At 54.2% G+C, this 133,520-nt stretch overlaps 12 protein-coding genes across 17 annotated transcripts in view; 5 read left to right on the forward strand and 7 right to left on the reverse strand.

The window, feature by feature from the left end:
- Positions 1–543: 543 nt before the first annotated feature.
- On the reverse strand, positions 544–28,717 carry RAP1A (RAP1A, member of RAS oncogene family). Of its 2 annotated transcripts, none has more exons than XM_054648620.2 (9): positions 28,563–28,717; positions 14,533–14,602; positions 11,374–11,457; positions 9,339–9,407; positions 8,532–8,588; positions 7,686–7,826; positions 4,766–4,909; positions 2,394–2,509; positions 544–1,268 (listed from the first exon to the last, which is right to left on the reverse strand). In XM_054648620.2, exons 3-8 carry the CDS (start codon positions 11,428–11,430, stop codon positions 2,423–2,425), a joined length of 555 nt encoding a protein of 184 aa, XP_054504595.1. In that variant the 5' UTR covers positions 11,431–11,457; positions 14,533–14,602; positions 28,563–28,717; the 3' UTR covers positions 544–1,268; positions 2,394–2,422. The 2 variants fall into 2 exon arrangements, with proteins under 2 accessions (XP_054504595.1, XP_054504597.1); XM_054648622.2 differs by lacking the exon at positions 28,563–28,717 and adding an exon at positions 28,242–28,259.
- A 17,559-nt stretch (positions 28,718–46,276) lies between these two features.
- ADORA3 (adenosine A3 receptor) lies at positions 46,277–48,798 on the forward strand. Its single transcript, XM_054648811.2, has 2 exons — positions 46,277–46,996; positions 47,821–48,798. Exons 1-2 carry the CDS (start codon positions 46,647–46,649, stop codon positions 48,413–48,415), a joined length of 945 nt encoding a protein of 314 aa, XP_054504786.2. The 5' UTR covers positions 46,277–46,646; the 3' UTR covers positions 48,416–48,798.
- Positions 48,799–48,918: 120 nt separating this feature from the next.
- On the reverse strand, positions 48,919–53,159 carry C25H1orf162 (chromosome 25 C1orf162 homolog). Of its 2 annotated transcripts, none has more exons than XM_077190480.1 (6): positions 52,060–53,159; positions 51,315–51,377; positions 50,944–51,046; positions 50,549–50,637; positions 50,076–50,155; positions 48,919–49,641 (listed from the first exon to the last, which is right to left on the reverse strand). In XM_077190480.1, exons 2-6 carry the CDS (start codon positions 51,343–51,345, stop codon positions 49,582–49,584), a joined length of 363 nt encoding a protein of 120 aa, XP_077046595.1. In that variant the 5' UTR covers positions 51,346–51,377; positions 52,060–53,159; the 3' UTR covers positions 48,919–49,581. The 2 variants fall into 2 exon arrangements, with proteins under 2 accessions (XP_077046595.1, XP_054504912.1); XM_054648937.2 differs by having other exon boundaries at positions 51,850–53,159.
- Positions 53,160–56,830: 3,671 nt separating this feature from the next.
- On the forward strand, positions 56,831–62,235 carry WDR77 (WD repeat domain 77). Its single transcript, XM_054648716.2, has 10 exons — positions 56,831–57,078; positions 57,188–57,373; positions 57,587–57,728; positions 57,831–57,880; positions 58,204–58,274; positions 58,619–58,673; positions 58,922–58,993; positions 59,481–59,589; positions 60,044–60,112; positions 60,439–62,235. Exons 1-10 carry the CDS (start codon positions 56,880–56,882, stop codon positions 60,596–60,598), a joined length of 1,113 nt encoding a protein of 370 aa, XP_054504691.1. The 5' UTR covers positions 56,831–56,879; the 3' UTR covers positions 60,599–62,235.
- Positions 62,236–64,465: 2,230 nt separating this feature from the next.
- On the reverse strand, positions 64,466–77,752 carry C25H6orf132 (chromosome 25 C6orf132 homolog). The gene is made up of 5 exons (XM_054648954.2): positions 77,576–77,752; positions 73,683–73,798; positions 70,348–70,423; positions 67,149–70,026; positions 64,466–66,712 (listed from the first exon to the last, which is right to left on the reverse strand). Exons 1-5 carry the CDS (start codon positions 77,724–77,726, stop codon positions 66,610–66,612), a joined length of 3,324 nt encoding a protein of 1,107 aa, XP_054504929.2. The 5' UTR covers positions 77,727–77,752; the 3' UTR covers positions 64,466–66,609.
- Positions 77,753–87,529: 9,777 nt separating this feature from the next.
- Positions 87,530–91,100, forward strand: GUCA1A (guanylate cyclase activator 1A). The gene is made up of 4 exons (XM_054648874.1): positions 87,530–87,727; positions 90,026–90,175; positions 90,637–90,727; positions 90,940–91,100. The coding sequence occupies exons 1-4, from the start codon at positions 87,530–87,532 to the stop codon at positions 91,098–91,100; spliced, it is 600 nt and encodes a 199-aa protein (XP_054504849.1).
- Positions 91,101–95,088: 3,988 nt separating this feature from the next.
- Positions 95,089–100,313, reverse strand: GUCA1B (guanylate cyclase activator 1B). Its single transcript, XM_054648871.2, has 4 exons — positions 99,927–100,313; positions 98,620–98,769; positions 97,675–97,789; positions 95,089–97,129 (listed from the first exon to the last, which is right to left on the reverse strand). The coding sequence occupies exons 1-4, from the start codon at positions 100,128–100,130 to the stop codon at positions 97,002–97,004; spliced, it is 597 nt and encodes a 198-aa protein (XP_054504846.1). The 5' UTR covers positions 100,131–100,313; the 3' UTR covers positions 95,089–97,001.
- Positions 100,314–103,883: 3,570 nt separating this feature from the next.
- IRF6 (interferon regulatory factor 6) lies at positions 103,884–112,482 on the forward strand. 3 transcript variants are annotated; one of them, XM_077190605.1, is made up of 8 exons: positions 103,884–104,051; positions 108,494–108,670; positions 109,524–109,728; positions 110,150–110,272; positions 110,376–110,522; positions 110,750–111,142; positions 111,519–111,637; positions 111,920–112,482. In XM_077190605.1, the coding sequence occupies exons 2-8, from the start codon at positions 108,497–108,499 to the stop codon at positions 112,139–112,141; spliced, it is 1,383 nt and encodes a 460-aa protein (XP_077046720.1). In that variant the 5' UTR covers positions 103,884–104,051; positions 108,494–108,496; the 3' UTR covers positions 112,142–112,482. The 3 variants fall into 3 exon arrangements, with proteins under 3 accessions (XP_077046720.1, XP_054504807.1, XP_077046721.1); XM_054648832.2 differs by lacking the exon at positions 103,884–104,051 and adding an exon at positions 104,858–105,021; XM_077190606.1 differs by lacking the exons at positions 103,884–104,051; positions 108,494–108,670 and adding an exon at positions 104,859–105,021.
- Positions 112,483–113,078: 596 nt separating this feature from the next.
- C25H1orf74 (chromosome 25 C1orf74 homolog) lies at positions 113,079–114,209 on the forward strand. The gene has a single exon (XM_054648972.2). It carries the CDS (start codon positions 113,128–113,130, stop codon positions 113,908–113,910), a length of 783 nt encoding a protein of 260 aa, XP_054504947.2. The 5' UTR covers positions 113,079–113,127; the 3' UTR covers positions 113,911–114,209.
- Positions 114,210–114,212: 3 nt separating this feature from the next.
- TRAF3IP3 (TRAF3 interacting protein 3) lies at positions 114,213–125,952 on the reverse strand. Of its 2 annotated transcripts, XM_054648969.2 has the most exons (14): positions 125,513–125,952; positions 124,334–124,709; positions 124,189–124,213; positions 123,930–123,959; positions 123,606–123,701; positions 121,625–121,696; positions 121,228–121,368; positions 119,470–119,607; positions 118,879–119,014; positions 118,111–118,173; positions 117,973–118,032; positions 117,290–117,444; positions 115,799–116,047; positions 114,213–115,118 (listed from the first exon to the last, which is right to left on the reverse strand). In XM_054648969.2, the coding sequence occupies exons 2-14, from the start codon at positions 124,678–124,680 to the stop codon at positions 115,035–115,037; spliced, it is 1,596 nt and encodes a 531-aa protein (XP_054504944.2). In that variant the 5' UTR covers positions 124,681–124,709; positions 125,513–125,952; the 3' UTR covers positions 114,213–115,034. The 2 variants fall into 2 exon arrangements, with proteins under 2 accessions (XP_054504944.2, XP_054504945.2); XM_054648970.2 differs by lacking the exon at positions 115,799–116,047 and having other exon boundaries at positions 125,513–125,946.
- A 158-nt stretch (positions 125,953–126,110) lies between these two features.
- On the reverse strand, positions 126,111–129,947 carry LOC129130437 (11-beta-hydroxysteroid dehydrogenase 1). Its single transcript, XM_054648873.2, has 6 exons — positions 129,815–129,947; positions 129,161–129,291; positions 128,400–128,511; positions 128,128–128,313; positions 127,514–127,657; positions 126,111–127,145 (listed from the first exon to the last, which is right to left on the reverse strand). Exons 1-6 carry the CDS (start codon positions 129,900–129,902, stop codon positions 126,925–126,927), a joined length of 882 nt encoding a protein of 293 aa, XP_054504848.1. The 5' UTR covers positions 129,903–129,947; the 3' UTR covers positions 126,111–126,924.
- Positions 129,948–131,246: 1,299 nt separating this feature from the next.
- LOC129130444 (11-beta-hydroxysteroid dehydrogenase 1-like) overlaps positions 131,247–133,520 on the reverse strand; it is a 5,331-nt gene continuing 3,057 nt past the window's right edge. Inside the window, exons 3-6 of the mRNA XM_077190513.1 lie at positions 133,407–133,518; positions 132,650–132,835; positions 132,012–132,155; positions 131,247–131,473 (exon numbers count right to left, since the gene is read on the reverse strand). Of these exons, the coding sequence (XP_077046628.1) occupies positions 131,247–131,473; positions 132,012–132,155; positions 132,650–132,835; positions 133,407–133,518 (669 nt within the window). The remainder of the gene's footprint in view (positions 131,474–132,011; positions 132,156–132,649; positions 132,836–133,406; positions 133,519–133,520) is intronic.

The raw sequence follows: 133,520 nt of genomic DNA on the forward strand, positions 1-133,520 counted from the left end.
TTCTGCTCTCACCACTCGAGGGGGGCAGGAGCTCGGGGTCCCTCGGGCTCTCCCCTGCACACACAGAGGATGGAGCACCCAGGGGCCTCTTCAGATCCTGCTCCTTGACACTTCACAAACAACAGGGACTGAAGAACTCAAGGAACAGCCCCAAAATGAGACAGGAAACCCCTTCAGCTGAGCAGGGACCAGCGGCCAAAGCCGGGTCTGAAAGTGAGGATCATCCTCCAGGGCAGACAGAGCTTGGGATGGAACCACACTTGTGCACAGCAGAGGCACTGTACAGAGGAAATACCAGAGGAAATATCAGAGGAAATATCAGAGGAAATATCAGAGGAAATACCTGCAGCAGTCCCACCTGTAAAAGGCCAAGAGGAAACACAAGAGCTGCCTGCTGTCCTTTGGGAGGGGTACATGAAATACAGCACGGGGTATTGGGGGCACCTCAACAAAGCCCCCGAACCACCAGGATGGGAGAGGAACTCCCAGAGCAGGGAGCAAAGCCAAAGGCTGGAAACGGTAACAAAAACACAGAAACAAAAATGAAAATGTACTAAAATTTAATCATTCATAAAAGCTGTAATTTAATCTGTGACAGTAAAACACAAGAAGCAATATTAGAGTTGGTTTAGTATATTATATATTTTTGCTTTTAAAGCCATAGAAATCAGTTATCCCAGTTTTTTTCCTATAAAAGACCCATTTTTCCAAAGCATTATGCACAAACATTTTTAATTAGAATACAATGGCAGAATGAAAATAATGATATTTTGTAACTTTTAAATATAAAATGAAGTCAATGACTCAAAAAGTTATTTGTTGCAGTGAGTTCAAAGGGAAATTTTGGATAATATATATCTATAGTTATAGATATAAAATATAACAGTGGAACATTTTTAGTGCTTGATGGGGAGAAATTATGATAAAATGGTCAATATGAATTTTAATTAGAGTAGCAATCTCTAACATTTGAAATGCATCCATGCTCCTTGGGATAATCATATGCTAGAGTCAATTATATTTATTTTCACATCTGTTAATTGCTATTGCAAAGGAGGAGGAATATTGGCTTTAATTTCCAAGAGATATACACAGAGCAACTGCTTTTTCCAGGGACTGTGTGCAAACCATTTTTAAGATCTAAATTCTTCCCGCAGGAGATAAAAAACAGGAGAAGCTTCTTCCGATATGTTACTCATTTCCATAAGGTTCTGAAGTTGGGAATGCTGGCACTTTCCATGTAGGCAACAGTTCTTCATTCCTGCAATCTGGGGGAAGAAACACAAACGAAGATGATGGGGGGTCATTTCTTACTCTGCTGGTGCCACCAGTGCCCTCCAGGGCCTGGAAACCAAGGGCCCACAGGCAGCAGAGCAGCTCCTTTTTCCCAGAACTCAGGGCTGTTCCTAGGCCAGAAAGCAGGAGATTGTGGGAGTGTAACTCTCCAAATGCTGGGTTTTATCAGGGCCAGAGCAGTGCCAGCCAAGTGCCAGCCAAGTGCCAGCCAAGTGCCAGCCAAGTGCCAGCCTGCTGCCCCTGCCTGATACCAGCAGTGCCCACGGCCAGGGCTGGGCTGGGCTGGGCTGGACAGAGCACAGAACAGAGCACAGAGCACAGGACAGAGCACAGAACAGAGCACAGGACAGAGCACACAGAGCACACAGAGCACAGAGCACAGAACAGAGCACAGAGCAGAGCACAGAGCAGAGCACAGAGCAGAGCACAGAGCAGAGCACAGAGCAGAGCACAGAGCACACAGAGCACAGAGCACAGAACAGAGCACACAGAGCACAGCACAGCACAGCACAGCACAGAGTACACAGAGCACAGCACAGAGCACACAGAGCACACAGAGCACACAGCACAGCTCAGCTCAGTTCAGTTCAGCTCAGCTCAGCTCAGCACAGAGCACAGCTCAGCACCCAGTGCCCCTCTCTGCCCCAAATGGGGACATTTCTGTCCCAACCCTGCAGCTGCAGTTCCCTTCCAGAGCATGACAGAACAGCTGTGAGCACACAGAGCTCCCTGCCAAGACACACAGGAAGATTATTTATAGCTCTGTCCAGTCTTGGTGTGCTTTTTGGTTGGGTTTGTTTTGGGGGTTTTTTTTATGCTTGTTTTGGTTTGGGTTGTTTTGTTTTTTAATTTGTGTGCCACTGAACCCCACGTCCCCACAAAAGCAATCTGTAATTGTCCCCAAATGTCCCAGCACGGGGACAGCAGTGGCAGCAGTAGCACCAGCATTTACAGAGGGTAACTCACATCTCTCAGAGGATGACAAGGAGCGAGCCCTGGGCTCAGCAGAAAGCTCCTGCTCAGTCACAGCCCAGGAGCAGCAGCAGAGGGAAGGGGCTCTGCTCACCTGGCCCAGGTGGGACTCAGGCCCCTCTTACCTGGCTCAGAGCTGCTGCATGATGGGAGTCTAAAGCAGCAGACATGATTTCTTTTTAGGCTTCTTCTTTTCCACTGGTGTTTTTCTATTTATCTGTCTGACCAGGTCATAAAAGATCTGCAAATGAAAAACACAAGCTGAAAACCCCGAGTGACAAAACACAAGCTGTCAGAGCTGAGGCAGGCTGGGGAGCTGACAGCTCTTTCCTGGTGGCTGCAGTTGTGTAAATTCAATTAAACTGCTTGAATTTATTACATGTTTCTCTAGCAGCTGCTTATGGAAGAAGAAACCCAAAGCTCCCATCAGTGTGCAGAACATAAGGGAGCTGGAAACTCAGTTTATCCCCACCAAAGCCTTCAGAAGAGCAGGGCAGTGAAATGGCAGCAGTTTCCTCGCTTTGGAAAAGGGGGAGAAAATGGGGATTAACAAAGGGGTTTTTAAAACAGGCACAAAATGCTCAAGGATCAGCAGCCCAGGGCACCAGGGCAGGGAGGGGACAGCCCTGAGCTCCCATTGCCACCAGGGACAGCCCAGGGCCCTCCTGCACTGCAGGGCTCGCTGAGTGCTGCTGCTGCTGCTGCTGGAGTTGTTTTCCCAGCAAGACTCAACCCATTTATAGCAAAATGAGCTTTGCAAAAATGCTTGGAGCTGGGTCACAGCACTGAGGAGAAACATTTCAACCTTCAGAGGGCTCCACCCTTGTCCTTGTTTGTTTTTTCCCCTTCCTGGAGTGGCCGACAGCTCACAAATTCTTGTTGATTCCAGAGACATTCACAAGACAAAGAAACAGTTTCTAACACTGTTTATAACACACTGTAACAACTGACATTTGAGATTTTCCCTTCTCATAAATCAGATTATTTAGGTGCTAGAACTGACTGTGAGCACAGCCATCTGCAACAAGGTTTCAGGAATGCCACCATCCCTAAAAAGAGTCAGCGTGCTGCAAGAGCATCTCAGAGGTCCCCAGAAGGTCATCTGGATTAAAAACTTATTATCAGAAAGGTCTGATTCACATGCAGCAAATGCATGTGGGAATTTATCACTCTTTACCTAGATTTTAACAAATTTAGAAACTCCAAAAGTAGTGAGAAAGCAAGAATAAACCCCAAAAGAATGCAAATGCCTGCCCAGCCCAGGAGGCAGCAGGGCACGCTCCCAGTGCACTGAGCTGCTTCACTCACAGCTCCTCTCTTTGGTTTCCTCAGCTTTTGTGCTTTTCACAGCTAGGAAATAGCAGCTGGCAGGAAAGCAGAACACGGAGGTCACAAGGAGAGCAGGAATCACCCCCAGATAAGCTCATTCTGCTGTGACCTCCTGGGGCTGCAGAGCCAGCAGGGACAGGCAGGATTGCCCCGAGGAAGGAGCCCTGACCATGGGGTGAGGCCTGAGGAGGGCAGGGGCACCCCAGGGAGTGGGGATGGGGCACCCCAGGGAGTGGGGATGCTCCCAGCCCTGCTGGGCATCTGCTGAGGGCTGAGCTGCATCCCCAGCCCAGACACACCAACAATCCCTGCTGGCAGCAGCCTGGCTCAGCTCCTGGGGCTCCTGAGCCCTCAGCAGGGCTAATCCCAGCCCAGGGCTGCCATTCTCAGCTCCTGGGGCTCCTGAGCCCTCAGCCAGGCTAATCCCAGCCCAGGGCTGCCATTCTCAGCTCCTGGGGCTCCCCTCCCTCCCAGCCCTTCCTGCTGGCTGCCAGGGCAGCTGGGCCCAGGCCAAGATCCCGCTGCTCCTGCTGATCCCACAGCCCTGAACGGTCCCAGTTATCAGCTGGAACCAGCCCAGCTCTGCTGCATGGGGTCAGCTCAGCCTTTGTGCCTGCAAGCTTGGCCTCTGGCACAGGCAGATAACTCCAGCACAGAACAAAGCCTGGTGGTGCCTGATGTGGAGCAGAGCTGCCCCAGGCAGCAGCAGGAGCACCCAGAGCACAGGGGGCTCAGTTAAACTCAGGGAACTGCTCAGGGCTGGCTTTGGGCACGGTTTTAGGGAGCTGGGGGCTTGCAGGGGCTGTGATGAGGCACCTGCAGCCAGAAATGCAAATATTCCAAAAGCAACAGCCAGCCCCACACAAGACAAGGAGCACAGCGGGGCATCGCCCACGCTGGGAATGGCAGCAGTTACTGTGACACAATATTCTCTCCAGATAAAGTTTATCTCAACTGAAAGTCATCCAGCTCAGGGCCCTCTGCTGCTCAGGGCCCTGGGAGAGGCTGTGAAACACCAGCCTGGGGAGTCACCCTGGCTGTGCAGGGGAAAGGGAGCCCAGCCCTCCCAAAAGGGAGGCAGGCACAGAGTGCCTGGCACACTGCTCAGACACACAGGGCTCAAAGTGCCTCCTTCGTGCTGGGAACACAGGGAACAGGAGGTGCTCACCTCATTTACGTTGATTTTCGACTTTGCAGATGATTCTAGAAAGGCACAGTTACACCACTGTCGTGCTAAGTTCTGCCCCTGCTCTTTGCCCACGACTCGCTCTTCCTCCAGGTCACATTTATTGCCAACCAGAATCATGGGAACCTGGGAGGGAGCAACAGGGGAGAAATCCATCAGCAAGGTCATGTGCAGGGAGCTCTGTGTGCTGTGGCTCTCAGGATGAGGGGGGAAATGCAGAATGGGAAATGCAGGAGGGGAAATGCAGGGGGGAAATGCAGGGGGGAAATGCAGGGGGGGAAATGCAGAATGGGAAATGCAGAATGGGAAATGCAGGGGGGGAAATGCAGGGGGGGAAATGCAGAATGGGAAATGCAGAATGGGAAATGCAGAATGGGAAATGCAGAATGGGAAATGCAGAATGGGAAATGCAGAATGGGAAATGCAGGAGGGGAAATGCAGGAGGGGAAATGCAGAATGGGAAATGCAGGAGGGGAAGGAAATGCAGAATGGGAAATGCAGGGGGGGAAATGCAGAATGGGAAATGCAGGAGGGAAATGCAGAATGGGAAATGCAGAATGGGAAATGCAGAATGGGAAATGCAGGAGGGAAATGCAGAATGGGAAATGCAGGAGGGGAAATGCAGAATGGGAAATGCAGGGGGGGAAATGCAGAATGGGAAATGCAGGAGGGAAATGCAGAATGGGAAATGCAGAATGGGAAATGCAGGAGGGAAATGCAGAATGGGAAATGCAGAATGGGAAATGCAGAATGGGAAATGCAGAATGGGAAATGCAGAATGGGAAATGCAGAATGGGAAATGCAGAATGGGAAATGCAGAATGGGAAATGCAGGATGGGAAATGCAGGGGGGGAAATGCAGGAGGGGAAATGCAGAATGGGAAATGCAGAATGGGAAATGCAGGAGGGGAAATGCAGGAGGGGAAATGCAGGAGGGGAAATGCAGGAGGGGAAATGCAGGAGGGGAAATGCAGGAGGGGAAATGCAGAGGGGGAAATGCAGAATGGGAAATGCAGAATGGGAAATGCAGAATGGGAAATGCAGGATGGGAAATGCAGAATGGGAAATGCAGGGGGCTGGCACGGCTGGGAGCAGGGCAGCACCAGGAGTGCCCCAGCCCAGCAGCATCTCCTGATTCCTCACACCCAGGGGAAGCAGAAAAACCCCAAGAGCTGCTGCTAAGGGAGTGCCCCCGTTTAATTTCCTCCAACACATTCTGTGAGCAGAAACAGAGTCCTGTCCAGCTGGAAAATAAATCACTACCCCATTCATTTGGTGATTTACAACACACTGTGTGGTTTTAATCTGCTTCAGTGTTAATATTTGTGGTCTCTTCCTGACACAACTACAGTCAAGATTAATTTTTCTCCTTAAAACTCCCAGCCATACCCATTAGAGAATGCTCATATTTTTATTTTTGAGACATAAATTTTCCTTATCACATCAGGAACCTGAAGCCACAGTACAGTTGAAGCAAATGCAAATAAAGCTCATTTGAAATCAGATCTCAGGCTCTATCAGCTTAGATAGAGTGGTAAATATCCTGTTCTTTAGAGTTTTCTAGACAGTTAAGAGAAAATTTCTCATACTGAAACATGAAAATGTGTTATGGACATGTTCAGCAAAAAAGCAAAGATGAAGATGTGAAATAATAGGGCAAAAAGTGATACTGAGATGAGTCAGCAGTACAGGTTTGAACACATGAAACTGTGTAAGATTACTGCAGAAGGTATTATTGGTTTATCCAAAAATAGAGTTTGGTGAGCAACTACCTTTGATCATTTACTGTTAGGTGTAGGAGATTGGAATTTAAACTCTTCCAGATACAGATAATGTAATGATTGGTATACTGGGACTTTAGACATGTTCTGGTGTGGAAGACAGAAAGGAGAACATTTCCTAACTCAGGAAAATGCAGCTTAAATGTCAAACTTGGGTTCAACAGGAACACACAAAGGAAATAAATGCATTTTACCCATGCCCTCAGCTCCTGAAGCCCAAAGGAAAGCAGCAGTGTCTGCTAGGGATGAACCTGCCCAGCTCAGGGCACAAATTCCTCTGTGAGCACAGCCAAGCCCAGCTCGGGGTCCTGCAGCAGGGATTTACCCCACAGTAATCCCTGCCCAAGGAAAAGCATTTGGCACCAAGGAAAAGCATTTGGCACCAAGGAAAAGCATTTGGCACCAAGGAAAAGCAGTTTGGCACCAAGGAAAAGCAGTTTGGCACCAAGAGAAGCTCAGCTGGTTAAAGCAAGGAGGGCCCAGGCCACTGCAGGCAGGGAACAGCACAGGACCATGATCCAGGGGACAGAGCCACCCTCACCTGAGCCTGGCCCATCTTCTGTCACACCCCAAACTCCCCACAGCTCATCTGCCCTTCAGTTAAAAAGGGCTCCAAACACCCAAAACAACCCAAGGCTCTGTCAGGCCCCTGATGGTTTCGTTCCTGGCACTGTGGGGCCTCCTTGGGGGACAGATCTGGACTTTCCCCTTCCCACACCTGTCCCAGCCCTCCCAGCCTCCAGTGCCAGGCAGAGCTACTGGGAACATCCTTACCATGACTGCCCCTAAAGCACAGCTAAAGCACAGAGAAAGAAGAAAATGCCAATCCTGGAAAGGAGTTTAAAGGAGGAGAAGTGAACTAATGCTGCTTTCAATCAACTCCCAGCATTTCAGAAGACTGTGGCTTCCAGGACATGGGAAAATCTGATTTTGTGATGTCCCTTGGCAGGTGCTGTGCCTCAAACAACAGCACAGAAAGCTACAAGGCTCTGCAAACTCACAGAACACTCCCCGAGGAGATCCTCTGAAAGAGGCTTTGTATGTAAACACCCAGGCTGTGGTGCTTTGAGAGCAAAGCTCCTTAAGCACTTGCAGAGAGGAACCCAGGCATGTCCTACTCACATCCTCAGTGTCCTTCACCCGGAGGATCTGTTCCCGCAGGTCCTGGAGGTCGTTGAACGTGGACTGTGCTGTGATAGAATAAACTAGTGCAAACCCCTGCCCATTCTTCATGTACAGGTCCCTCATGGCTGTGAATTGCTCCTGCAAGCAAACGTTTTTTACAGTAATTAGCCAGAGAATGCAGCTAATGAACAGTTCCACGGGAGTACTCCCATTGTACTGGAGACAAGAATGCAGTGCCACAGATGGATTTACATATTTACCCCTCACAGAAACCCACTGGAGCATGGAAATTGAATAAAAGCATTAACACTCTCTTTCCCTTTGGTTTGGTGTTTTGGGGTTTTTTTCCCTTAATAAAGGGCTTCTTGGAAAAATGGGGAAAAGATGAAGAGCAGCAATAAAAGCATCTCTGCATGGTTTTACTGACTGAAATGCCAGAGCAGGCTGGACAGTGCCAGCTCAGAGCCCCAGCAGGGCAGGACCTTTACCAGACCCATCCAGCAACGATTCCTGCCCCTGCTGCTGAGGCTCTGCAGGGCTTTCTCAATAAAACCAAATTCCAGGGAGCACCAGGAGCCTGGGGAGTGCTGCCAGCCCCCAGGGCTGCTGTGCTGGGGCAGGGCTGTGCCAGCTGCAGGGCAGTGCCAGGGAGGCACCAGGGATCTGGGGATGGCACAGGAGGCACCAGCCCCTGTGTGCCAGCACTGGGGAGAGCTCAGCAGGCCCTGGCACCCAGCTCACTGCTGAGGTTATCTCACAAAATCCTTCATTGAAATGACTGCAGCTGATTGACTGCCTTGCCTGGGCAGGATTACAGCAATGAGATCAAGAAATGGCACTTACTGTCCCTGCTGTGTCGAGGATCTCCAGCATACACTGCTGACAGTCTACCTCCACTTGCTGGGGAAAAAAGGAACAAAAGCTCAGAATGAATGGTCTGCAGTGGGGCAGGCAAGAGAAATCTCAGCTCTGGCTGCACCTCTGCACAAAGGGCTCTCAGCAAAGGGCACCTGCATGCCCAGGGCCGAGCAGCTCTGCTCTTGGAGGATTAACCGTGCCCCCAGCCAGGCATCTGGGGCAGCTCACATGCTCCAGGACTCCCTTCATTAGCAAGGCTTAAATGAGCAGCTCACTGTAAACATCTCAACTTAAGTGAGATTGGAAATATCTCGACTTAATCCACTCTTACAAATCAAAGCACCTTAAAACTTGAATTTTTCTTTGCTGCCCGGAGAGAAGGGAGTAAGGAAGAGAAGAAAATGCAAAATATTTCAGGACCCTCAGAGTGAGACTTTGCAAATCTTCCACTCTCTGAGAAATGTCTTGGATCTAAGGAGGGTAATTCCAGGAAAGTCAAGTAAATTTAACAGCAGAACTCACAGCACAATTTAATTTAATTATCACAGCCACAAATGTCACAAGTTTTTAGTGTACGTTTTGGTGCCTTTAATGTGCTGACACTTCTGCTAATCCGTGGAACAATGGCTCACTTGACACCCATCCAGGGAAGAAAGCAGCTCTGTGCCTGGGTTATGTAACAGCCCAGGGACCCTGCAAGGATTTCTGCCCAGCAGCTCCACCCTGCACCCAAAGCAGCCCCAGGAATTCCCTCTGTGGGCCTTGGAAGAAATAAAAACGATGGTGCTTTACCTTTCTGTATGAATCTTCTATTGTTGGGTCATATTTTTCAACAAAAATTCCCTGAACGAACTGTACAGTCTGGGGAGGAAGGGAAGAAAGAAATCCCAAGTGAGCTGAACACAGCCAGAAACATTCACCAAGAGCACTTCAGGAAAAAGTAACAACAGTGAATCTGCTTTTAAATTCAATAGTGAGGACCAGAGAAAAAGACATAACATTGCTATTTTGAAAATAAAATTGCCCTGAGTGTGACAATCTGACTGACATGTGACACTCTTCATCTCTGGTGGACTTCATCTACTATAGGTGAAAGGAAAGGCCAAGGGAGAAACTGCAAATCTGGGGGTGTTTTTGGGTTCTGTGTAGATCCAAGGCCTTGAGAAGTTTCAGTTTCCAGTTCTCTGCAAGGCTCTGCACCACTGGGCACCCTTGTGAACTGCGTCACCCTCTGCCACTCCAGGAGAGTTTCAGCCTCAGAAATGGGATGAAAGTGCTGTACAGGAAGCAAAAGTTGCTGAACAACTGTGGCCTGGTAGCTGTGAAGGTTTTCTGCCACTCCATCAGTGTCACCAGAGGCAGCAGCAGCACTGGGCTGGCACAGCAGAGTTAAACCAAGGAGGAGCTGCAGTGGAACAGCCCCAGTTTGTCCTCTGCACACAGGGCACCCAGGGCTGGACATGAACACCAGGCTCTTTGTTGCACAGGTCACTCTGTGCACTTGGAAGAATGAAATTTAAAGTGACCCCCATATGATTTTAAATCCCACCTTGTAACCTCTCCTTGCTAATGCTTGTAAATAAGTACACAGACTGTGTGAAAGCTAAATATTATCCACTCCTAGCTGCTAACTGGCAATTACTGTGTGCTGCTATAAAAACAATGGATCATGAATTACCAAATTCATGCATATGAATTACCAAATATGCTGACTTAGCAGCCAGCCTGTCAAAAAGAATTTAACTTTTGTTTACCAGACTATTTGAGTATTTGCATTTCAGCTGATCAAAAGGTCAGGGATGGTGCTGACTCAGACTTCACATCACAGAGAAGGAAATTCAAGTATGTCAGATGCTGAGTAATTTTTATTTACAGCATACTACTAAGTGCCCCACTCCACCTAGTGAGTCTTTCAGTGTTACATAAGAAAATAAAGATAATCAGGGAAGTGCTGGTGGCAAAAGTAATACAGATTGCTTACACTGCTGTGGAGGAACAGAGCTTGTAAAAAAATTACACCTTGTAAACACCTTGTAGTGATTAGGATGGGATTGCTGGAAGAGTGCATCAAATTCGATCTACAACTGAGTAATGGCTCCTCCTGTTCACTGGGACTCTGCAGGTGATTTACCAGGATTGTTACCTGGCTGTGGCAGCAGAATGAACAACGAGGCAGGACATGAAAGCTGCTCAGCCATTATCATGCCCGTGACAAGGAACACTGCAGTTCCTTGTTGTAGATAACTCACACTTGACCAGTTCTTTGCCTCTCTGCTGGAGAGAGCTGCTTGGCTGGTGAGTGATAAATGGGTGACAGGAGTCTCTCTCACAGCGCTCACTATCAGCTCTGCTGTGGAAAGCTCTCCTTGGGAACAGGACAAGCACTCCAGGAGAGCAAAGTGCTGCTCCTCCCTCTCTGCAGGGGCTGTGGATGCTCCTCAGGGCTGCTGCTCTGAGCCAGCTGCTGACTCAGGATGGAAAACCCAGAGCCCTGGAGGTGTGCAGGGCTGAGCCCCAGCTCTGGGATTGATGCTGTGATCGATTCCAGCCAGATTTCCCTGCTGTGCCCCTGCCCTTTGCAACGCTCACAGATACTCAGCTCTGCACAGCACAGCACCCGTGCAGGAGGCAGACATGACACACTAATTAGCAGCAATTAATCACCTCTCCTGAGCCAGGGCACAGCTCCCCAGCACTGGCACAGTGGCTAGCGAGTCCTGGCACATCACAGGAGTGACCCAAGCTGCCCAGAGCAGCAGTGCCCCGCTGTGCAGGGAGCCAGGCAGCTGCAGGGCTGGGGAGGGCTCAGGGCTGGCCCCAGACTCACCAGAGCAGACTTGCCCACACCTCCTGAACCAAGGACCACCAGCTTGTACTCACGCATGGTGTGGGCTGTTCAGAGAGCAGCGACCTGAGGGCAGAGAAAAGGCAGAGTTAGAGCACAGAGCTGGGGGCTCCTGAGAGTGAGAGTGCCTTCAGTGCCCTTACTGCCAGCTTGGGATTCATTTTCCTGAACACTCAGCTTGAGAAGGCCACTCTGAGAGCCCCAGGTCAGGGGAAATGGCCACAGCTGGGTCCTGCAGTGCTCAGAGAGGAAGAGGATGGAAACACCAGGGGACAAACACAGAGGCTGTGCCAGGCACTATGAGCTGCCACTGCCCGTGCTCTGCTTCCTCAGCATTTCATGGCACCAACCAGAGCACGGGACAGGAAAATTAGAACAGAAAGAAGCAAGTCAAGAGGTTTCCTTCTCCCGTCCACCCCCAGCAGGGAGGGATTTAGGTCAGTGTTTTCTCTCTGGAAAAGGTCAGGCCCAGCAGACGGCTGCCAAGGCAGAGCTCTCTGCTCGCCCAGCACAGACTCTGCCTTTTTATGGAAATCTTGCAACTCCCTCAAGTCACTCTGCAGCAGCAGCAAACTTCTGGTGCTCCTCGAGATTCCCTGACAAATAAGGCAAATGACAAAGGCAGTGATAAACAGCGGCCAGAGTGTTTACAGAGCAGGCAGGCTGGGCTGTCCCTGCAGCAAACAATGAGCTCAGCGCCGAGCCCCTTCCGCAGGGCCGCGCTTCCTTCCCAAGTAAGGCTGCACACACACACCAGGCTGCAAACCAACCCTGCCACGGGACTGTGGGCTCCAGATACAGCCTTGGGGAAGGGAAACGTCCTCCAAGGGCTTTGGTAGAGAAATGCACCCGGAGCCTGTGAAGAACAGGGGGTGGATTTTGTGTTTCCAGCGGTGCAGTGTGGACACCTCCCTGCCAACCTGGGTCTGGAGCTGATGCGATCACTGAACCGGGCCAGGGTCTCTTCTGCCACTTGGACTCCCAAGGGGAAGATGTAAAACAGAGTCCAGAGGAGCCCCACGTGCTGCTGCTCACCCATCACCAGTCTGAGCTGAACTGGGACCAACAGGAGCTGGGACCCTCCCGAACCATCCCAATCAGCCCTCACCCCCAACCCGTCCCATGGGCCGAGTGTCACCCAGGTACAAAAAACAAAAACTCAAACATCCCACGGGCAGCTGGAGACGGACACAGGCTCCTGTGATCAGTTTAGCACAACTTTAAACTGGTTTAAGGCAGAATAACAGAAGTAAAGGGCTTGCCTGTGCTGAGGCCCTGCAGTCACACAGCCGAGGGAAGCTGCCCTTCCCTCCTCCAAGCCCTGGGCAGGAGCAAGGCTCAAGCAATCCGTGCAGCCCCTGTTTCAGGCACCTGGAGGAGCTTTCTCTCCAACTCTTGAAGCCCATGTGAGCTGCAGTTGCCCAACTGCAAATTGTGAAATTAACTCAAACGGAAAGGGGTTTTCCAGAAACTGCCCAAAGGCAGAGCAGGCATGGCTGTGCACTCCAGGACACTGACAACAGCTCTGGCTGAATTCTGGGAATGTAAGCTCTTCTGCTCGACCATTTCCCTGAGAAGTGACATTCACTTCCTTTCTTTCTAAAATCGTGATTTTGAATGGGAAGGAGAGGGGAATTCCAATTAACAATTCGTTTCCTCTTGATAATCCCTAAAAATTAAAAGCTGATGCATTTTTTATAAAGCATAAATGCAACTTATTGATCCAGTTTGTCTTCATCTCCCACAGTCTGTTCCACTAAAGAAAACCCAGAAAGCAACCATGCTAAGGGTTAAATTTAGCTGTGAACTATTTCACTTCTTATTTATAGTAGAAAATACTTGTGGGAAAGTTTAAGCTGGGAGCAGTACAAAACTAACTTCTCATTTCTTCTCTACAGAATTTGCTGATTTTTTTTTTTTCAGGTGCAACAGGAAACCAAGATCCTGAAAGGCACGAGCCTTATTACTGTAAACCCCACATGCCTTAATTATCTTGTAGCTCTTTCACAAGTATGTTAATGTTATCTGTTTATACAACATGAATAGAGTGCTCAAGAAATTACTATGCTGCATCCCAGCCAACTTTTCATTTGGCAACTGCTGAAGCCCACCTAAATACAGGCAGACACAGCAGCATTCATTTCCATCCAGAGCTCTCTGTAGCAGTCACATGCTGTGAAGGAACAGCTCCATTTCCAAGTGGAATTGAACTATGGCTGTTAAGTGTTCTTTAGAGTCAGGAGAAGGGTATGATCACTACAGAGTGTAGAAAAAATTAACTGTAACTGTTGTGAAACTGGTCTCATCAGTTCAGAATGCTGTGGTGCAGGAATAAAGCAAAAGCTGAGTGTGTCTCCTTGCTCCCTGTGGCAGGCACAGCCCCTGAGCCCCAGCAGGACACGAGGGGCACAGAGCACGAGTGCCACCCCAGCACTGCCCTGGGCTGCAGCCCCTCTGCCCTCCATCACTCTCCCAACCACCTGCAGGGCAATGAATCACAGGGTTCTGCATCTACCATCACCAGAAAACTCTGCTCCTCCACCATCAGACACCTGACCCCTCAGAATCCAGCTGTGCTCTGCATTCTTCATCAGGAGCTTCTCTGCTGCTGCCACCAGCAGGGCCCAGGCAGACAGAAATGGACTCTGACCCCTCACAGCAGCAGCCCCAGCTGCTCACAGAACAGCCAAGGGCTGAGCCCTGGAGCAGACAGAGGTGAAGAGCTGCAGGGTGTTTGTGCCAGCAGCCAGAGGCAGTGCAGGCACAGCATCCCTGAGGAGGACCAGGAGAGGGGATGCAGACACAGCTGGAGCTGCAGCAGCCAGGCTGGCCCAGGCAGGAAGGAGCAGACTCAGAGGGTATTTCCCAAGCACGGAAGGAGCAGAGCTGGGGGAGGCCCTGGGGACGAGGGCTGAGGCCCCTCAGGACACAGACCTGGTGCAAAAGCAGTGAGCTGCTTCTGTTTCTAGAGTTTCAGCAGCTCATCAAGAAGGTCACAGTTTGAGCAGTGGGGAGAGAGAAGCAAAATGAGCAAACACAGCACTGAAAGAGCGAGTGCAAGAACTTCACTGATCAATTACTCACTCCAATGTTCACAGAAATTTCATTTAAAATATGATGAGAACACTAAAAAACTCTTACCTTGGCATAAAAGATCTCTCATCAGTGTTAGCAGCTCTACTGAAGGTTCTTCCAGGCTCCCCACAAGGAACTGAAAAAAAGAAGAATTTCAAAAAGAGTTAACAGTTTCTCAAGTGTCAGCATTTGTGAAGCATCTCTGTAGTGCTTAAGCCAAAGCACCCAGCTCCTGGGGACTTCTCCTCCCTAGAACACTCCAAGACTTCACTTACACCAGACAAACTCCAACTAACCATGTTTGAGGTTGCATCAAGTTCTGCAACACCTACAAAGTGCAATTATTTTAGGGGATCCAGCAGGTTTGTGGCAGGAGCAGGATGAGCTTCAAGGTCCCTTCCAGCCCAAGGCACTCTGTGATTGTGGGGCAGTCCTGGACTCCCAGTAGCCCCATCCCCTGCCCCAGGAACCCGCTGGCTCCTTGTCCAAGAGTTTGAGAAGCTCCAACATTTCCAGTCCCCCAGCCTTTGCTCAGCAGCCCTGAGCAGCAGCAGAGCTGATATTCAGTGATCACAGCACTGGCTACACCTGCTGCTCTGGCAGGGGCAGTCCTGGCTTTCAGAGCTTCAGCACTTCATCCTTTCTTCTCAAGAGATAAAAAAAAGAATCAATTGCTCCTCTGGAACCATAGGAAGTTTAAATGAAAACCTAGTACCCTGGTTTTCTGAAAATATCCCTTTTTAGCAGCTCTGGAGTCACCTTGGAGTCACAGAAATCAAAATTGCCTTGTAAGAGATAACAGAAGCTCTCATAATCCTTGTCAAATATTTTTCCGAGTATAAGAGAAAGTGAGTCTAGAGGGCAGGGTTGGATGGGATATGGGGAAGAAATCCTTCCCTGGCACAGGGTGGGCAGAGCAGCTGGGGCTGCCCCTGGGTCCCTGGCAGTGCCCAAGGCCAGGAGCAGCCTGGGCACAGTCAAGGGTCCCTGCCATGGCAGGGGGGCACTGCAGGGCTCTGAGCTCCCTTCCACCCCAGCCATTCTGGGATTTTCTCTGCAGTGCTGCCAGTGGCAGCTCCAGCACTGATGGTTCAGCAGCCCCTGCACCCAAAGAGCACAGCCTGAGCTTAAATGAGGTGAGAAAAAAGAAACGGAAAGAAGTGAGGCACAGAAAGGAGCAGCACAGAAACCACAGCAGCAGCTCCTAGAGACGGTGTGAGATGGCATCTGGAGGTGCAGCTCCTGCACCCCAGCACTGAGGGGCTCTGCTCCCTGCTCGTCCCCAGGAAGGTGCATGGGGATGGAGGAAGGGGCAGCAGGGGCACTCACCCGGCTGTGAGGAGGAAAAAAGGAACAGCTCCATGCTCGCTCATCACTCACACCTGCCTGCCCCTGACTCTCAGCAGGACTGCAGAACATTGAACATATCCAGGGGAACAGTGGGGTCAGCTCCGTGCCCATCTGGAGAGAAGCACGGATGTGCTGGGCTGCAGCACCTCCCTCGAGGCTGGCAGTGCCACCCCTGTGGCCGTGCCCTTCCCATCTCCTGGATGAGAGGCAGGTTCCTGGGCTGCTGCAGCCACGTGTCCTGGCTATTTTAATCCTGGCAGTTCAATGCTAAATCGTGGCTACTATAAACAAACCTGTTTCATTCTCAACTTGGGAATGTTCTCCGTGCCAGTTTTCTTCAGTTACTATAAACTAGGCCATGGAAAGTGGTGGATTTTCTTTTTTTAAAAGTGTCAATTAAACATTGCTCAACAGTCTACCAAAACCCCTCCATTACTCAGAGCCATGTTGGCAAAACAAACCCAAACCCAGCACTTGTGCAAGGGGAAGATTTACAGCGATCAAAGCCACACTTGAACTGACAGATTCCCTCCAGAATTAAAAAAAGAGTCCAAACAAACAGAGAGAGAGAATGATGCAGCAGCAAAGGCTGGAAACACCAGGCCAAGGATCCCCCCTTGAACCAGCCCTGGCTGTGCCCAAGAACAGCTCCACTCAGCACCTGCTCCCTCACCTGTTCTACACCGTGTCCAGAGGTGTTAAATCACTCAGTGAAGTCTGAAGCACACGAGACACTTCCCCAATGCTCACCAAAGCTGTCATCAATCACACAATGGCTCCAGAGCCGTGCAGGGAACAGGGAGTGCACCCCAATGGGGGCTTGGCTGGAAATCCCACAGCTCAGGAACAAGGATGTGCACCCCAAAGGGGGCTTGGCTGGAAATCCCACACTCCTCAGCAGATACCAGCCCTGAACAGCAGCAAGGCAAACACTGCCAGAGATTACCCTGCTAGTTAGCAAGGAGTCTGTTTAATTAATACAAATCACTGCCATGGGCTCACTTGTTCACAGAAGGAGCCCCTTCTCCAAGGCAGTCAAACTCCCAGGCTTCAGGGCACAGGGAAAACCTCCTCCACCTTTCCTGAGGCCGCCAACACCAGAAAAATGAGAGGGAAGAGAAAAACAAAAGACTAAAAGACCAGACTAAGCAGAAAGCAGGACTTCAATGTGACTTCAAAAGCACAGTTTGACAAACTTCCGCTCCCAGACGCTGCATTATTTTCTTGCTCATTATCACTGCGGTCTCTGACACCAAAGCAAGTGTGTTTTAGGCATTAACATTACATAAGAGGCAACATTTTATAATTTGTGCCAGAAATCTCAGCCTCAGTTTTGTAATTTTAACACCAAAATCATTATAATTTCCACTGCCTGCTTTCAGCATCACATCAAATACCAATCAAGGCAACAAATGTTAATTAGCTATGCACAAGCCTGCTGTGGGATGAGTCATGACCCCACTGAGGTGCATTCCTGATACTGGAACATACAGGCTGTCCCTTGTCCAAATCATCAGCAATCCAAGTGTAAATGTACTTTCCTTTCATTTTTCGGGTGACAAATAACCCCAAAAAGACACAGCAAGAAGCAAACACAGAAAACAAAGCTGGTGACAAGGCAAAAAAGCAAACAGGTACGTGAGAGCACGGGAGAACGGCACTGGCCAGAGGCGTTATCTGAAGAGCTCCATCAGGAAAGGAGAGAGCAGCCTTCAAATCTTGCATCCATTCCCCAGAACTCCCGGCCCAGGTGTGTGCAGCTCAGAGCCACATCCCAGTCACCCCTTTCTGCAGCACTCCACATCCTCCTGGAGCCTGGGAGGGCCATAAAGGCCTGGGCAGAGAGTAAAGTCCTCCAGCAGCAGAGCCCTGAGCTGGAGCTTCCAGCAAATTAACTGCAGCCCACACAAACACGGCCTGAGACAAACTCCTTGGGAAACAGCAATAATTCTGCCATTGGAAATAGTCATTTTGTGCACAAACACTCTGGGATTGATCCTGCTCAGCCTGTAATCTTTTGTGCAATCGGCTTCATGCTGAACCTGCAATTTCAAATAACATAATGTTAACTTCTATGGAGGTGGCTGCCTAATTATTCACTGGAAATTGCTCTGCCATAGAAGCTCTCCAGGCAAGGAACAAGGGCTCTGGGCAGCTAAAGCCTGCCATGCTGAAACGGCTAATTTATTTTTTGTCCTATTGCTCTGCACTTGCACAAAGTTGCTAGGGACATGTGCCAGCCAGACAAAGGCAGGGGAAAGGAAGCCAGCAGCACAACTCGGAGCCCAACACACTCTGCATCCCCAAATTAGAACAAAGCCCTACGTCAGGGGCTGGAGCTGGCAGCTCCCCTCCAGCCAGACTGCAGCACTCTGCACATTAATGCCAAGGAGAGCTGCAGGCAGGACCCAGCCCTGAGCACACCCAGGCAAACACCCTCTGCTCAATTCCCAGCATCTGGAAGGGTTTGAGAGCAGGGAGGGCAGGGACTGGGAGGGCAGGGAGGGCAGGGACTGGGAGGGCACAGCTCCTCCCAAGCAGCACCATGGCCACATTCACCGTTTCTCCTTTTCCAAGCAGCCCCATTGGAGCAGTTCAGCAAAGGGCTTTACACCACTCACAGGAGTTCTCCACGGCTTTTTTTGGAAGAAAAAATGAAAAAACCACTTTCTTTCCCCCTTCCTCATCAGCCAAAGACGTTAACATTAAAGGGCAAATCTGCCATTAGACACAGCAGCCGCTCAGGGCACTTCCTCCTTTTGCTGCCTATCACATCCACAACTTGCCACTGATTTTTAAACCCTGTAAAGTTTTTCATTCCTCTCCACTTCCTTTAGTGGAAAAAATATCCTGACCTTTTATAAAACAGATTAAATTCCAGACAGACCTGAGGAGGCTCAGTCGTAGCAAAGACCAACTCCATTCTACTTGGAAGGAATAACTTGTTGTGCTGATAGTAGCTTGGCAACATTCGCCACTATTCTTCCTGGTTTATATAATTAAGAGTAAATAAGTGACATGAGGTAGATAGATTGCCACTGAAAGTTCAGCTTGCACTTTAATTATTTCATTTCTGCAGCAGTAGTGACGAGACACTGGCCATGAAGCCCAGTCTGAGCTTACTTGGTCTCCAGCATAAAAAATGTAATGGAGACAAGAAGCTTCCAGGCCACTAAGGGCTCTTTGAAACCTCTCAGTGAAGCTGGAGAGGTTCAAACTGCTCTTCCCATGTATTTCAAGCTGACATTGGGCAGGTTAGGATCGGCTATTGGGAAGAAAATCTTTACTCCAAGGGCAGTGAGGCCCTGGCATGGAGCAGCTGTGGCTGCCTTGGAGCCCTGGCAGTGCCCGGGGCCAGGCTGGAGCACTGGAGAGGGGAAGGGGTCCCTGCCCAGGCACTGGATGGGCTCAAGGTCCTTCCAACCCAAACCATGCCATGATTCCATGACTTCCACCCAGCAGTGATAAATCCTAGGACTAACACCAAGCCTCTAAACAAACACGGGGCACATCCCAGCTCTTGAGGGCTAACTCACAAATCCCAGAAAATGCTGAGATTCTTTAAATCCGCCTGGCACAGCTGCAATAATCTGTGTTTGTACGCTGGATGTGAGCGTGCAGCCCGTTCTAAAGGTCAGCTCTGCATGTGCAGCCCAGAGGTTTCCACTTGCCACGAGCAACCAGCCCCCCCATTCCCACGCACCCGCCGCTCATTAAACGCCTCTTTTAACAACAATTTCCAGAATGAAAAGCCCCACTGACCATATGGCCACTTATTAATACTACATTTGTTTATCAGTTTAAATAAACCCCCTGCAGCAATGAGTATCCGTGTAATGAGGACTTAAACACAGCTCACAAGGGAAGTTCTGGCACTGCCAAGTGGGACTGCACCTCCTCAATGCTTTTCAGGGCAGATTTCAAGGCTTGATAGGAACCTGAATGGCAGTGAGTGCACAGAATTAACTGCAAATAGAGGGGAAAGTAACAGTTTCATTACGTTTCGTAAAGAAATTAAGTTATTTAATGTGGTGCTTAATCCTCCAGTACTTAGCTCAGCCCCTTAATGCTGCTTCCTGGAACCCTGGGCCAGAGTGGGGGTGGAAACTGAATTTTCTTCTACAGCGAAAATGAAACTTTCTTCTGTGTGAAGGTTTTAACTCAAGGAATATTCAAACAGTTATTAACACTTCAGTGCCACAGCAAGAGCTTCAAGACCAGAGGGGTTTTAACCAAACCACTGCCACGCCTGGCCTCTGCACCAGGGCTTCTCTGAAGTTTCTTAATCCTCCTGAACCTGCTTAAAAGGGCAAAACTCCTTTGACAACTCATCCTGGAATTTCCTTTATGGTGAAAAAAAAGGTGACATTAAAGGAGACAGCTCTGATAGTTTAATCAGTTTTATAGGAGCCATTTCAGTATTTATAGGTCAAGCTTGATTACAACCAAACCAGACAATTATAGAGCTGCCTTTAACCAGCAGCAAGGCCAGGCTGGGGCAGCAGAGGGGCTGCCTGTGGCTCACACATGGCACCCTGAGCAGCAGCCAGTGCTTCCCTGCACCTCACCAACACCACGCAAACAGCAGCCAAAGGAGCCTCGTTTTAGGATGTGCCTTTGAAATGACAAAGTGTAGGGCAAAGGGAAAAAAAAATGCTCTCTCCCACATGAGTATTTGAATGTGTCAAACACACAGCCTGGGGACAGGAGGCTCTGCACTCGGCAGGACCTGGGCACGCAGCTCCCTTCATCTGAGTGCAAATTGCCATCTCCACGAGTTCTGCGCCTTCCTCGTGGTGAGGACACCTCCCACCAAAGTTAAAACTTCCACTCATCTCTTTTCTGGAGTAAGTCTGCAAACAGAGCATCAGCCCAACCCGTGCCCTCAGCACCGTGCTACCACCATGGTTTTCAAAAGTTCCTAAATCTGTTCCAACTTCCACCCATGGAGATGCAGGGGATGTGAACCTGGCATGAAAAGGACAAGGGGAGTTACAGCCTGAAAAGAACAAGGGGAGTTACAGCATGACAAGGACAAGGGGAGGTACAGCATGAAAAGGACAAGGGGAGTTAAAACAAGAAAAGGACAAGGGGAGTTAAAACAAGAAAAGGACAAGGGGAGTTAAAACAAGAAAAGGACAAGGGGAGGTACAGCCTGAAAAGGACAAGGGGGAGTTACAGCCTGAAAAGGACAAGGGGAGCTACAGCAAGAAAAGGACAAGGGGAGCTACAGCATGAAAAGGACAAGGGGGAGTTAAAGCAAGAAAAGGACAAGGGGGGGTACAGCATGACAAGGACAAGGGGAGCTACAGCCTGAAAAGGACAAGGGGAGCTACAGCAAGAAAAGGACAAGGGGAGTTACAGCATGAAAAGGACAAGGGGAGTTAAAACAAGAAAAGGACAAGGGGAGGTACAGCCTGAAAAGGACAAGGGGAGTTACAGCAAGAAAAGGACAAGGGGGAGGTACAGCCTGAAAAGGACAAGGGGAGCTACAGCAAGAAAAGGACAAGGGGAGCCCCAGCACCCAGCTCTGCAGGTCAGCTTCATCCTCCTGACACCTGCTAAGCCACCCAGCACCCAGCTCAAGTTTGCTCTGCTGCCAAATGGATTTGGACTCGATGTTGTGTTTGTGACAAGGGTTTGGGCAAACAGCTCGTTTAACAGAGGCTGCAAAGCACTGAAATCACAGAAAAAAGGACAAGACCCACTTTCTCAGAATCACACCACCAAGGAAAGTGCCCTGAGGCATTACAACATCTGTTTGATCATTTCAAATGGGATTCCTGAAAAAAGCTCCGACTGCATTCTAGTGATCAATAGGCCAATGCAGTGTATTCACAAAACAAGGCAAAGCCATAATAATATTGTAACCTCCACAACTTCGTAAGTGATCTGATGAGTTAAAAGCCCTGAATGCATAAATATTTCATGAGAAAGGCTGTCTGGAACCACTTCAGTCGGTATCTTTAATCTTAATGTTATTTTCAGCTACAATTAGTGTTATAATCTAAAGCAGAAAGCAACAATTGGCTAAATTTATTTCATCTTCACCCATATTTACTTCATAAATCCAGCAAGTTTTCTGTTCTTCAGGCCTGATACCCACTAACTGTTACTCAGCACAGGACTGACAAACACATCAAATCTCAGGGTAAAGCAAGATGTGCTGGAATGAGACTGTTACACAAAAAAAGGAGAATTGCACCAGAAATAGCCTTACCCCGTGAACTATGAGTTACTTTTAACTATCACGTGGTGAGTGGCGTATAAAAAGATATTATTCTGCATGTCAGCTGTCTGTAATGAAAGTTTTCCTCTTCTCAGCTGCCCCTCCCTACAACTTCAAGTTTATTTGCATGAGAGAAAAGAATATTGCATAAAAATACAACATAAAAGGCCCTGCATCCAATACATGCAGCTGAAGTGCTCCTCCCACGTCCTGGCTGCTTTTAAGGGTCTATTTCCAGCTGAAAACGTGGGAAATGCCTGATGGCACAGAGATTCCTGCCCGGGACACAGAGCTGCAGCGGGGATGCTCGGAGGAGCAGCCTGCGCTGCCCTCAGCTCACAATGCCCCCACTCCAACGGGACAAGTTCACATTTTTGCAGCATTAGAACACTGCAGAACACAACATCATTGAATCCAGCAAATATTTCCACTAAAAAAAAACCCACCCAAAACATTCCAGCCAGCCTTGAACGTGCAGCCATTGACCAGGGAAATGCAAGTGTCCGCTTCCCTGCAATGCTTCAGCAAGCAGCAGTTATGCAACGAGCCCATTGACAACCACGCTCCCAGGTGCAGAACATTCCCCAAATGCAGGGTTCTGACAAAGCAGCAATTCCTATCACAGCAATGCTCACCCTGCTCCTTGCATGGGGCACATTTCTGAGTGCATTCTGCCTCTCTGGAGCAATGAATGAAGATTTGTTTCAGCCCCAACACGGCCACTGCTGTGGGTGCATCCAGACCTCTTGCCTCAGTGCCCCAGATGGATTTAAGTATTTTCCATCTTATCAATGTTCACGATAAATAACAAACCAAAATGCCTCGGGCCACCTGCTCAACAGGACTGCCATTGCCTGGCTCCCCACATTTTAAGTTAAGCAAAGTCAAAGAGGTGAAAGAGCCAAGCCAGCCACCTGCAGCCACAGGCTGTGAGCAGCCCTGGAGGTTCCTTTTTGGTTGTTTTTCCTGTTTCCCATTTCTTCCCCGGTACAAAAGCCCAATGCAGGGTCAGAGTCCCCTCAGACTGATGACTCTGTTCACCAAAAGAAAGCAACCAGCAGTTTCCAAAGCATGCCAAGTCTGCTTTTGTCAGCATCTGGACTTCCCAACCAAAACCACCCAATGGGTGCCTTTCACTGGGTTCAGGTGAAGCCAGGGCAGCTGCAGTGAGGAAGTGCCTGTTCAGGTATAGCAGGTCTTTCCCAACTCCCAATACCTGCTGGAGCACTCGCAGCAGGGAGCAGAGCACACATCAAAACATCCAAACACCGTCTTTATGTGGCCACCCGACCTGCTCCAGCAGCTGAGAAAGAGCCCCAGCCCTGCCCTGGGCCCTGCTGCCACAGGAGAAACAGAACCAGGCACTTCTGAGCTCACCTTCACCCAGGGGTGCTGCCTGCACGGGCCTCTGAGCACAGCCTCAAATACAGAAGTTACAGACCCAAAACGACTGGAGATCCAGTGAGGGATGGGTTCTGGTGTCCCATTTTCTCCCACACACACCCCTAAGGATCTTCCCACAGCACATGAATGCAATTTAAGTTTAAACACAGCATTTCTGATCAGGAATGTAACGCTCAGTGCCTCCTCCTTGAGCACCATCCTTCTTCCCACAGTCTCCTTATTTTAATATCGTTAAATGGGTTTCTCTACACAACTTCATTACTGCAGTATTTGCAAGGGAAGGAGTGATCTCTCAGGAACCAGTTCCCATCCCTCTGCAGATCAAAACCTGTTTCACAGCAGACCTGGGAGTGGAATGGCACCAGAGATGCAGCACAGAGTGCTCCAGTGTAAAAACCTGGTACCAAGAGCTGAGCAGGCCCAGGTGTGTCCTGGCTGATGCTCTGCTGTCACTGGGTCCCCTTTCCTTCAGAGAGGAGCTCAGAAAACAGGCACTAATTAACAAAATTATGCTATCACAGGAAATAACAGGAAGCTTCTCATAATGAGCCATTTAGCTCTGAAGGGTTTCAGTCAGACATGTCAAACCAGCTCACAGAGGATGTCAACAGCACCAGCACACAGCCAGCTGAAAAACAACCGGCAGAGACCCTCAAGCTGCTGCAAGACAGGCAGCTCCAGGTAACTCTCATGAACACAGGCTGGTGTTCATGATAGCTGGTGTTCAATAACAGCCTGGTACCTCTGAGACCCAATGCCACCCATGTGAACAATTCTGGCACCGGAATGAGGCACAGGGCACGCTCCTGCCAGCTGTCCCAGCCCAGCAGAGGCACCAGAGCAGCCTGCAGCAGCACCAGGCTGCAGGACACTGCCCTGCTCAGGGCTGGCAGCAGCTGCAGGCTCCTGCTCTCTCCCCCCCAGCAGTGCTGCTGGCACAATTGATGTGCATATTCCCCACTCCTCTTTCATCCTTTCTCCTCTGCTGCCACAGTCCAACAGGGCCTCGCTCACCCAGCACAGATGGTCTGCACCCCAGCGTTGGTGCTGGAGACTCTGAACTGCATCAGCCAGGCTCCCACTGGGCTCTTGCTTCCAAGGGGCTCTGAGTGCTCAGCAATGAAGGCTCCACAATGGGAAGCAGAGGGTTCAGTGTCTGCCTTGCCTTCCTCCCCTCCCAGGGGTGAGTAACCCACTTCAGCTCCATGCCACCACCTCCATGAAACCTCCTGCACCTGATGCTGCCTGCCAGGACCTGCAGGGAGCCCAGGGAAGGATGCAGAGGGACTGTTCACATCTCACACAACTTCTAACACCTGAGACAGGCGGGACCAAGTAGGAGAGCTCAGCGACATGAACAGCTCTTTCTTCTTTCAAAGAAGACTTTGGGACATCCTTTTACTTATCTCTGCCATTAGGTGTCATGTTTCCAGCAGCAGCAGCAACTTTCCTGAAGAGCAAACACAAATGCCTACAGGAAAACTTCACCCTGGGATTTAGAAGCACCCTTTTAAGAAGACGCTTTCATTAAAATTCTGTTTAGTTTCCAATTAACTATTAAATAATAGAGTAAAAGAAAATAAATAACTACTTCAGTACACAAAGTTATAAGAAGTGACTGATGTTCAACACTAATGTGGCTCATCAGAAATGAAAAGAAAATGATAAAATATTAAGTCTCCCATATTACCCAAAAACCCAAAAGTTTTGATCAGGATCCACAGCCAGAGCCAGCTAAGCTGATTTTGGCAAGGCTGAAAGTAGCACTGGATGAAGGATAATTCTGAACTTCAAACAGCTACACATAAAAAACACTTCAAATATAAAGCCTGAAGGTTTGAACTTATGTATGTTCAAAAGACACACTTTGTTTTCTCTAGGAAAGCAGATAACCGGTTCCTGTTGTCAGAGCATTAGGATTCCTCTTGAAGATGATTTTTTAGAGCCTGCAGAGCTGCACAGAAGCAATCTGCTCTCTAAACACCGAGCACGAGCTCCGAGTGCCACTGAGTGCGCCGTGCACGTGCAGGGGACAAGAGAAAGCACTGCAATATAAAGTACAAACAAATGCTTGGAGTTGTTTATGCCCAGGACGATGATTCAATATACAATTAAAACTTTAATGTTCAAGCACATCCACATGTTACCCTCCTGCCATTTAATTACTTTTCAGTTTTTTTAAGAACAGTCCTCAGACTGGCTGAGCAGCCAAGAAATGTATCACTAATAACCCACATCTGTATATTTGCAACTTATGGCTTCAAATATAAACTGCTCCAATGCTCTGTGTAAACACGGGCCTCCAAACAAAAGCATTAACCTGTCACTGGACTTAGGCTGTGCGAGTAATTCAGCCCGTTTGGCAGGAGATCCTCTCAAACCTCCAGCAAAGCTACTTACCCTGAGAACAGCCACGCCAGGGCCAGACACGTGATGGCAGGATCCTTCCTGGGAGCCCTGGGCTGCCAGCCTGGCTGGGACACAGCTGGGCCTGGGCTGGCACCGAGGATCCCCAGCCCTGCAGTGCCGGGAATCACCAGCACAGGCTGCCCCACAGCTTCTGGCATCTCCAGCACAGGCTGTGGGCAGGAGCTGGGCATCACCAGGCACAGGCTGTGGGCAGGAGCTGGGCATCACCCCCAGGACCAGGCTGGGAGCAGGAGCTGGGCGTCCCCAGGACCAGGCTGGGAGCAGGAGCTGGGCATCACCAGGCACAGGCTGGGAGCAGGAGCTGGGCATCACCCCCAGGACCAGGCTGCCCTGCAGTGCTGGGCATTCCCTGCCACAGGCTGGGAGCAGGAGCTGGGCATCACCAGGCACAGGCTGGGAGCAGGAGCTGGGCATCACCCCCAGGACCAGACTGGGAGCAGGAGCTGGGCATCCTCAGGCACAGGCTGCCCTGCAGTGCTGGGCATTCCCTGCCACAGGCTGCCCTGAGCAGGAGCTGGGCATCACCCCCAGGACCAGGCTGGGAGCAGGAGCTGAGCATCATACCCAGGCACAGGCTGGGAGCAGGAGCTCCATTCCCTGCCACAGGCTGCCCTGAGCAGGAGCTGGGCATCACCCCCAGGACCAGGCTGGGAGCAGGAGCTGCTCTGGAGCTGCTCTGGAGCTGCTCTGGAGGGATAACTCCGCTCCTCACCAGCATCAGGCAGTGCCAGCACTGCGCATGAAAACAGATTTTTATTTTTAGAAGCGGCGCGAGCACAGCACTTCCTGGCGGCTCCACCTTGAAGAACGACAGACGCTCTGTCACCCTCCATTCCAAAAGCAGCATTTCACAACTTCTGCTACCTGCCACAACACAGGGAGGCAAGGGACAATCTGCTGAGAATGGCAAGTGACAGTTTCCCAGTTTGTAACTTGGCACTAAGAACTTCTGTTGGAATCTGTTGCCAGTCTTCGCTCACATCAATAAATCGATGCCTTTTTTCCTGCCATGGGGATGAACTGAACATAAAATATTTTTATTTATGACAGTGATTTTTTCCATAGCAACCGGATGTGAACATGGCATTCCTGGAGCAATGAAGTCACTATAGCAACGTGATAATGATGTCAGAATAATCAGACAGCATTTCATACTTGTGAATTACACGGCTTCTGTGAATTCAGAAAGTTGCAGAGACCACAAGAGCAAGAGTGCTCCATCTGGTACTTCCCTTTAACTTGCCTGGTTTTGGATAACTTCTCATTAAAGGCACAGAGCTTTGCTAATGCACCATTTTCTGTTTCTCCAAGCCTCATCCATTACTTCCTGAAAGTCTCACAAATTCCCGCATTAAAACCCGAGGATCCGCTACACCAGGGAGAATTACTGGCACACCATTTCAGCATGAAAAAAGCAATGACACAAATCACAACAGTGAAACATTTCACAGCAGACAGGCACTGTCAGCTGAACAGACGCGCTCCTCAACTCTTCAAATAATCTGGTGTCTCCTTGCGGGGAGCAACACAACTACTCAGAGAGAATTACAGCAGCAACAGAAATTACAGAGCGCCGATACAATACTCCGAAGGCAGACAGGCGTTTTCGAGTCAAACAACTATTTTAAGAAATATTATCTCCGCTGTCAAGCTACTGAAAGGAAAAAACCCAGAGTTTTCATGGTTTGCCCTTCCTGTTTGCAGCTCTTTCCAAGCTGTGCGCAAAGCAAGACCCAATTCCAGCTCTGTGCCAGTCGGAGCTGGCTCGCTGTGTCCAAACCCCAACCCTCCCACTGAGGAGGAATCCCTGCACCAAACCCACACGTTCTGGACCTCAAAGATCGCCAGCAGAGACACCAACTAACGAGAAGTACCTACACACCAAAGTTTCCCTATGCAGAGAACAGCTTCTCTTTAAAGCGACCGAAGGAAGTGCAAGAACCCTTTTCAGAGCTGAGGTGGTCTGAGACAACCGGGAGTGGGAGTGGAGGAGAATGATGGGCTGGGAGGATGGGTTGGGAGGGTGAGGATGGGTTGGGAGGATGAGGACGGACGGGAGGATGAGGACGGACCAGCCCGCTGCTCCACGTGGCTCACGGGGGGCTCCCCCTGGCTTGTCCCACCTGCCCAAACCTCCTGCCGCCCACCCGGGCCGCCAAGCGGAGCGGCTCCTGCAGCCTGCGCTGCCGTGCCCCGTGTCCCGCCGTGCCCTGTGCCAGCCCCCCGGCCGTGCCTCCAGCCTCGCTGTCCCTTCAGCTCCGCACGAGCCCCGCGCCCCTGCCCAGCGCGGGGAGCGGGGATCGGGGAGCGGGGCCGCCCCGCACGCACCTGCCCGCAGCAGCACCGCGACAGTTCCGCTTACCGCCGGCGGCCCGCCCGGTGCCGCACAAGATGGATGTCCGGCGGGGCTGGGACGGGACCGGCCGGGCAGGACGGGGCCGGGGCCGGGGCCGGGGCCGGGCCAAGCCGCCTCCCCCGCGCTCCGGCCGGGCCGCGGGCAGGGAGCGCCCGGCGCGGCCCCGCTGCCACCGCCCGGCCCCGCCGGACTCCGGCCCGGCCCCGGCCCCTGCCCCGCTCCGCCCGGCCCGCGGCCTCGCCAGGCCCCGCCGGGAACACCCGCGGCCGCCGCTTCCCCCGCCGCCGCCCCGGCCCGGCCCCGGCCCCCGCCGCCTTCCCCGCTCACCGCCGCCCCCGGGCCGCCTCCCGCCGCCGCTCCGCCGCCGCTGCGGGCCGGGGCTGGGGCTGGGGCTCCGCTGCTGCCGCGGCCGCTGCTGCTGCTCTGCGCGGCGGCGGCGCCGCTCCGCTCCGCCCTCCGCGGCCCGGGGAGGAGCCAGCGGCGGGCGGGGACGAACGGGCCCCGCAAAAGTTCCGGGAGGCCCGGGCAGGTGTGGGGCCGGGCTGGGTCTGCCCCGCGGAACCGGCTCCGTGCCGGGCATGGGCACCCGGCGGGACCGGGCCGGGTCCCTGGTGCGGGGCTGGAGCGTGTCCGGGCCAGGGAGCGGAGTCGGGAAGGGGCTGGAGCTCCGGGAGCGACTGGGAAGGGGCTCAGCCTGGAGAAAAGGAGGCTCCGGGGGGACCCTGTGGCTCTGCACAGCCCCTGCCGGGCAGGGACAGCCGGGGGGATTTGGGGTCTCGCCCCAGGGAACAGGGACAGGAGCGGAGGGACCGGCCTCAGGCTGGGCTGGGGAGGACAGGGTGGATTTGGGGGAATTTCCCCATGGAAAGGGCGGACAGCAAGCGGGGTGACTGGGCTGAGGGAGTTTCCGTAGGGAGATGATGCTGCACTGCTCACACCGGACAGGACAAGAGTCACCAGGAGGTCACCACAGGGCTCAGGAACAGCACCGCACCTCCTTCACCCCTTAAACAGCTTCTCTTGAAACACAACACTTCAAACACTTTATTTGTTTAGAAAAGCGTGAAAAGAAAGAACTGTAACATTGAAGTGAAGTATGCATACAATTGACAAGAAACAGACAAAACGCGGGAAGAGGAAACGGCGCATGAATGGGAACAGCATGAAAATGTCCTGATGGTGTTTTTGTCACTGAGGTTTGTAAGTGACACACAGGGAGGATCAGCTCAGGAGTCCAGCACAGTCACTGATCTGGGAGATCACTTCATCAGCCCCAGCTTCAACTATAATTCAGCTCTAAACTGCACACTCCAGAAAAGCTATGTCAACAGTCAATAAATTTCAGGGCTTTCTTTCCTCATTAGTAATGTACAAATTCCCCAGGAGGAGCTGTAGTCGCTCCCATGGTTGCGATGCCCAGCTCTCCATGAGGTGCAGAGGGATCCCTCGTGTTTCCAGGCACTGTCACCTCCTCACATAACCGGGGACAGGACCAGGGCTGCAGCCTCAGTCCCTGGGGATGCTCCTGGCGAGGCAGAGGACGGTGCCAGCAGCAGGCACACGCCCAGGGGCCTCACCACACTCCTCCATCACTGCTTGCAAAACTTCAGGGACACGAGCAGATCCACTGAGGTCTGAGGCTACACCAACAATATTTTAGCAGTCATGCTGCCTTTCATACAGAACGCCAACAAAAATGCTAAATATTACTTGTCTGGTTGTACAGAAAATGAAGATTAAATGATTTATCCAAAACCCCCAGCAGTGAGCGGCTGGGAGACACACAGAGCTCAGAGTCCCCACTCACCCTCTGTAACTGAGCCTGCTCCAGTTCTCCCTCTCACAGCTTTGTGTGTGCAGCAGAAATAAACACACAGCGCAGATTTTGCTGCCAGGTACAGCGTGTGGCTGCTGATAGCGATCTGTAAATCCCTGTTTTTATGGCTGAAGAGGCGTCTCCTTCCCCGGGGACCACCGAGAGCAGGTGAATCAGGTGAATCTCTGCTTGATGGGAGCCTCTGGAGGCAGGGCAGTGCCAGCAGAGGATTTCCACACTTGTCTCTGCAGGACTTGGCGGCCCCAGCAGAGAGAGGCTCAGGCACAGGGGGACGGTCGGGGTGGCAAAAGCATCTGCCTTCAAGGATGCTCAGCACTCGTGGTTGAGTGACTTGTTTCTTCAGATGTTATAGTGAAATCTGTGAACCTAGCTCAGTGTTTAAAAACATGAGGCTGTGTCTGGAAAACAGGCAGGGGCAAAATATCAGCAGTAACTTCTGTTTTAAAAGGCTGCGTAAAAACATATTCCCGTGGGCAGAAACTGCAAGGGATGCAATTCCTTTAACAGGCTCAGTGTACATGGAAATGTTTGAGCATTCTGCAAGGCTTTACCCCAAATTTCCTTTGAAATTAAAGCTTTAACAACCTTTACCCCAAATATCAGCACATTTGCAGCTTTTCCCACTGAGCACTGACTGAAGAGTTTTATTGTATCCAAGAAATCACACACTTATCTCTTTCATGGCTTGTGGAGCGTCTTCCAAGTTTCAGAACAATGAGGGTCCAGGCACACTGAGGGCCTGACTCAGCAGGACACAGCTCCTGTTTGATGTGTGTTCTGGGAAGGGTGACTTTTTCCCCCATTTTCTGCAGGTTGGAGTGGAAGCTGATAACATTTATTGCTGAGTCAGACTTTGCAAGTACACGAAATTAGATCTGGATGAATGTGAACCTGGTTATGAAATGATCAGAAGAGGAGAAGCAGGTCCAAGTTCAGCTGAAACCAGAGGCACTTTTCCTAGTGGCTCCAGCAGAGAACAAATCTGGATCTCAGTTCCTCCCAGCCCCAGTCCTGCCCTCCTCCAGGCAGAGCTGCTTCCCTCCTGCCTGCTGCCCTTATCTCCCATCCAGCAGTGGGTTCCTGGTCAGCAAATCCAGGCTGTCAGCAGGCTGTTACCTCCCGTGTCCACACCTTGTCTGTCCCGCTGCATTTCCCCGTTTCTAACAAATCCCATCCTTGCAGGGACATCCCCAGGGCGGGTGACAGCACTGGCACCTGCCTGGAGGGGCAGAGCCTGCTGACAGCCCCAGACCAGGGCTCTCCACACCGACAGCAACAAGGTTATGAGGCAAAGAGAATCGATTCTCTGCATCCTGTCACATACAGGGCACGGCCTGGAATGTCCTGGACACAGCCCAAGAAATCCAGTGACCCTTCACACTGCACCTTTATTGGAAAATGGTGTTATTTATCACAGCCCATCTATTTATACAAAACTGGAGTTGCCACAATAACTTCTCTCCCACACTCTGCAGCCTAAATCCATTCATATTAAATTACACCAAGATTTTACTCCTCTTTTCCTGCTATATGGCAGGAAAAGTACCTTCAGTAAAAGACTGAAAGATGAAAAGAAAACACTTATTTATCCCAGAACCTGCCACAGGATTGCAATTTTTCACCTGCTTTTGCAGCTGAGTTGCAGAGGCTGCACTGAGCCTTCTGCAGGCAAATTAAGATGAAGCAGAATCCCTCAGGACTTCTTTTATTCCAAAACAATAATTGCCCAATTGGATAAATTATCACAAGTTCAGCTGATGTAAATATGTAGCTAAGGCCCATTTGCTGATTTAATGAAATTCAGAAACAATTTGTGATTGCATAATGACCTTGGATTCCTGGCTGATAGAATCAGAGGGCTGGAAGTAAATGAAAGTGGGTTTGACACCATGCAGGCTAATAACCCATTATCCTTCAGCTCTGGCTGTCAGAAGTGAAGGTGCTGCCTCCATCCTGGGCCTGTCCTCAGTGTCTGACCTGAAGCTGCACAAGGAAGGAGCTGGTGCTCTCTAAACTCGCAATAACCATTCTTTAACCTCCAGTCAGGGAAGAATCAAGAGAAAAGCACTCACTCCAAAGACCTCAACACAAGCCTTTGAAGTGCAAGCATAATATTTTCTTTACAGATGAGATTGCAGTGTATCATTATGAATAATGACTTAATGATGTAATTAACAGTGAGCACCCACATGGCTGCCAGCAGCTGCCCTGGCTGAGGGTCACCGAGCTCACACCTCGCCTCCTACACTGGCCTTGCCAGGGATCTGAGCAGAAAGGATCATTCAACAGAGCCCAGCAGCCCAGGCTCTGTAGGGCATGTGAGATCTCACCAGAAAGGATCATTCAACAGAGCCCAGCAGCCCAGGCTCTGTAGGGCATGTGAGATCTGAGCAGAAAGGATCATTTAGCACAGCCCAGCAGCCCAGGCTCTGTAGGGCATGTGAGATCTCACCAGAAAGGATCATTTAGCACAGCCCAGCAGCCCAGGCTCTGTAGGACATGTGAGATCTCACCAGAAAGGATCATTCAACAGAGCCCAGCAGCCCAGGCTCTGCAGGGCAGGAGAGCTCCCAGCCCTGAGCCTGCTCCCAGAGCAGACAGGAGCAGATTCCCTGCACAGCCCATCCCTGCTCCCACTGCAGGGCTGTTCCAAGCCCACTGCCTGCCTGGCTGCAGCTACCAGGTAATTAGGCAGATGAGCTGGGAGCTGTGGGATCTGGGGAGGGATCCAAGGTCCCGAGCAGGGCTCTGCCAAAGCTCCAGCAGGTTTGCAAGGGGAAAGCCTGGCCTGGCCCTGGGCAGCCACAGCAGGAGGGGCCCAAGCAGGAAAAACTGGGACAGCAGAGCTCAACGTGAGCAGTAACAAGGGTTATTCCTTCAGCTGACAAACGTTGCTCACTGCTCAAAGGCAGCTGCAACCACACATTTTGTATTACTCAACTCCTTCCTGTGGAGCCAGGCACCGCTCACCCCGTGTGCCTCCTCCGTCTCTGGGTACCAAACCTCCTCCTCCTCTGCCAGCTGCCTTCACCCATTTCTAGGGCAGCTGCAGCTCCCTTTTCCCTCTTCTATTCTGTAAAATCCAGGCAGTAGAGTACGGGCAAGTTGGGGGAAAGGAAAGAAAAAACCAAAGATAAAATGAAAGTTAAAATGTAACTGCAAGAGGAAGTCAGAGACATCCTTTGACTGGGTTTGTGGAACCCACACACTGAGACAAACCTTGCCTTGAAATTAAATGTCATATATATATATATATTGAAATGAGAGCATGTCTAACTCAGTAAGTACTCCTTCCCATGTTTCCTTTCATGGGGTTTCAACACTTGTTTTCTTTAAACAGTCACACAATGACTGTATTGTAGCCAAGGGGCAATTTTTGATTAGCAGGTAAAAGTAGCAATCCAGGCATTTGTCTATCAGCTCCTGGAGCCCTGTAAGACCCGTGGAGGTTCTTCATTACCTGTCCCAGTTAATGAGTGGTTCCACTCAGGGTCAGGGCCAGCCTCACCCAGGGGTCAGCCCCTCCTTGTGCCCCCAGGCCAGCAGCACAGCAGGCACAGGGCTGCAGGACAGGGTCTACAAAGGCATCACTGAGGGAATAATGAACTCACCTGTACCTGGAGAAGAGATGTGTGTTTCCAATTAGTGCTGCTCTGCTGTCCTAAGAGGACTTAATCATGGCCCAGCCTTGGAGACCCTCCAGCACTTTCATTCCTCCTGCTCCCAGGGGTTAGCTTGTCCAAAAGCAGCTGTGTCAGAGGCAGCTCCTCAGCTCCCTTTAATAGCTGCTCCACTGTAATTATGATTGCAGTAACACTTAGACTTTTGACAGCACTCTTTGTTTTCTGATTGCTTCCTGAGCACAAGTGAATAAGCCTGGCTTTGAGCCTCTTTCTCGGGAAGAGCAGGTATTTTCCTTGGGGAAGGCTGAACCAAGCAGAGCAAATGCTGAATGGGAGGGAGCACGAGGCACCTGTGTCGGCTCCCAGCTGAGCTTCCCCTGCCAGCACTGTCACCCTGGGTCCCAGCTGAGTGTCACAGCCCGAGCCCAGCTCTGCAGTCAGCCTCCTCAGCGGATCATGAGTCACTTCCACTCCTGCAGTGACTCAGAGGCTGTGACTGGGAAAGGCTGGATGTCCTGCGTGCCTCCCACCCTGCCCTGGCCCCCTGGGCAGGGGACAGCGGTGCCATTGCCCCACCAGGGCCAGACAGGTCACCCTGGGCCACCTGGGCAGCACTCGGGGATCTCCTTGGGGCACCCAGGGGTTGTGGGGGGAAGCTCCCCACGAGCTGTCAGTGCTGTCAGTGCATGGCTGCAGCCCAGCTGGAATCCCAGTGACATCCTCGAGACGTTTGGGTGTGCTTTGGCTCCCAGCACTTCCCTCTGTTGCCCTTTGAGAAGGGAGTGTTTGCATAAATAGCAGCAGATGCATTTGCAAGTCGCTCGTCTCGCAGCCCGAGTGCAGCCCTGGCAGCGAGCAGAGATGGAGCAGCTGCGTCTGGAGTGAGAAATGCAACAGATGGGGCTGCAGCCAGCCCGGGCAGGGAGGGTTGTGCCTCACGGGCTGGAGGTGTCTGGGACTGGGGGAAGCCTGAACCCCTGAGAGCAGAGCTGCCAGCCCAGCATGACCTGAGCAGGGTGGGGACACAGCCCAGCCGTGGGGCTGAGCTCACCAGGAGCCCCAGCATGGCTTGGTGGGAAGGCTCGCATGAGCCTCCCGGGCTGTTTTCCCAGCGAACAAACCTGCCAGGGATGAGGGCACTTATCTGCCAGATCTCCCTTTTACCCTAAACAAAAAGTGTCCAGGAGCTGCTGCCCCGTTTGATAAAGCAGGATGGGAGCTGAGCTCCTGGGCTGCTGGGGGCCGGCTCCTAAGGTTACCTTAATGACAGAAATCTCCACTCGTCTTTCCAGAGTTACAGAAACCGCAGAGCTATCAGAGCATTTCATCGCTTGTTTTACTGCCTGGGCTGTGTGTTGTGGTGAGGAGCTGCATTCCAGACTGACAGCTTCTCCCGAAGGCTCCTGCCACTCCCGATGGCTCCTGCCACCTCCCCAAGGCTCCTGCCACCTCCCCAAGGCTCCTGCCACCTCCCCAAGGCTCCTGTCACTGCCCCAAGGCTCCTGTCACCACCGTGTGTGCTGCAGGCACGTCCCTGTCCCGGCAGCTCCTTGGGAACCTTCCCACCCCAGCAGCTCCTTGGACATCCCAGCAGCTCCTTGGGCACCTCCCCACCCCAGCAGCTCTCTGCCCGCGCTCCCTGCTCCATGCTCGGACCCTGGGCAGGATGTGGGGCAGCCCAGCGCAGCCCTGCCCGGTGCCCGCAGCCTCAGGCCGGGCTGGCCGGGAGCCGCGGGCTGCTCTCCACCTCCTGAGACCCTGCAGGCACCCATGGGGCTCCCGGGCTCCGCTGTCCCGGGATGGGTCACGACCCACCCTGCCCTGCCCTGGCAGCCCTGCCCAGCCCAGCCCAGCCCAGCCCAGCCCTGCTCCAGCCCCGCATGGAAACCTGGGGCCAGCAGAGCTTTCATCGCTGCCAAAGGAGCCAAGCCCAGCTCAGCAGTTTCACCCCCCGTGTTTGGATGGGATGGATGTGACGGGAGCTGAGCAGATGGACACAAAGACATTTTATCTCTGTCCCCGTCCCTCCCATGTGCGGTTCCCATGCAGAGCCCGCAGGGGCTGTGCCAGCCCAGGGCTGCCCAAGGGCAGAGCTGCATCCCCTCACACCACCAACAGGGTGCTGGCGTTATTATTTACCTGGGAACACGCTCCCTTTAAATTCCCTTCCACTGCACTCTTGGGATTCCTTCAGACAAAACCAGGTCACAGTGTCAGAGATTCCCAAAAACTAATCTGCTGCTCTTGTTTCCTCAGGTTGGTGACCAAATTGTGGAAATTAATGGAGAGCCTACCCAAGGAATCACTCACACACGAGCCATTGAGCTGATTCAGGCTGGAGGAAATAAAGTTTTGCTGCTGCTGAGACCAGGGACTGGATTGATACCAGATCACAGTATGTTGTCTTAAGGGCTTTTTGGTGTTGAGGGTGCAAGGCAGGGAAGTAAAGTGGGATAAGGAGATTCTGCTGCTTGTTCACTGCAGTAGTTGGCAGTTGCCTTTGTGACAGCTGTGCATTTATTATTGAATTAAATTCAAAATTAAAATATAAAAATTGAAAAATAAAATATCTATTTTCAAATACAAGGAATATTTGGGGTAAAATTAACACATGACGGTACGTAGGAGTATTGCACAATCTGAAATTATTCCATATTTCTAATTAGTTTCTCAGCTCTGTCCAAGCTAATCAAATTTTTCTATAAAAATATAATGATTAACCCTGATTGCCTTTTAATTTAAATGAAAATTCTCCGTGCTACAGTATTGTTAAAAGTTTGTTTCTGTACGTATTTACTGTTGAACAGTTAAAAGGTAGGAACGGTAAACCAGAAGTCACCAGTAAAGAAATAAAGCAGAAGACCCCAGGAAAGACAGAAGGGTGTTCTGCAGACCAACATTACCCATTGTTTAGTGGGAATAACCTTCTCTTTAGGGACTCCAGGAGAAATGCCTCTGAGGATGATTTATTAACCAAGTCCAGCTCTGGAGACACAAGTTCCAGCAGATTCAAAACCTCCAGCCTTTCCAATATCCCACTGCTTTCCATGGAGAAACAAAAGAGGGTGGAAACACAGGAAGCTCTTATGCTGAACAGACACCATGGAGAAAGACACATGGAGAGACACAATGAAACCAAAGATGGAACTTCCCAACCTGAGAAGAATTCTCCAGTAAGGAAAATACTGATAACTCCTGGGCCGTGGAGGGTCCCCAGTGGCTGTAAGGGCACCCCAGCAGCAGGGGTGCCTGGAAAACGGGTGTGACAGACTGAGAGACGCTGGGGTTTTTTTGAGAACAAACATTAATCCAGTTTTTCTGTGCATGGCATGGGATGACTTGATGAGGCCAGCACATTCTGGATATTGTAGAACAATAAAGCAGAAGGAAAACTTCTGATATGTACGCTGAGAATCTGTTTAAAAACTGAATGCCAGTTCCTGAATTCAGTTTGCAGGAGGCGTTTGGCGCTGCCACAGCAACCAGAGTTTTACTTCGCTGCAGCTTTGGTCTGGGAGATACGGAGTTGCCCCCTCCTAACCCTTACCTCCTCCCCTCAGCCCTCTTCTGTCGTGTCCTCTTCTCAGCCCCTCACCCCTACTTGAACTTCCAGCCTGCCCCTGCCCCATCCCTCTCTCTGCCCTTCACCACTCCCCAGCTCACCCTGCCCCATCCCTCCCTCCCCCCACCGCCAGGCTTTTACTATAGTTCTAAGATCTCATTTTCTTTTAATATAATAGAGATCATAAAATAATAAATCAGCCTTCTGAAAGGTGGAGTCAAGACACTCATCTCTTCCCCGTGTCCTGGGGACCCTCAAACACCACCACAATCACCGGCTTGAGTTGGTCTGGGAAGCAATAAATAAAATAAAATAAAAAGCTTTAAAAAGATAAAAATTAAAAATAAAAATTAAGAAAGATTATTAGAAGATTATTAAAAAGATTATTAAAAATAAAAATTAAAAAGATAAAAATTAAGAATTAAGAAAGATTATTAAAAGACTATAAAAAAGATTATTAAAAATAAAAATTAAAAAAGATGAAAAGCTTAAAAAAAAGATTATTAAAAATAAAAAGGATAAAAATTAAAAATAAAAATTAAAAAAGATTATTAAAAACTTATAAAAAAGATTATTAAAAATAAAAAATAAAAGGATAAAAATAAAAAATAAAAAAGATTATTAAAAGCTTATAAAAAAGATTAAAAATAAAAATTAAAAAAGATTATTAAAAGTTTATAAAAAAGATTAAAAATAAAAATTAAAAAGATAAAAATTAAAAATAAAAATTAAAAAATATTATTAAAAGCTTATAAAAAAGATTAAAAATAAAAATTAAAAAGAAAAAAATAAAAATAAAAATTAAAAAATATTATTAAAAACTTATAAAAAAGATTATTAAAAATGAAAAATAAAAAGATAAAATAAAAAAAAAATTTAAAAAGATTAATAAAAGCTTATAAAAAATATTAAAAATAAAAATTAAAAAGATAAAAATTAAAAATAAAAATTAAAAATAAAATAGCTTAAAATTTAACAATAAAATATATTAAAAATAAATGAAAAGAAAATAAAAACCATAAAGAGCCATAAAAGTTCCATAAAAGGAAGTGCCGTAAAGGGCGACTAACGTAAAATGTCGTAAAGCTACCGTAAAGCGAGACTGTCGTAAAAGGTGCCGTAAAGCGAGACTGTCGCAAAAGGTGCCGTAAAGCGAGACTGTCGCAAAAGGTGCCGTAAAGCGAGACTGTCGTAAAAGGTGCCGTAAAGCGCGACTGTCGCAAAAGGTGCCGTAAAGCGCGACTGTCGTAAAAGGTGCCGTAAAGCGCGACTGTCGTAAAAGGTGTCGTAAAGCAGAACTGTCGCAAAAGGTGCCGTAAAGCGCGACTGTCGTAAAAGGTGCCGTAAAGCGAAACTGTCGTAAAAGGTGTCGTAAAGCAGAACTGTCGCAAAAGGTGTCGTAAAGCGCGACTGTCGTAAAAGGTGCCGTAAAGCGCGACTGTCGCAAAAGGTGTCGTAAAGCAGAACTGTCGCAAAAGGTGCCGTAAAGCGCGACTGTCGTAAACCGCTACTGTCGCAAAAGGCTTCATAAATCGCGACTGTCGTAAAATGCTGTAAAGTGTGCCGTAAAGCGCGACTGTCGTAAAGTACCGCAAGAGGCGGTAAGAAAACCTCATAGAATGGATTTTAAGGAATTTCCCCAATGACCGTTCAGCCGTGTTTAGCAGACACTTTTGGGACAGAGGTGTTTAAAGCACTTTAATAGCATCTCCTGCCGGCCATGGCTGCCGGGGAGCTGCTCCCAGCCTCCAGGGCGTGGCTTGAGCCGTGTTTGCCGCACGGGGGGTGCCCGCAGCAGCCGCCCCGCCCCTCCTGCAACTCCGCCCCTCGCCGCCGCGAGTCTCCAGCGGGACACGCCCCCCCCCCCCCCTCCCCGTCGGACCGCGCAGCTCCGGCACCCGCGGTGCTGCTCGCCCCTGCCGCCCCGCCCCCTTTAGCCCCTCCCACCAGCCCCGCCTTTGCCGTCCCGCCGCTCCCGGCTACCGCGGGCCCCGCCCCTCAATCCCGCCCACCGCCGTCACCGCGGCCCCGCCCCCCGCTCCCGCTGCTCCTCCCCGCTGCCAGTGCGGCCGCTCCTGCCCCCCCCACGTCCCCCTCGCCCCCTTTGCCGACCCAGCGGGGCCGGTGCTGGCCCAAGTCCCGTCGCTGCTGCATCTTTGCCGTTCCCCGCGGCTCCCGGGTCTGCGGTGCCGAGCGCGCCTGGCGCGGCCGCGCTGCGCCCCCAGCGCCCCCTGTGCGCGTTGCCGCGGGAGCCCGCCCCCCCCCCCCCCCCCCCCCCCCAAAGCGGCGTTCCAAGCGCACGCAGCGCACCCCGAGCTGCCCACGGGCCCCGCCGCAGGGCAAACGCCCACGGCTGACCCCGTCCCTGCCGGCGTTTGGGTGCAATCCCCCGGTCCCGGCACGGCCCCGCTTGCGCTGGGACCGGGGCGCCCCGGCCCGCCCAGCCCCCCCGTGCCGGCGCCGCGGCGCCTACACCGGGGTCTGCAGCCTCTGCCGTGCCTGCCGCCGCTCCAGCGCCGCCTCTGCCATGCCTGCCGCCGCTCCAGCGCCGCCTCTGCCGTGCCTGCCGCCGCTCCAGCGCCGCCTCCCGCCAGCACCGCCCCTGCCCGCCGGGCCGGCAGCCAGCCCAGCCCCCAGCGGCTGCACGCCCCGGCCGCGCCGCCGCCTGCCCCCCCCCCCCCCCCCCCCCGGCAGCCTCCCGCCGCCTCCACGCCGCTCCTCCCGCCGCCCCGGGATCATCTCCCGCTGGCGAGGCCGCCCCGCCGCCGCCCGTGGTCGCCCTCTCGCTCCTGCCGCCGCCGCTCCATGGCGGGCCGAGCCGCGCCTTCCCCACCGTGGCCCCCCGCTTCAGAGCTCCCGGATGGCGCAGCTCCGCCGCCTCCTGCAACCACGGCCGTCCCGGCGTTCCCTGCCGCAGCCGCTGCCCCGTTCCCGTTCCCGCGGCTCCGGCGCCGCCCCCCCGCGCCGCGCCGCGCCCCCGCGCCGCGCCGCCCCCCCGCGCCGCGCCGCCCCCCCGCGCCGCCCTAGTGACGGAACCCACGCATGCGCAGTTGCTACAACCCCCGCACCAGCGATATCACTCCGCGCCTCATTCTATCCCGCGGCTCCGCCGCCACCCCCCCCCCCCCCCCCCCCCACTGCTTTCGCCGGCGCTTCGGTACAGCCCGGTCCCGGTTCCGAGCCGCTGCGTGCCGCTGTCCGGCCACAGCCGCCATCCCTGTGCCCTGTCACGCCGTTTCCGCCTCCACCGGGTCCATACACGGCAGCACAGCAGGCGAAAACTGCAGCGCTTTGCACGTATCCTTCCGCGTCTGTCCCTCTGCCGGGCACCGAGAGATCCCTCCGCAGCGCGGGACTCTGCACACCCGATACCTGGTATCCCTCCGCGTTTTCGCCTCCACGCTCCTAGCACCCAGTGGGACTACTTTGTGTCACGATTCATCTGCACAGCCACATCCATGCACACAAACCGTGCGACGAGGAGGAGGAGGAGGCTGGAATATGACAGCTGCTTTAATAAATACAGGACAGACAGAGAATTATTTTGCCCCTGCAAATGCCAGCCCTTTGATCCCAACACAACAGAATTTCGAAAAAGAACTGTTCCCAAATAGCTCCAGAGTCCCCTCAGTGTTTGGGACGGATTTCTCAACCCAAAAGGAGACATAAACCCTGGAAATTCACCAGCATAAATACCAAAATTAGAAAACTCACAAAAATCTTTTGATAATTTTCAACTAACAGACTGGTGTGAAAAACGCCAATCACTTGTTTTTAAAATTTTTAAAAGTTTAATAGTAATAAAATTATTATTAAAATAGTAATAAAATTAGAGCAATAATAATTTGAACAATTTGAATTAGGACAATATGAGATAACAAAAACAAAGAGTTACGGACCTCCGGGTACCTTTTTCTGAGCAGCACAAGCCCGAAAAAGGACCTCCGTTAACAAAGGATTAACCTTAAAAGCAATAGCCTCTTGCATTGTCATACACTTCATAAATGGTGCATAAATTCCATTCAAGCACAGGATTCTGTCTGCTCATCATCCACTTCTTCCTTCTAACCCTAACAGCACCTTCGAGGTGGGAAGAAGTTCATTTCTTCTGATAACAGGGCAATACATTCTTTTTCTCTGAAAGATCCAGGTGTCCTGTGGCCGCTATCTCTCTGCAAATCCTTTCTTTAAAAAAAGTACCTTACATAGCATCGTCTCTATTTTAACAATTTCTGTAACCTAAAACTATATTTAACACAGTACTTAAGAGAGTTAATACAGCATTACTTTCTAACACAACACATATAATATTCATTTTAATATTTCCAAAAAGCCAATCATAAAATACATGCATTTTTCACAATCCCCACTCTAATGCTTTGTAAATCCTTTGGCTTGAGCAATATTTCTTATCTACTTGCATCTTCTGGACTATGCTGGCAAAATAAAACAGGGGAATTCACAAGGAAGAAATATAAAAACAGTTGTAACATATAAAATGAAAGATCTTAATTTCTTCTAATACATTACCCCACCAGCTAGGTTTTAACATTGTTTTCTAATTTTTGGACCGGTACCTGGGTTATTATATGCATATATATTTTTTTCTTCTTTGATTTCTTTTGCTTTTTCTAGAATGACTTTTCTGTGGTCATCAATCTTCAACAATCTGATATATTAAACTTTCCACAAACAGCCCCTTCTTTGGCCAATAAATAGTCTAAAGCCAACCTATTCTGATACCCTACAGTTTTTGTTTGGCTTAGCTGACTTTATATTAACTCTAATGCCTGGGCGGCTCCATTTGCTATCATTTCTATAACTGCTTGGAGTCTTGTAATACGACTCAATAGATAATTTGGGGTCAATACAGAGTTCAATTGCTGTGCTGGTTTTACCTTTTCATTTATTATTTGTTTTTTTACCAAATCTCGAACCGTATCTTCAAATCCATATCTTTCCTTTTGGACATTCAATTCCAAATCTATTACTTTTTCCCAAGTTTCTTGTAATCCAATAATTTACTCTGTTTTGCCTACAGGTTCTTAATTTGGATGGGTTATAACAGTGGCTGTTGACATGGGTGTGTGTAATAAAAGAGGAACTTTGGTTTCTTTCCACGTGGTGCTTTCCATAGCATTTGTGACACGATCTTGCTGGGACCCCTCTCCTCTCTGGTTTGGGGCCAGCAGCTCCTTCCCCTCCCCGAGGGCCCTGGGGTTTCATTTGTCCATTTGGAATTGCAGCTCCTCAGGGGAAATCCTCAGCTTCCAGCTCCCAGGGGATTGGAGCAGCCACAGGGCCAAATCCCCCTGTTCATTACAGGGCTAGGCTGGGTAAATCAATCCTGTTAAGCCATTGGGGCCACTCCGGGCTTACCCAGACAGAAACGGCAGCACTATAAATAAGGTCTTGCTTTGATTGGGGAAATAAAGGCAGGAAAAAAGCACTTAAAAGATATCCAGAGGAAATATAAGCTCTCCCCCCGAGTCATGCTGGCAGTGATGAATTAGTCCACGAATGCCAGTCAGAGAGTGAGTCATGATTCATAAATAAATTACAACAGATATTCATAGAATATCCTGAGCTGGGAGGGACCCACAACATCATCAATCCAGCTCCTGGCCCTGCATAGGATGACCCAAAACCTGAGGAAATGCCTTGGTAATATTCATTTAATCGGGGACATTTGTGGCCTGAGATGCCACTGGAAATTCAGAGTAACTCAGTGATCCTGTATCAAGCACATACATTTACTGTAGCTGATAGAGCTGATTTCTGGAGTGTCCTCTCAAGCCTTGTTGGAGACAAACTGATTTGGAGCAGCTGCTCAATGGGTTTTACAGCCCCTGTTCTCAGTCCCTGGGACAGGCAGGGCAGTGGCAGCGGGTGCTGCCTGTGCCAGGTGAGTTGTGCCCTCCTGAGGATGCTCATTGGTGAGATAATGGTCCTTTCTTCCCTTTCTCTTCAGGGAAAGGCAGCCTTTGCAGTGCTTTGCAAGTTAAACAATTTCCTGGTGTTCAAAAATAAGAGCTGGGAAGGGAGCTCAGGGCCCTGGCTTTGTTGTTTCACCCCGTCCTGCCTCCCCCAGCTTTGCTGTACTGAGATGCAAAATTATCAGCGGAAGAGTTTATAAAATGTCAAAACAGTTTCTCTCCTGTCAGCCAGACAATTTGTGCAAATGGAGCCTCTCTAAAGAGCCTCCTGCCAGCTCCAAGCTCCCTTTCATCTCCCCAGGATTTATTGTGTGCCATTTCCATGGAACTTTAAACCAGTCCCTACCAAAGAGTGAGGATGGAAAGTTCTGTGCTGTGCAGGGGAGCCTGCAGTGGATCCTGGCTCTGCTGTCAGCTCCGGGCAGGGCTGGGCAGGGGCTGTGGGACACAGGCCCAGGTGATTCCTCCCCTCACACACAGGAGATGGCTCTGCCCCAGGCTGGGAGGGCAGCTCTGGGAATGGAGCATCCCAGGGCAGCCCCCCTGTCCCTGCCAGCCCCGGGTGCTGGGCAGGAGGGGTGGGGTGGCCCTGGCACGGATCCCTGCCCGTGCAGAGTGGGGCTGGCACCAAACAGGGTCCTGTGCCAGCTGCTCTGCCCCCACCCCGCAGCCACACCCTGAGAGAACCCCAAAAACTCCAGGTACAGTGCAATTAGCTTTAAAACACACCAAGATTTAATTCGTCCGAGCCCCTGTCCTGCACCCCTGCCCTGTTTGTACCTGGAGCGCCAGGGGTGGCCAGGGGCAGGTTGGGTTCCCTCCCAGCAAAGGCACTGGGCTGTACTGGTTTGGCAGCCCCAGCTCCTCCCACACGGGCCCGGCAGTGCCCGACGGGCTCGGCAGGACCAGAGCAAACTTTGAAACCCAAATCCTGGGGAGAACCCGAGCCCAGCACGGCTCAAACCCAGGGAATGGATGTGGAGGGGAAGAGCTTTCCAGATCTGATGCTCCTCTGACAATTTGCTCTGACAGCAGCTGAAATCATCTTTGGAACCAGCCCTGCATTCTAAGGACAGTGAACTCTGCCTTTCAGCACAGCTCTGTGTGTCAGAGCAGGGCTTTCTTCAGGTTTTTGCATCTGTGAGAAAAACCAGCAGTGGTTTTCCAACACCGCTGTGCCCCCGTTGGAGGGGCAGGGGAAAAAATCCCAAATGAGGAGTTTCAGAGGGAAACCCAAAGGGTTCTGCTCCTGGCCAGCCCTTCCCAGCTCTGTGTAGACCAGATGAACCCTCCTTTTACCATGGGTGGGGAAACTGAGGCACGGTGACAGGACGCCGTCCCCCACGCCAGGCTCCGGCCTCTCATTCTGGTTCATAATCCAGCAGCCCACAGTCACCCAGCTGTGGCTCTGCTCCACACTCACATCCTCCCTCCCTCTGCCTGCCTTCCACGTCCTTCCCAGGCAGGGAAGAGCCAGGACAGAACTCACCACTCACCACCACTTGCTTCAGGAGTTGCTTGGGGTTTTCCCTACAAACACTAAATTCTGAAATCCAGAATGAGCTCCTCCACACCTCCTGGCACAGGAGCAGGAGCTGCTGGATGTGAGGAAGGGGGGGCACAGGTGTCCCAAGGCAGGGAGGGTGGCAGTGGCTGGGACAGGCTGGCACTGTGGCAGTGGGGACCCCCGAGCCCCCCGTGCCAGGCAGGGCCTCTTGGGGGCTCACCCTGGAGAGGCTGCCCTGTCCTCCCTCCAAACCCCCCAGAACAAAGGCAGACGTGGCTGTTGCTGACTCACAGGATAAGATCATTGTTGTGGGACATTTTATTTGTGTGTCACTTAGACATGATTTTTTTCTAGCAAATTTGTTCTCCTCCCCTCCACCCCCAAAGTGAAAAGGGAATCTGTGCTGAAAGCCGCAGCTGAGATTGCAGAGACCTTCCCTTCCTGATCCTTATCTCAGCAGGATGTAGGAGGATCCCTCGGGAGGAGCTGGAAGCCTTTCGCTGGAGCCATCCAAGAACCGAGCACAGCCTTTAAATGGCAAAACCATCGAGTGCCGGGGGATCCGAGAGCTTTAACCCCGTCCCAGGGTGACATTCCTGGGACTCTCCCGATCCCAACCTGCCCGGCACGGAGCCGCCTCAGTCGATAAAATAAAAACACCCCTTGGAACCCCAGCCTGCCCCGAACCTCCGGGCGCTGCCCCGGCCCCGCTCCCGCCTCGGGCCGGGTCGCACCGAGCTGCTCCTCCCTGCAGGGATGGATGCTCAATGGCTCTGCCAGCTGAGAAAGCTCCAGCCCCGGGGAGAGGGTGCAGGGCCCGAGGAAGGGATGCTGCACCCCAGGGCAGGGAACAGCAGAGGGCACAGGCTCATCCTGCCCCGGGGACACGGGGGTCACGGCAGCCTGGCTCTGTCGTGGTTAGCGCAGGAAACAGATGCTGCCTGCTGAGGAAGCACCTGAAGAGCATCAGAGCACCTTGTGCCCGCCCCGGCAGGAACCTGGAGGGAACAGGGGGTGCTGGGTGGAACCCCCCGACCTGGCCCCAGCTGGGCTCGGGGGCAGCGCCCTCGGACACAGTGTCCCCACGGAAAAGCTCCTGCCTTTGGAGGAAAAGGCACGGGCAGAGCCAGAGCTGTCAAACCTGGCTGCAGGAACAGATCCCTGAGCCCCCTGGGCAGGGGCTGCTCCATCCTCCAGCCCCGGTCCAGCCAGGCCAGGGTGGAGCCTCTGCTCCAGCACCCGCCCTCTGCCTCTACAACTTGCTTTTCTTTCTCCTTATCCTGCTCTGATTTGATTGGGAATTAATTTTTCCCCAGGTCAAGCTTGTTTTCCCCATGTTGGTAACAGCAGAGTGCCTTCTCCCTGTCCTTACCTTCACCCTTTGATTTTTAAATGCAGCCCCTTCACCACCCCTCAGCTGAGCTGCCTCAGTGTGACACTGAGGGACAAATTAACTGCACCCCGGAGCTGCCTCAGTGTGACAGTGATGGACAGATTGACAGCAATGATAAGTGGCCGAGCTGCCTCAGTGTGACAGTGACAGAGAGATTAAGCTGCGCTGATAAGCGTCCCCTTTGCAGCCAGCTGCTGTTGCCATTTTTGCACCTCTAAAAGGGCTTGAAAGAGGAACCTGTAGAACGATTTCTTTCGAAGTTGCTGGTAAGGACTGTGGGAAGACAGTTCTCCCACACAGCTTCCCGAGGCACTGTGCTGACTGGAGGCTGCTGGAGGGATGCAGCGAGCTTCAGGAGGGGTCTGCAGAGAGGGGAATGGCTCCTGCTGCTGAGATATCAGCAGATATCTGATTTGCCACCCGAGTGCTGGGGTCATGAGATAGCAGAGAGGTGTGGGTGTCTGTTAGAGAGCCCCGGAACAGGCGAGCCCAGCCCGAGGATCCCGGCGCGGCCATCGATGCTCTCACGTTTGCTGCAGCTGCAGAGCTTGGGATGCCCAACAGCAGCCTGGCCCTGAGCGGCCTGGATGGGATCTACATTGGCAGCGAGTGCCTGCTGGCCCTGTTTGCCACGCTGGGCAATGCCCTGGTGGTGTGGGCAGTGAGGCTGAACGCAGCTTTCCAGAACACCACGCTCTGTTTCATCGCGTCCCTGGCGCTGGCCGACGCTGCCATGGGGCTGCTGGTGATGCCCCTGGCCGTGGTGGTGAGCCTGGGCACGGCCATGCCCAGCTACGGCTGCCTCTTCATGTGCTGCCTGATGCTGGTGTTCAGCAACGCCTCCATCCTGTCCCTGCTGGCCATCGCCATCGACAGGTACCTGCGAGTCAAGCTGCCCACCAGGTGAGGCTGCCCCACCCCGGGCCCCTCTGCCCTCCTTTCTGACCTTTAATTGCTTTAATTACCTGAAATGGATGCTTGTGCCTCGGAGCCCACCTGGGATGAGCTTTCCAGAGAGCTGGGGGTGCTCATGGAGCAGTTTTTCATGAGCTGGATGGCCAGCTCAGCTCTGTTACCCCTGATCAGAGTGCTGTCACAGGATGCATCTGTGTTAAATATTCAGCACTTTTGGTAATTGTGCAGGATGCTGAGTGTGTTATAGGTTTTTTTTTTTTAGGTTCCTGATGCTTGTCTTTTAAATAAAATTCCTTTTAGTATTTGCTGAAAATACAAAAGTAGTAACAAACTTAATAGCAGTTAACTGAAGTCACTCACTGTTACATTTAAATGAAAAGTACACAAGCTAGAAAAGCAAAGCATAACTTCAAGCATCCAAGAAGTGATTTTTTATAATGGGAAAGGACCTGTGGAGCTGAATAATTAATTTTAGCCCTACAAATGGCACAAGCCAAATAAAAAAGAGGAAGGTACACCCAAGGAAGCCAAGAAATAAGATAGGATTTCCAACAAGAGCAAAGCAATATCCTGTCAGGAGGAGAACTAGGATCATAATGAAACAAGAAATAAAATAGGTTAAACATCCAGTTTTAAACAAGGGAACTTAAGCACAGTTCCTACTGAAGCTGCAAAGTGACTGCTTCAAATGAGGAGGTGGGGCTTGTCTCAAGAGAAAATTTGGGTTCCTGCAGTACCTGAACAGGTGAGTTCATCTTTAACGACCTTAAAACGCTTCTCTTTAACATGACCTGGGATTTCTTCCCCTACAGATACAAAATAATCATCACAGAGAGGAGAGTTTGGTGGGCCCTGGGGCTGTGCTGGTCCCTGTCCCTGCTGGGAGGGCTGGTCCCCATGTTTGGCTGGAACAAGGCAGGCTCCAGGAGCTCCAGCTTCCTCAGGTGCAGGTTCATGTCCGTGATGAGGATGGATTACATGGTGTATTTCTGCTTCTTCCTGTGGACCCTCGTGCCCCTGCTCATCATGTGTGCTCTGTATGCCAACATCTTCTACATCATCCGCACCAAGCTCAGCCAAGGTCTCAGAGGGGCTGGGACTTTCTATGGCCGGGAGCTCAGGATAGCCAAGTCTCTTGCACTTGTTCTCTTCCTGTTTGCAATCTCCTGGCTGCCTCTGTGCACTATAAACTGTGTTTTCTATTTTCACCCTGAGCCTCAGATCCCCCCATATTTGATTTACTTGGCAATCCTCTTATCCCATGCCAATTCTGTCATGAACCCCATTGTCTATGCCTACAAGATAAAGAAGTTCAGAACCTCGTACCTTTTAATTGTAAGGACCTACATCCTGTGCAAAAAACCAGAGCCAGCTCTTGCAGAGCAAACAACAGACCCAGAGTCATAGACAGAGGCTGAAGCAGCCAGTGAGCCCCAGAGCATTGATAAAGCACCTGGCTTTGCCAAGAAACTCTTGGGAAACTGCAGCAACCTGTGGGTCTGAGGCTGCTCTAAAGCTCCATGTGAATATATACCTTTATGTAATATAATTTCTAAACACAGAAGATGGAAACTTTGTCTGGTTGAGGGTTTTGGGGTTTTTTAACATGAGGATTGGTTGATTGAAAAACAGGATATGTTCTTTGCTGTTCATAATCCAGTGGCTCACAAGCTCTCTGACCATTCTTGTCTGTCCATTCAGACTAAACTTGAGTCTGACCAGCCTGTGCTTCAGCCAGTGTTGTCACGTTTTCATGAGTAATAATAAATAGTAGATGGATTTTATATTAATTCTGCCTGCTGAGTCCTCCCATGACCAAAAGAAAACCTGCCCAGTTTCAGGCAATGTCCTGCCTGGGATGGCACAGAAGTTGCAGCAATTGTTACACCCCAGCTGACACTGACAGGGAACAGAGTTTGTTAAAGGCCAGGCTGTTTTTTTCTCCCCAGCCCAGCCTGGTGCTGCCATCAGGTGGCACCTCCAGCCCTGCTCTGACACTGCCAGCCCCGTCCACGCACAGGGAATGATTTGCACACTGTACTGGGAACACCGTGGGTGATAACACCTGAATGAACATTCCCAGGGATTTTGGTTGTCCCACTGTGATTGTGCATTTCTTTTACGGGAGCCAACCAGGAAGCAGAGATTTGCATCCAAGCGTTTCATGGTCATCACTTCAATAACAGAAAATAACTAAGCAGAACACTTGGCAATCATAAAAAAAATACAGAAAATGTTGGAGTAGGTGACAGAAAAGGGAAACACGAGGGCACAGATATGGATAGATGCAGAGAAACATTTTCATTTCACACTTCTCCCTGATAGTTCTCACAAACGGAAACTTTACAAGGGCAGGGAGATTTCTACAGATGAGGAAATCCTGTAGAAACTCCACTTGCCCACAGCTGTTGGCAGCCAGTTTGAACAGGAGACAACTCCCTGTCATAACTACAAAAAGAGCTGTGTTCCAGAGGGCATGGGGGCATTCCCAGGGCATTCCCTTGGTGTAACATCCTCGTGGCTTTTGATGTCCAGAAAGTGGGATCGTTTTTATTTCCTTTGGAACTTCCTCATCACACAGGCAGTGCTGTCCTGCCCCGCTGGAAGACCAGAGTGCTGTAGGTCACTTCATTCTGGGGACGTGAGAGAAGCCACAGACATCAGAGAGTGCTCAAGCACTGCATGTCAGCAGGGATTTCCCACTTGTGACTTGTTCTCAACACCACACCCCATGAGCACCCTGTCCCTGCATGGGAAATTTGGTAAATGCTGGTTCATCCCACCGGCCAGTCTGCCTCAAGGCTCTGGGTAAAGTCTCCTTTAGGGGCTTCCAAAGAATCCATATCACAGAGCAAAACTGCAGAAATGCTCCCCCTTTTAAAAGATTTCTCCTAAGCTGCCTCATCTGTGGTTCAGCCCCAGAACCCCTGAAGTTGTCAAAAGAACTGCTGAGTAACAGCTGAGTCTCAAAGGTGCCTTTCTCCCCCCACCCCAAATTAATATTTACCACACTCAAGAATGTGAAATATCTGCATGAAGCATTAGAAATGACAGTTGTGACATTTACCTGGGTGTTCCTAACAGATTCCTCAGCTGCCATCTGGGAGAAAGTTTCCTCTTGTAAATTTTGGTGGGATCTTTTAGAGCCTAGGAAGGAAAGGGAGTCTCAGGTGTTTGCAAGGAAGGCTGCAGAGGGTGACAGACAGGTGATGTGTAACCTCTGGCACACACCTGCACAGCAAAGTGGCACTTTGGGCTGCCCAGTCCCTTCCCACCTGCTGGAAGTGGCCAGGGTGAATTCAGTGCAGCCAGGATTAGGATGAGAAAAGCTCACAACCAACAGGAACCCCCTGAACTCATCAGTGGCAAAGTTAATTCTTTCCTGAAACCTCCACTGGGATGATTCACGAGGAGTTACTGCCAGGGGTGAGCTGTTCACCCACACACAATTATTCAGGGCAGACATTATCTGAGCCACTTTCTAAGTAACTTCTGCAGCCACCACCAGTCTGCTGCTGTGCCCTCGGCTGTGTCACTCACTTTTCCTGAAGAGGAAGATGATTGCAAAAACCAGGACAGTCAGGAGGATGCCAGAGATGAAGGCCAGTGACATGTAGAGTATTTCATGGCTGTTGATACACAGGAAATCCGGTCAGAATCGCCAGTTTCAGCAGAGGGATTGAAGCATCAGCAGTGCTCACATTCACCAAACTTCATGGAGTGTAACATTTATCCCCAGCCCCATGGGACTAACGTGTGTGTCTGCACTGAGCATCTCTAGGAACAACCATGCAGTGCACAGAGCAGGCAATTCTAACTGAATTTAAACCCCCAAGATGTTACATTTATGATATATAACCCTTCCCTTGCAGAAGGAGGCGGCTGTCTCGGGGAACTGTGGGTTTGAAATCAGGAAATAAAGGTGCAGCATTTACTTATTAATCCAGCATCTGACTTCTGCAGCTCTGAAATCATCTGCAGGGGTGTGGGCAGTGGTGGGGACAGCAGTAGTAGTAGGGCAAGTGGGTTCTGGTGCAACTGCAATAGAAAAAAGTCACAAGCTTGTTTTAGAAGGTGCAAATTCCTTCAGTAGTACTACAAGCAATGAGAGGCACATGGGGGGCTGTGTCTGTGCAGTCTGTCTGAAAGTGGAACCAGCAGACAGGAAAGTTCTGCTGCTCAGACGGTGATGACTGTGGCAGGCAGCCCATGGCAGCCATGCAGCCCTTCCCCAAGCACCCCCCGGGCAGGGCATCACCTCAGTCAGCAACACTGCAGCTAGGGAAATTCCTTAAAAATAAAATACCTGGAGCTTCTTTTGAGGAAAAGGTTCCCATTCTCTCAGAGCATTAACTGACAAGAAGAGAAGCTGAAAGAAAGAGTTATATTTATGTACACATACACATAAGGAAAACAAACTTGTTATCCTCCTCAAACTCAAAAGACTTGATTTGGTTTTTATCTATTTCTTGGAAATCTTGTAGAAGTGGCACAAAGCCACTCAACCCTGGCAGTTCCTCAGCACCAGCCCCTGCCCATTGTTCCTGTACACACGAGTTCACTGCTCCCTGACGGGCACAGCACCTTCTCCACCCAGAAAGTGGAGGATATTTAATAACTAAAAAGCACCTACAGGATTATTTTTGCAGCAGCTAAAACCCTATGAACATTTCCATAATCAGAAGCAGCTTTGAAAAGTTCCTCCCTTGATTTTTTTAAGTTAAGTTGACTTTTCCCACCAGAACAGGAACTGTAACTTTCTCCAGATTGTGTGTGGGATCTTAGAGATAGGGAGTCTAAAAGCCATTCCACTACAAAATCCCTGCACTGGCATTTCTCACCACATGCTTTGCAAACTGTGGATCGTGAACAGTGTGAAACCATTGCGAACACCCCGTCCTCTGCTGCTGCCCCTTTTCCTCCTGCATCCCATTGCTGCCACATTCCAGAGGAGCCAAGCCACGAAAGCTCCCAGTTTCCCACAGCAAACCTCGCAGGGTGCTGTGTGTGCAAGAATAAAAGAAACAAGAAATGATACAGCTCCATCTTACCTCCCACCATGGAAGGGCTGCTGGAAAACTCCCCAAGTGTCAGCACACCACTTTGGCCACTTGCTTTGTGAGCACAATCTGTCACACCAGCTGAAAGCTCAATGTCAATCAGACGTGGGCTTACACAATTGTGGAAGTTAAGCAACTTCACTTTTTTATTTAAATTGACAAAAAACAGGAAACCATGAAAGACACCTGCATTCTCTGGAACTGTTAAGTCTGAAAAAAGGAAGGCAGCTTCAGCTTAGGTTGGGTTGGAGTCAGGTTCTTGCCTCCAAAGAACACCATTTTGGTGTTTGGAAAACCATTTTTCTTAACCCTACTGAGAAATGGGATTGCAGGCAGCCCCAGTATGCCCACTTGGGTTTATAGACTACATAAATCACAGCACACACAGGAGGGGTTTATTTGTGTGTGTGCTTTGCTGGGATTTTTGAGTTTTAACAAATTCCTTCAGTGAAAAAATTCCCATAAAAAGAAAATGAACAGAATTATGGAAGTCCAGAAAAACTCTTTTGGAACAAACGTGCCCATGTCCCTGTTTTAGACTGAGTGCACACACTTGGCCAGCTGAGGGCGTTTTTCAGGAGCCTTTGACACATTTCCCATGCGATCTCCCTTCCCAGAACCCAGACTCTTACAACACTTCACGGGCTTTATGGTGAAAGGGGGTTTCCAGCTCCTTTAGAGAACAAGAAGATTCACCCAGAGCCCTCCCAGCCCCTCCCAGCCATTGGGAGCACAAATCACCCTGATTTTAGAACACGGGTACAGGGACAGCAGGTATCTGGGGCTGCTCTCACTCAGAATTCTAACACAGGATCAGATTCAGCAGCAGGGTTTCTCTCTGTATCTTTGGAAGTGTTCCTGACAAACAGGGAATCCAACAGGATCTCACACACTGTGGCTCCAACTCATCCCCCACCACAAGCCAGCTGCAGTGGTTGCTGTGACCATCCAGTGACTTCAAACACAGACAGGCAGGGATGTTGCTAGTGAAACACAGCAGAGGAGGTTTTTTGTCTGTTTAATGATATTTTAGAGTCATACAGTTTCCAAGAGGAGGTATTGGGACATGTCAGTGGGCTCAGACTGCTCACACAGTTGCATGGGCACTCTTGGACAGCGCCTTCAGGTCCAGGATGCACTTGGCAATGCTTTCCTTCTGCTGCAAGAGACAGGAAACAGCCTTCAGGGGACATTTCAACAAGAAAATAGACATTGAAGTGCATTTTAGACAAACCTTGTTAGACCTATAAGTTACTGATTAAGAGGGATGCAGTTATAGCTCATGAAGTCAGAGATTCACATCCACTAAAGCACAGATTCCTGGAATCCCAGAAGGTCTGAGTTGGAAGGGACCTCAAAGCTCATCCAGTCCCCCCACCCCTGGCCAAGGTCACCCATCACCTCACGAGCCAGGATCCCTGAACAGCAAACCCCTGTGCAGGCTAAAACGTAAAGCAGGTAAAAGCCAGCAAGTACCTGCTGAGGGGTGATGCTCTGGACAACGTTCTTCTCCACCCACTGGATCATGTGGTCCTGCTCCTTCTGCCGCTTCAGGTTCTGCAGGGCCACCTGGTAGTCCAGCCTCTTCTTCACCTCGTTGTACACCGTCAGCAGGCGCTCCCGGTAGTTGGCCTCCAGCAGCATCGCGATGTTGTTCTGCAATACAGCAGCACACAGGAGGATTGAGGCTGGCAGCAGAGCACAATGTGTGCCAGCTGGCCTCCAGCAGCACTGCAATGTTGTTCTGCAACACAGCAGCACACAGCAGGCTCGAGGCTGGCAGCAGAGCACAATGTGTGCCAGCTGGCCTCCAGCAGCACTGCAATGTTGTTCTGCAACACAGCAGCACACAGCAGGCTCGAGGCTGGCAGCAGAGCACAATGTGTGCCAGCTGGCCTCCAGCAGCACTGCAATGTTGTTCTGCAGCACACGGGAGGATTGAGGCTGGCAGCAGAGCACAGTGTGTGCCAGTTGGCCTCCAGCAGCACTGCAATGTTGTTCTGCAGCACAGCAGCACACAGGAGGATTGAGGCTGGCAGCAGAGCACAATGTGTGCCAGTTGGCCTCCAGCAGCACTGCAATGTTGTTCTGCAGCACACAGGAGGATTGAGGCTGGCAGCAGAGCACAATGTGTGCCAGTTGGCCTCCAGCAGCACTGCAATGTTGTTCTGCAGCACACAGGAGGCTCAAGGCTGGCAGCAGAGCACAATGTGTGCCAGCTGGCCTCCAGCAGCACTGCAATGTTGTTCTGCAGCACACGGGAGGATTGAGGCTGGCAGCAGAGCACAGTGTGTGCCAGTTGGCCTCCAGCAGCATGGCAATGTTGTTCTGCAGCACAGCAGCACACGGCAGGCTCGAGGCTGGCAGCAGAGCACAATGTGTGCCAGTTGGCCTCCAGCAGCACTGCAATGTTGTTCTGCAGCACATGGGAGGCTCAAGGCTGGCAGCAGAGCACAATGTGTGCCAGTTGGCCTCCAGCAGCACTGCAATGTTGTTCTGCAGCACAGCAGCACACGGGAGGCTCAAGGCTGGCAGCAGAGCACAATGTGTGCCAGGGCCCAGCAGGGCAGGCTGCCCTGGCACTGCAGGAACGCTCACCCGTTTGGCATCGAAGAGGTAACTGCGGCCCTCTGCCCTCCACTGCTCCTTCTTCTCCTCCTCGATGGCCGTCTGCAGCGTCTGGATGGTGTCGTTCTTCATGGCCAGAGCCGAGGCCATTTTCTCCTGGAGGAAAGAGAGGACTCCACGCTTCAGGGTCAGAGGCAAGGAAAACGAGTGCTCTGCAGTTAATGCTGCAATGCTGCACTGAGCTGTGAGAAACCTCTGTGCCAACTGCCCTGGGCCAGGGCTGAGGTCATGCCAACGGAGGAGAACGAGGGCTCACAGCCAGTCATGGAATCCCAGACTGGTTCGGGTTGGAAGGAGCTTAAATCCCATCCAATCCCACCCCTGCCATGGCAGGCACATCTTCCACTGTCCCAGGCTGCTCCAAGCCCCATCCAACATGGCCTTGGACACTTCCAAAGGCAGGACAGCCACAGCTTCTCTGGGCCTGCTCACCCTCACAGGGAACAATTCCTCCCCAGTGCCATCCATCCCTGCCCTCTGGCAGGGGGAAGCCATCTGTACTTTAACAAAACCATTCCTTACTAACGACTGGACAGTTAAATTGCAGTTTCTTCATTACCTCGTTAAGTTTGTCAGCAAAAGCTGCCACATCAGGCCCAAACTTCTTGATGGCATAAACGATGACTGTCAGGATGCAGGCAGCTGCTGCTGTCTCATGGTTCACCACGTAGATCTCCTTGGAAAGCAGGTAGAGCAGGAGGCCAGTGCCCAACATGTAGGGCCCTACAGGAGAAATGAAGCAGCGCTACTTGTATAAAGCACAACGAGCACCAGTAAACTCAAATACCTAAGAAGGAGACACTTTAAAGGCTCACAAGGTCAGGAAGAAGTGTTCTATTTTACCAGGACAAAAAGCAGAGCCACAATTCCACCTGGCAAAGGTGCCACAAGGAACCTCACTACAAGTGGGAGCAGCTTGCACCCGACATGGGACCTGCTGCTTTTGCTCATTCAGAAACATGCAAAATTTAATTTTTTTAAGGATCAACAGGCAACTAAATCTTTCTACAAAACCAAGCTCATGGAATTCTTTCAATCATTAGGTGTCTAACTTTGGAGCCAGGAGTCCTACAGTGGCTTGTTCTTCACAACCTGCACATGGAAAATACTCATTTTCAGTAATATTTTACCTTTTCAGCAGCCAGAACTGATGAACAGAACCACGTAAGCATAGCTAAAAATGGTAAAATCTATATTAACCTGTCACTCCTGTTTTAGGGTAGAGAAACTGGAAAAACTCCTCAGGGATCAAACCATGACGAACTTCTCCTCCCTTCTCAGGCAGAGGTGGCACAGGAGCCAAACTCTGCTGAGTTGTGTGCAGTGGTCTTGTGGTGTGTAACACCCTGTGAACAACGAGAACATCTCAATTATGATTCTTACATAAAAAACAGACAGAAACAGTTCCCCAAACCACCCTTAGATGAGGCTCAAGCACATTTCCAATGAAATAAGCAGTAACTGGTGAGGCCGGGCACAGGGTGCCCCATCCCTGGCAGTGTCCAAGCCATGCTGGCCCTGCTCTAGGGGAAGGTGTCCCTGTCCATGCAGGCGGTGGAACTGGATGAGCTTTAAGGTCCTTCCCGCCCCAAACCCGGCCGTGATTCGAAGAAGGAGGCATTGACTGGACACACCTCCTCTCACAAGTGGGTGGGACTACATAACCTCCATAAGTTCTTTCCACCGTCCCTGCCCCACACTCCCGCAACATCAATGAGAAAAACGCGAGACAAAACCCCAGAATAACGCTGTTTAAGCCCCAAATCCCGGCCGGTGCCCGAGGGGCTCCCCGGTACTCACCCCACGGCGACGGGCGGCGGCAGCGCCCTGAGGGCGGCGGGGGCTGAGGGGACAAGAGGGCAGAGAGCGCGTCAGGGCAGAGCTGGGCCGGCACCCCCCGCCCGCCACCCGCTCCCCCCGAGCGGCGGCACTGCCCGGGCTCACCGGCGCGCAGGACGAGGCGGGACAGCATGGCAGGGCAGGGAGCGGCCGTGAGGAGCGGCGGGGCAGGAGGAGCGGCGGCGCCGAGCTCGTCCCGGTCGGTGACCGCCGCCGCCGGGCGCTGAGATGGCGGCGCGGCTCTCGCGAGAGCGCGGGCAGGGCGGGCGCGGGGCGGGCGTTCTCGCGAGAGGAGGCGGCGGCGGGAGACACGTGGGGGCACGGCCGGCCCCGCCGCCGCCGCCATGGAGGAGCCGCTGCCTCCGCCGCCACCGCCGCCGCTGCTGCCACAGGCGCCCCCGCCGCCCGCCCCGCCCGACAGCGCCGCCCCCGCCGCCCCGCTGGATGGGGAGCCCGCGGCCGAGCCCGCCACCGAGTGGAACATCCCGCCCAACGCGCCCGCCTGCATGGAGCGGCACCTGGAGCGCGCGCACTACCGCGCAGGTAGCGGGGCGGGGGGCGCGGCGGGCCTGGCACCGGGGAGCGCTCCCGGGCGCTGCCCGCGCCTCTCCCCGCGTCTCTCCCCGCGCTTCCCCTCGTGTCTCTCCCGCAGACGGGGCCCTGCTGCTGGGCGCCTCCGGGCTGAACGGGCGCTGCTGGACCGGCTCGCTGTGGGTGTTCGCCGAGCCCCGGCGCGCCCCCAGCGAGGGCTTCTGCACCGCCGGCGTGCAGACCGAGGCGGGGGTGGCCGACCTGTGCTGGCTGGCTGACAGGGGCATCCTGGTGGCCTCCGACTCCGGTAAGCCATGGGCATGGCCCCATCCTTCCTGGGGGTCCCTTGTCCCCTCTGCTGAGCTGGGTCCCTCCCCTGGGGTGTGCGGCCCCCTCCTCTGCTCAAAGGTGGGTGTCCCTGCCCATCACTGAGCTGGGTGTCCCCGTCACTGAGCTGGGTGTCCCCGTCACTCAAGTGGGGTCCCCATCACTCAGGTGTGTGTTCCCCTGCATCCCCCAGGTGCAGTGGAGCTGTGGGAGCTGGAGGAGAATGAGAGCCTCATCGTGAACAAGTTCTGTAAATACGAGCACGATGACATCGTGACCTCGGTGTCGGTGCTGGCCGGCAGCAGCCAGGCTGTCAGCGGGGGCAGGGACTGCTGGTGAGTGTGCCTGGGCTGGCAGCCCTGTGCCCAGCCCTGTGCCCAGCCTGGCAGCTGCGTGCTGGGCTGTGCTGGGCGCTCACTGCTCCTTCTCGTCCACAGTGTGAAAGTCTGGGACATCCCGGAGCAAACGGTGCTGCACTCCTACAGAGGTGAGTGCCAACACACCCCTCTCTCCCTTTTATAATCCCCTTTACGCCCCACTTTGACCCTTTCCCCCAAGCCCTTGTCTGGCTCCCTCAAGCTCAGGGCTGTCACAAGGACTGTGGCCATGGCTGGATTGGGCAGCTCATGGATCCATGGTTGGATTGGGCAGCTCATCGCTTTGGTAGGAGGCAGCTGCTGCTGCTGAGCAGAAGTTATCCCTGTCTGGGCATAACTGTTAAACTGATGTTAAACTCTGGAGGGCCTTGGGAATATGTGGGAAAGTTGGATACAATCTTTGAGGCTCTTTATCCTTTTGTGCTTTTGGTAGCTCACGCCGATGCAGTGACATGTGTGGCTTCCTGTCCTGGTAAGGACACTGTGTTCCTGTCCTGTGCTGAGGTAAAGCTCACTCTGTTCTCTAAATCTACCCCATTTAAACGAGATTTAACTTTAGGTATTTACAGTTTAATGCACTTAGAAACGACCTCTCGTGTTGCAGCCTGCCTCCCTGTGTTATTGCAGTGTTCCAGTCTGATAAATTTATAATCAATTTGTCAACTGATTCCTACAGGTTTGTATCAAATTTTGGGAGCTCCTGGGGATGACTGAAGGCTGCACTTGGTGACAGCATCATTTTAAACCAGATGAAAACACAGGGTCATTTTGCCTGTGAGTCAGCAGTGAATCTGAATTTATGCCACAAAGAAATTGTAAAATTCTTCTCATTCCTTTTGGATTTCTAGGACAACAGAACTTTACTCTGGGACACCAGATGCCCCAAACCAGCTACCCGAATTGGTATGTGTCTGTGTGCAGTCACTGCTTCTGCATGAGTGTGTTGGAAGAAGTAAATTATTTTATGCCTTTTAACTCCAAATCTAGTGATTGGAGTGCCTGTTAAAACCTAAGGAGGTCTAACACTGTCACAGAAGTACAATAAGCTTAAAACACTTGTCCTGCTGCAGTAGCAGTGCTGAAGGAGAGAGATGAGGAATGTCTTTGTGCTGTGCCTCCTTCCCCTCTCACGCCAGTTTGTTCCCTTGCAGTTTGCAGTGCCTGTAATTACCTCCCTACCTCAGTCATGTGGCATCCACAGAAAAGTGACATCTTTGTCTTGGGTAAGCACCTGCACTCTCACCAGGCAAGCCAAGGTGGCTGTTTCCACAGGGCAGTTTGTGCTGTGGGCTCAGTGCCCCTCTGTGACCACGTTCACAGGGTTCTTGGATGAGGGAAGAGACCAGAATGCTGACTCCACGTTCAGAGGGGTTGATTTATTATTTTATGATCTATATATATTACATTATAACTATACTAAAAAGAAATGGAAAGGAAAGGTTTCCTCAGAAGCTAACTAGCTAAGAATAGAAAAGAAAAGAATGATAACAAAGGCAGCTCTCTCAACTCTGTCTGAGATAGCTCGGTCCTTGACTGGCCATTAATTATAAACATCCAGGAGGGGCCAAGCACAGGTGGACCTGTTGCATTCCACAGCAGCAGATAACCACTGTTTACATCCTGTCTCTGAGGCCTCTTAGCTTCTCAGAAGGAAAAATCCTAAGGAAAGGATTTGTAGTGAAAAGATGTCTGCGACACCCCTCTCTGCAGGTGATGAAAGTGGAACAGTTGCACTGGTGGACACAAAGAATCCTGACTCTGCCCTCAGCGCTGCCGTGCACACCCGAGGCATCACAGGCTTTGCTTTCTCTGCACACAGGTACTGATGATTCTGGCACACAACGTGGCACTGCCTCCCCTCAAAAGCCTTAGTTATTCCTGAGTAAAACCTGTGAGAGTGCCAGTTTTGGTCTTCTCATCCAGGAGATTGTAGCAGAGAATAGAGTAAACCAAGCAATGTCTCACTTCTGATGTGTGAATGTCCACAACAAGAATTCTGCAGCTTCAGAATTACTGACCCACACACTGTGGAGACTTTTCTAATTATAGTCATCTCTGATTAAAGAAAGATCACTTGTTTTCAGATTCTAATTGAGTATTCCCATTCAGTGTACTGGCACACTGCCAAATGCTGGTGGGAACATTTTTGTAAGATTTTTGTGAGTTCATTTGCTGAACCTGGGTCTGGATCACTAATAATCCTGCTGTTCACAAGTTTATCCCTAAAAGTTCTTGGATTTGCTTGTTCTGACTGTGCTCTCGTCTCTCTCTAGTTCACCCTTACTGGCTTCCATCAGTGAAGACTGTTCAGTTGCTGTTCTTGACTCAGACCTCTCAGAGGTGTAAGTACTCACAGAATACTCACTGCTGTTGTCTTTTCAAGTTAATTATTAATACACAGGATGGTTTGGGGTGGAAGGGACCTTAAAGATCATTCATCCCACCCTCTGCCACGGGCAGGACACCTTCCACTATCCCAGGGTGCTCCAAGCCCCATCCAGCCTGGCCTTGGGCACTTCCAGGGCTGGGGCAGCCACAGCTGCTCTGGGCAGCCTGGAGGTGAAAATGTTCCTAAATAGAGGAGCATCATCCTAACAAGCCAGCAGTTAGGGATTGCACAAGCCCAGTACTCTCTAATGATGGCTGATGGAGTGTTGGTGTTTTCCAGGTTCAGAGACCATTCTCATCGAGACTTTGTAAAAGGCTTGTCCTGGTCTCCTTCAGATGATGCCTTGCTCACTACAGTTGGATGGGATCATCAGGTTTTACATCACACTGTCCCCCTACCAGCTGGTGAAGCTTCTGGAATCAACTGTGTAAAAGAATAGTTTTATAAACTCATGGTCCAAGTTCCTTGCTGGCATCACTTTGATTCTGCTGAAGTCGCAGGTGTGTGAGCTGGAGTGGGGTCTGGTGTCTGCCTCCAAGCTTGTGGCTAAGAAGGTTCCTGTAGTAATTTTGAATTAGGCATAAGTTAGTTACAAACCAAGCTTTACCCTCTCCTCAGGAGCAGCTTCTCCTGTAATAAAAGACTTTGGTTTTACTCAGAAAAAAATTTACTTCAGGCACAGAGGAGACTTGGAGAGTCAGGGAATTAGGTGTAATGAAAAAGAAATAAAGTCAAAAAGACTTGATCCTTTCCTCAGTTTTCCAGACTACCCATGGAATTCATAGAAGCTTCTGGGGGAGGTTTGCAACATGCTTCTTGTTGGAAAGGTGTGAGAGCCTCACCCTTGAGCCAAGTTCTTTGCTCTGTAAATCAGGTGGAATGAGAATACCTGTTGGGATGCAGGGGCTAGAAGGGTTCCAGTGCTGTCCCTACTGCAGCATGTGGTTGGTGAGGGGGATTCAGCCTCAGTAGCAGTGGGGAGCCTCTGGGCAGCACTGCCTGTGCACTGGTGTAGGATAGCAGTGTTTGCTGTAAAATACCAATGTTGGTGTCAGGAGGTAAAGTGAGGAGCCCAGCTGGAGCCCTGCAGCTCAACACCCTGGGATGGTGCTGGAACCCTGGCATGCCAGGGGCTCTGGCAGCAGGAGGGAGTGGGTGCTGTGCTCTCTGGCACCAGGGTTCATCTCCTCTGTGCTGAAGGCAGCTCACTCGAGGATAGGAGCTGTGAACAGAAGGTTTATGTGGGGTCAAACTGCACTAAGGACTTCAGTTGTCATTCGCTTGCTCCTGTACCAGACTGTGCTTAGTGATAGCCCGGATCCACGCACTTGTGGCAAGTGGCTTCTTGTGCTGGCACTGAGGGGACAGGACACTGCCCTACCCCCAGGCCAGCCTGCACAGAGCCCTCTGAGGTGCTTTTGTCAAATACCACGTACATTTCTAACTCAGCTGTTCACCTGGAGAAAGTCACTGCTCTGCATGCATTGCTGCTGCTCTAGGTATGGCTTGCTCTGGCCTAGCGTTTCCTAGACAGAATTAAGCAAGTCCTGACTGATGAAGCAAAAATGCCATTGAAGTGAATGTTACCCCTGGTTCTTTAGCATGATAGCAGCACTTAAATGTACAGTGCTTCCAGTTTTTACCTCTGCATCCACATAGGTTTAGTTGTGCAAAGCCCACAATTGATTTTGAGGCAGACTAAGCTTTCCCAGGCTCTGTACTTCTCTCATACTCTTTGTAAACCTCACTTGCTGCTTTTTAAATTCCCGTGTCATACAGGTGTTCACAGCAACTGCCTGTTCTAGAGCAGTGTATGACAAGAGATGGTAAATGATGATAAAAACTGACACATTTCCTCAGAAATACCCCTTGAACCACAAAGTCCTCTCTTGGGGGGATGCTGTACTGAAACAGGTTTTGTGCTGGTTCTGAAAATGTCTTGGAAGATGGTTTTCATTTGTAACTGGGGTTAACTTTCACTGGGCCACTTCTGTAGCACTGAAGAGCCAGCTGAGATCATCCACACAGTTCAAGTTGTGATTTCAGTCCCTGATATTAAAACTGTTCTTAAATAAATGTTCACCGTAGTCCTGTTCAATGCCAGGGTACTGCAGTTCTTCAGCACTGGTGCAAGGCAGGCTCTGGCTCCTGCTGCTTTCTGGCAGTTGTTCTTGCCAGAACTCTGAACTTGGGGTTCCATCATGCACAGCTAAAATTAAAAGTTCAAATGTCAGACATTAAACCACATTAGGTTCCTCATATTGCCACACCCGAGCAAAACACAACAGTCCGTGGCAAAAGACTCTGGTGGGTGCTGAAGCCTGTCGGGAGAACAGGTCAGTGGTGATATATTAACATTTTACAATTAAAGACCAAACAAGCCTCAATGCTTCGGTGTCTGGCAGGTGTTTGTGGTGCCACAGGATGGCAGCAGCTGCCCTTGGCAAGGGCAGGGCCCCAGCTCTGCCCAGTGCCTGAAGGAGTGGAGTGTCTGCTTTTGGGGTGTCTGGCACTCGCATTCGGGGTGTTCCACTCGGAAGCACAGAGGAGCAGCAGTGCAGGAGTCACTGCTGGGGTGCAGCTCGGCTCAGAGTTGTACCAGTGGCTCAGAGTTGCTGTACCAATGGCTCAGAGTTGCTGTACCAATGGCTCAGAGTTGTACCAGTGGCTCAGAGTTGCTGTACCAATGGCTCAGAGTTGTACCAGTGGCTCAGAGTTGTACCCTAAGGGATGGTGGCAATGCTGGGGGTTTGTGCCTTGCTCAGCTGTCCCTGCCCCACCACACACCGTTCAGGTTTGGGGACACCTGGGGACAGCCACTGTGGCTCCAGTAAAGCTTCAAGGCACACATTGCACCCTTCCCTCCCTCACACAGAGCCTGCTTCTGTGGCCTGAGCTGGCTGAAGGAGATGAGAATGCAAATCAGTTTAATTCTGAGAGCAGAGGAGCAGCCACGCTGCAGCCAAGCCTTTCATGCTGCTGCCTGCATTGCTCACACCGCGCCTGCAGTTTTGGGCACAGCGTTCCAGTCGGGACTTGCAGCAGGCAGGGGAGTTTCACCCTGCTGAGCAGCTCCAGCCCAAGCACTATTTATAGAGGCTGCTCCTCTGCCAGCCTGCCCAACCTGCTGGGCGTGAGTGACGGAGCTCCTGGGGCTCAGCTGCCCCTTCCTGCCCTGCCTGGGCTTTGGAAACACTGACATGGCCACAGGCTTTGGGTCAGGCTCACAGAAACTGCACCAAGCCCTGGCTAAGCTGAAATTCAAACCTTTCCCAGTCCTCCAGCAGACAGACCATGTAAGCAACACCAAAAAAAGTCAAACCACACATGTAATAAAACATCCAGAAATGTTTAATGCAAGAAGGTTGGTGTTCAATGGCACTCATAAATAAGAGACTTTGTTCAATACTTTACAGCTAAAGCTCTGTTACACTCCCCTAGCAGGAACTTGTGAGGAAGAGGCAGCTGCAGGGGATAATCTCAGTTGTATCACGACTTGAATTACCACACTGCCTCAGAGAGGGTGAAGTGAGAATAATTCCACACTCAGGCTTCAGGATTGCTCTCAGCACTGGGCTGAGGCAGGGTGCTCTGCTCCATTAATACCCCTTAGTTTTGTTTCCTCTTTCTCTATTGCTAAATTTCTGTCGTGAAAGAGCTGGGAGGAGCAGGAATGCAAGGACAGTTTGTTTATCCAGAGCTACCTGTCCCAGCAAGGGGGGCTCGTCCCCACCCCTGCAGTCCTCACTGTGAGAGATCTGACTCTGTCCCCAAGTGCTTTGGCTGCCAACAGCTCTGACAGTGCTTCCTTTGTCACAGTGGCCCCAGAATCAATGGTGAGCTGTTCCTGAAATTCCAGAATTTGCTGAATGCATTCAAAAGAAGCAGGGATAGAGCAAAGTGAAGAATAGAAGAGTCCCACTGCTGAGAACCTGCATGCTAACCAGTCCTACAACTGGGAGCAGAGTCCAGCCTGATCCAGTGAGAGCTCAGCCCCCTGGGCAGTCCCTGAGTGCTGTTCTTGAATGAAGAGTGGCTGTTTTATAAAGCTGACTTCGATTACCACACTTCTAATACTAAATTAAAGCAATTGTGTCTGCTAGAAATGAGACACTCCGTGGTGTCCAAGACCATATTTCACCCACACGTGAACTGTGTGTCTGGGTGAAGTAGTAAAGGTGACATTTAAAGCAGGTATCAACATTGGAGTGTCACATTTTTCTCTAAAAAGGAAAAAACAGCTTCAGGAGATTGCAATTTGGAAGAATTCTTGAGGTGGAACACTGCACACATACCCCCCTGCCCTCCCCACTTCTGGGCAAAGTCAAAAGCTGAAATTGCCCACCCAGCCTTAAAATTGTTTCTGAGAACTCATTTGCAAATATAGCTTATTATTTCAGAAAAAAAGTATCAGGAAGAAAAACCCATTAAGCTGCAACATTATCAAAGAGACTTCTTTGCTTGCTTTCAGGTTAAACTGGTGAAACTTCATCCAGTACCAAAACATGACCCTGAAGCCCCTCAAGGAGGAGCACGAATTTACTTCTACAGATGAATAAGAATGCTCAAGATGCTCCTTGCATGGAGAAAATGCCATGTTTTGGGGCAGGTGGTATTCCACATGACACTTGGCACACTTAAATGTCCTTATAGCCACTCCATAGTCACTTTTCTCCATAAATATGTTTTTAAAACCAACACCCAGATATTAAAAGCCTATTATTTCAATATTGGCTGGGGTGAGCAATGGAAATCTTTTAAGTCACTGTGACTTGCTGGCATAAAAATGCCCTTTGAATTAGCTATTAGACTGATTATTGTATTTGCATTTTCATTTTATTCACAGCAAAGTGAAGTTTAGAATACTTTAAAGCTGCTGCAATATCTGAAAGGGCTGTTAAATTATTAGGTAAAGCTGGAAATAACATAAAACACAGATTGTCAATGATATGACTCAAATATCAAGATAACTTTTGAGAATTCCACAGTGAAGGGAAATTTATCCCTGATTTTGAGCTGCATTGTAAAGCAAGATCTGCTTGCAGGCCACATCCAGGTGTGTGCCAGGCAGGGTAAGCTGGAGTGGAACCAGTGGCATTTATAGCATTGAAAATAGAAAGTGCTTTCCATAAAAACAGACTCATGTCTCAAAGTGCTTTCAGTTTATCAGTGACAAGAAAAAATTCTCTACAAGTTTTTACAGGTATCTTACAGTGATTTTCAGCAGGTTTACCTAGGAGGAAGAGTCTCTGTTTCTAGTTTCAGGACGTTGGCTATTCACAACTCAGGTCAGCTGTGGTGAGACCCCACGGCTCACTCTGGAAGCTGGAACCCTCTTTAAGGCTTCTCAGAGCTGCCAGCCCTGCCCAGGCACCAGCAGAGGGGAGCAGGGGCAGGGCTGCACCTGCAGCACCTGGAACAGCACTGAGGGCAACAGAGAGAGCCAGCTCCCTTTGGGTGCCCTGCAGACACCCACCTGCACCCACAGGCACACCGAAATGGAGCTCCTCAGTCCCAGATCAGTGGAACAGCTCATAAGGACACTTGTTAATAACTGAGGAAACAAGGACACTTTGGGGGGCACGGGGCTGTGAATGGCAAGAGAGCCCTCGGGGAGAGCACCCACAGCACAGCACTGGGTGAGTCACTGGCACCCCCCTGCCCAAGGAAAAGGATTGCTCTGTGTCCTGCACCCCTAAAGTGCTTCACAGCCTCCCAGCCAGGCCTCACAGCCTCCTTCCATGAGGAATAATTGCCAACAGAAACATTTACAGTGACCAAAAGGCACAGCAAAGCAGGGCCCCTTCTCCCAAAGCTGCTCCTGGAGAAGGGGTCAGAGCCCGGCTCAGCAGGACAGGCACTGACTGCCCAGAGCTGGGCTTAAGGCAAAACTGATTTGCTCCAAGCTCTTAAGGACAGCAAGGATCAGGATCAAAGCACCCTAAACTCTCCTCCTATCCCACTGGCCTCACATTCTTATTTCAATCCCTGACATTTAGCTATACACTGCTTTACTTCCATTGTGCACATCTCTCAGTTGGTTTCTCCCTGCTCCCAAACATGCTGGAGTTAAACCAATTAAAAACCAAACTGAAATCAACCTTTCCAGTGGTGATGCTCTCTAAAGAGAGCTGAGGATGCTCTGTGGCTTTCCTAGACAGCCTATCAGGCTGCAATTCTGAAAATAACCCAGGAGGGAGAATGGGAAAGAGGGAAACCACGTTTGCTCACGTAACACGGCAGCAGCCTGCCCACCGCAGTAACGACTCTCCATGGCAGTCTTTGAGAAAAGTCCAGTCTCAGGCTCATTCCCCAGCAGCAGTTCCAAGCAAGTGCATTTCCAGGCTGGGCTGGGACCATCCCTGGTGCCCGTAGAGAAGGAAGAGACCAACCCAGGCACCTTCTCGTCCCTTCCCAGCCAGCTGCCGGCAGGGCAGCCCCGAGCTCGGCCTACCGGTGGCTCTGGTAGGAGTAGGAGATGGGCTGGCGCGTGCCGGGCCGTACCGTGAAGGTGTTGGAGGGTGCCCCATAGTGTGGGGTGCCGTGGGCAGGCCTGCAGGGAGAACAGAGGGACAGTCACCCAAAGCAAGCCCAGGCAAACCTCGGCGTTGGGTCAGCACTGCAGGGATGCATTTCAGTGCTTCGTGTCTCCCCTCAGTGAGCTGGGATGGCGAGGGACATGGGGGTCACAGCTGGCACCAGGCAGGAGCCATGGATGGTCACTGCCCTCGGAGCAGGAGCCAAGGGGCAGCAAGGTGGATGGGGAGGGACATGGGGGTCACAGCTGGCACCAGGGAGAAGCCAGAAATGGTCTCTGCCCTCGGAGCAGGGCAGCAGCAGGGGCAAAGGGGCAGCAACTCCCCTGGAACCCCAGTGCTGCTCTGGGGCCATTCCAAGGGGCACCGAGGGCAGGGAGGGTGGGCTCAGGGGGCACGTGGGCTCAGGGGGCACGTGGGCTCAGGGGGCACGTGGGCTCAGGGGGCACGTACCTGCTGGCTGTCAGCACACTGGCGGGCGAGAAGTCCCCGTTCTGCCCCTTGTACTTGGCCTCAGCCCCGGTGCCGCCGTAGGCCGTGGCTTTCCCCGCAGCGTCCGCTGACGCCCGCCTGCCCTGGGTGCTCGAGGGGCCGTTCCTGGAGCCGGGGCTGGGGCCCGGGCGCCGAGAGCCCTCCCTGGGCGTGGAGCTGAACCCTCCGGGGCCGTAGGAGGAGATGGTGGAGGCCAGGGTGCCCGAAGCCCGGGGGGCTGCGGCCGCCCGGGGGTAGGAGCTGTCGGGCTCTGACATGTACAGGCGCTTCTTGATCAGCGGCCGTGGGTTGGGGCCGTGGCTGGGGAAGCTCGAGGAGCTGCTGTGATCCGGGTACTGCGGTGTGAAGTCTCCGTTCCTCCAGCTCTTCTCCAAGGGTGGCAGAGCTGCTGGCTCCTGGTTGTTGCCCCCGTAGCTGCGGCTGTAGCCAGCCCACCTGAAATAGCGCGGCTCTCCCGAGCCCCGGCCGCTGTCAGGGACGCTGGGGCACTTGCGGTTCTCGTCCCGGCTCGGGAGGGGACCCTCGTTGGCCTCGTTGCTGAATTCAGGGGGCGGGGGGATAATGCCAAAGTCCAGCGCTGTGTCCCCGTTCTCCTCCTCGCCGGGCACTCCGGGCCGGGCCGGGCCGGGCTGGCCCGAGTCCAGCAGGCCCCGGAGCAGGCTGGAGGCGGCGGCTCGCCGGGGCCCGGGGGGCTGCGCCTCCCGCACGGCCAGGCCCTGCTCCGAGGAGCTGGAGAACGAGGGGGGCTTGCCCCAGCCAGACCCCGCTGGGCTGGCCGCAGACGGCCGAGGCACCACGGTGAAGGAGCCGGGCTTGGACTCGTGGCGGAAGAAGCTGGTGGACGAGGTGGTGTCCGACGAGGCACTGCCGAATCTCAGCGCCGGCCTCGCCCTGAGCGCGGCCGCCCCGTCCCCGGGCTGGCGGCTCCGCTGGGCGCGCTGCCGGGCCGCCAGCAGCAGGGCCATGGGCGAGCCCCGCTCCACGGGCTCCCCCGTCACCGGGTGGATCAGCACCTCCTCCTGCCCCGCTCCCGAGGTGCCCGGGGGGCTCCTGCCCGAGCTCCGGGGGCAGGGCGGCTCGGCTGAGCCCAGGCCATGGGGTGGCTCAGCGGAGCCCGGGGCACAGGGCGGCTCGGCCGAGCTGGCCCCAGCCCGGTGCACTTTGTACTGGAAAATGGCCGGGCTGGGCTGTGGTGCCGGGCTCTGTGCAGGGGACACAGGGGCTGAGGGCGGGCTGGGAGCTGGGGGCTCCTCTGCCGGTTCCTGGGGTGGCTCTGGGGGACTCACGCTGCTGTGGAGGGACCCAGGAGCAGGGCTCACGTCCTCTGTGACCTGGCCAGCAGCAGGAGCAGGATGGTCCTCGTGGTCTGTCTCATCCTTCTCCACAGCAGCCGCCGGGGCGGGGAGCAGGCTGGGGACTGGCTTTGGCACCACTGAGTCCCTCACGTCAGGGGGGCTCTTCCTCACGTCAGGGGGGCTCTTCCTCACATCAGGGGGGCTCTTCCTCACCTGTGGGGTGCTGATGCCGTTCTCCACAGCCTGCTTCTGGCTGCTGAGCCCTGGGGCAGGTTTCCCCTCTTTCTTCAGGGACAGCACAGCCTCCAGCTCGTTCCTGATTGTCATCACACTGCGGGGCTGTGTGTCAGGGTTGCTCTCCGGGGCAGTGACTGCAGTGCTGGGAGAGCCCCCACTGGTGCTGGGGGGGCTGCTGGGCACCTCCTTCTTCTCACTCTCCCCTCCCTTGGGTAACCCCGTGTCCTTCCTGGCGAGCTGGGGCTCGCTGAGCCCTGGCTCCCGGCTGCCAGCAGGACTAGGACTGCTGTCCAAGGGCTGGGGAGCTCCCGGCCTCTCCAGCGGCCTCTCCTCACGGCGCGGGGAGCGCAGCAGCGCCGAGAGCTCGTCCCGCAGCTTGTTCAGGTTGTTGGCATCCTTCCAGTCATCCTCGCAGCTCGGGTAGTCTGGAGGAGGCAGATCCAGGTCGTTCGCAGTGAGAGGTTCAGATTTTGGAGGGGAGTCTCTCCCAGCTACTTTCAGCTGGGGAATCCTCTCCCCCTCGGAGCCTGGCAGAGGGGACCGGCGGCCAGCGGGATTCACGCCTTGGCTGAGCCCTGTGCCTGGCTTGGGGCTCAGTGGAGGGGGCACAGCCGCCTTCCCAAGGCCCTGTCGGAGCCCGGAGCTCCTCTGCTCGGCCTCTCCCGGCCGTGCCTTGCTGGCAGCTCTGATGGTGAAGCAGGGTGGCAGGGGCGGCCGGGCGTGAGGCTGCCTGGGCACGGGCTCCTGCCGGCCCTCCTGCACCGGGATGGACGAGGAGCGCGCCGGGGCCGGCGGCGGCACCTTGAACGACCTGGGGAAGGTCAGGTGGGGCTCGGCCTTGGGCTGCGGGCTCTCCTTGGGGCTGGGGGCTGCAGGCACCCCGGGCTCGGCAGCGCAGAGCGGCCCCTCGCCGTCCCCCTGCCTGGTGTTCAGCACGGTCTCGGATTTCCACTTGGACATGCCGGGGCCGAAGGGGTCCCGGGCGCCCGGCGGGGCGGGCGGGATGAAGTCGGGAGGAGCCGGGGTGCTGGGGGAGGGCAGGGCCGAGGCGGGCGGCGGCGGCGCTGCCATGGCAGGAGGCGGGGGCACCGTCTCGGGCGGCAGCGGCGGCGGTGGTGGCAGCATCTCGGGGGGTGGAGGCACCGGCGAGGCCAAGGGGGGTGCCACGGGTGCTGGAGGGGGCGGTGGGGGCACCGATGGCGGCGGGGGGATCTCCTCATCCAGGCCGTGCCCATCGAGGGCCTGCGGGCGCAGGTCCCCCACCGAGCTGTACATGCGAATATTGCCATTGAGCTGGGAGCCAGAGCCTGCAGGAGCAGAGAGTGCAGCTGTGAGCCCCTCCCCATCACTGCTGGGCCAGCCTGGCCTGCGCCAGTGGCCTGCCCAGCCAGCCAGCCCCTTGCCAGGCTTGTCTAAAACTTCCTGAACCTAACAGCCACTCTGCCTCACCCCTGAGGAATTAATTAATTTTCAATGACTTCAAAAAATAATTAATAGCAGACTCTATTTTAGCATGAAAATATATGAGCAGACTGTCTGCTCCAGAGCTGGGTACACACACATTTCCTGCCCTGAGGGCTCCGTGAGCACACGGTGCAGCTCAGGACTCCACCAAGAACATCCCTTACCAAGAGCTGCCTTTTCCACAAAGTCTTCTGGCACCGACGGTGTTGGCACAGCCACCCCGTGGGATTCTTGGGCGTTCTGCAGGGGTTGAGAAAACAGAGCTGTCAGTCTTACAGCCAGGGATCAGAGCAAAGGGCTGACAAGCAGCTGGTAATTTGTCCACACAGCCCTGATGGGATCCAGGGCAGTGTCTGTGATATGGAGGTTCCTGTGGGAGCTGCTGTTGACAGGGTTTGAGGGGATGAGTGAAGTCATCACGGCTGCACAGGTGATGGAGGACTAGGGAGGAATTCAGGCTATTTCACATCCCCCTGGAGGAATATTTCACATCCCCCTCAGGGCTGCCCAGCTGCCAGCAGCAGCACCAGCCCCTCACCACTGATGTACCAGTGCACTGAGCAGCTCCCCTGCGTGTGCTGGGCACTCTGGTGGGTATTTCTCTGCAGCAAGCACTGCTGCAGTCACAGACAGACCTCCAGCTTTTTGTGAAACTGCCACCAGCATATCTGAGCACTCTGGGGAAAGCTGCTCTTTGTGTGGTTTGTGTTTTGCTCAGTTACTCCCTTCACGCTCATGCTGAGAGCCCGTAGCTGGTACAGGACCGGCAATTTGGCAGCCTACACACCTGGGAGGGCGCCTGCAGCGAGGGCACTGCTGAAATTGGTAATTGCAGCCACCCAGGTGAGCCATTGGGGCAGGTGACTCACCTGGAGCCTGGCAGCTCTGCCAGCAGCAAAAGCCTCTCCTGTCCCTGACTCACGGCTGGTTTGGCTCCGAGGGGCTGGGGTGGCTCTGGGACACACCTGGGCACCCGGGCCACACCTGGGCACCCGGGCCACACCTGGGCACCCGTGTGCAGGGCACGGCTGGGGGGTGTCACACTGGGCCTGGGGGCAGGCATCTCGGGGCACAGCAATGTCAGAGAGATACGAAACTCCGAGAGGGAGCATCCAACGAGGGACACACTGTCCCATTCGCACTGTCCCATTGGCAGCCCCCACATCCATTCCTGCTCACCCCGGGCAGCTGTTTGCACTGCTAACAGCCCTTGACAAAGGAAATGTTATCCTGCCATCAGCCTGCGCCTCTCCCCAGCCATTTCCTGCACACAAAAGCCTGGATAATGATTGAGCCCCTGCCCTTTGCCTTTCTCTGCCGCTATCACCGTTTTAACATCAGATTGCCGTGGGATTCCAAAGTCTCCTGGATCAAAGGTCAGTTGGATTTGTCCATCCAGCTCATCACAGCTACATTGCCCTGCCTGGGGAGCTCAGGAGCTGCTGGGGCAGAGCTGATAAAACAGCAGCATCTGGGCTCCTGTGGAAGAGCCCTGGAATGCCCCAGCTTTGGCCAAAATAACGGGAAAATGCACATATTTCACTTGCTACATCCCTCACCCTGCAGATGACCAAAGATCCCCTATAACCACAAGGGACTGAGCCGATCACAGGTGAGCCAGGAGTGAGGGAATTCCTATCCCTGGGATTGCACAAGGGACCAGACAGCTCCGTGCTGCTGGAGAGGCCAAGGGCTGCAAAGGCACAAGGGCGGGCCCTGAAATTCATCTGAGAGCCAGAGGGAAGACAAAGACCAAGAGAGGCACTTCAAGAGCTGACAGTTAAATTGTCCAGAGCACTGAGACACCAAAATCGCAAAGAGCAAACCGGCAGTCCCCGTTTGCAATGGAAATCCATTGCTGCAGGTTTGCAGAGCACCCCGAGGGGAGCTGCTCCTTCGCAGGGAAACAAAAACGCCTGAGCCCTGCATCACCTGCTTGGAGGAGTGCAGAGGGACTGGCAGTCAGGAGAGAGCCCTGCAAAGCTGGAGGACGCAGCCCGCACTCCATAAAGGAGCAGAACTTTTGGATGTGTCATTTCAAACTGGGCAAGCCTGTTCCTCACCAAAACCCTCTGTGGCAGCTGCTAATGCTCAGCATCTCTCCAAAACCACCCATCCCCACGTCATGGGCTGGCCTCTGAGGTGGAAAGCATCCCCAGCACGCTGCCAGCCTGCAGAGATGCTTGGGAAGATTGTTCCCGGTGTTTGCTGGGGTGTGGCCAGCCCAGAAAAGCTCCAGCTGATTCAGGGCAGGCTCTGGGTGCTGTGCCAGGAACCTGCATTTCCAGTTTGTGGTACCTGAATCAGATTGGTGCCTGCTGAGGAGCCCGTGGGGGGAAGCTTTCACTGCAACCACCAGGAATCACTTTTCATCCCTGGAACAGAGTCAGGCATCCCAGTGAGGGGAGCCTGCCTGTCCCCGTGCTCCCCAGCTCTCAGGAGCTCACCCATTCAACAACCAAGCTTGGAGCTGCCCCTTACAAAAGCCACCCAAAATACAATTGCCGAGCACCCTGGGGTCTCAGGGAGATGAAGAATTTCTCTGAATATGAGGAACTGCCCCTAAAGTCCTTGTTTCTGAGCTAGGGCAGTGTGGGTTTATCTCATTCCCTGGGATACCTGCAGTGCCGGGGGAGCAGGGGGGACCCCTCTGCTGCAGTCCCTGCCGATTCCTGTGGGACAGCAGGGCTGGGGCAGGAAGCAGCTCCTGAGCCAGGTGCAGAGGCTCAGGAGCTGCAGGGCAGGGCGTGAGCATCCTCCTGACTCACCGGGAGCTGCTCGCTGGGTGGGTGGGGGGAAAGGGTTAAGGCAGGAGCTGCAGAACAGCCCCGTGCAGGTGTGGACCTGGGGCAGGTATGTGCGAGGCAGCAGCGGAGTCAGTGCCAGATCAAATCATGATCAAACCTCACCAAAAGCGCGCAAACACCCAACGCACACTGGGCCTCCAAAACGCTGCCTCTTCCTGCTAATTCCTTCACTTAGAGCTGGTTCTGGGAGGAGCAGCCCAGGTTTGTGAGGGACCCTCAGAAGGGAAAGAGAGCCCCAGGGCCAGCTCTGCCTGTGTGGGTAGCACCGGGGCTTGGGTGACAGCCCTGAGGATTGGGAATGTTTTTCACACAGAGATTGAAAAGAATCACCCCTGCACAGCCACAGCATCACCTCATCCTCTGGGTGCAGCCCTGCAGGCTCCAGCCACACTCCTGATGTGGGACAGATCCTGCCAGCACCTGGGAGATGAACTGCAGTGCAAGCCTGATCTACCATCCCCGTGCTCAGCAATCGGTTTTCAATTGAAAATGCAGTCTGACAGTGCTCACACCTCACCCCCAGTGCCTCCTCTGTGCCCCAGAGCAGCCTGAGCTCAGATCACCATCAATCCCTGTAGCCAGCCTCATTTCAGAGGGGTTCTGCTGTCATTTCTGCTCCCCTCAGTAGGGGCTGGGGGCAGCAGCTCTGGGTCTGGGCACCAGGGCAGCCCAGCAGTGACTGGGGCACTCACCAGGGGCAGGAAGGTCAGCAGGGGCCGGACCCTCGGGCGCGGTTTGAGCGTGGCTGTGCCCGAGTCCGTCACCGTCCCGAAGCGATTGTCACCGTAATAGACCTCGATCACATCACCTGCGGGGAGAGCAGAGCGTGAGCACTGAGCTGGGCACTGCTGGGGACAGCACAGACACCCTGAGCTCACACAGAGCGGGCAGAATTTGCTGCAGCAGCCCCAGGGGTGGGCAGAGCCCGTCGGACCCTGAGGAAAAGCTGGGTGTCCTGGGGGTGAGTGGGAGACAGGAGAGGAAGGTCCCTGTGTGCAGGACAGGCACTCACAGCCCTGTCACACACCTTCCCTGAGCTCTGCAGGACGAACTGGAGCAGCTCAGAGGGAACAGGAGGCAATCCTGGCTGGTCTGAGCCGCTGGAATTGAGGGGAGGCAGCAGCAGAGCCAGCCAGGAGCAGGGACAGCTCCTGCCCTGCCGAGCACTCTGTGGCACAGCACTGCCAGCCCAGCCAGAGGGGGGCCAGGCGCTTCACCAGCCTCCAGCCTGCCCACAGAACACTGCCCTGCGTGGGGAGGCAGCAGGGCAGGAAGTCACAGGGCCCTGCTGTGACAAGCAGGAGCAGCCATCAGGAATTCCTGGTTCCCAGCCTTGTGCTTTCACCTTGAGCCACACCCCTTGGGCTGGTTTATTTCTGACAGTGAATAAAGCTCATAAAATTAATTTAATTACGTTCTTTGTGTCTGATTAGCAGCATGAATTAACAAGCAGAAATAGTGAAGCATGCAAACCCCACCTTGGCTGGAAGGAGATACACAAATAACTCGTAGCCAAGGAGACAGACATTAAAGAAATTCTGAGAGTTTGAGGAAGGAGGGGGAAACAACAAAATGGCTCTGATTGAAGGGAAAGCTGCAGGAGTGCTCCCAACAACAGACTTTGATAGTGAGGAAGGGAGGAGAAGAAGAAGGATGGGCAGAAATCAGGAGGAAGCTCCCAGGGAAACAGCTTTACCCAAAGTCTAGGAAAAAGAGGAGAGCAAATGCTCTGTGTGCGTCCCACAGAAGGAAAACACTTGCATGAGCACCTGGAATGGAGAACCTGACCACACCAGGGGCTGGGCATGAGGCAGCACAGCCTCTGCTGAGGGACTGGAGGCAGATGAATTCCACATAACCTTCAAACACACCACAGAGCCCAGGAGCACGCCAGCTTCTCCCACTCAGCACCCCCAGGTTACCCTGGGACACCCCAGGAGCGTCTGCCCTGCTGCCACTGCCCCTCCAGGCAATCACAGCTTCCCCTCCCTCACACCAAACTTCTCCCACTACGAGGGATTCCTTACACAGAGGACATTTTGTCCAGCTTTCAAATCACCGGCCAGCTGTGCTTCAGCCAGCCTGGTCCTACCAAGCCTTTACCACCTCCCTGCCTGGGAGGGGCCCAGAAGCTCTCAGGAAGAGCTGCTGCAGTCCCAGGGAGGACAGAGGTGCCAGCAAATTGCCTGGAAATGTTCAAGGCCAGGTTGGATGGGGCTTGGAGCAGCCTGACCTAGGGGAAGGTGTCCCTGCCCATGACAGGGAGTGGAATGAGATGAGTTTTAAGCTCCCTTTCCAGCCAACCACCCTGTGATTCTGTGATGATTAATTCTGTGGGTGACCCTGCATTCAGTGAGTAAGGAGCAGGAATTAAGGCCAAGGCAACAGGAGAGTTTGGACTCAGACAGCCTGAGCAGCAACAGAGTAGTTCTGAGACTTGAAATGATGAGTTTTATATTTAACAGTCACTAGGTAAACCCAGTGAGAAACTGGATTAAAGATCACAAGGACTTTGATCCTAGATTACTAAGCATCGCTCCCCTGAATGCTTTAATTAAAGGAAAATGAAGTGCTTGTAGTTGTGTTTTCTTTGCTAGATAAACAGGACTTGCCTGCTGGGAGCCCATCAGCAGCAAGCCCTGAGCCCTGCCAGCCTCCTTTCCTGGAAGGAGGCATCAGGAAATGCACCCTTGGAAGCTGTGGGAAGCAGCTGGCTCAAAGCACTGGCCTTGCTTCGGCCACACTCAGCCTGTCCTGGAGACATTTCTGTTCACTCAGCCATGGGAAATTAAATAAACAATTTGCCACGCATGTCATGGAACTTCTTCCTCCCCGGGGCTTGCATCACCTGCAGGAGGTGCAGCAGGTTTGAGCCGGGGTACCCACAGCTCCCAGCAGGAGGAGGAGGAGGCTGCAGTCACTATATTCAGGAATCTCTGAGTCAGGGACATGCAAACCTACACCCTTTGCACATTGCCTAACTTGTGTTTACTTTGTGTGAGAAACCAAGGTGGGGATCGGCAGGAGCAGGGGACTCCCCCAGGCACAGAGCCCTGCAGGAAATGGCCCAGAAACAGGGCCAGGGCTGGGGCAGGACTTGCTGTGCGTGGGTCTGGGGACAGCACAGCTGGCCCCTGGGCTGCTGTCCCTGCTGTCCCCCTTTGGGCTGCTGTCCCTGCTGTCCCCCTTTGGGCTGCTGTCCGTCCCCCTTTGGGGCTGCTGTCCCCCTTCCTGGGCTGTCCCTTTGGGCTGCTGTCCCTGCTGTCCCCCTTTGGGCTGCTGTCCCTGCTGTCCTCACTTTGGGCTGCTGTCCCTGTTGTCCCCCTTTGGGGCTCTTGTCCCCCTTCCTGGGCTCCTGTCCCCCATCCTGGGCTGTCCCTTCGGGCTGCTGTCCCTGCTGTCCTCACTTTGGGGCTCCTGTCCCCCTTCCTGGGCTGTCCCTTCGGGCTGCTGTCCCTGCTGTCCCCCTTTGGGGCTGCTGTCCCCCTTTGGGGCTGCTGTCCCCCTTTGGGGCTCCTGTCCCCCGTCCTGGGCTGTCCCTTCGGGCTGCTGTCCCCCCAGCCGTGGTGTCCCACAGCCACTGCACCCTCACCGAGCCCCATTCCGGGCAGAAACTCCATGAGGATGCTCAGGAAGGAGCGATTCACCAGCTGCTGCCCGGGCTCAGGTTTCAGGATTCCCGGCCCTTCCTCTGCAGTCCGACCCACACCTGAGCAGAAAGCTTTAGTACTGCCACTGCAGAACCGCAGCCGCAGAAATCAGGCTCCTAATAAGCAGACACAGCAACTTCTTTTCTTTTTTCTAATCCAAACCACATCAGAGAGAAGCTTGAATCCTCCTCAGATTTACGACAGTTAGAAATCAGCAATTTTCCTCCTAGGTTGCAGAGTTGCATGAAACTCCCTGTCACATTTTCATTTTATCTTGGTTTCACAGCTTGGCCTTCGGGGTGTAACCACCTCGCAGTTGCTTTGACAGACAACACTTCACCCTGCACAGCTCAGCAGGCAGCGCTTCCATTTTTTTAATCTTGGAAGAGTTTGTCGGGCTCTTACAGCCACCAAACTTCATCCACAAACTGCTATCTTCTATCTCCCCGGCTCCATTACTATTAATTTGGCTCCCTCCTACATGAGCCTCCAGGGCACCGTATTGCACTTAAAACCACAAAGAAACACAAATAAATCCCGAGGAATATGCAACCCTCAGCTCCGTCCTCGCTTGCAGCCCTGCGAGAAACAGGTTTATGAGTAAATAACTCCGACCTGGCAAGGCGCAGATCAAACATGGCGTGGGAAAGCGCGACGGGAAGCAATAAAGTGGATTTTCAGTCACTCATCGGCCTCTTTGAGCCGAGTTTAACCCGCCGGGAGCGGCAGCCGCCCAGCCCAGGTGCGGACCCCCAGCTCCCGCTCGGGCACAGCGGCGGGACCGGCGCTGCCGCATCCCGGAGCCGCCGAGCGCTCCCGGAGCCACCGAGCGCTCCCGGAGCCGCCCCCAGGCAGCAGCGGAGCCCCCGAGCCCACCGCACCCTTCAGCCCCGGGACCGCCCGGCCGAGCCCCAGGGCCGCCGGGGGACACTGACCGGTGCCACCCGCGCTGTCCGAGGTCACCTCCTGCGTGAAGATCCAGGGCGGGTTGGTGGCGAACAGGGACGCGGCGCTGGGGCTGGAGTGGCGCTTGCCGAAGAGACGGCTGAAGGTGCCCTGCACCGAGTGCGGCTGGTGCTTCTTCATGCTGGCCTGGCCGAGCCGCGCCGCGCCGTGCCGGGCATCCCGCGGCACCGGGGGACGGGGCCGAGAGCTCCGGAGGGGCGGGGACGGCCCCACCCACCCCCGGGCCCGCCCTCCGCCAGGTGTCCCCGCTCCGCCAGGTGCCAGGTGCCCCCTCTCCCCGCCAGGTGTCCCCGCTCCGCCAGGTGCCCCCGCTCCTCCAGGTGCCCCCTCTCCCCGCCAGGTGCCCCCGCTCCGCCAGGTGTTCCCAATCCTCCAGGTGTCCCCACTCCGCCAGGTGCCCCCTCTCCCGGCCAGGTGTCCCCGCTCCGCCAGGTGCCAGGTGCCCCCTCTCCCCGCCAGGTGCCCCCGCTCCGCCAGGTGCCCCCGCTCCGAGAGCGCCGGGAGCCGGGGCTCCGAGGGCACCGGGCCGCGGGGAGCCGGGGTTCGCAGGGTACCGGGAGCCGGGGCTCCGAGGGCACCGCTGGCACCAGGAGCCGGGGTTCGCAGGGCACCGGGAGCCGGGGTTCGCAGGGCACCGCTGGCACCGGGAGCCGGGGTTCGCAGGGCTCCGGGAGCCGGGGTTCGCAGGGCACCGGGAGCCGGGGTTCGCAGGGCACCGCTGGCACTGGGAGCCGGGGTTCGCAGGGCACCGGGAGCCGGGGTTCGCAGGGCACCGCTGGCACCGGGAGCCGGGGTTCGCAGGGCACCGGGAGCCGGGGTTCGCAGGGCACCGGGAGCCGGGGCTCCGGGAGCCGCTGCGGCCGGCGGGGACCGTCCCGGTGCGGGTGCTGGCCCTGCAGGACGCCCCGAGGTGCCTGAGCCCCGGGTCCGGGCGCTCCGGAGAGCCCGGTGCGCTGCCCAGGCGCCCTGTGGGTGAGGAGCCGTGCCCTAATCTCAATTCCAAACCTCCCTCCCTCGAACCCCCGAGGGCTTTGCCCTTCCTCCCGTGTTTCTCCGTCCCTGCCGAGCCCCGGCTTCCTTGGCAAGGCCAGAAACGCCCGGTGAGCTCGGGATGCTCCAAGCCTCGGGGTGCTTTGGATGCAAAACCTTGAAGGCGATGGGATTGACCCCAAACCGTTTCTAGTTTTGGGTACAAAAGCAAATTTCTAGCAATTTTTTGTGCCCTGCAAGTAAAAATTGAGAGTTAATGAGTAACATTGGCTACTAATAAATGCAGGGGATTCTGGAGAACTTTAAACCCAAAATAGTTGTCAAAACATTAACTGTGAAACACAGCTTCCAACTTCAGGTTAACATCTTACACCTCTTTCTATCTCTACCAAGTTTTGAGAGTCAAAACAATATAGATGTCTTTTTTTCAGTGATAAATATCACTTACTTGATCACTTTAAAATATTTTTCTTGTGAAAAGCATCTCCTTTTTTACTTTAAAGAACAAAATAAAGCAACACATTAAATCCCCTGTGATGAATGAAAAATGAGCACTGCTACAATAATTCCAAAAGAGAAGTCTAATCGTGGCACAGATACGAGGCAGCATTTAAATAAAGTGAATTATGAACGGAAAACGGGGCAGGAAAAGGAGAATCAAAATGTTAAATTCAATTCCGTGGCCGCGGTAGAGGAGCTCGGACACTCCAAGGGATTTTCGGGGGATTTCAGCGGGGCTGCGGCTCCGCGGCGCTGCCCGAGCGCCTCTGCCCGGCTGGGGCCGCTCCCGCAGGGCCGGCTCTGAGCCTGCCCAGCCCTGCAATTAGCGCCGTGTCCTGACAGTTATCTTGGGAGCTGCTTGCGGGACGGGAACGCCGCTGCAGACACACAGACAGACACACAGACAGAGAGACAGACAGACAGACAGAGAGACAGACACACAGACAGACACACAGAGAGCCTCCCCGGCACTCGGCAGGGCTGTAGCGGGCTGGGGGAGAAGGGATTGTCCTGCCTGTGGGGATGGGATGGGATGGGATGGGATGGATGGGATGGGATGGGGTGGGATGGATGGGATGGGATGGGGTGGGATGGGATGGGATGGGATGGGATGGGATGGGATGGGGTGGGATGGGATGGGATGGGAATGGGGATGGGATGGGATGGGATGGGATGGGATAATGGGATGGGGTGGGATGGAAACTGGGAAACAGCAGCCAGTGCATTGCCAGAGGAGCAGCTTCTGCTGCCCTGCATTGCCAGAGGGAGCCCAGGCCCATCTCCAGCAGCCCTGGAGCTGCAGAGGAAAACTCCCCCCTTGTGCAGGATCCCTGCTCCAGCAGAGCCACAGCTGGCACCGTGTGGAGATTCCCAGCTGGAGTCTTCATTCAGAGCCTCTCTGGTGCCCCTGCTATTGGAAACACGCTGGCTGTAAATCTGGTGGTGTTCTGCTCTCAGGAGCTGGTGACGGCACCGAGCACCTCGGGCTGCAGAACTGGGTACAATTTCCAGAGGGTACATGCAGCTGTTCAGCCAGGTTCCTTGGACAGTGGATCAGGAATGTTTGCTTGTGGTTTTGGCCAGTCAGAAAGCAGATTGCTAACAGCTGAAGCTGATAAAACCATAGAAGGATACAAAGATGATGCCGCTACTGAAGAAACCCATCCTGACAGCTGGAAACCAGAAATTATCAAGAGAAAGCGATTTTAGTGCAGCAACATATTACTTCTGTAATTTTGTTTTGGCTTTCCTGAGAGCATTCAGTCACATTTTGTTCTGCCTGGAACAGCACAGCAAGAAGCCAGCTAAGTCTTTGCTATTTCAACATATAATAAATTTTATTTCTCTTTAGGAGGAAAAAAAAAAAAAAAAAGGAACAGAGCTGCAGCGGCCAAGCCAATAAAATCCTGTGGAATGAGAGAGCCTGGGCTTGTGCACAAAGGTGTCCCACAAAATCTCATTACAGCAAGGAGACTTCAAAGGGGTGGGAGCAGCAGGGGTGACTCAGCCCCTGCCACTGCTGGGGTGCTCCTGGGCCCCGGGGCTGGGGGTGCCACATCCCCACACCCCCATACATCACATCCCCATGCCCCACATCCCCACACCCCCATACATCACATCCCCATGCCCCACACCCCATACCCCACATCCCACACCCCACACCCCATATCCCCACACCCCACATCCCCACACCCCCATACATCACATCCCCACACCCCACACCCCATACCCCACACCCCATACATCACATCCCCCCCCATGCCCCACATCCCCACATCCCCACACCCCACACCCGCACATCCCCACATCCCCACATCCCAGCCCTGCCTCCCCCAGCTCTGCTCCTGCCCCACATCCCAGCCCTGCCTCCCCCAGCTCTGCTCCTGCCTCGCCCTGGGTGGCAGGCAGAAAACATCACCCTCAGTGCATGCAGGGATCCCGGAGTGAATTTATTATCGCACAGAACACAAGGTGCTGAACAGCCCTGCCAGGGCTCCTGTGCACATTCCCATCTGTGTGTTCCAGATGAAAGAAGTTTGGTTTTCACCCTCCACCTCCCAGCCCTCCCCTTGGAGGGCAGCAGCAGCACGAGCAGCAGGCTGGGCACGGTGGCTGCTGTGAAGTGCCAGCTCCAGAGGCACAGCAAAGGTGCCAGGCTGGGTGCCTGGGCTGTGGTTTTGAGGAAGGACAACTGTCACTCCTGTCACTGCTGTCACTGCTGCGTGATCGAGGCCACTCAGCAAAGGGACTGGCGGGCTGGGCACAGAGCTCAGGAAAGCACTTGGAAGATCTCCAGCAGATTTTATGGCACAGAAAGAGCTGTGTGAGCCCTGCTGTGATGTAACACAGCGCGGTGTGAGGCTGCCTTTGATCCCAACACGGTAAACACCCCAGGACAATCTGCTTTCACAGCAGGGCAGGAGCTGCACCCTCAGATGTGGATGGTTCCTGCTCGTGGGTGTCAGAGGGGTTTGTGCAGCTTGGGTTGGGCCTGGAGGAGGAAGGGGCGTGAGGAGAAACCCTCAGGTGTGTCCTCAGAGCAGCAAACAGCTCCTGGGGCCAGGGGAACAGTGGGCACGGGCCCCCTCTGCAGCTGGGGCGGCAGTGCCAGCAGAGCCCTGCAGAGCCCCAGCTGCACCAGCAGCTCCAGGGCTGCAAATCCTGAAATCCTGTCCCCGTGTGCTCCTGTGCACCCCCTGTGACACCCCGGGGTCACAATGGCCCTGAGGTCACAGTGCCCCGACAGCCACCCTGCAGTGCTGGCTCCCGCCTCTGCCCACACAGGGCCACCCTCAGGGCCTCCTTCCTGACAGCACCTCCCAGGTGGGTGTCCCAGCTCACAGCAGGGCAGCAGCGACACTGTCCCACCCTGTCCCCTTCCTGGGGGCTGCAGCTCCTTGCCTGAGCGTGACCAGGTCACAGGGATGTCAGTGGGAGGCTCCATGCCATCCCTGCTGTGCAAATCCTGCTGCTGCTGCCATCAGGGGCTGTGTCCCCCCGGTGCTGAGAGCTCAGAGCAAACACACCTGCTGCTCCAGATGGCTCTGGGTGGCTCTGGGATAGCTCTGGATGGCTCGGGATGGCTCTGGGATGGTTCCAGGGATAGTTCTGGGCTCTGGGATGGCTCTGGATGGCTCGGGATGGCTCTGGGTGGCTCTAGATGGCTCGGGATGGCTCTGGATGGTTCCAGGGATAGTTCTGGGCTCTGGGACGGCTCCAGGGTGGGCAGCACTGCCAGCCAGGCTCTGGTAGCTGCTCAGGGAGCTCCTCCCCAGGGAGGTTTTCCCCTGAACCCTTCCTCCTTCCCCGATTCCCTGGGACCCGCCGGGGGGATTTGCTGCGATGGCCAGCGCACAGTTTGGGAGGGATTAGGGATCTCTGCACTTTGGGAGGGATTAGGGATCTCTGCAGTTTGGGAGGGATTAGGGATCCCTCTACACAGGAATGGGTGCAATAGGATTAGTGGGACTCTCCATTCAGGCTCGGAGCCATAAATAGCAGCTGGACCTTGAGCTGGTGCTTCCCTCCTGGACAGGGCTCACACAGGCAGGTGCAGCCACCCGGGCAGGAGCAGCTCCTGAGCTCCCTGCAGAGGAGGAGCAGGAACGGCGGGGCAGCCCCAGGGCAGGAGCAGAGCCAGAGCCAGAGCTCAGCACTCAGTGACTGCAGGGCCCTGCTCATCCTGGAGGCAGCTGCATGACTCGGCAATGGGGCTGCCAAGGCAGCTGCAGCCTCCCCTGCACGCCCCAAATGCGTGACTGCAGTGCTCCTGCTGGGTGGGTGCATGGGCACAGCCCTGTGTGTGCCTGTCTCCTCCAAAGGGCAAAGGGGCAGGAGCTGCCAGCACTCACCTGTGTGAAAACAGCAGCTCCTGAATAGTCCAAGGCCAGAACGGGGTGCACAAACCTCACTGAGGTGGCTGTGCTGGTATAAAATCTGCTATTCAGCAGTCAAAATCCCATTACTTTATCCCCTGGGGAAATGGAGTGAGGCTCCCTCGTGGCAGCAGCTGCTGGAATAACCTCTGTGAGCTGAGGTCCAGCCTTCCAGGCATCTGCCCTGGAGAAATGAGTGACAGAAAGAGGTGGTGAACCTGCAGGGATCTGGTGATTCCCCTCAAAGGCTCTAAGGAGATTTCCAAACAATTTGCAGGCATTCCCCTTCTTAATAGATTTAGGAGCCGGGGAACAGAAATAGCACCAAGCACGTCACGGAAAGTAGGAAACCTCTTTACAAGGTTAAAAATAAGCAAACAGCAAAGCATTTATTTAGGACAGGCAGGAGCAGAGTGGCTAATTGCTGAGGGAAGAGCCAGTTTCCATTCGCACAGAGGTGTCGTCAATGAAAACAAGATAACTGAGTCATGCTTAGGTAACAGCAGGGGAAATGTGTCTGCAGCCCAGCAGAGCCCTGCAGCAGCCGGGGGTCACCCCTGTGTGTCCTGGGGTCACCCCTGTGTGTCCTGGGGCTCACAGCTCACCCCTCTTGTCCTGTGGGTCACCCCTGTGTGTCCTGGGGTCACCCCTGTGTGTCCTGGGGCTCACACCCACCCCTCCTCTGCACAGGGCTCTTGCAAAGGCTCAGGGCTCTTTCCCTGCTCCTTGTGCCCTGTGTGGGCAGGCATCCATCACATTTCTGGGGGAAAACCCACGTGGAGATTGACTGAGAGCAATGCCCGGAGCAGGAGGGGGCTCAGGGAGCTGTGGGGTCCCTGCAGAGGCACCCAGAGCTGCTGCCCCAAAGGGCAGTGTCAGTTCTGCCATCACTGCTTGTCCTGCTGGCTCAGATTGCATTGAACCCTTTTTGAGGCAGGTTTGCCATGGCTGTGGCTGCCGACATCACCAGGAGCGTGTGCTGCTGGCATTTATCACTGTTCTAACAGAGAGCCAAGAGAGAATCAAGTCCTTTGTGTCTCATCGTTCCTATTCTCTCAGCATTTGTTTAGAGTCACTTCCATATTTCCAGAGCATCATTTGGGCTTTAAGTCCCTTTCTCTTTTAGCAGCACCAGCTCAGATTTGTGGATGTGCCAACCCCTCAGCACTCACCCTGCCCGACTGCGCTGCAGGAGCTGCCCAGGCTCTCCTGCTGGGGGTGCTGAGCCCAGGGACAATTCACACCATTCTGCTTCTTTTCCTCCACAGGTGGCTGGAACACCAGCAGCCCCCGGCAAAGCCCACGAGAGCCAAGGGAATGGAGGAGGCCAAGGCAAAGCCGGGGGTCCCCCAGCCGCCCCCCAGGCCGAGGGAGCGGCCGCCCCCCGCCGCCCCCCTGGGCTCCCGCTTGGTGCCCGTGGTTGTGCACACCGGGGGCCATCCCCTCAGCTCCTTCCGCTTCGTGTTCTACCGGCCAGGCTGGCCCAACTCGCTGGCCCCGTTCTGCACGGCACAGAAACCCTTCTGTGGCTTCCGCTTCCAGGAGGGCACCGCGCACGGCCGGGCGCGCCTGGGGGTGCCCAGCACCGACATCCGCAAGTGGAGAGCCTGCCACGGCCCCAAGCCATAGCTGGGACAGCCAGGGGCAAGAGGGGCTGGGACAGTGCGCCAGGGGGCAATAAAGGCCTGAGACAGCACAGGGTGACAGTGTGCCATGGTGTGAGAGCACAGGGGGACAGTGCGCCAGGGGGCAATAAAGGCCTGAGACAGCACAGGGTGACAGTGTGCCATGGAGCCTGCCACGGCCCCAAGCCATAGCTGGGACAGCCAGGGGCAAGAGGGGCTGGGACAGTACGGGGGACAGTGGGCCAGGGGGCAATAAAGGCCTGAGACAGCATGGGGTGACAGTGTGCCATGGTGTGAGAGCATGGGGTGACAGTGTGCCATGGTGTGAGAGCACAGGGGGACAGTGTGCCATGGTGTGAGAGCATGGGGGGACAGTGTGCCATGGTGTGACAGCACGGGGTGACAGTGTGCCATGGTATGAGAGCACAGGGTGACAGTGTGCCATGGTGTGAGAGCATGGGGGGACAGTGTGCCATGGTGTGAGAGCACAGGGGGACAGTGCGCCATGGGGCAATAAAGGCCTGAGATAGCATGGGGTCACAGTGTGCCATGGTGTGAGTGCCATGGCACCGTGTGTCCCTCATTGGTGTGACAGCCATGGGCACTGTGTGTGTCCCATCGGTGTGAGCAGTGTCCCATTGGTGTGAGCAGTGTCCCATGGGTGTCAGCAGTGTCCCATCAGTGTGAGCAGTGTCCCATGGGTGTGAGCAGTGTCCCATCAGTGTAAGCAGTGTCCCATTGGTGTGAGCAGTGTCCCATCAGTGTGGCACCCATGGGTGTCAGCAGTGTCCCATGGGTGTGAGCAGTGTCCCATCAGTGTGGCATCCATCGGTGTGAGCAGTGTCCCATGGGTGTGAGCAGTGTCCCATGGGTGTGAGCAGTGTCCCATCAGTGTGAGCAGTGTCCCATGGGTGTGAGCAGTGTCCCATCAGTGTAAGCAGTGTCCCATCGGTGTGAGCAGTGTCCCATCAGTGTGAGCAGTGTCCCATGGGTGTGAGCAGTGTCCCATCAGTGTGAGCAGTGTCCCATGGGTGTGAGCAGTGTCCCATCAGTGTAAGCAGTGTCCCATCGGTGTGAGCAGTGTCCCATCAGTGTGAGCAGTGTCCCATGGGTGTCAGCAGTGTCCCATGGGTGTGAGCAGTGTCCCATCAGTGTGGCACCCATGGGTGTGAGCAGTGTCCCATGGGTGTCAGCAGTGTCCCATGGGTGTGAGCAGTGTCCCATCAGTGTGGCACCCATGGGTGTGAGCAGTGTCCCATGGGTGTGAGCAGTGTCCCATCAGTGTGAGCAGTGTCCCTTCAGTGTGACACCCATGGGTGTGAGCAGTGTCCCATCACTGTGAGCAGTGTCCCATCAGTGTGAGCAGTGTCCCATGGGTGTCAGCAGTGTCCCATGGGTGTCAGCAGTGTCCCATCAGTGTGACACCCATGGGCACCGTGTGCCATCGCTGTGAGAGCCACGGGCAGGGCAGCTGGGCTGGGTGGGGAGGCTCTGCCGCTGCTCCCCAGGGAAATATGCAGTGGATTTTGCTCTGCAGCCCTGCCCATGCTGCCGTGTCCTTTCCTGCTGCGGGGGTGTCCCAGCACAGGCACTGCCAGCCCCCCCAGCCCAGCTCACCTGGCTCAGCCCAGCCTGGGCCGGGCTCAGGGCACCCCTGCAGGCTCACCTGGCTCAACAGGGGCCCGGGGGCCAGTACGGAATTAGCACATCCAATTAGTGTTCCTCAGCTTAATTCCTTTTCCATGAGTGGTTTTTGATTGTGTAATGCTGCTTTTTTTAGCAGAGTTATTCCTAATTTACGGAGGTGCAGAAGCAATACTGGCCTCTGTCACTTGTTAGATAACTGCAGTTACATATTAAATGTGTGTTATGGACCAACTCTGTGGGACACCCTGGACTCACACCTTTCACTTCCAGCCCAGGATCTGGCCCATGGTGCTTTCTGAGATTTTATTCCCGAGTACTTCTCAGAATGCTGTGTGTCAAAGTGAAAACAACGCTGGATTTGGTTGTGTTTACATGGAGAATTTTGCAGGGTAATCCATCACAGGTGAAAATTGAAGCTGCATTTAACTGCACTGAGTTTGTAGAGCAGCAGCCAGGACACACTGCTGGGGTGAGCGGAGCTGGGGACAACTTTGAGGAAAAACCACTCAATTAGCAGCAGCAAGACTGGACACAGGGCCCCTGGAGCTGGGGGGAGAGGGCCCTTCCCCTTCCTGCTGTCTGCAATTAAAGCTGACTTAAACCTCTACCATTCAAAGCAATTAAGTTTCTATATTTGTCTCCTCAGACCAAATTTACCCTCCTGCCGTGTCTCTTCCCCCTCCCTGAGCTCCAGGCCCTGGAGCCCCTCTGGAAACCCCTGGCAGAGTGAGGTGAAGGGAAAGCAAAGAGAAGAAACAGCACAGAGGACTCAGAGTGGTTTTCTCTCATTTTTCTTACTCTAGTTCTGGTCCAAAAGTTGTTGCTCATGTGACACCAGCCCCCCCCAAACGATAAATGAAGTGGATTAAGAGATTAGCTCATCACAGAGAAAATTCCACCCTCCTAATCTCCTGCTGGGCCTGTAATCTGCAAGACTTTCCCATTTTACCTCTTTTCTATTTTAACCTGAACTCTTAATGCCTGGCAGGAGCCCACCACCCCTCCGAGCCTCATTGGCTGGGGAGGGATTTGCTGGGTATTTAAATGTCCCCTTCCCTGCAAGGAGGGATTTGTGCTTTTGGGTTTCCCCGGGAAGAGGAGCCTCCCGTGTCCATCCCTGCTGGAACCTGTACAGCACCAGGGGTTTCCTGATGCCCTGACCCTGCACTGCTGGGGACACCTGGGCTTCAAAGGCAAGAAGCAGAATTTTGAGACTTTTTTTTTTCCCCTAAATCCCACAAACGCTCCGTTCTTGGCCGCAAAGGGCCCAGCAGTTGGTGTGGAGATGGGGAACATGGACGGGAAAACCGTGGAGGAGCTGAGCACCACCGAGTGCCACCAGTGGTACAAGAAGTTCATGACAGAGTGTCCTTCTGGCCAGCTCACCCTCTACGAGTTCAAACAGTTTTTTGGCTTGAAAAACCTGAGTCCGGCAGCGAACAAATACGTTGAGCAAATGTTTGAGACGTTTGACTTTAATAAGGTAAATATTGTCCTTCCCACTGGGCTGTGCAGGGCTGGGCTGGCTGGGTGGGAGGGAGGGAGGCAGAACCTGCTCTGGGTATGTGCAGCCTGATTCACTGCAGCCTCATCAATTGAAAAATCGGCTCTGGAACGTGAAAAATGCCAGCAGGAACTCCTCACCCTCTGCCTGCTCTGCAAGGACACTGAGGCTTCTCCCAGAACTGATATTTTCCTTCTAAAACAGGGGGGGTTTATCTGGCAGTCTTTGATCCCTTTAAAATGAAGTGCCCTTTAATCCTTAAACATTGGGTGTTGTGACAGTGGCTGTGAGGACAAGGGCTGCATTCAGAGAGTCCCCAGCACGGGCTGGGGCTGCTTGTGCTGTGGGAAACTGGAAACTCTGAATGGATTGCACTGGGGTTGATTTTATTGCATGGGATAAGGAGCTTGGAATCCCTGGGGAAAGGCTTTGGGATTTGGGAATGCAGTCCCAGAGCAGGAATTTGGGAATGCAATCCTGGAGCAGATTTTTGGGAATACAATCCCAGAGCAGGGATTTGGGAATACAATCCCAGAGCAGGGATTTGGGAATACAGTTCCAGAGCAGGGATTTGGGAATGCAGTTCCAGAGCAGGGATTTGGGAATACAATCCCAGAGCAGGGATTTGGGAATACAGTTCCAGAGCAGGGATTTGGGAATGCAGTTCCAGAGCAGGGATTTGGGAATACAATTCCAGAGCAGGGATTTGGGAATGCAATTCCAGAGCAGGGATTTGGGAATGCAATCCCAGAGCAGATTTTTGGGAATACAATGCCAGAGCAGGTATTTGGGAATGCAATTCCAGAGCAGGGATTTGGGAATGCAATCCCAGAGCAGATTTTTGGGAATACAATGCCAGAGCAGGGATTTGGGAATGCAGTCCTGGAGCAGATTTTTGGGAATGCAATCCCAGAGCAGATTTTTGGGAACGCAGTCCCAGAGCAGATTTTTGGGAACGCAGTCCCAGAGCAGATATTTGGGAAGCAGATGGATGCTGTGTCCCCAACAGGAAACTGCATGCTCCTCTGCTTGCAAATGACCCGAAATTGCACCTCCTGTGAGATGAGGAATCTATTTTATGGCAACCCAAAGGGTTTAGTGGCATTAAAGTGGCATTAATCCCATTGACAAAAATGCAAATCAGGCCCTAAATCCTTCAGGTGTTTGGTTTGTGCCTTGGCCTTTCCCTTGCTCACTGCTGTGTTTGAATGCATGCCTGCAAAGGGAATTGATGCACAGGAAATCCTGCTGGCAAGGGGCTTAGCAGTTATTTGTCCCTAATCTGGCTCCTGCAGCAGTGGGATAAAGCAGATGATCTCTGCAAGGTCCTGGCAGTGCCTTTGTTCACTGGCACAACCCTGGCTTATGCTCTGTAGTGGGAATCATGGAATCCCTGAGATCCCTGAGCCCAGCTGCCACCCCTGAACTGTGTCCCCAGCGCCACATCCACAGGAGCCCTTGCAGGGAAGCGCCACAAACCACAGCAGGGATCCCTTCCAGGGCCACGGGAACGCTCTGGGGAGGGCATTTTAACAACCTCCTGGGAGCTGTGAGTGCCACAGGCAGCGTCTGGGGGCACTTGGGTGCCTGTGAGCTCAGGCCAGCAGCTCTGCAGCGGTGCCACCGCCCTGGCTCCAGCTGGGCACCCCAAACCACGGCACGAGCTGGGCTGGGCAAACACCCGGCAGCAGAGGCCAAGATAAAAGTGTTTGTGCTCCAAACGTGGAGCAGGCACAGCAATGGCACAGGGACACGGGAGCACCCTCCCAGCCCCAGGTGTCGGCAGCGTGCTGGGGTCACTCCTGAGTTCGCTCCTCTGGAAATGAGACCCCAGGCAGGGGAAAGGAGCTGCAGGCATGTGCAGGCAGGATGAGGCTGGGGAATTTATCAGGGCTCATCTGCATAAACCTCTGTGACCTCTGAATCCCCACTGCTGCTCTGGGCTGGTAATTAATGCCTGGGTGTTAATTCCCTGAGGCCAGGCCAGCTCTGTCCCTGAGCCAGATCCACACAGCCAGTCCCAGCCCCTAACGGTCCACGCTGGACTTGGTCATCTGGAGGCCTTTCCCAGCCTTTATGATTTTATAATTCTATCATTCTACAACATTCCTGCCCCGATTCAGGTGGAACCTTGGCTTTCACCCCTGCACTCCACGAGCCCCCGGTCTCAGAGTGGGGGGACCAGCTCCAGGGGGAACATCAGGAGTGTCCAAAATAATCCTTTATTGCCTGACTCTGCTTTTAACCTCACCTCAGCTTCTAACCTTCTGCTTTTAGGATGGCTACATAGATTTCATGGAGTATGTGGCAGCTCTGAGCCTGGTGCTGAAGGGGAAGGTGGACCAGAAGCTCAGGTGGTATTTCAAGCTCTATGACGTGGATGGCAATGGCTGCATCGACCGGGCTGAGCTGCTGAACATCATCAAAGTGAGTGGGGCCAGCTCCCCCATTCCTGCCCTGGCTGCAGGGAGCTTCCAGCCCATGAAAGCCATGGTCAGCCACAGACGCTGCCCAAAGCTGCTGCTGTCCTGTGCCAGTTGTGCCTCCAGAGCCCCTTGGGCTCCCCTGGCAGCTGCCTTAACCCTGGGCACTGAAACTGGGGCTGAGATAAGCACTTGAATTTAATCGAAGGGTTTTCAGAGGTGAATGGCTGCTGGCTTATCCCAGCATGCCCAGTAAATCTTGTGAAGCATTGATGGCCTTTTTAGGTGATTTTAATCTCCAGCCTTTCAGACAGGATTTACTCCTTTTGAAGCCTAACTGCCTGAAAACAAGTTTTAGCCCTGAAAAAGCATCTGGCCTTTTGTGCCTGGTGATTTGGCCACTTGTTCTGATGGCCCCACACCTGCAGAGCACTCAGCAGCTCCTGTGCCCCTCTCTGCCCCCAGGCCATTCGATCCATCAACCGCTGCAACGAGAAGATGACGGCAGAGGAGTTCACAGACATGGTGTTCAACAAAATCGACATCAACGGAGACGGTGAGGCCCTCGCTGGGCACTGCCCCTGCTCTGCCCTCCCTGCCCTGCACTCCAGAGCACCAGGGTGGGAGAGCTGGCAGAGGGTGGCTCCCTGTGCCCCCATCTGCAGTGGGTCTGGGCTGGGCTTTGGGGCGCAGCGCAGGGGCTGAGCCCCCATTGCAGGGTGCAGGGAGCTGTGGGGTGTAACAGAGCTTTGTGGATGTGCCCTGCAGGCGAGCTGTCCCTGGAGGAGTTCATGGAGGGCGTGCAGAAGGACGAGATGCTGCTGGACATCCTGACGCGCAGCCTGGACCTGACCCACATCGTGAGGCTGATCCAGAACGACGGCAAGAACCCCCACGAGGGCGGGCAGGACGCCCAGGATGCCCAGTAGCTCCCTGGGCTCTCTTGGCCTCCCCTGGCACTGTCACTGGGTCAGCTGTGACTGCACTCCCTGCTGACAGAACTGTGCCCTCAGCACGGGCACCGGCACGGCAGGAGAGGGGTGCAGAGCTAAATACCACAATGTCCACATGGACCTGGGATGGCCTCTGGACGCTGCTGCTCAGCTCACAGAGGGGACAGCCAGTGCTGCACGAGGCTGGGCAGGCCAAGAACTCACTGAGAACACCCCAAAACTGCCACCGAGGCCGTGGCCAAACCCCACAGCGGGGCCCAGCCAGGGCTGCCCAGGACTTGGCCCCGTGAGAGGGGTCCTGGAAAAGCAGATCCAAACCTTCTCCTTCCATTGAAATTTCCAGAGCAAGCACTCTCCAGTTCTGGTCACTCCTTCCTTCACTCATTATTTGGTCAGCAGTGAGTAGTGATAATGAGAGTTAAAACATTTGTAGGCTAGAAAAAGGAGAGGGGTGAATGCAGTGGCTTTTCTTTGTTTAAAAGCATTATAAACATGGAATGGTGCCTTTTTCTAACAACCCCCTGGACTGTAAGGAAATGTTTCTCCCTGAAGCATCTGGAAGGAAGGAAGGAAGGAAGGAAGGAAGTGCTTCCAGACAAGCAGGATCAGCAGTGCAGGAACCCGAGAGGGAGCTGTAGGGCTGTTCCTGCCTGTGAGGAGCTGTAGGGCTGTTCCTGCCTGTGAGGAGGAGCTGTAGGGCTGTTCCTGCCTGTTGTAGGGCTGTTCCTGCCTGTTTTAGGACTGTTCCTGCCTGTGAGGAGCTGTAGGGCTGTTCCTGCCTGTGAGGAGCTGTAGGGCTGTTCCTGCCTGTTGTAGGGCTGTTCCTGCCTGTTGTGGGGCTGTTCCTGCCTGTTGTGGGGCTGTTCCTGCCTGTTTAGGGCTGTTCCTGCCTGTTGTAGGGCTGTTCCTGCCTGTTTAGGGCTGTTCCTGCCTGGTTCACACCTGGCAAAGGGCACCAGGAGGTTCTGACCCCTCTGTCTGTGTGGGTTCAGGAGGGGGCAGCTGCTGCAGAGGGTGAGACCCAGCTCAGAGCAGCACCTGGGGGTTCCTGCCAGGCCCAGAGCTCAGGGTGGATCAGGGCAGTGCCCTGGGGCTCAGCCCTGGCACCCTTTGTGCAGGGCCTGTGCCAGGGCAGGGCTGCCAGCCCCCAACAGCCCAGGCTGTGCCCTGGCTGCTCCTGCAGGAGCTCCTCACCCCTGGACACCCCGGGCCTGGTGAGGCAGCACAGGACACCAGGAGGGACTTCTCGCCCAGCTGAGAGTTTTGTTATTTAGCACTGGGTGTTTGCAATTCATAAGCAGCTTCCTGGCCATTTTTCCTGTGTGTCTTTTCCATTGGACAGAGTTTTACCTGGAAGCTTTTGTACTTCCAGTGCTATGGTGAGCTAATAAAGATGTTTTACAATATCATTTCAGGTCGTGCTTCTTCTGTCTTGCGATCAGTCCTCCTGTTTCCAGCAGCACAGATTTAGTGGCTCACACAAGTTCACCAATTGTTGGTCTGGGGCTCACAAACCACAGCACCTGGACAGGAGCCCTTGATGGCCAACCTGTCCACTCTGAGCCCTGCAAGAGGGAGCAGCTGCAGCCCCTCATTAGAGGTGGGCTGAGCTGTTCCTCACAGTGTAATGTCAGATCCTGGTGCAATACAGCAGTGTGACTCCTTCTTGCAGCAGAACCAGCTCCCCACAGTGACCAGCACACAGCTCAGAGCCCTTTGGCCCCGCATAGCACAGGGAGGGAGCTGAGCCCAGCGTGGGCTTCCTGAGCACCTCCCTGGGCACAGGCACCTCAGCCCTGCCCGAGCTTCCCTGAGCTCCCCTCTGTGCCAAGGGGCAGCAGGAAGCGCCTTTGACCAGCCAGGTCTCTGGTTAGAAAGACAAAGATGTTCTAAAAGGTGTCACACCCTGTCCCACCCCTGTCCCCATCTCTGTCCCATGCCATCCCATCCCACTATCCCATCATCCCATTCCATTATCCCATCCCCGTTCCCATTATCCCGTTCCACCCCATTATCCCATTATCCTGTTCCCATTATCCCATTATCCTGTTTCCCATTATCCCGTTCCCATTATCCCGTTATCCCGTTCCCATTATCCCGTCCCCGTTATCCCGTCTCCATTATCCCATCCCCGTTATCCCGTTCCCATTTTCCCGTTCCCGTTCCTATCCCGCTTTTTGCCGCTCCCGCCGTTTCCCGTCCCGCAGCGCCCCCTGCGGGCCGCGCCGGGAGCAGCGGGAACGGGACCGGCCCCGGGACCCCGAACCCGAGAGAAACCCCCAAAACCCGAGAGAACCCCCCCAAAACCCGAGAGAAACCCCCAAAACCCGAGAGAACCCCTCAAAAACCCGAGAGAAACCCCCAAAACCCGAGAGAAACCCCCCAAAACCCGATAGAACCCCCCAAAACCCGAGAGAACCCCCCCAAAACCCGAGAGAAACCCCCAAACCCGAGAGAACCCCTCAAAACCCGAGAGAACCTCCCAGACCAGCCCCGGGAACACCCCCTAAAACAGCCCCGGGACCCCGAACCCAGCGAAGCCCCCAGACCAGCCCCGTGCCACTTGCAGCGTGATGCGACAGGCGAGGAGAGGCCACCGAAGCCATTCACGGCCAGACTCTCCCCTTTCCCTTCCCCTTTCCCTTTCCGGCGCTGCTGGGACCCCAGAACAGCCTCGAGGGCGGGGTCTTTTAGGGTGATGCTCTTGAGACACCCTCGAGGCTTCTGAGGTGAGCTTAACTTTGAAGAAAATAAAAAAAAAAGGAAGGATAAGGAAGGAAAGGGAAAGGAAGGACAGCAAAGAAAGAAAGGAGGGAACAGCAGACAGGAAGGCAGGAAGGGAAGAAAGAAAGGAAAATAAAGGAGGGAAGGGAGGAAGAGAAGGAAAGGGAGGAAAGAAAGGAAAGGAATTTTGCCATGGCCCAGCTGGGCACAGGTGCTGTAAGAAAAGCGCCGTAAGAGGCCGCAGGCAGTGCCTGCAGTGACCGGCACCGGGCTCAGGAGGTCACTCTGGCCTTGCACGGGACATTTCCCAAGGGAACCTGCCCACAGGTGCTCCGGGAGTGACCTGGGCACAAAGCCCGAGCCCGGGAGCCGCCCCGGCCCCCAGAGCAGGGCAGGGATCCTCGCTCCTCTCAGCCGCCCGTCGCTGCTGCTCAGCCTCTGCCAGGGCTGCCGCTCCCGGGCTGTTTCAGGCTGTGGTGCCTCCTCGGCTCCTGCTCCCTCTTCCCTTCACCACAGCCCCAGCTCCGGCTCTCCAGCCCGGTTATTCCACCTTTGCTGCCGCCCTGCTGCAGGGCACGGAGCAGATGGCAGCCCAGAAACGTCAGGCGGCATTTGCCTTTTCCGAGCCCTCCCGCTTCCCCGTTTAGAGCAGAGAGAAATCGGATCAGTGCAATCCAATTGGAGCGGGCCCTAAGTCTGGCAATGGGATTATGCAGATGCTGCCACCAACAGCCCGGCGAGCGCTGATGGGGCCACAGAGATCAGGGCTTTAAAATAGCACCTGGCCGTTTCTCCGCCAAAGATTACACAACCGGTAAGAGGAACGATTTTCCATGGGTTGTGCCAGCTCTGACACCGGCACAGCCCCTGCAGCTCCATCCCAGCCCTGCGCGGGGCTCAGAGCAGCTCCTGCCCTGCTCCAGTCCCGCAGGGTCGCGCATCTCACCGCAGCACCCAGCTCTCTCTACTTTAAACTCCTGTTCCCTTTGAGAAACGTCGTGTTTTTAATCCCACTCTCACGGGTTTTGCTGTCATCACACGAAGTTAAACACGAGAGGCTCCTTCCCAACCCTGCCCCTGCAACAGCATCGTCATCTCTGCCTTATCTCTGTCTTACCCAGCAGCTCCTCCCCTAAATTCAATATCTCACACGCACAGGCTGCAGTTTCACTCAGGTGCTTACACAGCTCTTCACCTCATTAACAAACAGACACTACAAAACAAAGGCTTTTAATAAATATTTCTTTATTCAAGTCGTGTTTTACAAAACTCCTACCAACATCTGTACAGGTGCTCACCAGGGAGAGCTGCTGGGTCCCCAGACAGCCCCTGCAGAGCCTGGCCTGGCCAGGTGAGCAGAATTGCAGAATTTGAAGCATTTCAGTGAAGCAGCAAAATGCAATTCTATGAACTAAACAGCCTCTCTAAATCCAGGCAAGGAGCAGGGGGTGTTACCTGGCTTGAGATGATGAAATGTAAGGAATTCTTAGAGATTTGTACCCCGCAATGAAAACATTTTTTCACAAGCTGGAAAATCAATAAATGTGAATGTTTTCATCCAGGCTCTCAAGTCAGAAGTCAGATTTTTCTCTCAGATCTCGAGCTGATAAACTATTGACCAGAGAGAGCTTTGAGCAGCTGCCTCAGAGCAGCAGAAAGCACAAGTCTAATCAGCCCTGATAAGTCAGCACAGCACAAACTGCTCAGTATTTACAGAGAACTCATAGAAAGGCTATTTCAAAGTGGAAATGTGCACAATCTGAACTCCTGCACTGATTGTGTCTAATCCTGAGCACTTCCCCATGGAATTCAAACACTGGGTAAACTGACAAGACCACAAACCAGCACACTAATCAGCTAATGACAGCTACTACAGTCCTAATTAAAGGCCACAAAAAAGGGGTTGTAAATCTTTTCATTGGTATGACCTGGCCCACTGATCCCATAGGAAAATTCAAATGGAACAGACAAGCTCATGTTATTTTCCTGGGGGTTTTCTTCTTTTGAATGAACCAGTAAATCCAATAAAGGTGAACCAAAATATTGATTCAACCCAAGTTCTTTTCCCACACACATCTATGTAGAAACACGGGTTAGAACAGCAGAGCTCAGCCTGCAACTTGTGCAAATTCTAAATCTGCAGTGTGGGGCTAAATTAAGTCCAGTGTAAAACCACTGTACTGCAAATTTTGTGACTTTTTCCACTTTTCAAGGCCAGTTTGGACAGGGCTTGGGGCAATCTGATGTGGCATCCCTGCCCAGGGCAGGGGGCTTGGAAATCGAGGAGTTTTCAGGTTCCTCCCAACCCAAACCACCCATGGTTTCTGATTCTGTGGTCCTGCCAATGGAGCAGCACAAATCCTCCCATTGCAGAGACACTGCCAAGCACAACCCTGCTCTTCCCTCATCTCTGCTCCCACACCAAACCTCTCCCAGTGCAGCGAAAATCCCAGAGCTCCCTGGGCTCATCCCCTCTCCCAGGGCAGGAGGAGCAGCTCCAGGGAGGATTCCCCAGAGCCAGGGGCTGGAAGGAGCTGAGTCCCCCTGGGCTGTTCTGGGCTCTGAGTGGGGCTGGGAAATGCCAGAGTTTGGAGCCAGCATCCCTCAGCCCCCGGGCCTCTGGGCAGGCAGGAAGGAGCTGCTGCTGCTCCTGCCCAGCCCCGAGGTTGTTCCTCAGCTCTGTGTGCTGTCCTGGCCACTGCTCAGACCCAGTTCTCATTTCTGGTGGGGTTTTGTTGCACACGAGCAGCAGTAAAGGCTACAGAACACACACAGAGACCCCCGAGCATCCCACAGCTGCTGTGCTGCCCTGCAGGAGGGAGCCAGGACAGCACCAGGCTGCTCTGGGACAGCACCAGGCTCCATCCCCGCTGCCAGCCCCAAACCCTGCTGCAGGAAAACACCAGAGTTTGTTCCTTGGGGTGTAACCAAAAAGCAGAGCTGGCAAACACGGGACTGTGTACACAGCAAGACTTATTCATGGGCCAGAAACAGTCCCTGGGTACCTGCAGTGCTCTTTGGGTTTTACATCCTTAAACCACTCGGGTTTTCATCGATGCTGAGATGGAATTCAAAAGGAAAGTCGTTACCAGGCTGGAGGGAGGAAGGGTCACGCTCGGGACTCGCCAGAGCCGCATCCTCTCAGAACAAATCTCAGAACAAAGCACTCTTCCTCCTCTGCTCCGTGATCCATCCCCCGGGGTTCACGTCCATTTGCAACATCTTCATCACCCACTTGTCCTTCCTGGCCCCGTCAATGAACTCGTCCAGGGACAGCTGCCCTGTGGGCGGGAGCAGGGACAGGCAGATAAGGGATAAGGGAGGAGGAGGAGGAGGCAGGTTCCACCCAGGCACAGATCAAATGCAGATCAGACTCGATCTTGGGGGATCCCCCAGCTCTGCAGCTGAAGGAGAAGCTCAGGGGCTGTGACCCAGCCCGTTCCCCCTGCCCCATCCCAACGGGACACTCTGGATGCTGCAGGGCCTCACCCAGGCCCTTCCAGGACCCAGCCAGGTCCTGCAAGGCCCAGCCTGACTGGAACCAGTGGCTTCAGCCAGCTCCTGGTGCTGGGACTGGGACCTGCCCTGTGCCTGCCAGAGGATGGGACCTGATGGCACCAAAGCTGCCCCAGCAGTGACTCCTCCGTGTTGTACATTAAAATAACAACAAAAAGGATTTCACCGGCTCCACCAAGAGGCTTTTGGCTCTGTGGAACAGAGCAGAACCAAGCCCAGCTGTCCATTGTGAGAACACAAGAGAGCCCAGTGATCTGTGGCCAGCCCAGCTCGGGTGAGCTCTCAGGAATGCAGCCTGGGCATCACTCACCGTCCCCGTTCTCATCCACCAGCTGGAATATCCTGTCCACCACCTCCTCCGGGGTCAGCAGCGGGGTCCTGTCCTCCACGTCCGACCAGCACACCCTCTTCAGCCTGTAGATGGACTGAAAGCAGCTCCCAGGTCAGGGCAATGAAAGCACTGAGCTCTCTGGCACCCCGTGGCTGTGGAGGCCTTTCTCTAAGGTTGAACCTTTCTGGAAAGATCTGCCCCTAACAGCAGCTCAGATCTGGAGTGGAACCCCTGACCTCGTGGCTGCACATTAATGGCCCCATGTGCTCTGTGAGGCTGCTGCCCTCCTGCTCTGCTTACACACACTGGGCAGAGCTCAGGGCTCCCTGGCAGAGAACAAAGTGAGAATTTCCCAGGCCTTGAGTGGGAGATTTTGCTGGCACACCTGGACTGCCCAGCGCTGGGGAAGCAGTGCCCAGGCTGCAGATCAGGCCTGGCTCAGCTCATGTTTTGAGGCACAGTTTCTGCCCCTTTGCCAGGGAAAGGCTCAGCCTGCATCTCCCCCTGCCATGGCACCACCTGTCCATGGTTACCTTTGCTGCTCAGGTTGAAGGGTTTTGTGTCAACCCTTCCCACAGAGAGGATTAGCAGTGGCCTCACAGTTCTGGGCACTTCTTGGCTGACCTCAAAACTGCAGAGGGAGGTGGCCCTGCAGTCAGGCTGCCCTGCTTTCCCAGCTGCTCACCTGCCTGCCCAGAGCCCTGTGACCCCAGGAGGGGCATTGCACATCCTGGGACGCTCATGGGGATGAGCAGTGCCCCCCAGCCCCAGGAGCACAGGTACCTGGGGGCCTGCTCAGCCCCACAGCACCCTTGGAACCCCATTGCCACAAACCCCATTGCCACAAACCCCATTGCACACAGCTCAGAGCGTTGCCACAGAGCAGGCATTGCTGAAAGAAGGGATTGGGCAATGCCCACCTACCTCAACGATTTCCAGCAGCTCAGGTTTGTCTATGCAGCCGTTCCCATCCTTGTCATACACTTTGAACGTCCACCTCAGCTTGTGCTCCAGCTTCCCCCTTAAAACCAGGTTCAAGGCAGCCACATATTCCAGGAAATCAATGGTGTTGTCCTGTGCCAACACAGAAGCAGCAGCTGGGTACGCTTGGCTGGGCAGAGAGCTGATGGAAAAGTGCTTTACAGCTCCCAGAAAGCCTGGCTGGAGCTGCCAGGAGGACAGGGCAGGGACAGGTGCTTGCTTGGCACTCTGAGGAGGGTTTGTGGCAGCTCAGGAGCTGCAGCCAGACTGGGCTCCTCCTCCCCATCCTGCACCCCCCAAAACCAGAGTGTCTGTCCTGTCAGGAAAACTCCTGTAAATTAGGAGTGGGACTTCATCTTTTATGCACGGTTTGCTCTGCTGCCTTTTCCCCACAGCTTTCATAACGGAATTTGGGATCTGAACCTTTCATTTTTTGCGGGAATTTGGTTTTTCACAACTTGGAATTCTGAGACTAGCCTGACCTGCCAACATCTTCCAGGGCCTTTTTAAGCCCTTTCCCACAAAGTGACTTTTGCTGCCACTTCCATGAGGTTTTGACCCTGTTTTCAAAGGGAGCTTCAGGGAGATGAGTTGATCAGGGATGAAGAGCCTGAGTCCCCTTTTCCTGTATTCATACAAGGAACAAACATCCCCACAGCTGGAATATCATCAGGAGCTTCAGGAAAAGAATAATTTACCCATTGGCAAGTGCTGCCCAGCCAGGGCAGCTGAGAACCCAAAGCATGCCAGGCAGCAGGGCAGGGATGCAGGAGCTGTGGCTGAACCACAAATCCCACTTTCCCCAGGTGTCCCATGGCAAATGTGGCAAAGGGAATTGAACCCAGAATGTCTGAATTGTTCAGTGTTCCTCTGCTTGTGGAAAGCAAAGATAAAATCAATATTTTATTACAAAAACCACCTGCTCGTACCTGCTACAGACACTTCCTCCAACACAGAACAAGCCTGGGTGGGATTTTCCTGCACTGTAATTTCCCCTCTATCTCAACACAGAAATATTTTTGCCATGTGGGAGCCTTGGCTATTTGAGGGCCTCAAAGTGTGACTGCCTCCTAAGTTTCAACTTTTTAATCCACCCTTAGTCCCTTAAGGGGACATTCTGACCTTAATTTAGGTGGAGATTTGAGGAGATAAATCCAGGCCAGCCTGTGCTCCTTCTCCTGCCCTCACTGGGGGATGTTATATATATAATATACAGAAATAAATGAGTGTAGAACCCTCTCAGCACTTACCCCATTCTTGTCAAAAGCCCTGAACATGTTCTCCACATACTCTGCTGCTTCCTGGTTGTCCTGGACCCCGAAGAACCTCTTGAACTCGTGCATGAAGAGGGTCCCACTGGGACATTCCACCACAAACTTCTTGTACCATTCCTGCAGCTCTGCAACATCAATCTCTCCTTGCTCCCCTTCAGCATTGGTGAACTGCTGCCCCATTTTCCTCAGGAAAGCAGGATTAAAAACAGAAGGAAAAGAAGAAAAATCCTGCCAAAGTCCTTTGTTCTTTTTCTTCTCTCTGTCCCGTGCCTTCCTCTGATGTTAGTGCTGTTCTTGCTATGTCACCTTCCCTTTTCTGTGCTTTATTTTCTGTTCCTCCTCCCTGCCCAGCTGCTGGCAGCTCCGTGCACTCCCCAGGAGATCTCAGAGTGGCTCCTGTGCCCCGGAGCACTGAGCACTGGGCACGGATAAAAATAACTAAAGATCATTAGGAGATTCCCACCCATGAGCCCCAGAGACCTTCAGATGTTCTGAGCTGTGCCCTATTTAGAAGCAAACTCCAGGGGCTCAGGGTCTTTCTGCACATTAATGCCTCCCTGTCAAAGAATTTGGGAGCAGAGGTTCCCTGTACACACAGCACACAGCCCCACTCTCTGTCCTGCAGAGTTTTCTAGGGAAAAAGGGGATTATAGGGGAAGGAACATCGATCTGTGCAGTGCTGGCTTGTGTTACTGCCTGTGGGGGCTGCTCAGGGCTTCAGTGAGATGGGGCACAGGAAAAACAGCAACTACAGAGAGGGGATCCTGAGAAAACAAACACTTCCATAGAAAAACCTGCTGGTGGATTAAATTAACTGCATGTCTGCTGTAGGCTGTGAGACAATTAGTGAAGGTATCTAGATACACACACATCCCTCTCATTGCCACATCTCCATCTTAAAGCTTTAAGCTAAAAAGAGCAGGAGCTGTTTATTTCCATATTTTCAGATCACACTCTCCTTATTCCCTTCCCCTCTTTGTGTCCATGGAAATTCTCCCGCTTGCCCCTTCCCCTGAGGCTCATTCATGGCTCTGATGGCAAAGTGCAGCCCTTCCCTGGGGCTGCTCAGCACCCCCCAGAGCCCCTTCCTCCTCCTCCTCACAGCCAGCAGCCTTTCTGCACACCAGCCCCACTGTTCTGAACCCACCAGTATCTGTGTCAGTGGAAAGAATGACCTGAGCTATAAATGTGCCCAAGCCAGCCCAATATCTTCATTAAGAGGATTGGAGCAGCATTAATAGGAAACCATAGATTCTCTTATCCTACGTGCCAAGGCCCAGATGGATTTAAGCTGCTCATTTTTTGGAACTTTTTTGGTGTTGTTTAGGTAAGAAGAGCCTCTCTCATGGAAGAATACTGGTTAAGAACCTGGCTGAAAATTGAATTTGATATTGCAGAACAGTGGAGCAATTCATGCTGCACTGTCAGAGTGGGGTTGGTCTGAATCCACTCACACCTGCAAGTGACCCAGCAGAGGTACTGTGTGTATATATATATATTTATATATTTATATATTTATATATTTATATATATTTATATATACACACAGAGCTTTGCAGGAGTATAACACAACCTTACACCCTTACATGTGAGGATACCCAGGCAAGGTCTGGTTTCACTTAAAAGAAGAGCAAAGAGAGGACAGAGACAGCACAGCAGAAGCCTGGAGGTGGATGGGAAGGGCCAGAGAAGTTGCCAGAAAACTTGAGACTGTTCTATTTCAGTTAAAGCATTTATATCTAATGATATTCTTGTCCATCCTCGTGCCTAGAAGAATGCAACACAACAATGAACCCAGCCCTTCCTTCTGGAAGTGCTTCAGCCCCTGACTCGGAGCTGCCTCATCCACAGCAGAGCAGCTGTGGGGCTGCCCACCAGAAAAATAACAATAAATCCATCCCCCCTTTTTCCTCTTCACTCGAGCTACTGGAAAGGAGTCTGTGGTAGCCACAGCCATGTTCATAAATGATTTTATAGCATTTTTGGGATTATCTTGGCTGGTGAGGCCAGGAGCTCTCCCTGGGTCACAAAGAGCCCCAGGCCACAGAGGGGCTGCCAGGACAGGGTGGGAAGGATTTGTTCCTTTTTCCTGCAGCACAGCTGGGGAGTTGGGGATGTGCTGGGGTGAGGCCTCTCCACCATTTTGTGCTGCTCTCCTGCACGGAGCTGCCTGCTGGAATGTGAGTGCTGAGAGCACACAGCAAGACTCCACATGCCCAGGACATTGTCTTGACTCATTGCATAATTTTGTTTTGCCTTATGGGAACTTGGTGATCTGTTCCCAGGAGAGAAAATGGTTCCTTTTTGTTTGATGACTGCAATCTTCTCCAGCTGGGAACAAAGGGCTGCAAGAGACCTGGAGCACAAAGCCCAGCTGCTGCTGTTGCAGGTATCATGACATACAATCGTGTTGATAAAATAGTGATGTTTATTTGGCACTGAAATAAAGCATATCCCATAGCTCCTGGTATGAAAATTCCTCTGCACATCCTCTGTGTGCTCTGCAGACTACACTGGAGGAGCTGCTGCCTCAGCCAGCAGGATGTCCCTTCACAAGGTACAGTTTATCAGCCAAAAGATGTCTTAATTTGATTAAAAAAATGATCCAGATAGAGGTAAATATAGGCAGAGAGAAGTAAAAATAAAAATAATAATTTCTAGAAAACACCACAGTGCAGAGGCTGGGGCAGTTTGTGTGCCTGAAGGAGCAGGATCAGTGCTCGGTGTGCTGTGCCAGAGTGAACACTTTGGATGATCAGTTACAGACAGGTAACACCAGACTGCACATCCTGCCTCATGAGTTATCCTGCATTATCACCTCTGCAGCTGCAGAGCTGGGCAGTTTCCCAGCCAAGAGCATGGAAAAAGATGTGCAGCCGCTTTCCCGTCAGCTGCCTACCCCAGCGTGCTGCCACACGCCTCAGCACGGGCTGGGAGAAACTCAGGAGGAAAGCAAACCACCAAAGCCTGCAGAGGGCTGGGCAGACTCATCTGCTTGGCATGTGTGTCGGTGCTGGGAGCGCAGCAGAGGCTGTGGCAGAGGCAGCAGGGGCAGCTGCCTGCCCTGAGAGCTGCAGAGGTGATAATGCAGGCAGGACTGGACCCTGCTCCAGGCTGAGGCTCCCAGGCTCAGCAGTCCTCACCCAGCTGCTCTGCCACATTGCTCCGTTTTTAAATACCTGCCCCAGGACCCCTCCTGCAGCTTGAGCATCTTGAGTGTCCTCCCAGCGTGCCAGGGAAGGAAGGGCAAACCCTGGCCAGGCACTGCCAGCCCTGCCCTGGTGTCCCCCTGCCCAGCAGCCCCCACAAGCACAGCCAGCCCAGAGCATCCTGCCCTTTTCCCTGTGGGACAGAGGTGTGGACAGCAGGAATGCAGGAACTTTTGTGCTGGCCTGGCTGAGGAGAGATCAAAGATGCTGCAGAGCTTGCCCTGGAGTTCAGCCCAATATCTGCCTGTGTCTCTTCCTGGCTGCTCCCAAAACTGTCATACCACTGCATGCTTTACACAGCAGGAATAACAGGGGTGTTTTACTCCAGGAGCTGCTGTCCCCTGATTTACACATCAGGACTGGTCAGGTACCACTGAGGGAACCCCTCTCACCCAGCACAGAGAGCTCTGAGTGTCACATCTGGTACTCTGCTTATTGCCAGGAAGATTTTCTTATGTGCTGACAAACTCCTGCATGTTTCCTCTGAGTGGAATTCCACGCTGAATGAAGCCTGAAATATTTACCTTGCGCTCGCTATCCAGCAAGGCAAACTTGCCCAGAAAAACAGTGAATTGTTTTGTCTCTGTGTGTGAATATCTCCAAGATTGCGTCCAGTTCCAGCCTCTTGGCCCAGGACTGAGCTGTGGGTGTAAGTCAGCCTTCCCAAAGCCAGGGCTCAGTATTTTCCACAGTGTTCAGGGTGAGAAAGGAAATTCCCATTTTTTTTTCTGGTTCATTGAAACTGAAAGGTGAAGCACTGTATGATCCTTGAAACCAAGATTCACCACTGAGTCACGGTTCTCCACCTACGAGGAAAATAAATAAGACGCGAGGCTGGAGGGCAGGAGCCTGCAGAGGGACCAGGGAGAAGCTGCTGAGCCCCTTCCCAGGGGTAGGTGTGACCCAGAGCGGGGATGGCGCCAGGGAAGAGGGAGGTTTTTAGTTTTTATGCTTTTCAGAGAAAAAACTGTGTGCCTGTGGCTTTAATCAGAGCTCAGTTTACGGTTTGGCCTCATCATTGCCTGGATATGGATTTATACAGATGGATGGATGTAGGAGAAGAGCAAACGTACTCAGGTTGTGGTAGGGGAGGTTTAGATTGGATATTTGGGAGAATTTCTTCACGGAATGGATGGACAGGCACTGGAGCAGGCTGCCGGGGAAGCAGGGAGCCAGTGGCCCTGGAAGTGCTCAGAACCCTGCGGATGTGGTGCCGAGGGACACGCTCTGGGGGTGGACCCAGCAGTGCTGGGTTAATGTTTTAATGTTTGGACTCGATGATCTTCGAGGTCTTTTCCAGCCTTCATCATGCCGTGATTCCACCACTCAGCTGAGTATGCTTTGAACTGCGAAAAAGCCCAGGAACTTAAAGCTTTCTTCCCAAAATATTCCATTTAAAAGGCAAAGATACTCCGCTTAAAAGCAAACTTCCTTTCCTAAACACTCCATTTACCAGGGGGGAAAAAAATAATCCCGTTTGGAAGTTTCCTAAATATTCCGTTTGACAGGAAAAGGGCCACGGCAGAAGGGCGGGGGTGCGGGGAGCTCCACTTGTCCCCGAGCGGGGTTCGGGGGCATCTGCGGGAGCGGCGCGGGGCGGTGCGGGCGGTGCGGCTGCGCGGAGCGCACCTGGGCAGGTGAGAGGCGGGGCAGGTGAGGGCCGGGCCGGGCCAGGTGAGGCGGGGCCAGGTGAGGGCCGGGCCAGGTGAGGCGGGGCGGGCGCTGGGCGAGCGCGGCCGCCGCTGCCCGAGCGCCGCTGCCCCACGCGCGGGCCCCGCGGGGCGGCCCCGAGCCCCCGCGGGACGGACCCGCCCCAGCCGCACGGACGGACGGACGGACGGACGGACGCACAGACGGACGGGGTGAGCCGTGCGGGGATCGGGCGGTACCGGCTCCGGAGCTGCTCGGCCCAGGAGCCGCCGGGCGCGGCCCCGTCCCGCGTGGGGCTGCGGGCGGAGCGGGGCCGGTGCGGGGCTCGGAGCGGGGCCGGTACGGGGCCGGAGCGGGGTTCGGGCACCGCGGGGCTCCGTGCGGGCTCCGCAGGCTGCAGCGCCCGGCCCGGGGCGAGGGCGGCGGTGCGGGGGCGCCGTGCGGGCCCGGGCGCAGCCGGGAGGGCAGAGCCCGCTGCGAACGCCAGTTCAGCGCTCCTTGCCCCCGGCTCCGCGGGCAGCGCCGGGCTCGCCCCGGGCTACGCCTTCCAATGGCTGTAAAGCGAGGCCTAAAGTTAGGGCAAGGCTGGTGTGTTCCCCCCACCCCCTGTAGTGGTCGGATCGCAGCTGTTACACCCCAAATCCCCACGCTTTGTGCTACAACTCGCGCCCCTTCCAATTTCAGGGGCTGCCCGGCTATGGCGGAGGCTGAGGTGACCCGATTGGGGTGTGCAAACTGGGAATTCAAAGAGTTGATCGTGTTCGGGTGTGCTGGGGACAGCAGCGGGGCGGGAGGCAGGAGATGTACGGAGCTGTGAAATGCGGGAGCCCCAGGTTCCCGGTGCAGGGAGGTGATTCAGCATCGGATGGCAATTCAGCCTGTTTCTCTGCGGGAAGGTTTGCCTTTGAAAAAGTGAATACAGGTCCATGAAATACAGGATAGTGCAGTCAAGTAAAGGTAACGAGCAAGGAGAGGGGTCTGGGGGTTCGCAAGAGTGAACCCCGAGAAGACCCTTCCATCTTCAGAGGTTTTAATGGATGAGGTGGAGCAGGAACACTGAGTATATTTGGATCTGCAGGCAAGGAGCGAAAGCATCCGTGCAGCAGAGCTGAGTTGAGCTTCAGGATGGTTTTCCTGGTGCTCTGTGGGCTGTTGAACTGTCTGGGACCTCACCAGGGCCCCGAGTGTCACCACAGCTGACCAGGGCTGTCCCTGACCTTGGTCACTCCTCTGCAGCCCTCAGGGGAGTGCCTGCAGGCTGTCTGCTCCTTCCTGACTTGGAGTGGTTCTTGTTGGGCCGAATGTCTCCAAGGAGAAATACTAATCATTAGGGTACAGGCAGTAATTACCTCACTGACCAGAGCTGCATTAGCAGCACAGGGATGTGCTAATTATCCCTACCCAGCACCCAGATTGAGTGGGAATAAAGGGAGCTGGAGAGCCCCTGGGTTTGTGCACTGAGGAGCCTCTGCCTTGGCAGAGCTGTGAATGTGCCCAGCATTCTCCAGGTGTCTGGCATTAGTGGAACCCCCTGTGAATGTGCCCAGCCATTCCCCAGGTGTCTGGCATTAGTGGAACCCACTGTGAATGTGCCCAGCCATTCCCCAGGTGTCTGGCATTAGTGGAACCCACTGTGAGTGTGCCCAGCCATTCCCAGGTGTCTGGCATTAGTGGAACCCACTGTGAGTGTGCCCAGCCATTCCCCAGGTGTCTGGCATTAGTGAAACCCACCATGAATGTGCCCAGCCATCCCCAGGTGTCTGGCATTAGTGGAACCCACTGTGAGTGTGCCCAGCATTCCCAGGTGTCTGGCATTAGTGGAACCCACCATGAATGTGCCCAGCCATCCCCAGGTGTCTGGCATTAGTGGAACCCACTGGATCGAAGTTGAAGGCTGGGAGAGGCTGACTCACCGTCTGAGCCCAGCAATGGGATTCAAGTTGATTTGCTCTCGGTTATTGTGTCAACAAGTCATTGGTGATAAAAGGTCATAAAGCATTGTAGTCCTGAGCGCTGGCAGACGCTGTCTGCGGGCCTGGGGACAATCCCTGCCAGCACCCACCTTGTCACCCGCCTCCTCTGCGGGGACAGAGGCACAAATCTCTCCTGTTCTGGGGATTTGAATTTACTCCGTGTCTTGCAAAGGTGTGTGCACAGCACATGTCATTAGCAGGGACTGCTTCTAACGTTAAGTGAGGTGTAACGTTAAAAGAAATGGTGGAAAGCAGCAGTGCTTAGGATTGTTCAAAATGTCACTTTTTTTTTTTCCTTTTCAAGAGGAATCAGTATCTGATTTTGGTCTCAATTCCAAGTCCAGGGTTAACCTGGACTCTGTGTCTTTGCAAGCATGCTTCTGAAGGTTTAATTCTGACGGCATTTTCAACATGGAGAACCAACACAGCAGAGTTTCAGGAACACTAATATAATTTTGATGATTGCTTCCTGATCCTTTGCAGCTCCTGGGAAACAGTCTGGTAATGTGCCCACACATTTTCAAACTATTATTTAAAAATGGTTTGCAGTTGAAGCCGAACATTTTCTTTGCAGAAAAGATAAACAGATAAACTGAGTTGTGTTTGGATTAATTTTGTGTGAGCGCTTGCCTCTGAATGGGATCTGCAGGTATTTGAACAAATAAAACCTGTTCCTGGACTAGTTCTTGGATAGGATTTTTTTTTAATCTTCTCCATCTCTGCTACCAGACACATTTTGCAATTCCTCCAGCAATATTCAGGGCTCATGGCAAAGGTTTTACATGTCCTGTAACTGCTTTATTAATGGGAATATTTGTAGTTTCTCACCTCTGTTTCGGGATTTACAAAGGAATATGGGAGATGCACCCTCTGAGCACACACGTAGTGCAGAAATCCCCTCCCAAAATCTACAGATACTGAATGTTGCCTCTTCTTTGAGAGGGACACACGTTAATTTTGTTTGTTTGGCTTTGTTCTACACAAGGAAAATATTGTTGGCTGGCTGCAATTGTATGAGCAGCACAGGGCTACTTAACAAAAACATTAAGTAAACAGCAGTCGATTTTTAGCAGCAGTGCAGGCAGACCTGCAGTTCATGTCCTTCTGGATAAACATCCTGGTTATTACAGGTCACTGCTGTTTGCCAGTGATTATGCTGCATTCAGGGCATTCATGGAAAAGTCATAAAATGACTTTCAGAGTCTGTGGCTGTGGTAGAACAGCCCCTGTGCCTCAGTTAAAGCCTCCCAGTTGTGGGGAGCCTTTCTCCTCCTTGCTGAGAGTCTGACAGGACTGCAGGAGCAGAGATCAGATCAGCCTCTTCTCCAAGGTGTACGTGGAGGCTTTGGAAACTCTGCTGCCTGTTCTTGCTGTGGCTTGTTGGTGCCTTTATCTCCTGCTCAGGGTTCACAGCCCAGCTCTGCTCAGAGCTCGCACTCCATGTGCTCGTGGAGCACAAATAATGCCCTGGAACATTGAATGTGAGCTGCTGTCCCTGTGACAGCTCTGGGCCCCCTCAGGGAGGTGTGTGTGACTCTCCCTGGCAGAGGAGTCACCCAGCTGAACCTGAATTGGTGCTCTCGGGGTGAGTACCATAAAAACAGCAGCACTTACACAGCACAGGGCCCTTTCTCGTTACGTGAACTCCGTTTCTTTGAGGCCAGTGAGGCTCAAATAACCTCCAGCAGTGGCTCTGCTGTCCCCCTCGCAGAGCATGGCCCTCCACCCGCGCAGGGTGCGGCTGAAGCCGTGGCTGGTGGCCCAGGTGGACAGCGGGATGTACCCTGGGCTGATCTGGCTGAACCGCGAGGCCAAGCGCTTCCAGATCCCCTGGAAGCACGCGACCCGGCACAGCCCCCAGCACGAGGAGGAGAACACCATCTTCAAGGTGAGGCGGGGCGAGCTCGGCCATCCCACAGCCCTGGAACGCACACAAAGGGCTGGATTGTTGGCCCGGGAGCTGGACAGGCGGCTCGGGAGCTGTTTGCAGGCACATTTTATTTATCTGACCTCAGAAAAGCCACTTTGTGCACCTGGATGCCAAGCTTGGCACTGCCTGCGATGGTGTTGAGTTCTTTAACCCTTTCCCACCACCAAAGGCAGGCTGCTGTGTGATCCTTGGTCTCTGGAAGATGACTGCTGTTGGCTTCATCTGCTCAGGCTGGGATGTGGTCACTGGCTTGTCCTTGGCAGCAAACCATGAAATGCTGTTACATAAGCCTTAAGAGGTCCACCACAAGCTCATCACAAGCACTCATCGCTGCTCTCTCTAATATTCTTATCCCAAGGGATTCACTGTAACTCCCTGCACTCCTTTGAGGAATTTCTGACCTTTGTCTTGGAGGCATCTTGGACCAATGATCAGATTTTGGGGTGAGAGAGGGAGAGGCTAGCCGGATGTCTGTGGCTGTCCTTCCACTCCATTTTAACCGAGTCCATTCCTCCTGCACGGGCTCCCTGTCAAAAATGACTTCTGGTGTTCAATCTGAGACCCACAAAACCTCTAACCCAGAACTGTGAACATTCTTTTGGAATTTGGATTTACATATTTTTTTTTTATCCCACTTTCTTTTAAGAGAAAAACTATTAAAGTGGGAATTTCCTTTTTTGTTATCACGAGAGCTCTGCCTAAGACTTGTGCAAGAGAAGGATTTTACGGTGGATTTGTTTGGAGGTTTGGTTTCTGATAAATGCTGCTCTGTGGAGAGGGCTGGACTGAGCTGGCTGTACTTTGTCCCCAGGCATGGGCCGTGGAAACGGGAAAGTACCAGGAAGGAGTGGACGAGCCAGACCCTGCAAAGTGGAAAGCCCAGCTCCGATGTGCACTTAACAAGAGCCGGGAGTTTAATTTGATGTACGATGGCACCAAGGAGGTGCCCATGAACCCAATAAAAATTTATGAAGTGTGTGACATCCCTCAGTCCCAGGGATCAATCATTAATCCAGGTGAGGGCCTTGCTGACACGGGCTGGCTCCTGGGCAGGCACTGCTCCAAGGGAGCTCCTTCTCTCTCTGCATTAACTCTGCAGCTGCCCTTGTGCAGCAGGAGCAGCTCCCAGGTGAAGCCTGTACTTAAACTACAAGGACTTTAAACCATCCTTTAGTCCTGAAATTAAAAAAGCTGCACACAGTTGTAGGTTTTCCTGCTAAACAGTCTAATATTGGCAATACTGTGTCTTACCTCATCAATACTTAACCTTCACTTTCTAGAATTATATATTAAACTGAAATTAGCATGTTGTATGGATCAGATTTATCCTTTTGTCCTGAAATTTGAAAAACACACAAAATAATATCCAACATGAAGATGATCTTTTCCCAGTGTTTCATGCTGATCATCCACCCACAAGAATGTGCTTGTTTGCAGGTTCCACTGGCTCAGCTCCGTGGGATGAAAAGGATAATGATCTTGATGATGAAGAGGAGGAAGAATTGAATCAATCTCAGCATGTCCCAATTCAAGAGACATTTCCATTTCTTAATATCAATGGTTGGTGGTACAGACTGATGTATTAGTGAAGGTATTTGTTTGTAAGTTGCTCCATGCTTGAAGTAAAATCTTGATTTATTGAGGAGCTGTTGCCTTTTTGTAGATTCTCCGATGGCTCCAGCCAGTGCAGAAAACTGCAGCCCTGAAACTGTGTGGCCAAAGAATGAACCTCTGGATATGGAAATGCCCCCAACGGCGCTGCAGCATGACTTCTTCAGCAGCCCTGAGCTCTGGATCAGCTCCCTGCCAAGTACGTGTGTGGGCTTGTAACAGTGCTTCTGCTTTTGTGCTTTAAAACCCCACAGAAAATAGAGTTTTGCCTTTTTTCCTGTGGCTGTTTGTGAGTGAGTGAGGAGAACTTGTGCAGTTTAAATAGAACTGTGTGTGGTTTAAACATCCCTGTGAGGGCAGCGGGGCTTGTGTGGTGTCTCTGTGCTGCTGCTCCAGGAAAAGGCACACTGATGGTTTCTCTCTCAGTGACAGACCTAGAAATCAAGTTTGAATATCGAGGAAAGGAGACTGGGCCCACAACGACCGTGAGCAACCCTCAGGGCTGCAGACTTTTCTACGGGGAGCTGGGCCCTATGCCAGACCAGGAGGAGCTCTTTGGGCCCATCAGTTTGGAGCAGGTCAAGTTCCCAGGGACGGAGCAGATCACCAACGAAAGGCAGAAGATCTTCACGAGCCGGCTGCTGGATGTTATGGACAGGGGACTGATCCTGGAGGTCAGCGGCCACGCCATCTACGCCGTGCGCCTCTGCCAGTGCAAGGTGTACTGGTCTGGGCCCTGTGCCCCCTCCTCCACCACCCCAAACCTCATCGAGAGGCAAAAGAAGGTCAAGCTCTTCTGTCTGGAAACCTTCCTAAGCGGTAGGTGCCTTCTGCTTCTGGAGAGCAGCTTTGGACACCGGGCACGGCACTGTTGGAACGGGTGGGCTGCACTGGGCTCTGCCTGGGTGCGCCAGGTGTGGACAGCGGGTCAGGGCCACTGCTCCCCTGACTTCAGGGCAGCTTGGAGCGGGTGTGTGGCAGGAGAAGGGCACTGTACACTCATTTAATGCTCTGAGAGACATCAGAGGGCCTTGCTTTTAAAGAAAGCACTTCACGTGCAAGGGGTGAGCTGTAACTGTGTGAGAGGTGGCAGAGGACTGTGCAGGTAAGATCGGGGTGATGCAATGAGGTGGGATGTCATGGGTGTTTCCAGCCTAAAGAGGACAACCCTGCAGTTCTCTGCTTTTCCTCCTAGAGCTGATTGCCCATCAGAAGGGACAAATTGAGAAACAGCCACCATACGAGATCTACTTCTGCTTTGGAGAAGAGTGGCCCGATGGAAAACCCAGGGAGAGGAAGCTGATTGTGGTGCAGGTAGGGCACTGGGGTGACGTGTGCCAGCCTTGTTTGGTTTGGGATCAATTCCCATGGATACTGAGACCTGTTACTTTCTGCTGTGGCTCCTGACACCAGGGAAACTCCAGTGACTGGTGGTTTGGGAGAGCAAATACAAATGTGACAATGCTGAATAGCATTGGTGTGTGAGTGCATTTTAGGGCATTGTGGAAACCATCTCTGCATCCAGGACAGGGGCTCCTGCAGAGCAGCAGGGATATTCCACATGCCTTCAGGCTAAAAAAGGGACTTTTTCACCAGGTCATCCCCGTTGTGGCACGGATGATCTACGAGATGTTCTCCGGGGACTTCACGCGCTCCTTCGACAGCGGCAGCGTGCGGCTGCAGATTTCCACGCCCGACATCAAGGACAACATCGTGGCACACCTGAAGCAGCTCTACCGCCTGCTGCAGAACCACCAGGAGGGCTGGCCCATGCAGGCCCCGGCCATGCACATGGCACAGCCCCTCCCAGCACAGTGACCACCCTGGCTTCTGGCCTTGTACATATGCAGGAGTGCTTCTTAACCTGTGCCTTGCCTCAGCCTGAATGAATAACATCTGTAAATCTCGTCATCATCTACAATTTCAGCAATTTTTGTGGTGCTTTTGTTTTGGAAGTGGCTCAAAACAGAGGGGATTACAGGAATGCTTCTAACTCCTTCACCCTTTTCAGCTGTTTGCTTAAACGACTCCTCTGTATACATCAGATATCAATTCTGTAATATTTTTTAATCTGCTATAATACAATGTATATAAACACTTGATCATTGGAAGGGGAGAAAGAAAATAATCTGTGCTCTATTAAATCTGCCTGGACAATATGACCTTGTCTCATTTTTTTCTCTTTAATGGGGCTGTAACAGCAACCTCGAAGGCTGATATTCCTTTTAATGGGGAGGGGGGGTTATAGGGATGCCTGCCCACAGGCATTGGAAATGCATATATAACAGAATGGGCTTGGAAACGATCTCTGGAGGTTCTCTAGTCTGCTGGGGGCTGATTGTTCAGATCTGTACAACCCTGAGCACTCAGTGATGGTACAGAGCTGTCAGCAGCTCCCGGCATGGTTTGGTGCTGTCCCTGCAGTGCCTGCTTTGTGCGCAGGCTGTGGATACTGTCCCTGTGCCCTGCTTTGGACCCCGGCCCGGCTCCAGCCCTTTTCCCGGTCCGTCCCCGACCATGGCACAGCCCCGGCCCTTTTCCCGGTCCTTCCCCGGGCCGTGCCACTGTCCCCGCCCGGCTCCCAGCCCTTCTCCCGGTCCTTTCCCGGGCCGTGCCACTGTCCCCGCCCGGCTCCCAGCCCTTTTCCCGGTCCTTCCCCCGGCCATGGCGCAGCCCAGGCCTGCCCCGGCCCTTCTCCCGGTCCCTCCCCAGGCCGTGTCGCGGCGGTCCCGCCCCGCAGGAGGCGGCTCCGCCGGGGCCGGGCCGATCTCGGGCCCGCCCCGGAACCGCGGCGGGTTCCGCTGATGGCGCCGGGCCCCGCGGCGCTGCCGGTGCCGCTGCTGGTGGCGGCGGCCCGGGAGGCGCAGGGGCCCGGCCGGAGGCGGCGGCTGCCCGCGGCCCGGGCGCTGCAGGCGGCCGGGGAGGTGCTGGCGGTGGCGGCGGGGCTGAAGCCGGCGCTGCTGTGGGACTGCGGCCCCGCGGGCCCGGCCGAGCTGCGGCGCTACCTGGGCCGGCTGCGGGAGGCCGGGCTGGCCGCGGAGCGGCTGCACGTGCTGGCCATGGGCGGCTCGGCGCTGGTGCTGCGGCCGGGGCTGGCCCGGGACCGGCCCGTGCCGCTCGTGGATGTGTCGGCGGCGCGGCGGGGCCCGGCGCTCTGCGGCCCCGGCGAGGCCCAGGCCGTGCGCCGCCACCTCGCCGCCCTCCTGGGCCACCTGCGGGACGCCGAGGCCGCCGGAGCCGAGCCCGTGACCGCCAGCGAGGTCGTCCCCAGCGGCTGGAACCTGTGCACCGTGGCCGGGCTGCTGCTGGGCTACCCCGCCGTGTACACCTTCGCCGAGGGCGCTGAGAACTGCCTGGCGCTGACCCCGCTGAGGGTGTTCACGGCCCGGGCCTCCTGCCCCCGCATCAAGGATGGGCTCAGGGTGCAGATCTGCTCCTTCAGCGTCCCCGAGAGCCTGTGCGCCCAGCTCAGGGACGCGCTGGATGCCTGGTGCCAGCAGCTCAAGGAGGCTTTTGGTGCTCAGAGCGATTTTGTAGATCTCTGCATTTCCAGCGAGGTCGTGTCTCTTCCAGCGGTTGCCTTGTAAAACACGAGCGTACTCAGACTTTTTAGCCTTCCTCACTGCATCAAGGACCAAGGCAGAAGATCCAGTTCCCTGTGCGTGTTGTCCCCTGCGTCTCGTGGTCCTTGAGCACTGAAGGCTGAATTGTGACAGTCACTGCAGGCTGGTGGCAAAACCAAGTACATTTTCTTTTAAAAAGAACCAAGTGTGCTCCCAGATGCTCTGCTGCCTCGGTCCTGCCTGCTTGCACATCACACCCTGCAAAGTCAGTGTGTATTCATTTGCAGTGGGCAGCTGAAGGTTAATAAATGATTTGAACACCACAGTGCTTTGAATTAGTGAAGTTTATTGTAGGCTCCGTGTGTGTTTACTACGTGTATATTACGTGCATATTTCAGGTATATTTACTTCCATGGGGGGTGGTGTCATTGTGTCTGAGCCTGCACATGAATGATGGGCAAGTGCTGCTGTAAAACCTGCACGGTGCAGCTGCAAAAGGGACTTCAAACCCCTGTCTCTGGTGAATTCACGTGGTGCTGGCAGTGATGGGGAAGCAGGTGTGGCTGTGGGGATGCTCGGCCACAAGGAAGGCTGGAGTAGTGGGATAGAGCAGTGGGTGTGAGGTGGGAGTGTTGCTCAGGACACGTCAGGGTGCTGTGCTGAGGAGCCCCCCTGAGCTGGGTTCCTTTGTCAGGTAAAAGTAGAGACAGCCTGGGATCGAGTACCTCCCATTTAGGGGGGCAATAAATACAGGAGGGGACCTCGGGGATATAAACCCCAGGCAGGCTGGATGCTACGGGCACAGGATGCCCTGTCCCTCTCACCCCCTGCTCGCACAGGGACTTTGTCCCTCAGTGCCTCGGGGCTGGGCAGGGCAGCCTTTGGCAGGAACAGAGCAACCACAGCAGCGGTGCTGTGCTCATGGGAGCTGGCTGGAGTGAAACCAGCTTGGGATAGAGTAACCCCAGCAGCTGAGGGAAGGGGTGATGCCCCTGTGCTCACAGAAGCTGGCTGGAGTGAAACCGGCTTGGGATACAAACCCAATGTGCACACACAAAACAGCAGAAGGTGAGGTGAGGTGAGGTCAGCTTGCTTTTGGTGAAGCAGAGGTCAGTTCCTGCAGTGCAGTCAGTCATCAAGGAGCTCCTTCACAGCCTGTAAGTCGCCAGGAAGGCGGCGATGGCCACTGCTGCCACTGCCACCAGGAGAGGGATCCAGGGGCCGCGCTGTCTCTGCCAGGAGAAGCTTGTGTTACTGGGAGCGTGCTGGGGGATGCCACTTCCCATGGCCGTCCCAGCAGACGTGCCCTCTGCAGGGCACAGAGGAGGGGACGTGTCCCAGGCCGGTGTGCAGGGCACAGAGGAGGGGACGTGTCCCAGGCCGGTGCACAGGGCACAGAGGAGGGGACGTGTCCCAGGGCAATGCACAGGGCACAGAGGAGGGGACGTGTCCTAGGGCAGTGCACAGGGCACAGAGGAGGGGACGTGTCCTAGGGCAGTGCACAGGGCACAGAGGAGGGGACGCGTCCCAGGCTGGTGTGCAGGGCACAGAGGAGGGGATGTGTCCCAGGCTGGTGCACAGGGCACAGAGGAGGGGATGTGTCCCAGGGCAGTGCACAGGGCACAGAGGAGGGGACGTGTCCTAGGGCAGTGCACAGGGCACAGAGGAGGGGACGTGTCCCAGGCTGGTGTGCAGGGCACAGAGGAGGGGACGTGTCCCAGGGCAGTGCACAGGGCACAGAGGAGGGGACGTGTCCCAGGGCAGTGCACAGGGCACAGAGGAGGGGACGTGTCCTAGGGCAGTGCACAGGGCACAGAGGAGGGGACGTGTCCCAGGCCAATGCACAGGGCACAGAGGAGAGGACGTGTCCCAGGCCGGTGCGCAGCGCTGGGGCTGGGGCAGGAGCTCCCACCTGGGCCTGGCTGCCGTGGGAGCGGTTCAGCTCGTCGCGGCACTGGCGCAGCCGGGTCAGGCACCACTGGTACTCCTGGCTCAGCGCCTCCAGCTCCGAGCGCAGCTCCGAGCACTGCGAGCACAGCGAGGGGCTCCCAGCAGGAGGGGTCCCCTGGGCTCTGTGCGCCCCCAGAGTGGCTGGGCTGCTGCAGTGGCTGCAGCGCTTCGCCCACAGCTGGGCAGGGCTCTGCTGAGCATCCTCGGGTACCTGCAGGGACAGGCACAGCTCAGAGTCACTGCAGTGTGTGCCCCAGGTACCTGCAGGGACAGGGCACAGCTCACAGTCACTGCAGTGTGCTGCTGGGTGCCTGGGGTACCTGCAGGGACAGGTACAGCTCAGAGTCACTGCAGTGTGCTGCTGGGTGCCCTGGGTACCTGCAGGGACAGGCACAGCTCAGAGTCACTGCAGTGTGCTGCTGGGTGCCTTGAGTCCCTGCAGGGACAGGCACAGCTCAGAGTCACTGCAGTGTGCTGCTGGGTGCCTGGGGTCCCTGCAGGGACAGGCACAGCTCACAGTCACTGCAGTGTGTGCCCTGGGTCCCTGCAGGGACAGGCACAGCTCAGAGTCACTGCAGTGTGCTGCTGGGTGCCCTGGGTCCCTGCAGGGACAGGGCACAGCTCACAGTCACTGCAGTGTGCTGCTGGGTGTCCTGGGTCCCTGCAGGGACAGGGCACAGCTCACAGTCACTGCAGTGTGCTGCTGGGTGCCCTGGGTCCCTGCAGGGACAGGGCACAGCTCAGAGTCACTGCAGTGTGCTGCTGGGTGCCCTGGGTCCCTGCAGGGACAGGCACAGCTCAGAGTCACTGCAGTGTGCTGCTGGGTGCCCTGGGTCCCTGCAGGGACAGGCACAGCTCACAGTCACTGCAGTGTGCTGCTGGGTGCCCTGGGTCCCTGCAGGGACAGGGCACAGCTCACAGTCACTGCAGTGTGCTGCTGGGTGCCCTGGGTACCTGCAGACACAGGCACAGCTCACAGTCACTGCTGGGGCACTGCCAGCTTCCCACACCTGCCTGCTTTGCTGCCCACAGTCACAGCACAGCTCTTTTCCTATGTGCCTCACAGCTCTGCTACACCAAATTATATATTTTTTTTTAATAAGTCCTTTTTAATAGATCCTTGCTGGCTGAACACTGCTATAAGAATTGAGGGACTGTTGGTTGGCAGAAGGCTGGTTTGATGGCAAAGTGTGTGTAAAAGGCTTTGGTTTTTTTGGGTTTTTTGCAGCCCAGTTGTACAGGCATTGCTTGTTAGCAGAGCCTTCCTGTTATTTTTATTGTTGTTATTATTGCAAGCATTTTCTTTTCCTCCCTGTGTGCAGGGCCTTCATCGGGGGTTTGGGCAGGAGTGGGATCAGGACAAAACTTAGGGCAGGTAATCCTTACAGGAACCAAGCCTGGGCTACCTGCAGGAGCTTTGGTGTGTGGTGTTTCTGCTGAGTGACTTCCTCACCTCGTTCTCCTTTGCTGTCAGCTGGGATGTCCTTTTCTGCATCTCATCCTTCAGACTTTCTGTTCCCTCCTCCTCCTCCTCGGGCTGCTCTGACAGAACGTTTTGTTTTTCCTTGGCAGGAGTGAGAGGTGGGGTCTGTGTGGTGAAAACCTGGTCTAGAAAAGAGTCAGGCCTCTGATGAGAAACAGCTCCAGGCTCTGGGCTGGCTTTAGCTCTTGTTTACTCAGCACACTTTAGGGATAATATTTGTGTGCTATGCACAAAGCAGAAGACACAGAAGCTGTTTGTTATCACTGTCTTTGCTGTAGCTACAATTTCATCACCTTAAGAGCAATATTTCTAAGCAGTTGCTTAGAAATGGAGGGGAGGGAGAGTTAAAATACCTTTGTTATTGCTTTATTTTTGTCAAGTACAGCTGTAATTGCAATTATAAACTGGAATGTGTTTTGTTTGGAAAAAATATGGTGGAGCCACTGAAGTAAAATTCGGAGTGAAATCCATTTATTTTTTAAAGTGCTTGCCATCATAAATACGCTCATGTTTTAATGTTAGCTAGTAAAACAATTCATTCTGTGTAGCTTTAAAATAACCTTTTATTCTAGACACTGCAGCCTTTTCCTAGAGTCAGGGCTAGTGTTCCTGTGGCCAGGGAGTGCTACGTGGGGGTTACAAAGTTTGCTGACCTGTCCTTTGCACCGTCACCTCCTGGCTCTTCTGTTGGTTGTTCTGGTTGTGGATCACGTCTGGGAACCCAAAAAGCATCATTATTGTCTACAGCACTAAAGGGGGTCTCTAACCTTGTGCATTTCTGTGTTACTTACTCTGCAAATGGCTGATTGTTGCCTCCAGTGTTACCTTCTGCTCTTGTTCTTTTTGCAATTTATCTGAAATAAGGATAGAAGATCAAGGTTGGTGTAAATCTCTGTGTATATTTATGCAAGGATGGTATTTTCTGTTCTCCACATGTGTAGAGCGGGGCAGACATTGTTGGCTGCCCTGGACTTTCTTCTCTGAAGGGATGTGATTTTTAGCTCTTTATTGCCCTTTCTTTTTTGGCAGCTTTTTCTCTCGTGCCTCGTGTTCAAGTTATTTATGGTTTATTTTAAAGCTGCTCATGCAAGACCCGTTACGAGATTAGAACTGCAACCCTCTTTCTCTTCCCTAATTACGTTTGAAAATAGCCGTATGTGAGTTCAAAATGACGTGTGTGAGTTTCCTTGCTGTGTCTGAAGTGCTGCTTTAGGGCACCACCAGCTCCTCTGTCTGCCCTCACCACCCAGCACCGGGGGCGATGCCCTGCCAAGGGTGACAAGTCCTGCTCCAAGCTGAGGACACATCTTAGCTTTTTATTTCTTTTCAGGGCTCCCATCACATCCTTTCCTCTAGCAAAATCACTCCTCTGAACTCTTTCATCTAGCCAGGACAACTTTTGGAGGGTTGTGGCAGTCAGCAGCCTCGGCGGCACGCTGAGATGCGCGGTGCGCTGGAATGAGCGTGGCGTGCACGCTGCTGCGAGCCCTGCCGAACGCTTCGGGAGCGCTTTCCTGGTCCCTGGCGGTTCCCGGAGGGCGCAGCTCCGGCCCCGGTACCTCGGATGTGGCGGATGAGGCCGGCCTGGCGGTCGTTGTCGCTGCGCAGGGCGCTGGCTCTCTGCAGCAGCTCCGTGCGCTCGTCCCGCAGCGCCCGCAGCTCCCGGCTCTGCCGCTCGCTCTGCGCGTCCGCTCGCTGCGCCGGACAGACAGACACAGACAGACAGACAGCGGGCCGGCTTGGCAGGGCATCACAGCTCACCTCGTGCTGCCCCCGCACCGCCTCCCGCCTCCCAGGCCGCTCCAGCCCCAGTGCCCAGCCGGGCCCGTAGGATTGTTCCTCTACATCTCTATTACTGATGAGGATCTTACTCTTCCAGTACATTAATTACAATCGACTTCCAATCCTTAGAATCTGGTTTAATCCCACAGAAGAGTAATAAACATAATCCTATTCATACCGACCCTACGCATCCTCCTCCTAACTTCACTACACTTTTGACTCGCCCAAATAACCCCCGACTCAGAAAAACTATCCCCACCCAAATGTGGATTCAACCCCCCTGGGATGCAGGGGCAGCCACGGCTGCTCTGGGCACCCAGCAGCAGCAAAATCCCAGAGCAAGCTGCTCCTGCAGGGAGCCCACGTACCTGGAGCTCGCTCTGTAAAGCCTGGAAGCTGTTCCTGAGCTCGGTGTGTGCTGCGCTCTCCTGGGTCAGTTCGGCTTTGAGTGTGGCATGCTGCTCCTTCCAGAGCGCGAGGTCCTCTCGCATCTCCGCCAGGCTTCTCTGGAGAGCAGAGAGGGACCCAGGTGTGGCTGTGACCCTGGTGGGGCTGTGACCCTGGTGTGCCTGTGACCCAGCTGTGCCTGTGACCCTGGTGTCTGTGTGACCCTGGTGTCCCTGTGACCCAGGTGTGGCTGTGACCCAGGTGTGGCTGTGACCCTGGTGTGCCTGTGACCCTGGTGTCTGTGTGACCCTGGTGTCTGTGTGACCCAGGTGTGGCTGTGACCCAGGTGTGCCTGTGGCCCAGGTGTGCCTGTGACCCAGGTGTGGCTGTGACCCTGGTGTCTGTGTGACCCTGGTGTGCCTGTGACCCTGGTGTGTCTGTGTGACCCAGGTGTGGCTGTGGCCCAGGTGTGCCTGTGACCCAGGTGTGGCTGTGACCCTGGTGTGGCTGTGACCCTGGTGTGGCTGTCGCCCAGATGTGGCTGTGACCCTGGTGTGCCTGTGACCCTGGTGTCTGTGTGACCCAGGTGTGCCTGTGACCCAGGTGTGGCTGTGACCCTGGTGTCTGTGTGACCCTGGTGTCTGTGTGACCCAGCTGTGCCTGTGACCCAGGTGTGGCTGTGACCCTGGTGTCTGTGTGACCCAGGTGTGCCTGTGGCCCAGGTGTGCCTGTGACCCTGGTGTCTGTGTGACCCAGCTGTGCCTGTGACCCAACTGTGCCTGTGACCCAGGTGTGCCTGTGACCCTGGTGTCTGTGTGACCCAGGTGTGCCTGTGACCCAGGTGTGGCTGTGACCCAGGTGTGGCTGTGACCCTGGTGTCTGTGTGACCCAAGTGTGGCTGTGACCCAGGTGTGCCTGTGACCCAGGTGTGGCTGTGACCCTGGTGTGCCTGTGACCCAGGTGTCTGTGTGACCCTGGTGTCTGTGTGACCCTGGTGTCTGTGTGACCCAGCTGTGCCTGTGACCCAGCTGTGCCTGTGACCCTGGTATCTGTGTGACCCAGCTGTGCCTGTGACCCAGCTGTGCCTGTGACCCGGGCCCCCGAGGATGCTGCCAGCCTGCCCTGGTGACCCAGCCGGGCTGTGCTGGGCAGCGCTGGCTCCCCCAGCAGCAGCAGCAGAACACAGAAACCCGTGTGGGGCTGATGCCATCTGATGGACAGAGCCAAGCAGGGCAGTCAGGGCTCCCTCTGGAGCACTGTGCTGCCAGCAGGCTTGAGGCGCCCTGTGGTACTCGGGATAAAGCTCACTTGTCTTTCTGCAAATATGTTATCCTGTGGGTCAAAGCAATTTGCTGCCTCTTGGGGAAAACCTATTTTCATATAAATGAGTAACTGCAGAAAAAACCAGCTCTGGAGACCTCGTGCCCTGGTGTCTGTTGGTGTGAGCAGGGCAGGGAATGGCCCAGAGGGATGGTGGGAGGGAAGGGTTTGCAATTCAAGCTGACAAACCCGAGTACATTTCCCCAGCTGTGAGCTGTCTGTAACCTGATGTGCAGCTTTTGGAGTGAGTACAGGTTGCACTAAAGCTGCTTTGGGCTTTGCTGAGTACCTAAAACTTCATAATTTTTTATCTTTGCTGCTAATGGCAAGCCTGTCATCACCTTTCCCTGACATGTGGGTTTTCTTTGTCACAGCTGGGCTGAATTAAAGCCAGGCCAGGTGTAAGACATACTGCTCACCTGAGAGTTCTGCAGCTGCTGCTCTGCTAGGAGTTTTTCCTCCAGCATCTTCTGAAGAGCTTCTTTTGCCTTCTGCTCATAGGTCTGCTTCTGGTCCTCCATCTCAATCAGGATCTTCTTCACACACTCCTTTGAGTAACTCTTTAGAGAAAGAAAGAGCTTGAGGTGCTTATCTGTCAGATTCCCACCTTGCTGAACCTGGGTGTCAGCAAACCCAGAGTGTGCCAATGCTGCTGCTGATGTGCTGTGAAGCATTGCTTCAGCAAAGAGTTAAAGTCCTTTCTGGGTAGGTATCTCATCAAATTGATGGAGAAACTGAGGCCCGGCCCAGTGGCAAGGCTTGGTTTTTGTTCTCCTGCCTTTCCTCACCCGTGTTTGTCAGTGAATCAGACATTACCTGGCTGCAGGCCTGCAGCTGATTTTCCAGCACCCGTAGTTTACACCTCAGTTTGTCCTCGTTCAGCTGACCCTGGGGAAAAGCAGTTGGAGCGAGATGTGAAATCATGAACTGCACAATGTGCCCCCAATGTTTTGTTGGGCTGTGTTCTGATTCGTGTTCTCCCTTCATCTGAAATCAGATCAACATCTCTGCAGTGCTGAGAGCTCAAATAAACCTTCCCAGCCTCAGAATAAATGGGATATGGGGGAAGTGAAACTTTTGTGCATTGAAAACCTGTCCTGAGGCAGTTTCTCTGGTTACTGAGTGCAGGTGCTGGCAGTGACATGACAAGTTAGGAGCGAGGGGATTTTGGGCTGTTCTGGCTGGCTTTGGCAGAAATGCAGCTGCTGCCTGTCCCCACTGTTCTCTGCCTGTGCTCCTGCCTCGAGCTCCAGCTGCTGGAACAGCCTTGTCTGCCTGTTTTCCTTAGAAAATGGGTTGGGTCTGTGTTGCAACATCTGCAGTTGGGCAGGGGGATCGAGGGCACGGTGATGATTCATTTTCCTCACTGTCATCAGCTCCTCTCGGTGTTAGTCAGGCGGCTCAGGCCTTGTGGAAGCAGACTGCATGCAAATTCACATAACATTGCTAGAAAAGAGTTCACGTGGGCTGGTTCCCACCACCAATACTGAGAACACCAATATCCTCTCTGCCCACTGCTGTCTGAAGTCACGACTCTGACAAGAAACTCCTCGGTGTTGCAGGAACAGCTGACAGAGCCAAGCCAAAGCAGAGTCCCCGCTGTCTCAGCACTGGTTAAATTTGCACAGAAGCACAGTTACAGTCCCAAAGACTCCATCTTCCCAGTTCAGTGGTTGGTGCAAAGAGCTAAAGGCTCTTAGTACGTTGGTGGAATTTTGAAAAGCAATTTTAGATGTGCAATATTCTGCCTGGTTTTCCTCAGCTCTCCTCCTCTGCTGTCTGCACAGGTTCCAGCTGTGCACAGATGTGGCTGTGCCGTCCATCATCCATCCATCCATCCATCCATCCATCCATCCTTCCATCATCCATCCATCATCCATCCATCATCCATCATCCTTCCATCATCTATCCATCCATCCATCCATCCATCCATCCATCCATCCATCCATCCATCCATCCATCCATCCTTCCATCCATCCCTCCCTCCATCCATCCATCCATCCATCCATCTATCCATCCATCCATCATCCATCCATCATCCATCCATCCATCCATCCATCCATCCATCATCCATCCATCCATCCATCCATCCACCCTCCCTCCCTTTGCCAGCCCCACCTGCCTCATGGAATCCCTTCCCAGCAGCAGCATCTGCCTGTTGGCTCCAGCACCGAGGGGATTGTCAGGCTGCTGAAAAGCTGATTTTAGGCCAATGAAAAGCTCATTTTTAGGCCAATGAAAAGCTGATTTTAGGCCAATGAAAAGCTGATTTTTAGGCTGATGAAAAGCTGATTTTAGGCCGATGAAAAGCTGATTTTAGGCTGAGGAACAGCGGTGTGCAAGAGGCAGCAGCAAAGTCTCCCCTGTCCTGCAGCAGGGACAGCGAGCAGCAAGGAGCACCCACCTGTTGATGTTCTGAGGTTTCGTGGCCACTTCCTGCGCCTGTGGCTGGGTGTTTTTTCCTGCTCACGTTATATTGGAGGAGTGAGCAAAGGCGGAAGTTTCTCAGCACAGGATGTGTCTAACACAAGGTTTTGTCCCCCCTCACCCAATCACTTGCTTCTCTGCCCCAACAGAACTTTCAAACCACTTTTTTTTCTAAATGCCACAACAGCATGAATTGTTTGATTTAAGGATCCTATAAGAAAGCCTCATCTATTACATAAAATGTATCATCTTAATTTTGCATCCCCATAGAAGTTAAAAAGGGCCTTTTGTGCTGTTTGTCCCACCCTCCCCGAGCAGAGGGGCAGGGGAGCCAGGGGAGGTGACGGGGGGTCCTGCAGCTCTCTGGTACCTGCCAGGATTTCTCTGAAGCCTGGAGCAGGGTGGACAGGAGCTCCTGTAAAATCACCATCTTCTGCTTGAGCAGCAGCTCACGGTGCAGGGCCTCCTGTGGGACAGGGACACGGTCAGTGGGGCCAGAGCTGGGGGCACAGCCCAGAGCCCCCAGCCCAGGGCTGGCCCTGCCTGGGGCTCCAGGTCTTTGTTGGCTTTTTTGGCCATGTTAAAACTGGGCTTTTAACACCCCTTCATTTAGCAATATTAATAATTTTAATAAGTATTATTCTTGATGAAATCCAGCTGTCCCAGTGGGTGCTGGGCACTGTTTGGTACCTACCTTCAGGTAGTTGGAGAGCTGCACCATTTCCTGAAAGGGAAAGGGCAGATGTTTAAAAATAGAATTGTTTCAGTTTATAAACATGGCACGAACTTGCTACAAAAAACTAAATATCTTTCAATAAAAGTGAATTAACAGCCTATATTTGGGTGGAGAAGGAGAGCCTGCTGGGGTCCATTGGGTTAGTTTTCCCAGGGAAGTGGAAATATTTCCCCAGCAGTTTACCTTTCAGGAGTTCCATCACCTGTGCTTTGCTTACCTTATTTAAAACCGCTATTCCCCAGCTGAAATGGAAAACAGAGAGTGTTACTGAGGAGCCAGGGAGGGTCCCCAGCTGCGCTGTGTCGGTGCAGCCTTTGCGGGGAGCGCTCCGGGCACAGCCGGGGAGGGGCAGAGCTGCTCACTCCGTCTGCTGGCTCGAGTCCCTCAGTGCCGAGCTGCGGCTGCCCAGGGTCTGCGTCCCCGTGGAGGCCAAGGGCCAGGCTGGGGCCGATGTCCCTGCGGGGCTGTGGGCGTCCTCCTTCGGCGAGGGCGCCCGTCGCTGTCCCGGCGGGCTGTCCCCAGCCTCGGCCGCCAGGTTTCTCCTGCGGAGGAACTCGGCCTGCCGGGGGCTGGCGGCTGGCGCCGGTGTCCCCCGGCCGGGGGTGACGCTGGCCCTGCAGCGGGTGACATTGAGCCTGCCCCGCCGCCGCTCCCGCGCCTCCTGCCGCCGCTCGCTCCTCTCCTCGTAGCTCTCCGCCCTCCTGGGCATGCTGGCCCTGTGCCCTCGGGGGCTCTGCCCTGTGAAACCGGCCCAGAACGCGGGGGATCAGTGGAAATCTGCCACTTCTAGGGTTTGTGGGTGTGGGGTGTCAGGCAGTGCTTCTGGAGCACCAGTTACGTCCAGGGTACTTCCATGCTGTTTAGTTTGTATAAAATCTGCTCTGTAATTCTTTACACTGTCCTGGTGGTAGCTGTGGGGTGCTCAGAGCTCATTCCTGGTGCTTTCTTTTACTCTAGGGGCCTCCTTTGAAGGCAAGCAGCATTTTTGGGGTGGTCCCTGGGTGGGGAAGATGCCCACAAGCCCCAGCCAGGACACTGCATCAAAAGCTGATAATTTTTCAACTCATTTTGCTCCATTTTTGTGTGTTCTGTTCAGCCTCCACTCATCCATCTCCTCCCACCAGGAAAAGCTCAGTCCTCTCCCACCTCTGCTGCCTCTGGCTTGCCCAGCCTGTCCCAGGGCTGTAAAAGCCTCAGCTCACCAAAAATGCCCTGAAAAGCAGCATAAAGCTTAATGAAACACAGCCCATTACTCACCCCGGGCTGAGCAAACCCTGCAGGCTTTCTTGACAAGCTAATGCTCTATTTCCTCCTTCTGTTACCCCAAATTACCCTCTGTAATTAAACCTGTCCTCTATCCTTGCTTTCCAAGCTGTTACACCTCTTGCTTCAAGGGAAACCAGGAAAACCCCTCTGCTTCTTGCTGGCTCACGTCACAGTTCCCCAGTGCAGGTTGTGTCGGCTGAAATTGGGGTGAAAAAAGGGGGAAAAGGTGCCTGGTGCTGCCCTGGAGCCGGGCGCTGTGGGTGCTGCACACTTACCTGGTGCCAGGCTCCCGTGCTGCCCCTCGGGTGCCGTGCCCAGCCGGGTGCCACAGGGCAGGAGCACGCCCCAGCTGCCCTCCTCATGCCCAGCAGCTCATGCTGTGCTCTCCTGCTCTCTCTGTGCAACAGGAAACGCTGCAGCTGCGGCCGAGCCCCGGTTCCTGTCTGTGCCCGCAGCCTGGCTCAGCGGGGTCGGGCTTATCTCAGAAGCCCCGAGGGTCCAGCCCGGCCCCAAGCAGAGCCTGCGGCTCCGTTATCTCCTGGGGCATCTCCCCGTGCTGCTCTGTGACACTCAGGGCGAGCTGGAGCTGCCGGCGGCACTCGGGGACGGAGTTTCCCTGAGCGGCTTTGGGGAAGTACAGTAATGCTATTATTGTAAGGCCTCCTGCAGGTTGGAAAGAGGACAAAAAAGTGTGTTTTGGCAGCTGGGGAGAGGTCAGGAATGGCAGAAATTCATTAAGGTCTTTAGAGAAGTGGAAGCTTGGTTAATGCAAATCGGGAGGAGGTCGGTTTAGCCAGCTGGGCACTGATAAGGGTGCCCTGCCCTGATAAGGGCTGTGCACGTGGAGGAGGAACACCCAGAACAGCAGAGATCTCAAAGAACACTGGATTTATTTTTACAAAGACCGGCATGGAAGGGATGTGTGACAGAAATCTCCAGATTCAGAGACTCTCTCGTGGCTTTGGGTGGTTTGTGCTGCCTGGCCCAAAGCCTGGTCCTGGGCCAGGGCTCAGCTCAGCTGCCTCAGTGGCTCTCCAGAGGGAGCAGTGTCTGCAGGTTGAGCAGGAACCTGCTGCTGGGCAGGGCACTGGCAGCAGATTCTGCTGCAGCCCTTCTCTGAGCCGCTCCCTGGCTGCAAAAGCCATTGACAAGAGCCCATTGCTAGAAAGGACATTTTTGTGCTGCCTTACAGAGTCCTGCAGTGTCCTGCCCCAGGCTGCCAGGGCGTCAGCACAGGGATGCCCCAGGCTGTGGAGAGGGCACCGAGCAGCTGGGTTCAGAGCCAGACCTGTCCTGAGTAGCTGGGTTCAGAGCCAGACCTGTCCTGAGCAGCTGGGTTCAGAGCCAGGCCCATCCTGAGCAGCTGGGTTCAGAACCAGGCCCATCCTGAGCAGCTGGGTTCAGAGCCAGGCCCGTCCTGATTGGCTCCAGGTGTGCCAGCACAGCCCAGGTGTGTCAGGACAGCCCCAGGTGTCCCAGCACAGCCCAGGTGTCCCAGCACAGCCCCAGGTGTCCCAGCACAGCCCCAGGGGTCCCAGCATGGCCCAGGTGTCCCAGCACGGCCCCAGGTGTCCCAGCACAGCCCCAGGTGTCCCAGCAGAGCCCCAGGTGTCCCAGCACGGCCCCAGGTGTCCCAGGTGTCCCAGCAGAGCCCCAGGTGTCCCAGCACGGCCCAGGTGTCCCAGCACTACGTTCTCTGGACGTTCTCCAGGCGGTAGCTGCGGCGCAGCAGCGATTCCAGGAGCTCGGGGGCGAGGCTGTGCAGGAGCAGCGTGCTGCCGATGGCCGGGCCGGGGTAGTGCAGCTCCCGGCGGCGCAGGGCTCCCGCCCGGATGATCTCCAGGGCACACTCCTCCTTGGGGGCCGGGCTGTCCGGGATGACGCGGGACACGGCCCGCACGGCGCTCTCTGGCACGGGACAGGGACGGGTCAGGGGCACTCAGCACCATCGGCGTTGGGGCGTCTGGGGCACCCCAAACCCACTGACCCAAACCCACAGACCCGAACCCACAGACTCTGGGATCAGACCTGCTTAACAAGGCGTAGAACAGTGAAAATAACAATTATAAATGTCCTTCCCTTCCCTTTGCTTTCCAGCTCTTGAGAGGTCACAGGACCTCCCCTGAGTTCACGGAGCCTGGCAGAGTCCAAGGCCTCAGCGCACACTTTTTGAAGGGTTGGGGCCCTGTTTCCACAGCTGCAGAGGGAGGGGAGGCTGGCACCAGAGACAGGGGCTGGGCTCAGCTGGAATGGGGTCCTGGCAGGGCTGAGCTTACCTGTGTTGATGTAGCCCAGGATGCAGAGCGTGATGGAAACGTTGACCTTGTCTATGATGAGCTCCTGCCTCAAGGAGCTGAAAAATCCATCTAGGGCGAACTTGGTTGCGGAATAGGAGGCGGTAAAAGGGCCAGCAATTTTACCTGGAGCAGAGACAGGGCTGGGGTTTGGGTGCTGGGCAGGCACCAGGCTGCACAGCTCTCCCTTCCTCTTGCCCTGCCAGTAGCTCCAGTGCTAGGATTTTGGAATAAACTGTCATGAATGCCTGGGAGATAAAGCACACTCAGGAATGTTCAAAATGTGACGTATGGCACAAAGGGCCTTCCAGAGCAGCTTCTGTATCCCTGCAGAGATGCCCACATATTGCAAATGTGTGTTCAGTGTGCGGCCATGGCTGTGGAATCACCTGCACTGCAGCGTGGGAAGGTGATCAGAGGGTGCCAAGAGCCCGACAGGACAGAGGATAAATTTCCCAGAGGATTTGAGTTGTGCAGAGTTAACAATGTGCTGACCCTGAGCGCCAGCCCTGCTTGTGGTCCCTGCTCTGCCTTTTGGAGCGGAGCCTCCGCAGGGATCGTGGCAGGCAGAGGAGGGGCTGTGGGCAGGAGCTCACCCGCTATGGACGAGACCACCACGATGCTGCCCTCGCTCTCCTTCAGCAGGGGCAGGGCAGCTGTGGCCAGGGCCACGTAGCTCACAAAGTTGGTCTCCAGGAGGCTGCGCACGTGCCCCACGTCCCCGCTGAAGTAGGTGAAGCCGCTCTGGCCGATGTGGTTCAGGATGAGCATGTCCAGGCCACCTGCGGGTGGAGCAGCTGTGCCACCAGCCACAGAGGCAGCGCCTCCTGGGGGCTGGGCTGCACGGGGCTGAGCAGGGAGCACCTACCCCAGGTGTTCTCAGCCTCCCTGAGCACCTCCTCGGGCAGGCTGGGGCTGGCCATGGAGCCGCTGATGTAGCGGGCGGAGGCAGCGCCGAGCTCCAGGCACCGCTCCACAACCTGGGGAGAACGGGCTCCAATGGACTCCCCTGCAGGGAAACACCAGCCCAGGCTGCTCCTGTCCTGGGCCAGGCAGGGCTGGTGCTGGGGGAGCCCAGGGGAGGATGTGCAGGTACCAGGTGTGCCCATAGCACTGGGGGAGCCCAGGGGAGGATGTGCAGGTACCAGGTGTGCCCAGGGTGGTACTGGGGGAGCCCAGGGGAGGATGTGCAGGTACCAGGTGTGCCCAGGGTGGTACTGGGGGAGCCCAGGGGAGGATGTGCAGGTACCAGGTGTGCCCAGGGTGGTGCTGGGGGAGCCCTGGGGTGGATGTGCAGGTACCAGGTGTGCCCAGGGCTGGTGCTGGGGGAGCCCTGGGGTGGATGTGCAGGTACCAGGTGTGCCCAGGGTGGTGCTGGGGGAGCCCAGGGGTAGATGTGCAGGTACCAGGTGTGCCCATAGCACTGGGGGAGCCCAGGGGTGGATGTGCAGGTACCAGGTGTGCCCAGGGTGGCACTGGGGGAGCCCAGGGGTGGATGTGCAGGTACCAGGTGTGCCCAGGGTGGCACTGGGGGAGCCCAGGGGTGGATGTGCAGGTACCAGGTGTGCCCGTGTGCCCAGGCTGGGGTGAATATCACATCCAGCCCAGCACACCCCCCTGCCCATTTACTTTCTGCAGCTTGGCCTCTGTCCGTGCCGTGAGCAGCAGGTGTGCCTCCATCCGTGCCAGGTGATACGCCATCTGCTCCCCGATGCCGCTGCTGGCTCCCGTCACGATCACCCGCTTGCCCCGCAGCATCTCTGCCGAGGAGGGTCCAGAGCTCAGCCCTGGCACAGCCCTGGCTGCCCCTCTGCTCGTGGGCTCCTCCCTGTCCCTGCGGCTCCTCCCTGTCCCTGCGGCTCCCCTGTGTCCCTGCAGCTCCTCCCTGTCCCTGCAGCTCCCCTGTGTCCCTGCAGCTCCCCTGTGTCCCTGCCAGCCTCGTCAGACCCCGCTGCAGTCTGACCCCAGTCCCAGCGGGGTGGGGAGGCCTGAGCTCTGCACTCCTCCCCAGGGAGCGGAGAGAGCTGGCCAATAAAAGGATTGAATATTTAGAGTGGGAAAACTGCTTGTTTCCCAAATAAGTCATTCACAGGGGTCAGACACTGTGTCCCAGCAGAGCCGGTGTAGCTCCGTGAGCTTTCCCCAGCTCTGACCCCTTCCCTGGGGCGTTCTGACCTTCCCTCCCGGCCCTCCCTGGCTGTGCCAGCCCTGTCCAGGTCCCTGTGCTCGGCACACGCCGCCCCTCTGGTGGCGCTTTTGGAGCCTGCTTCTCCCAGGACTTACCTTCGCTGAAGTTCTCGGGTGCTGAGTAAAAATAAAAGGCCAGTGCTGCTCCCAGCAAAGGGATGAGAATCTTCAGCAGCAGCCCCATCCCTCTGCAGAGGAGAGGCAGGAACGAGACGAGCCCCGCGGGGAGGTGAAGGTGGCTGGAGCTGGCAGATGGGGCTGGGACGTTTTGAGCTGGCTCTTATCTCACACAAGTTTGCTGATGGACCTTTTCTTTGCCCTGCTGGTGATTCAGCAAACATTAACCTAATGAAGCGTGTGGCTTTGGACTTTAGGCTGTCCCTTTGCACCCTTGGCCTGCCAGGAGTGCCTGGTGTGCTCTTGGAGAGAGTAGAAGGGAAGGCACTGAGCAGTGGTGGCTGGGACAGCAGCGTCCCCTCAGAGCAGACATCCCTGGGACCAGTGGACGTCCCTCTCTGCACCACTGCACCAGGAGCACCCCTTCCCTTCCTCTCTGGCTGCACGAGGATTTACTGAGCAGCGCTCCTGTACGCGCTCACGGCCAGATCTGGGGAGAGCTGGGCTGGCAAAGGTTCCATTTTCCAACCACTGCTGGTGATTCTGGGTTATCCTCTGGGATATCACCATGGGGGTAACACTGGCAGTTTGCTGGGTGGCTCTTACCCCTAAAATGTATCCCTGTGGAGGAATCCACGGGCTGCAAAAGGCAGCAAAAGAGCCAAGTGGATGAATAGGAAACATCTTCAGCTTTCCCAGGGCTGTGGTTCTGCTCAGCGTCTGCTGGCAGGTGGCAAATGGGTTTGAGGGTGATTTTCTGGAAGTTTAAAGGGCAGAACCCACTCTGTGTGTGTGCTGGTTTGTGTGGGTAAGGAGAAATTAGGAAGGAATTGTTCCCTGTGAGGGTGGGCAGGCCCTGGCACAGGGTGCCCAGAGCAGCCCCTGGATCCCTGGCAGTGCCCAGTGGAGCCGTGCCCATGAACAGCTGAGAAAGGCCCCGCCAGCACACGCAGAGCTGTCCGGTCAATACACTTTATTTAATAATTAGCTCAGTAATTAGCGTTGCGCGGCCGGGCGGGGCCCGCAGGACACGGAGCCGCCAGTGCTGGTCCCGCTCTGTCCCGGCGGGCGCCGCCAGCGCATCGCGAACCGAGGAACGGAGGAACGGGGCTGGCCGGGACCCTCCCGGTGACCAGGGGACCCTCCCGGGGCCGGGAGCCTCCTGGGGCCGGGACTGTCCCGGGGCCAGGACCCTCCCGGTGACCAGGGACTGTCCCGGGGGCCGGGAGCCTCCCGGGGCCGGGACCCAGCCGGTGACAGGGGACCCTGCCGGGGTACGGGACCCTGCCGGGGTACGGGGCCGTCCCGGGGCCAGGACCCCCCGGTGACGGGGACCCTCCGGGGGTCGGGACTCCGCCGGGCCGGGGCCGTCCCGGGGTACGGGGCCCTGCCGGGGTTCCCGGGCCGGGGCTCAGTGGGGCGGGCGGGGCGCGGCGGGCAGGCGGTAGCGGCTCCGCACCAGGTAATCGAGCAGCTCGGCGGCGCAGTCCCGCAGCAGCAGCGGCAGCCGCGTGGAGCTGTAGCGGTAGTAGAGCTCCCTCCGGCGCAGCGCTGCGCCCTTGAGGATCTCCAGCGCGCACTCGTCCCGCGGCGCCGGCCGCTCCTGCAGCACCTCCGCGGCCGCGCGCACAGCGCGATCTGCGCGCCCCCGCGTCAGCGCCCGGCACCCCCGGGATGGGGCAGAGAGGGGGCACCGGGGCATGGGGGAGAGCGGGGACCCCCGGGGGATGCAGAGAGAGTGGGGACCCCCGGGGATGCAGAGAGAGTGGGGACCCCCGGGGATGGGGGAGAGTGGGGACCCTCGGGGGATGCAGAGAGAGTGGGGACCCTCGGGGGATGCAGAGAGAGTGGGGACCCCCGGGGATGGGGGAGAGTGGGGACCCCCGGGGATGCAGAGAGAGTGGGGATCTCTGGAAGATGTGCGGCCAGTGGGGACCCCCGGGGATGGGGGGCCAGTGGGCACCCGAGGGGCTGTTGGGCTGTGCCAGCTGTAAGCAGTGCCCAGATTTACGTGGCACAGGGCAGTAAATGGCTTTTGAGGCTGTTTTTTGGGGGCAGGCAGGTGGGATCCCCCTGCAGCAGGGGTGACAGGCTGGGGTGGGGCAGAGGTGGCAGGGGAAGGAGCCAGGGTGGGGATGCTGAGCCCTGAGCAGGGCTGGCCCAGCTCTGCTCTCACCTGTGTCGATGAAGCCGAGGATGCAGAGCGTGATGGAAACATTTATGCTCTGAATGGTGAACTCCTGCCTCAGGGAGCTGAAAAATCCATCCAGGGCAAACTTAGTCGCAGAGTAGGGGACGGTAAAGGGGAACCCGACTTTACCTGGGCACAGAGTGAAGTTCTGTGTTAGCACACGAGGCTGCTCTGCCTGAGCTGCTCTTCTGCGCTCCCTCAGAGACAGGATTTTACCAGGGAAGTGTCATCCTGGCACCTGAACAGCAGCCTTACAGATATTCTTGCTGGCTTCCAGCTCTTAAGGCCAAAGCTGTGGCTCACATCTCTGCTCAGGGCATGGGCAGCCCACAGGAATCACAAAACCCTCAGAGGGGAGAGATGGAGCAAAGCTGAAACTCTTGTCCCTGGCCTGAGCTGCTCACCAGAGCACTGACCAACACAGCACTGTGGGGTTTAACTGCAGAGAGCTGGCCAAAAACCAAACGGGGGCGATTGGATTGAGCAGAAAACAAATTCCATCAAGAGAACCCCAGACCCATCTGGATTTGGGTGTTGGGGCTGGTTTTGGTGGGTTTTGTGCCTGGTGTCTCTGTGTGCTGCTCCTGGCCCATGTCGCCAGCCTGGTGGCACTGCCCACTCACCTGCCATGGATGAAACCACCACGATGCTGCCCTCGCTCTCCTTCAGCATGGGCAGGGCTGATGTGGCCATGGCCACGTAGCTGAGGAAGTTGATTTCCAGGAGCTTCCGGACGTGCTCAACGTCCCCATCAAAGAAGCCAAAGTAGGATGCACCAACATGGTTCAGAATCAGCATGTCAAGGCCTCCTGCAGGCAGAAAAATGGGCATTAGTGCTGGGGGGAAAGGGCTGCAAGCAGCAAAACAACATTTTCTGGGAGCAGAATAAGTGCAATCCAAGGAAATCAGGTTTTTGGGTCAGAGCTGTTATCTCCGGAGCAGGGATACAGGATGGTGGCTGCCAGTAACTATTTTGTTGTGATATGTTGTTTTAGTTCAAAACACAAATGCCATGTCCCAAGGGAGATCATCCCTGAGCTGTCTGGGGGCTGGGGAGGCAGAGGGAGAGGGAGAGGGGGGGTCCCCACGGAGCTGCTGCATTTCTGAGCCGTGACCCTTGGCCGCAGTGGCCAGGGCTGTGGATGCCCTGGACTCTGGCACTGGGCTGATGAAACCCAGGGCTGTGGCACTGCACCAGGATGCCAGGAGGCCACAGAGCTGAAACCCAGAGCGCAGTTCAGTTTGAGAGGCAGCATGCGGGCAGAGGAGCGGGGCCGCGAAGGGCAGAGTGAGGGGAGGTTTTTCCTGTCTCTCCCTTTTTGCACGTGGCAAACAGCACGGCCTGGATGCTGGCAGTGTGCAGAGCAGGCTCAGACGTACCCAGTGCTGTCTGTGCCTCCCTCACCACGTGCTGGGCGAAGGCCGTGTCCTCCATGGAGCCGCTGACGAAGCGCGCGGAGGCTGCTCCCAGCTCCAGGCAGCGCCGCACCACCT

This window comes from Agelaius phoeniceus, chromosome 25, assembly GCF_051311805.1.
Source record: "Agelaius phoeniceus isolate bAgePho1 chromosome 25, bAgePho1.hap1, whole genome shotgun sequence".
Classification (NCBI taxonomy): Eukaryota; Metazoa; Chordata; class Aves; order Passeriformes; family Icteridae; genus Agelaius; species Agelaius phoeniceus.

Excerpts from the sequence above, each read along its gene's own strand:
- RAP1A (XM_054648620.2), bottom strand. The coding sequence starts at position 11,430 with ATGCGTGAGTACAAGCTGGTGGTCCTTGGTTCAGGAGGTGTGGGCAAG. Across the intron at positions 8,589-9,338 it reads TAGAAGATTCATACAGAAAG|CAAGTGGAGGTAGACTGTCA; the intron begins GTAAAGCACCAT and ends TTTTTTCCCCAG. Across the intron at positions 7,827-8,531 it reads TCCTCGACACAGCAGGGACA|GAGCAATTCACAGCCATGAG; the intron begins GTAAGTGCCATT and ends GTTTGCTTGCAG.
- ADORA3 (XM_054648811.2), top strand. The coding sequence starts at position 46,647 with ATGCCCAACAGCAGCCTGGCCCTGAGCGGCCTGGATGGGATCTACATT. Across the intron at positions 46,997-47,820 it reads CGAGTCAAGCTGCCCACCAG|ATACAAAATAATCATCACAG; the intron begins GTGAGGCTGCCC and ends CTTCCCCTACAG.
- C25H1orf162 (XM_077190480.1), bottom strand. The coding sequence starts at position 51,345 with ATGGGAACCTTTTCCTCAAAAGAAGCTCCAG. Across the intron at positions 50,638-50,943 it reads GTCAGATGCTGGATTAATAA|CCATGAAATACTCTACATGT; the intron begins GTAAATGCTGCA and ends GTGTATCAACAG. Across the intron at positions 49,642-50,075 it reads AATCTGTTAGGAACACCCAG|AATGAAGTGACCTACAGCAC; the intron begins GTAAATGTCACA and ends TCACGTCCCCAG.
- WDR77 (XM_054648716.2), top strand. The coding sequence starts at position 56,880 with ATGGAGGAGCCGCTGCCTCCGCCGCCACCGCCGCCGCTGCTGCCACAG. Across the intron at positions 57,079-57,187 it reads GCGCGCGCACTACCGCGCAG|ACGGGGCCCTGCTGCTGGGC; the intron begins GTAGCGGGGCGG and ends TCTCTCCCGCAG. Across the intron at positions 60,113-60,438 it reads GACTCAGACCTCTCAGAGGT|GTTCAGAGACCATTCTCATC; the intron begins GTAAGTACTCAC and ends GGTGTTTTCCAG.
- C25H6orf132 (XM_054648954.2), bottom strand. The coding sequence starts at position 77,726 with ATGAAGAAGCACCAGCCGCACTCGGTGCAGGGCACCTTCAGCCGTCTC. Across the intron at positions 73,799-77,575 it reads GGACAGCGCGGGTGGCACCG|GTGATGTGATCGAGGTCTAT; the intron begins GTCAGTGTCCCC and ends CTCTCCCCGCAG. Across the intron at positions 70,424-73,682 it reads TGCTGACCTTCCTGCCCCTG|AACGCCCAAGAATCCCACGG; the intron begins GTGAGTGCCCCA and ends CAACCCCTGCAG.
- GUCA1A (XM_054648874.1), top strand. The coding sequence starts at position 87,530 with ATGGGGAACATGGACGGGAAAACCGTGGAGGAGCTGAGCACCACCGAG. Across the intron at positions 90,176-90,636 it reads AGCTGCTGAACATCATCAAA|GCCATTCGATCCATCAACCG; the intron begins GTGAGTGGGGCC and ends CTCTGCCCCCAG. Across the intron at positions 90,728-90,939 it reads AATCGACATCAACGGAGACG|GCGAGCTGTCCCTGGAGGAG; the intron begins GTGAGGCCCTCG and ends TGTGCCCTGCAG.
- GUCA1B (XM_054648871.2), bottom strand. The coding sequence starts at position 100,130 with ATGGGGCAGCAGTTCACCAATGCTGAAGGGGAGCAAGGAGAGATTGAT. Across the intron at positions 97,790-98,619 it reads AGCTGCTGGAAATCGTTGAG|TCCATCTACAGGCTGAAGAG; the intron begins GTAGGTGGGCAT and ends AGCTGCTTTCAG. Across the intron at positions 97,130-97,674 it reads GGTGGATGAGAACGGGGACG|GGCAGCTGTCCCTGGACGAG; the intron begins GTGAGTGATGCC and ends TCCCGCCCACAG.
- IRF6 (XM_077190605.1), top strand. The coding sequence starts at position 108,497 with ATGGCCCTCCACCCGCGCAGGGTGCGGCTGAAGCCGTGGCTGGTGGCC. Across the intron at positions 108,671-109,523 it reads AGGAGAACACCATCTTCAAG|GCATGGGCCGTGGAAACGGG; the intron begins GTGAGGCGGGGC and ends CTTTGTCCCCAG. Across the intron at positions 110,273-110,375 it reads TCCATTTCTTAATATCAATG|ATTCTCCGATGGCTCCAGCC; the intron begins GTTGGTGGTACA and ends GCCTTTTTGTAG.
- C25H1orf74 (XM_054648972.2), top strand. The coding sequence starts at position 113,128 with ATGGCGCCGGGCCCCGCGGCGCTGCCGGTGCCGCTGCTGGTGGCGGCG.
- TRAF3IP3 (XM_054648969.2), bottom strand. The coding sequence starts at position 124,680 with ATGCCCAGGAGGGCGGAGAGCTACGAGGAGAGGAGCGAGCGGCGGCAG. Across the intron at positions 123,960-124,188 it reads GAATAGCGGTTTTAAATAAG|GAAATGGTGCAGCTCTCCAA; the intron begins GTAAGCAAAGCA and ends TTTCCCTTTCAG. Across the intron at positions 119,015-119,469 it reads CTTTACAGAGCGAGCTCCAG|CGAGCGGACGCGCAGAGCGA; the intron begins GTACGTGGGCTC and ends TGTCCGGCGCAG.
- LOC129130437 (XM_054648873.2), bottom strand. The coding sequence starts at position 129,902 with ATGGGGCTGCTGCTGAAGATTCTCATCCCTTTGCTGGGAGCAGCACTG. Across the intron at positions 128,314-128,399 it reads GGAGGCTGAGAACACCTGGG|GTGGCCTGGACATGCTCATC; the intron begins GTAGGTGCTCCC and ends CTCCACCCGCAG. Across the intron at positions 127,658-128,127 it reads GGTGGTCTCGTCCATAGCGG|GTAAAATTGCTGGCCCTTTT; the intron begins GTGAGCTCCTGC and ends TCTCTGCTCCAG.